The sequence below is a fragment of the Pseudophryne corroboree genome, chromosome 8, assembly GCF_028390025.1.
Source record: "Pseudophryne corroboree isolate aPseCor3 chromosome 8, aPseCor3.hap2, whole genome shotgun sequence".
NCBI lineage: Eukaryota > Metazoa > Chordata > Amphibia > Anura > Myobatrachidae > Pseudophryne > Pseudophryne corroboree.
The window spans coordinates 18464592-18608770 of record NC_086451.1 but is presented as its reverse complement, the minus strand read 5'-3'; the positions used below and the strand labels follow the sequence as shown (position 1 = coordinate 18608770).

General features: G+C 50.7%; 1 protein-coding gene across 2 annotated transcripts; it reads right to left on the bottom strand.

Moving 5' to 3' along the window:
• Positions 1 to 24162: 24162 nt before the first annotated feature.
• RAB14 (RAB14, member RAS oncogene family) lies at positions 24163 to 93300 on the bottom strand. Of its 2 annotated transcripts, XM_063935977.1 has the most exons (10): positions 93143 to 93300; positions 53772 to 53827; positions 39726 to 39783; positions 38084 to 38142; positions 36907 to 36960; positions 35966 to 36143; positions 27354 to 27420; positions 26618 to 26705; positions 26461 to 26491; positions 24163 to 26017 (listed from the first exon to the last, which is right to left on the bottom strand). In XM_063935977.1, exons 4-10 carry the CDS (start codon positions 38133 to 38135, stop codon positions 25840 to 25842), a joined length of 648 nt encoding a protein of 215 aa, XP_063792047.1. In that variant the 5' UTR covers positions 38136 to 38142; positions 39726 to 39783; positions 53772 to 53827; positions 93143 to 93300; the 3' UTR covers positions 24163 to 25839. The 2 variants fall into 2 exon arrangements, with proteins under 2 accessions (XP_063792047.1, XP_063792048.1); XM_063935978.1 differs by lacking the exon at positions 53772 to 53827.
• Positions 93301 to 144179: the final 50879 nt, after the last annotated feature.

Genomic DNA, 144179 nt, shown 5'->3' with positions numbered 1-144179 from the left:
GGTCATAGGGGGAGGAGCCAGTACACACCATGTGATCCTAAAAGCTTGCTTTTGTGCCCTGTCTCCTGCGGAGCCGCTATTCCCCATGGTCCTGACGGAGTCCCCAGCATCCACTACGGACTATGAGAAATAGATTTATCGGTAAGTAAAATCTTATTATATATAATATATATAGAGAGAGAGAGAGAGAGACTGAATACCTTATTAAAGGACCTGGCTGGGAACCAATAGTGAATTGCGACCTATACGGGACTGACTTGTGCCACCTTGCTAGATAGCGAAGTGTTTAAATAAGAATTTACTCACCGGTAATTCTATTTCTCGTAGTCCGTAGTGGATGCTGGGGACTCCGTAAGGACCATGGGGAATAGACGGCTCCGCAGGAGACTGGGCACATCTAAAGAAAGATTTAGGTCTATCTGGTGTGCACTGGCTCCTCCCCCTATGACCCTCCTCCAAGCCTCAGTTAGGACACTGTGCCCGGAAGAGCTGACACAATAAGGAAGGATTTTGAATCCCGGGTAAGACTCATACCAGCCACACCAATCACACCGTATAACTCGTGATAGGAACCCCGGTTAACAGTATGATAACAACGGAGCCTCTGAACAGATGGCTCGCAATAACAACCCGATTTGTGTAACAATAACTATTTACAAGTATTGCAGACAATCCGCACTTGGGATGGGCGCCCAGCATCCACTACGGACTACGAGAAATAGAATTACCGGTGAGTAAATTCTTATTTTCTCTGACGTCCTAGTGGATGCTGGGGACTCCGTAAGGACCATGGGGATTATACCAAAGCTCCCAAACGGGCGGGAGAGTGCGGATGACTCTGCAACACCGAATGAGAGAACTCCAGGTCCTCCTCAGCCAGGGTATCAAATTTGTAGAATTTTGCAAACGTGTTTGCCCCTGACCAAGTAGCAGCTCGGCAAAGTTGTAAAGCCGAGACCCCTCGGGCAGCCGCCCAAGATGAGCCCACCTTCCTTGTGGAATGGGCTTTTACAGATTTAGGCTGCGGTAGTCCCACCGCAGAATGCGCCAGCTGAATTGTGCTACAAATCCAGCGCGCGATAGTCTGCTTAGAAGCAGGAGCACCCAGTTTGTTGGGTGCATACAGGATAAACAGCGAGTCAGTTTTCCTGACTCCAGCCGTCCTGGAAACATAAATTTTCAGGGCCCTGACTACGTCCAGTAACTTGGAATCCTCCAAGTTCCTAGTAGCCGCAGGCACCACAATAGGCTGGTTCAAGTGAAACGCTGATACCACCTTCGGGAGAAACTGAGGACGAGTCCTCAACTCTGCCCTATCCATATGGAAAATCAGATAAGGGCTTTTATAGGACAAAGCCGCCAATTCTGACACACGCCTGGCCGAAGCCAGAGCCAACAGCATGACCACTTTCCACGTGAGATACTTCAAATCCACAGTCTTAAGTGGTTCAAACCAATGTGATTTCAGGAACTCCAAAACCACATTGAGATCCCACGGTGCCACTGGGGGCACAAAAGGAGGCTGAATACGCAGAACTCCTTTGACAAAAGTCTGAACTTCAGGCAGTGAAGCCAGTTCTTTCTGGAAGAAAATCGACAGGGCCGAAATCTGGACTTTAATGGACCCCAATTTGAGGCCCAACGTCACCCCTGCTTGCAGGAAGTGCAGGAATCGACCCAGTTGAAATTCCTCCGTTGGGGCCTTCCTGGCCTCACACCAAGCAACATATTTCCGCCAAATGCGGTGATAATGTTTTGCGGTGACATCCTTCCTGGCTTTGATCAGGGTAGGGATGACTTCCTCCGGAATGCCCTTTTCCTTCAGGATCCGGTGTTCAACCGCCATGCCGTCAAACGTAGCCGCGGTAAGTCTTGGAACAGACAGGGCCCCTGCTGCAGCAGGTCCTGTCTGAGCAGCAGAGGCCAAGGGTCCTCTGAAAGCATCTCTTGAAGTTCCGGGTACCAAGCTCTTCTTGGCCAATCCGGAACCACGAGTATAGTTTTCACTCCTCGCCTTCGTATTATTCTCAGTACCTTGGGAATGAGAGGCAGAGGAGGAAACACATAAACCGACTGGTACACCCACGGTGTTACTAGAGCGTCCACAGCGATCGCCTGAGGGTCCCTTGACCTGGCGCAATATCTTTTTAGCTTTTTGTTGAGGCGGGACGCCATCATGTCCACCTGTGGTCTTTCCCACCGGTTTACCAGCATTTGGAAGACTTCTGGATGAAGTCCCCATTCTCCCGGGTGGAGGTCGTGCCTGCTGAGGAAGTCTGCTTCCCAGTTGTCCACTCCCGGAATGAACACTGCTGACAGTGCTAACACATGATTTTCCGCCCATCGGAGAATCCTTGTGGCTTCTGCCATTGCCCTCCTGCTTCTTGTGCCGCCCTGTCTGTATACATGGGCGACCGCCGTGATGTTGTCTGACTGGATCAGTACCGGCTGGTTCTGAAGCAGGGGCCTTGCTTGGCTTAGGGCATTGTAAATGGCCCTTAGCTCTAGAATATTTATGTGAAGCGAAATCTCCTGATTTGACCACAGTCCTTGGAAATTTCTTCCCTGTGTGACTGTGCCCCAGCCCCGAAGGCTGGCATCCATGGTCACCAGGACCCAGTCCTGTATTCCGAATCTGCGGCCCTCTAGTAGATGAGCCCTCTGCAGCCACCACAGCAGCGATACCCTGGTCCTTGCCGACAGGGTTATCCGCTGTTGCATCTGGAGATGGGACCCGGACCATTTGTCCAACAGGTCCCACTGGAAAGTCCTTGCATGGAACCTTCCGAATGGAATTGCTTCGTACGAAGCTACCATTTTTCCCAGGACTCGTGTGCATTGATGTACCGACACCTGTCCCGGTTTTAGGAGGTCTCTGACTAGAGATGACAACTCCTCGGCTTTTTCCACTGGAAGAAACACTTTTTTCTGGTCTGTGTCCAGAATCATTCCCAGGAACAGAAGACGTGTCGTCGGGACCAGCTGTGACTTTGGAATATTGAGAATCCAGCCGTGCTGTTGTAGCACTTCCCGAGAAAGTGCTACCCCCACTACCAACTGTTCCCTGGACCTCGCCTTTATCAGGAGATCGTCCAAGTACGGGATAATTAAAACTCCCTTCTTGCGAAGGAGTATCATCATTTCGGCCATTACCTTGGTAAAGACCCTCTGTGCCGTGGATAACCCAAACGGCAGCGTCTGGAACTGATAATGACAGTCCTGTACCACAAATCTGAGGTACTCCTGGTGAGGAGGGTAAATGGGGACATGCAGGTATGCATCCTTGATGTCCAGGGAGACCATGTAATCCCCCTCGTCCAGGCTCGCAATAACCGCCCTGAGCGATTCCATCTTGAACTTGAACCTTTTGATATAAGTGTTCAAGGATTTTAGATTTAAGATGGGTCTCACCGAACCGTCCGGTTTCAGTCCAACAAACATTGTGGAATAGTAACCCTTCCCTTGCTGAAGGAGGGGTACCTTGACAATCACTTGCTGTGAATACAGTTTTTGGATAGCCACCAACACTGCCTCCCTGGCAGAGGGAGTTGCTGGTAAGGCAGATTTTAGAAAACGGCAGGGGGGGGGACGTCTCGAATTCCAGCCTTTACCCCTGAGATACTACTTGAAGGGCCCAGGGATCCACCTGTGAGAGAGCCCACTGTGTGCTGAAATTTCTGAGACGGGCCCCCACCGTACCCGGATCCGCCTGTGAAGCCCCAGCGTCATGCTGTGGACTTACCGGACGCGGGGGAGGACTTTTGCTCTTGGGAACTGGCTGTATGCTGCAGCTTTTTCCCTCTACCTTTGCCTCTCGGCAGAAAGGATGCGCCTCGAACCCTCTTGTGTTTATGGGGCCGAAAGGACTGTACTTGATAATACGGTGCCTTCTTTTGCTGTGGGGTAGCCTGTGGCAAAAATGTCGATTTCCCAGCCGTAGCTGTGGAAACGAGGTCTGAAAGACCATCCCCAAACAGTTTCACCCCCTTATAAGGCAAAACTTCCATGTGCCTTTTTGAATCGGCATCACCTGACCACTGCCGAGTCCATAACCCCCTTCTGGCGGCAATGGACATTGCGCTTATTTTTGATGCCAGCCGGCAAATATCCCTCTGTGCATCACGCATGTATAAGACAGCGTCTTTTATATGCTCTACTGTCACCAAATAGTGTCCCTATACAGGGTATCAATATTATCCGACAGGGAATCTGACCACGCAGCAGCAGCACTGCACATCCATGCTGATGCAATCGCTGGTCGCAATATAATGCCCGTGTGTGTATATATAGCTTTTAGGATAGCCTCCTGCTTCCTATCAGCAGGATCCTTTAGGGCGGCCGTATCCTGAGACGGTAGTGCCACCTGTTTTGATAAACGTGTAAGCGCTTTATCTACCCTAGGGGACGTTTCCCAACGTGACCTATCCTCTGGCGGGAAAGGGTACGCTGCCAATAACCGTTTTGAAATTATCAATTTCTTATCGGGGGAAGTCCAGGCTTCCTCACACACCTCATTTAATTCCTCAGATGCAGGAAAAACTACTGGTAGTTTTTTCTCACCGAACATAATACCCTTTTTTGCGGTACCTGGGGTACTATCAGAAATGTGCAATACATTTTTCATTGCCTCAATCATGTAACGGGTGGACCTATTGGAGGGTACACTAGTCTCATCGTCGTCGACACTGGAGTCGGTATCCGTGTCGACATCTGTGTCTGCCATCTGAGGTAGCGGGCGTTTTAAAGCCCCTGATGACATTTGAGACGCTGGAACAGTCACAAGCTGAGTAGCCGGCTGTCCTATGTCGTCAAACCTTTTATGTAAGGAGCTGACACTGTCATGTAATACCTTCCATAAGTCCATCCACACAGGTGTCGACCCCTCAGGGGGTGACAACCATTTACAGGCATTTGCTCTGCCTCCACATAATTTTCCTCATCATACATGTCGACACAGCAGTACCGACACACAGCACACACACAGGGAATGCTCTGACAGAGGACAGGACCCAACAAAGCCCTTTGGGGAGACAGAGGGAGAGTATGCCAGCACACACCAGAGCGCTATATACCACAGGGATATCACCTATAAAGAGTGTTTTCCCTTATAGCTGCATATATATATTATACTGCGCCTAAATTTGTGCCCCCCCCCCTCTCTTTTTTACCCTTTCTGTAGTGCAGGACTGCAGGGGAGAGCCAGGGAGCGATCCTTCCAGCGGAGCTGTGAGGGAAAATGGCGCCAGTGTGCTGAGGGAGATGGCTCCGCCCCTTTTTCGGCGGGCTTTCTCCCGCTTTTTGTGTTATTCTGGCAGGGGTAATTTACACCTATACAGCCTCTGGGGCTATATATGGTGGCAGTTTTGCCAGCCAAGGTGTTAATATTGCTGCTCAGGGCGCCCCCCCCAGCGCCCTGCACCCATCAGTGACCGAAGTGTGTGGTGTGCATGAGGAGCAATGGCGCACAGCTGCAGTGCTGTGCGCTACCTTGGAAAAGACAGAAGTCTTCAGCCGCCGATTTTCCGGACCTTCTTGCTTCTGGCTCTGTAAGGGGGACGGCGGCGCGGCTCCGGGAACGGACGACGAGGTCGGGTCCTGTGTGCGATCCCTCTGGAGCTAATGGTGTCCAGTAGCCTAAGAAGCCCAAGCTACCACCACTTAGGTAGGTTCGCTTCTTCTCCCCTTAGTCCCTCGCTGCAGTGAGCCTGTTGCCAGCAGGTCTCACTGTAAAATAAAAAACCTAAACTATACTTTCTTTCTAGGAGCTCAGGAGAGCCCCTAGTGTGCATCCAGCTCGGCCGGGCACAGAAATCTAACGGAGGCTTGGAGGAGGGTCATAGGGGGGAGGAGCCAGTGCACACCAGATAGACCTAAATCTTTCTTTAGATGTGCCCAGTCTCCTGCGGAGCCGTCTATTCCCCATGGTCCTTACGGAGTCCCCAGCATCCACTAGGACGTCAGAGAAATATAAGTCACCAAAAATTGGACTCTGAATATACGCAAATTAATTTGCTCTTTGCACAACTTTTTAAGATAAAAAATGCTTATTGCTGATTGTGTATTATATTGTTTTTTCTAACGTCCAAGAGGATGCTGGGACTCCGTAAGGACCATGGGGATAGAGGGGCTCCGCAGGAGACATAGGCACTTTAAGAAAGACTTTGACTCTGGGTGTGCACTGGCTCCTCCCTCTATGCCCCTCCTCCAGACCTCAGTTTGATACTGTGCCCAGAGGAGACTGGGTGCATTTCAGGAGCTCTCCTGAGTTTCCTGTAAGAAAGCATTTTTGTTAGGTTTTTTATTTTCAGGGAGCTCTGCTGGCAACAGACTCCCTGCATCGTGGGACTGAGGAGAGAGAAACAGACCCACTTCTCTGAGTTTCAGGGCTCTGTTTCTTAGGCTACTGGACACCATTAGCTCCAGAGGGAGTCAGAACACAGGTCTCACCCTTGAGTTTGTCCCGGAGCCGCGCCGCCGTCCTCCTCACAGAGCCGGAAGATAGAAGCCGGGTGAGTATGAGAGGAAAAGTTCTTCAGAGGCGGCAGAAGACTTCATTGATCTTCACTGAGGTAACGCACAGCACTGCAGCTGTGCGCCATTGCTCCCATACACCTCACAAACGGCAGTCACTGTAAGGGTGCAGGGCGCAGGGGGGGCGCCCTGGGCAGCAATATAAACCTCTTATTTGGCAAAAGAGAGCATATATACAGCTGGACACTGTATATATGCAGGAGCCCCCGCCAATTTTACACTTTTAGCGGGACTGAAGCCCGCCGCCGAAGGGGCGGGGCTTCTCCCTCAGCACTCACCAGCGCCATGTTTTTCTCCACAGCACCGCTGAGAGGAAGCTCCCCGGACTCTCCCCTGCTTATACCACGGTAGAAGAGAGGGTTTTAAAGAAGAGGGGGTGGGCACATAATTCGGCGCAGATAATAATAACAGCGCTACAGGGTAAACATTAAATTGCTGTGTTTTTTCCTGGGTCATATTGCGCTGGGGTGTGTGCTGGCATACTCTCTCTGTCTCTCCAAAGGGCCTTGTGGGGGAACTGTCTTCAGAAGAGCATTCCCTGAGTGTGTGGTGTGGTGTGTCGGTACGTGTGTGTCGACATGTCTGAGGTAAAAGGCTCTCCTAAGGAGGAGATGGAGCAAGTGTGTGTGTGTGTGTGTGTGGTGTCTCCGTCGACAACACCTGATTGGATATGTGAAATTAAGTGCTAAGATGAATTTATTACACAAAAGATTAGAGAACAGACAGGGAATCTACCCATGTATGTCCCAATGTCACAGAGACCTTCAGAGTCTCACAACGCTCACTATCCAAAATAATAGACACTGATACCGACACGGAGTCTGACTCCAGTGTCGACTACGATAATGCAAAGTACAGCCAAAACTGGCAGCAAAGTATTCAATATATGATTATTGTAATAAAAGATGATTTGCATATCACTGATGACTCATCTGTCCCTGACACGAGGGTACACATGTTTAAGGGGAAGAAAGCTGAGGTAAATTTCCCTCCTCTCATGAAGAAAAAGAGCGGGAATCTCCAAACAAGCAGCTGCAGCTTCCCAAAAAGAATTCTCAGGGAGTATCCTTTCCCTAATGGGGCCAGGATACGATGGGAATCTTCCCCTAGGGTGTACAAGGCATTGACACGTTTACCCAAAAAGGGTAGCGCTGACTTAACAGCTATCCTCAGGGATCCTGCAGATAGCATGCAGTAAAAGTACTTTGAAGTCCATTTACACACATTCTGGTACACTACTCAGACTGGCGATTGTGTCGGCATGGGTGTATAGCGCTGTAGCAGCGTAGACAGATACCTTATCAGCGGAGATTGAAACCCTAGATAAGGATACCATGTTATTGTCCCTAGTATATATATGTACACTGCTCAAAAAAATAAAGGGAACACTAAAATAACACATCCTAGATCTGAATGAATTAAATATTCTTATTAAATACTTTGTTCTTTACATAGTTGAATGTGCTCACAACAAAATCACACAAAAATTATCAATGGAAATCAAATTTATTAACCCATGGAGGTCTGGATTTGGAGTCACCCTCAAAATTAAAGTGGAAAAACACACTACAGGCTGATCCAACTTTGATGTAATGTCCTTAAAACAAGTCAAAATGAGGCTCAGTAGTGTGTGTGGCCTCCACGTGCCTGAATGACCTCCCTACAATGCCTGGGCATGCTCCTGATGAGTTGGCGGATGGTCTCCTGTGGGATCTCCTCCCAGACCTGGACTAAAGCATCCACCAACTCCTGGACAGTCTGTGGTGCAACGTAGCGTTGGTGTATGGAGCGAGACATGATGTCCCAGATGTGCTCAATTCGATTCAGGTCTGGGGAACGGACGGGCCACTCCATAGCATCAATGCCTTCATCTTGCAGGAACTGCTGACACACTCCAGCCACATGAGGTCTAGCATTGCCTTGCATTAGGAGGAACCCAGGGCCAACCGCACCAGCATATGGTCTCACAAGGGGTCTGAGGATCTCATCTCGGTACCTAATGGCAGTCAGGCTACATCTGGCGAGCACATGGAGGGCTGTGCGGCCCCCCAAAGAAATGCCACCCCACACCATTACTGACCCACTGCCAAACCGGTCATGCTGGAGGATGTTGCAGGTAGCAGAACGTTCTCCTTGGCGTCTCCAGACTCTGTTACATCTGTCACATGTGCTCAGTGAGAACCTGCTTTTATCTGTGAAGAGCACAGGGTGCCAGTGGTGAATTTGCCAATCTTGGTGTTCTCTGGCAAATGCCAAACGTCCTGCACTCTTGTTGGGCTGTAAGCACAACCCCCACCTGTGGACGTCGGGCCCTCATACCTCCCTCATGGAGTCTGTTTCTGATCGTTTGAGTAGACACATGCACATTTGTGGCTTGCTGGAGGTCATTTTGCAGGGCTCTGGCAGTGCTCCTCCTGTTCCTCCTTGCACAAAGGCGGAGGTAGCTGTCCAGCTGCTGGGTTGTTGCCCTCCTACGGCCTCCTCCACGTCTCCTGATGTACTGGCCTGTCTCCTGGTAGTGCCTCCATGCTCTGGACACTACGCTGACAGACACAGCAAACCTTCTTGCCACAGCTCGCATTGATGTGCCATCCTGGATGAGCTGCACTACCTGAGCCACTTGTGTGGGTTGTAGGGAGGTCATACAGGCACGTGGAGGCCACACACACTACTGAGCCTCATTTTGACTTGTTTTAAGGACATTACATCAAAGTTTGATCAGCATGTAGTGTGTTTTTCCACTTTAATTTTGAGGGTAACTCCAAATCCAGACCTTCATGGGTTAATAAATTTGATTTCTATTGATCATTTTTGTGTGATTTTGTTGTCAGCATATTCAACTATGTAAAGAACAAAGTATTTAATAAGAATATTTCATTCATTCAGATCTAGGATGTGTTATTTTAGTGTTCCCTTTATTTTTTTGAGTCTTTCTTAAAGTGCCCATGTCTCCTGCGGAGCCCGTCTATACCCATGGTCCTTACGGAGTCCCAGCATCCTCTACGGACTACGAGAAAAAGATTTACCGGTAGGTTTAAAATCTTTTTATTTGGTTAAATTATTTAAACTTTTTAATATGTTTTATTGAGGTAATTCCTAACCTACATCCTATGTGTGTTCATTTGCAACAATTGAGTATATATTGGTTTAGCAGCGCTTCTTCGCTCCGGGGAGGGGAGGGGGGGGGGGGGGGTGTAACCCTTGGCTTTCTTTGTAGTTACTTCTTAAGAGCGAGGTCACAATTGGCGGCAGCAGCAAAACAAAGGCGCAGATTTACAAACAAACATTTCCCACCAGCTAAACCAGTGCCCTTTTATTTGTGTTCCTACAGGAACTTCTGCTCCCGGATTGTTTTGCCCTATGAATAGACTTACCATACTAACCCTTTAAACCAGGACGCTCCTGAATTACACAGGTTCTCTAGCTGGATTATAACCGGGTGAAATGCAGGCTTGAAGTTTGCCAGCCACAGAAGCTGGTAAACCTACCTATGAACTAAACACTTGCATAAGGGAACCTAGAGAAGTGGACAGTCCAAATGAACTGAAATAATGGCCAAGATATATTTGAGAAATCTTGTTGAGCTACAGTAGGATTGTGGATATGTGCATCGTTTAGCTCTGGGAGTCTTCTTCCTCTATTCTTGCTTGGAGAATTAACTTTAAGATATCAACTGTGCAGAAGCCAAATAGAATCGGGGGTCCCTATGTTAGAGGAAGACAAGGAAAGTTAAGGTAGACTTACCTTTGTTAACTCTCTTTTTTTCTTTTAGGTCCACAGGGGAACATCAGGGATATATGTGGTGGGATCAGGTCCTGGGCACCAAACATTTAAGCTTTTCAGATATCCCAGGGTGCCTCTGTCCCTCTCCCTGTAACCCCTCCTCCATGCTCAGGCAGGTCCGTTTTGGTAAGTCCAAGGATCAAGAGAGAATAAAGATATGGTATACATAAGAACACACTCTCACAGACTGGAGAAAGGAACTAGTGGCCAAAGCCGCAAACCCATATAGGCCATGTGCCTCAGGGTGGGCGCCATGTGGACCCTATGGACCTCGAGGAAAGAGTTAACAAAGGTAAGTCTACCATAACTCCTTTTTCTTCTTCAGGTTCCATAGGGCTCCACAGGAGAATATCGGGGATGTCCTAAAGCAGTACTTCAAGGGTGGGGACTCTCCTGAGTGGATAGAATCCGGCGTCCAAATGTAACATCCTGGGAGGCGAATGTATCGAAGGCATAGAACCTAAAAAATATGTGGATAGAAGACCACGTAGCCGCCTTGCACAATTGTTCAGCTTGTGCGATATCCATTCTAATCCATCTGGCCAGAGTCTGTTTATTAACTGGCCAACCACGTTTGTGAAAACCATAGACGATGAAGATGTAATCCGATCTACATAGATACAGAGAGCACAAACCACATCCAGAAAATTTTCTGCAGCCAAGAGATCCAGTGAGACGTAGGCTGGAACCATAATTTCTCTTACGTCCTAGAGGATGCTGGGGTTCCATTTAGTACCATGGGGTATAGACGGGTCCACTAGGAGCCATGGGCACTTTAAGAATTTGATAGTGTGGGCTGGCTCCTCCCTCTATGCCCCTCCTACCAGACTCAGTTTAGAGAATGTGCCCGGAGGAGCCAGTCATGTCTCTGGAAGCTCCTGAAGAGTTTTCTGCATTTATTGTTTGTTTGGTATTTTCAGGCAGGGCTCGATGGCACCAGCCTGCCTGCTTCGTGGGACTTAGGGGGGAAGGGGAACGGCCCAACCTCTTGAAGGGTTAATGGTTCCGTTCCCCGCTGACAGGACACTGAGCTCCTGAGGGAACTATTCGCAAGCCCACCACGGCGAGCGTACATTCCCGCAGCACGCCGCCGCCGCCCCTAACAGAGCCAGAAGAATGAAGAGGGGCGAGTACTAAGCCAGTGTCCCGGTTAGCGGGGTGCCGGCCATTATGGCGGCATGAGGGTACGGAGACGGATGGCTTCTACATGGGGCGGAATGCGTCTCCGGCCACAGTACACAGCTGCGTCCACGTACACAGTACCCACACTGGCAAAAACAGCCTTAAAACGGGTCTGCTCCATTTTAAGCACAAAAATTACCTCCGCTAGTATAAAAAAAACAAAAAACATGAAGACCGCGTGCCATTGAAGGGACGGCGCTTCACTATGAGAGGATCGAGCGGCTCACTAGCTCCATTTTCCCTCTGCAGTGGACACAGACACTGCCAGGACAGGGACGTGCAGCTCCTCCGGTGTGACTCCAAATTACCTCAGTGGTACCAGGGGGTCATAGCAGGGGGGGGAGTGACTGTTCGTGTACTATGTCCCCTATTAGGGTACTTAGTCTGTGACCCGGCTAAACTTGGCATTAGCGATAAGGGCGCGGTGGTGGCTGGCGCCAGACAACTCAGTGTCTCCCTGAAGGGCTCTTTGTGGGTTACTTGTGCTTAACCTTTTCCTGTGTGTGTGTGTGTGTGTGCTGTCACATTTACATTATGTCAGGCAAAGAGTGTGTTTCTTGTACAGCGGAGTGTCCCTCTTCACCAGGGGGCTCACTACTGGGTACTCAAAATAGCGGGGCTGGACCGGAGTGGGTTAATTCTCTTAAAGGAATGATCTCCACTCTTTCTACAAAATTATCCCGTAATGAGAGAGAGACACAATACTTAAAACAGACTGTGAATGAGTTTATGAACACAGACTCAGTCCCCAAACCAGCATCTCAGTCCCCTCCTATTTGTCTGCAAAAGCGATCTCTGACCCATATCCTGCAGTCTGACGGGTCAGACATGGAGGCGGGTGAGGTGTTTTTGGAGGGGGGGGGGGGTGCAGCTCTGTCACAGGGAATAGAGGCTCTTATAGAGACTATCAGAGATGTTCTGCATATTCCTGATAAGGTGTCAGGAGTGTGAGGAATCTTATTTTAATGTAAAAAAGAAGTCCTCAGTGACTTTTCCTGCGTCAAAGGAACTAAATGCCCTGCTTGAAGAACCATAGGTTAATCCTGATAAGAAATTTCAGATCCCTAAAAGGTTGCTCTCCTCTTTTCCTTTTTCCTCTGGAGGATAGGAAAAAATGGGAAAATCCGACAGTGGACGCATCAGTCTCTAGGCTGTCACGTAAAATTATATTGCCTGTTCCAGGTGCAGCCTCCCTGAAAGACACGGCTGATTGTAAAATTGAGACTACACTCTGTACACAGCTGCTGGGGGGCCCAAAGACCCACTATTGTATGTGCGTGGATCACAAAAGCCATTGCTAAATGGTCAGGTAACTTAATTGAGGGGTTAGATTCCTTGTTTAGGGGACATGTTGTTTTACTCCTGCAGCATATACAGGACTCTGTTAACTTTATGGTGGAAGCCATAAAGGAAATAGGAGTGCTTAATGCACGTACCACTGCTATGGCAGTATCAGCACGAAGAGGCTTGTGGCTACGCCAGTGGACTACTGACGTGGACTCCAGGAAAGGCATGGAAGGCCTACCATTCACATGAGAGGCCTTATTTGGATACTAACTAGACAAATGGATATCCACAGCTACTGCGGGTAAGTCTACGTATCTTCCTTCCACAGGACTTATTCAGCTTCTAAGTTGCAGTCCTTTCGGACGGCAATGTTCAAGGGCAAATCCAGAGGTGCAAGAGGTAAACCATGCAAACCAGCAACTGCCAGTGCTCAGAAACAGAGCTCAGGCTTGGCTTCCTCAAAGACTTCAGCATGACTATGGACCGCGACGTCTGGAGGGCTGTCTGGTGGGAGCCTGACTACAATTCTTCAGTCAGATCTGGTCAAGTTCATGCCAGGATCCCTGGGTTATAGATCTTATTTCCCAGGGCTACAGATTGGAGTTCCAAGAGCTCCCACCTCACAGATTCTTCAAATCAGACTTACCAGTTTTACAAAAGGCAAGTATAACTTTACAGCATGCCATCCAAAAGCTTGTACAGACTCAAGTCATTATTCCAGTTCCACCTCATCTGCAAAACCAGGGGTATTATTCCAATTTGTTTGTAGTACCGAAACCAGAATCTTCGGTAAGACCAATTTTGAACCTCAAGTTGTTGAACCCGTACTTACGAGAGTTCAAATTCAAGATGGAGTCTCTGAGAGCGATCTCAGGTCTGGAGGAAGGGGAATTCCTAATTACTCTGGATATCAAGGATGTGTACCTTCACATAACGATCTGGCCGCCTCATCAGGCTTATCTACAGTTTGCACTGCAGGACTGTCACTACCAGTTCCAGACCCTGCCATTTGGTCTCTCCATGGCACCGAGGGTGTTCACCAAGGTGATGGCGGAGATGATGTTTCTACTCCGCAAACAGGGAGTGAACATAATTGCGTACCTGGACGATCTCCTGATAAAACCACCGTCCAGGGAAAGGTTGCTGGACAGCATTGGTCTCTCAACCAAACTCCTCCAGGATCACGGGTGGATTCTGAACCTTCCGAAATCTCACCTAGAGCCAACACGGAGACTCCCATTCTTGGGAATGATACTGGACACGGAGTCACAGAAAGTGTTCCTTCCGCTGGAAAAGACATTGGTAATCCAGTCGATGGTTCGGGATGTCCTGAAGCCAACTCGGGTATCTGTGCATCTTTGCATTCGCCTTCTGGGGAAAATGGTGGCCTCTTACGAGGCACTTCAACACGGAAGGTTTCACGCAAGACCCTTCCGGCTTGATCTGTTGGACAAATGGTCCGGATCGCATCTTCACATGCACCAGAGGATCCATCTGTCGCCAAAAGACAGTATTTCTCTTCTGTGGTTGCTACAAACTTCTCACCTCGTCGAGGTTCGGAATTCAGAACTGTATTCTGTTAACCACAGACGCAAGTCTCAGGGGTTGGGGAGCAGTCACTCAGGGGGTGCAGTTTCAAGGAAGATCGTCAAGTCAGGAAGTCATCCTTCCAATCAACATTCTGGAACTCAGGGCCACATACAACGCCCCTTTGCAGGCCTCACATCGGCCCATTCAGGTCCAGTCGGACAATGTGACTGCAGTAACGTACATAAACAGACAGGGCGGAACGAAAAGCAGAGCGGCTATGTCAGAGGTGTCAAGAATTCTCCTCTGGGCAGAAAACCGCTGTGCCGTTGTCAGCAGTCTTCATTCCGGGAGTAGACAACTGGGAAGCAGACTTCCTCGGCAGACACGACTTGCACCTGGGGGAGTGGGGCCTTCACCCGGAAGTGTCCAGGTGCTTGACACGTCGATGGGGATATCCACAGATCGACATGATGGCCTCTCGTCTCAACAAGAAGCTCAGACTGTATCGTTCCAGGTTGTGAGACGCACATGGGTATATCAGATGGTGTACATGTTTCCTCCACTTCCTCTGATCCCAAGAATTCTTAAGCGTATAAAAAGGGAAAAAGTTCAAGCAATACTCATTGCTCCGGACTGGGCAAGAAGGGCCTGGTAAACGGACCTTCTGGAGATACTCCTCGAAGATCTGTGGCCTCTGTGTGTTCGCGAGGATCTTCTGCAACAGGGCTCGTTAATCTATCAGGACTTACCATGGCTACGTTTGATGGCATGGAAGTTGAACGGCTGATTCTAGCCAGGAGAGGGATCCTTAACAAGGTTATCCCGACTATGATCCAAGCCAGGAAGGGGGCAACGTCTAAGCATTACCATTGTATTTGGAGGAAATACGTCTCTTGATGTGAGAGCAGAAATTATTCTGCGGTGGAATTTCATCTGGGACGTTTCTTGCTTTTTCTGCAGTCAGGTGTGGATGTGGGCCTACATCTGGGCTCCATAAAAGTCCAGATTTCGGCCTTGTCCATTTTCTTTCAGAAACAATTGGCTTCTCTCCCTAAGGTCCAGACATTCTTGAAAGGTTTTGTGCACATCCAACCTCCCTTTGTGCCTCCAACGGCACCTTGGGATCTCAATTTGGTGCTGCAGTTCCTCCAATCGGACTGGTCTGAACCGTTACCGGAGGTGGACGTAAAATATCTTAAGTGGAAGACCGTCACACTGTTGGCCTTAGCTTCAGCAAGATGTGTGTCGGTGCTGGGGGCTTTGTCTCACAAAAGTCCCTATTTAATTTTCCATGAGAACAGAGCTGAACTCTGAACTTGTCAGCAATTTCTTCCTAAAGTGGTGTCTGCGTTTCACATCAAACAACCTATTGTGGTTTCGGTTGTTACCGACACCTCTGCTACTTCAAAGTCTTTGGATGTTGTGATGTCTTTGAAGGTGTATGTAAAGCAAACAGCTCGTCACAGAAAATCGGACTCGCCGTTTGTTCTTTATGATCCCAATAAAATTGGGTGTCCTGCTTCAAAGCAGACAATTGCACGCTGGTTCAGGCTTACTATCCAGCATGCTTATTCTACGGCAGGTTTGCCATGTCCAAAATCTGTACAGGCCCACTCTACTAGGTCAGTGGCTTCTTCCTTGGCGGCTGCCCAGGGTGTCTCGGCTTTACACCTCTGCCGAGCAGTTACTTGGTCAGGTTCGAACACGTTTGCTAAGTTCTACAAGTTAGATACTTTGACCAAACTGAAGGTCCTCAGAGGCCAATCAGTTCTGCAATATCCTCAGCACTCTCCCAGCCGGTTTGGGAGCTTTGGTACATCCCCATGGTACTAAATGGAACCCCAGTATCCTCTAGGACGTAAGAGAAAATAGGATTTTAATTACCTACTGGTAAATCCTTTTCTCATAGTCCGTAGAGGATACTGGGCGCCCACCCGGTGCTTTGTTTTTCCTGCACTGCTACTTAGTTAAGTAATGTTGGTTCAGCCGTTGCTGTTCCTGTTTCAAGTTTGGTTAGCTTGGCTTTCCTCTTGTGTGTGCTGGTTCAGAATCTCACAACTATCCTTATCTCAACGTATGTCTGTCTCCTCGGGCACAGTTTCCTAGACTGAGTCTGGTAGGAGGGGCATAGAGGGAGGAGGCAACCCACACTATCAAATTCTTAAAGTGCCCATGGTTCCTAGTGGACCCGTCTATACCCCATGGTACTAAATGGAACCCCAGTATCCTCTACGGACTACGAGAAAAGGATTTACCGGTAGGTAATTAAAATCCTATTTTACTCATTTAAGTGGAAACTGGAGATCACCTAAGGTAGGTAACCCTGTTGAGTACGAAGTACAGCCCTGTCTGGATGAAATAATCAGGAAAGGAGGGTGACCGAAACGAGCGACCATATTGACATCCGCCTGGCAGATGCAATGGCCTGATGGAATAAAGTCTTCACAGTTAACAATTTCAGATCAACCGATTCCAGAGGTTCAAAAGGAGAATGCTGAAGAGCATCCAGAACCAAGGGTAGATCCCACAGAGCCACAGGAGGGATGTAGGGAGGCTGGACCCAGATAACGCCCTGGAAGAAGGTGCGAACATCCAGAAGTGGTGCAAGCCTGCATTGTAACCATACTGTTAAAGCAGATTAATGCACTTTGAGAGAAGCCAGACAAAGTCCAAGGCTCAATCCCTGTTGTAGGAAGGCAAGTAGTCTGGATATCTGGAAGACAACAGGGTCATAGCTCTTGGAAGCACACCACTGGACGTAAGTATGCCATACCCTATAGTAGATACAGGCTGAGGCCAACTTTTGCGCCTTAAGCATGATTTGAACACAAAGTGAGAAAAACCTTTGCCCTTAATATAGAAGATTCAAGAGCCACATTATCAAAGACAGTCGTGTTAGGTTTGGATGTAGACGCGGTCCTTAGGCTCTTTTGTCCCGTTATAGTGGAAGAGGAAGGGGAGCTTCCACTGAGAGACACTAGATCTGAGAACCACCCTCTTAGCCACTACGATGAGGTTGCCTCCATCCTATTTAAATTTACATAGAATCCTTGGTAGAAGGGATCCAGGAGGAAACACGTACATGAGACGGAAGGTCCATTTAACTAAGAGGGCATCCAGGGACGCTGCTTGCCGATCCAGAGACCGGGATCCATATACCGGAACCTTGTTGTTGTGTCGCAAGGCCATGAAGTCGATATCTGGGAGACCCCACGTACCCACTAGAAAGACTTCTGGATGGAGGGACAATTCTCCCACGTGAACATCCTGGCAACTAAGGAAGTCTGCTTCTCAGTTGAGGGTTCCTAGAATGAAGACAGCTGAGTTGTCTAGAAGAAGAGGATTGTCCCATCTGAGAATTTGGGCCACTTCCTGCATTGCCATCTGACTGCGAGTGTCGCCATGGTAATTGAGATAAACCACTGCCATGGCATTGTTGGACTGAACATGAACAGGCCTGCCATTAAGAATGGTTTTAATCAGAATTAAGGTTTTATATCCAGCTCGTAGTTCCAGTACATTGATTGGAAGACAAGACCCTGAAACGAGTGCTGTTCAGTTACTGCTGTATTGTTGATGCGAAGGAGCAGTAGGGATATGTAGATATGCATCCTGTATATCCAGGGATACCATAAAGTCCCCCGGCACCATAGCAAGGACTATGGATCGAAGGGTCTCCATGCGGAATTTGGGAACCTTTACAAATTTGTTGAGATTTGAGGATGGGTCAATGTGACCCGTTGGGCTTGGGTACTAGAAACAGGGAGTAATATTAGCTCTTGCTGCGTTGAGACTGAGGTATCTGTATTATCACACCTGATTGCAGGAGTGACCAGAAAACCTGTTGTAAAATGAGAGCCTTTTGAGGGTATGAGGGACGTCTTCTGAATGAGACGGCGTACCCGTGAGAGACTACTTCTTGCCCCCAGGCATCTGAAGTGGTCAGAGTCCAGACATAAGTGAAGGGAAGAAATCTACCTCCCACACTGGGGTCCTCCAGGAGGAGGCCCGCTCCTTCAGGCTGTGGGCTTGTCAGGTTTTGCTGAAGGTTGACATGTAGCCCAGGGTTGCTTGGCCTTAGGGCTGAATGTTTGTCTGGGGGAAAGCCTGTCCTTTCGCTTTGCCTTGAGGACGAAAGGAACAAAAATTTGAACTCCTCACACGTGGAGTAGGTGTAGACGGGAGAAAAGCTGTCTTAGCTGCAGCCAAAGCAGTGACAATTTTATCCAATTCGGCCCCCCGAACACATCACCTGAAAAGGAGAAATTCCAAGGTTTCTTGGCATCAAGGTCACCCTGCCGGGAACGGAGCCAGAGAATGGGCCGTGCCACTATAGAGGTGGTAGACACCTTAGCTGCCAATACTCCAGCATCAGATAACCTCACGAATGTAAGCAGCTGCCTGCCTAATAAGAACCAAGTATGACATGCAGTCCTCAGATATAGCTGAGGGCAATTCTTCCCCTATGGCCTGTAACCATGATTCAATGGGCTTTAGCCGCCCAGGAAGCAGCCACAGCAGGTCTATTTATTGTACCAGTGAGAAAAACAGACTTAAGGCAATTTTCAAATAGTCTACCCGTGGGCTCTTTCAGTGAGGAAAGAGTAGTGACAGGCAGAATGACATCTTCACTAAACGTGCAATATGCGAATCCACTGGAAGGGGAACCACCCACTTGGCACAATCCACTGCGGGAATAGGGCAACGGGAAGCCAAACGCTTAGACACAGGAAACTTCTTACCCGGAGTTTTCCAGGGTTCTTGAGATGGTCTGAATGGGGAAATTCAGATTTAATGATCTTTTGTTGCTTAAAAACATCAGTTTTCTTAGCAACTGACTCTGGTTCATTCTCTGTCAGTTGGAGGATATGCTTAATAGCCTCAATTAAAGGAGCCACCTCCATTGTGTTATTAAGCAGGACTCAGTGACAGACTGTGTAGCCTCCCCTTCCTCAGCAGACGACTCGTTTGAGTCTGATACAGCAGTAGACTGAGGTGAAGGTGTTCTAGCAGTGGACCTAGATGACGGTTTATTCCAAGGTAACGTTTTGTAACACTAGTGATGTCTGGGCTAACCGTAGTATTCAGTGTATCCACCCAAGGTGAATGTGTAATAGGGACAATATTAGGTGGTGCCAACATGGGAGGTCCCACAGGTGGAGTGAGCTGATCCGCCACACTACCCAGTAACAGAGAAGGAAGCCCATGGTAGCTCTTGAGCAGGTGCTGGGGATGCTGACTGGCCAGGAGGTGCATAACAGTTTACACAGAGCCCATCCTGTACTACCTGCAGAGCACAATCTACATGACCGTAATACTGGGGAGTCCGGCATTGGGTAGACAGAACTGCAATACAGGAGAGTTGCCCACACACACAGTAGTATAATAAACCAGGGTGTGGCAGCCGTAGTATGTGACAATGTTCAGCAATATAGAAAGACTTCTGACAGCACCTGGGCACAGAAAAAGTCAGGGACAAATATAATATTATAGAGCTGAAATGAGAAAATCAGACCGCACAAGTCATATACAATGCAGAGAATTACAATAATATAACTGCAATGAGAACTCTATCAACTACTCCGCTTTATTTGCTAGCAGGTAGGATATAAGTGAAGTAAAAACCTGACTCCTTGGAGACGTTTTTACAGGGAGACCGAACTCGGCGTTCCCGGAGACCAGGCTTGCTCTGATATGGCTGCTGGAGTGTATGAGGGGAGGAGCTGCAGCTAAACAGCGGGAAGTCTGCGGTGGACTGGCACCCAAAGCTGGGGGAGGGGCTACAGACTGGTGCTCCCTCCCCTGTGCTGGCGCTCAACCACCGGTACTGAGGGGCCCTTTGTTAAACCTAACCTGTGCCCCTGTATGACCTGGTGGTCCCTGGTTAGATGCAAGCGTCCTCACCAGCGCCCGTCTCCCGGGACCCACAGCAGACCGTAATTTAAGTTGCGGGTCCTGGAGACCCTCTTACCTGCTGGCCAGTTGCCGGCCACACAGTCCAGGGGTTACCCAACAGCAGCAGCACTAGTCACTTCCGTCTGGACGCCGCAAGTACCCGTCTTGGCCAAGGCCGTGCAGGAGTTTCGGCACCGGCGGGAAGTTGTGGAGTCTGATAGACTTCCAGCACTGACCGGCTCAAAGTTGTTGCACAGAGCAGCCCCCTGAAAAAGGTGCATCCAGCTTCCTGCTGGCACCATTAAAAAACTGACCTGCCTGAGCATGGAGGCAGAGTTATACGGAGAAGGAATGAGGCATCCTGGGATTTCTGAAAAGGCTTTATTGTTTGGTGCACAGGACCTGATCACCCCACCTATAACACCAATGTTATCCCGGTGGATCCCTATAGAATCCAAAGACTTTGGAACACTGACAAGTGTGTAAACGGTTCCATAATGACTTCAGTTCCACTATAGCAGCAACAACCAAAGTCCAGTCCTCAGAGACCTCCTAACAGTGTGTTTTCAATAACTCCTTTGTTGGTGCACTTATTATGGACACATTTTAAATGATCCACAGGTTGTGGTAATTATTTCACTCATTATACGGAGATCTGAATAACATTGCCGCGTTAGAGGTGAATTGAGAAACTCTGCACTGGGGGACATAACTTGGGATAGCAGCACGATTTTGCCTTTATATAGAATTGAATTCTATCTTGGTTGATGTTTTGGATCCATTGATCGTAAGTGATGACATCCACAGCTTCTGCATACATTGTAATCCTGCCACCCAAAGGAATTCACTGAGCCTAGTATAGAATGCACTAGCTCACCACGCTTATTCCCAATGGAACAAAATGGCTGCGTTGTAGTACCATGAAACTGCAGAATACACGTCCTCCCTGGCACAGCTTCGTTCCTCTGCGACAGACTGGCAAGGGAAAATGTATAGTTCTTCTACCCAGTGGTAAAAGATTGGATTTACCCCCAGTGACTTTCTGAATAAAGTCCAATTTTTCAACAAATGGAAAATCTCCGACAAGTGGAAATAGTTTAATTCTATGCCTTTGGGACTTCCACCAATAGGCACGGCCCTAAACATCTACCAGGACCATACTTCAGGACATTAAGGTAACTGTAGCCTGTGAAGCTTCAAGAAGAAAATAAATACATGTTTGCATTCCGTATTTACAGGCTTTTAATTACGGTCGATTCGTTCTGTTACTTATTCTTACAAAAGGTTTCTTCTCCCCATCCTCTAAGCCCCTGGGAGATGGATTCCATGGCCACAATGGACCTAAGTGCAGTTCCAGAGAAGCATTTCTTCAAAGATCTTTCCATTTTCTGATCCATCGGATCTGTCGGTCGTCATCCATCTACTAATGGAAGCGTTGTCCTTGTAGACAGGCAGACGTCGTCTATTTTAAGCACTGCACACTAAGTAGAAGCGAGCTATGTCGTGAATGGGATACACACAGTTAAGTCTCTTTAAACGGTCTCCCTCATTCTTTATTAATGAAATCTTCAAGAACCTGGGGTACAAGAATCAGTCTGCCTTTCATCTGGTGATCTACAAAGACGGAATGTTGCAGTATCATCGATCATTGTAGTTTTGAAAATACACACAAGTAGAATATTCAAAATATCATGACTAAATGATGATGGCTGGTTCCACCGTGATCCTCTGACTCATTGCCAACTAATCAGAACCCAGGGACTCTCTGGGATATGAGGGATCAGGAAGCATTCCATATATGTCCATACTTATTGATCCAGGTCTCAACTGCCCCTGCATACTATATATAGAGTTACCACCCCCAGGGGGCTCTGAACGGGCACTGAGAATAAAGATGTTACTACAAACTAAAATAATATGGTGTCAATTCAATTAGGGACAAGCAGGGCAAAGTGCCATTGCAAAGGCATGGAAACACCAGCGATTCCTTGCTACTACAAGTATAACATACGGCTGCACTTACTCACGTTGCAACGCCTAATGGAATTGTCCCGTAACTGTATTCCAAGACAGCAGCTGTGGGAAGGGAGTCCTTGAGCTTTCTGGGGCTCCACGTTGTAAATCTTTTCTTTCCTCTGGGTTGTACAGCTTCCCCACTGGACGGCACAGAGGAGCGCCCAGGAAATTACTATATTGAGTTCTCAGTAACACATAAGGCCAGCTAAATCTTCAGAAGTCTCGCCCAGCCTGGCTAATGTGCCGACATATGTATTTACAGCTACTAACCGGAGGGACTTCACTCATCTGCGTTCCTAAAGAGTCCCATGAGTTTGTTGCCAAGTGTGACAGCGACGGATTTATTATTACAACAAGTGCAGTAAGGCTACAAAAATTGAACAGGTCTTATTTTAAAGTATAAGAATTATTAAACCGGATTCATTTACTCGGGAATTGTGCTATATACATATTACAACTTTGCAAAGAGATCGAGGCATTTTGTAATATATATATTGTGCAACCAGTGGAATGTGTAAATGTTGTTTTTAACATATTGTTCAATACAAAGTCAACTATGAGATACAGTTTTTATTATTTCATGCTTTAAATATTTCTTCTATACAACGATCAGCCATAACATTAAAACCACTGACAGATGAAGTGAGTAACATTGATTACCCCGTTACCATGGCAGCTGTCAGGGATGGGATATATTAGGCAGCAAGTGAACACTCCGTTCTTGAAGTAGTTGATTTTTGGAAGCAGGTAAAGTGGGTAAGTGTACGATCTGAGCAACTCTGGCAAGGGACAAATTGGAATGGCTAGATGACCGGGTTAGAGCATCTCCAAAACGGCAAGTCTTGTGGGATGTTCCCACAAGACTTGCCGTGGTCCAAGGAAGGATAACCAGTGAACCGGTGACCGGCTCATGAGTGGCCAAGGCTCATTGAGACACATGGGGTTGCTAGCTATGATAGGTGTAGGAACACATAGTGCAACACAGCTTGCTGCGTAGCCGCATACTGATCAGAGTGCCTGTACTGACCCCTGTCCACCACTGAAAGGGCCTACAATGGGCACGTGAGCATCAGAACTGGACTATGGAGCAATGGAAGAAGGTCTGATGAGTTATGTTTTCTTTTACATTATGTGGACGGCTGGGGAGGAGATGGCAACAGGATGCACTATGTTAAAAAGGTAAGCCGGCGGAGGTAGTGTGATGCACTGGGCAATGTTCTGCTGGGAAACCTTGGGTCCTTCCATTCATATGGATGTTACTATGACACGTACCACCTACGTAAACACTGTTGCAAACCAAGTACACCCCATCATGGCAATGGAATTCCCTTATGGCAGTGGCCTCGTTTTGCTGGACAATGCACCCTGCCACACTGCAGACATTGCTCAGGAAGTGTTTGATGAAAATTAGTTCAAGGTGTTGGCTTGGCCTCCAAATTCCCCAGATCTCAATCCGCTTGAGCATCTGAGAGATGCGCTGAAAATAGTCAGAGCCCTGGAGGCCCCACCTTGCAACGTACAGGACGTAAGCAGTCTGCTGCTAACGTCTTGGTGACAGATACCACAGGGCACCTTCAGAGGTCTTGTAACAGCCATGCCTCGTCAGGCCAGTTTTGACATCAGAAGGGGTACCTACACAATATTAGGCAGGTGGGTTTAATGTTATGGCTGATCAGTGTATGTAAATAGTACTACAGTTTTTATACCTTCACGGGGTTACAACTCAGATGGTTAACACATTAACACAGATGTCACGGCTGCCACGGACTTCAGTTGAAGAAAGAATCTGAGATGCTTTACTAGTAGCAGTGGCGGAATGCCGGGTCTTTGCTCCTGAGCTCTTGGGGACAAGTTCGTTGATCTGTATAACACAAGAACTTACTTTGCACACCACCAATGCCGCACTTCAAAGAGCCATGAGTAAAATAATGAAACAAGTTATAAATTATCTAGATACAGGTACTTTATTTACAAATATTTAGATTAATAGCATTTTTGTTACATCAAGGGAAAAAAAGTACAGCAGTCCAAGGAAGTCCTTCAGTCACACCTATAAAGAGGTGGCCACAACCGAAGGAACGTGGGGGGAGACGATAAGTTTAGCAGTGGGTCGTTTGTGGTCCCTGCACTCTGGCGGCCCTAACCTTCCAGTTCTGTCGCTGTACCGTGGCTCTCACACGTCTTACTCGTAAGGGAGTCTGCAGCCGGTTAATGTTAGGGAACATGCCTGTTTGACTCTAGCCATGCTTGCGGAACTCTTGTAAGGAAGCTGCTAACAGAAGGGACCTGACGTCTCCTTTGCTATGATGGGTTTAGCTACAGCACGTATGTCCTGAACATAGACGTCAAGAAAAAGAACAAACCCATAAGATCTAAAAGTTACCAACACGATACATCAGAACCAACCGCTGATCATGTTACAAGGAACCGTCCCGCGTTAGAAAGTTATCAAGAGCCCAATTGCTTAAAATGCATTTAAGTTCTTAAAAAACAAAACAAAAAAGAAAAACAGCCCACTGTAGTGTTAAAAACACAAAGTTAATTGTAAAAGCAGCAGAACTTTAAATCGGAATTCTCCAAACAGATTGAACAAAAAGAAAAAGCGTAAAAAATGTGTGCAATAGTTACCCAGCCTTTTTACATTTCTATACATCATAAGGCAGGAAATGCGAAGCAAACAAAGCGCGTCGTCACACTGCTCATTGCACAACGGGATCGTTAAAAAAAAAAAAAAAAAAAAAAAAACCCGCCTTGTATAAACCACAGTGCAAAAAAATAAAATAAAAAGGGACATCTCTTAGGCTATAGATGCAGATACGGCGGCGCCAGAGCACTTTTAATGGCATTTACATCTAATGTGCGGTGCGGATGGGAGGCAGAAACGTGGTCTCACGGCACACACTGGGACATACTAATATTTACGGATGCCAGGAACTAAATGTGTCGTCGTCATTAAAAATCATATGCACAGAGAGTATTCAATGCTAGAGACCGCGCCTTCGGTCTGGTGAGTTCTTTTTACATATTTACGCGTTAAACGAAGGATAAAATCTCGTAAAACTGAAGCCATCTCAGCACAAGGGGAGGGGGGGGATGTGGGGAGGGAGAGAAACAGCCAGGTTAAGACGTAAATAAATGCAGCAAAACCCCCTCAGTAACAGGTGACACAGAGAGACCCCCCCCCCCCTCGTCAGCCAAGTTATTCACAGCAAATGAAACTATTCGCTACGGGAGACGGAATCGGACAAGTCACGGGAGGAATCTAATCTGTAAAACGGCCCTGGATCAAATCAAAAGTCCAGCATTAAATTATGGATTGCCGACATCACAAAGACGATAAAAGGGGAAGAAAATAAAGAAAAGTTCTACAGTTTATACCATGCAGGAACGTTTTTTGTACTTGGTTTGTTTATTACTGGACTTGCCTTTGATAACCTGAATACATCTATAGTTACGTAGCAGTTTAGTAATGTGTTAAACTGTCGTCTTAGCAGAGTCCCCCCACCTTTTTTTTTTCGTTTAAACCAGTAGGATATACAGAAGATATCGGGGCAGCAAAAATAAAATACTGCTCGAGACAGACAGGAGGAAAGGGCAGAACAGCCATCTTGGTCACTAGCAGCCGCAGCCTTCTCTCTGGGGTTGGGGTTCGCTGGTTAGCCGCCCGCCTTGGGGTGCTGATGGTTTGTGCTGTACTCCGGACTCGGCGGCGTTCAGATCTAGGCTTCCATCTTGGATATTTTGGTAGATTTTCTTGGCGGCTTCCAAGAATGCATCTTCCACGTTCTCGCCTCTGCGTAGAAGAGAGCGGACTCGTCAGTATGAAGCACCGCTAGCACAAGCCCCCCCCCCCCCACCAACTGTGTGCCCTGAAATCACATGACCTAACCAGGAACCAATAGGGATTGTTCATTTCATTCATTCTAATGACTACAGAAGCAACGCCAATCCTGAACAGACTTTTAAAACCATCGGATATTAAAACTCGTATATAAGACGTCAGACCTACACAATACTGTATCTATATTGGGGATTAGGTTGATCTAGAGAGCATCCCACTAACAGACTAACCCCTAGCAAACGAGACACAGGCGGAACTATACACTCCCAGTATTCTCCTGCATTTCCCAACATAACCGAAACAATTAGTGAACTTTCCATCTCCAGGAGTCCTAGAAAAAGGAGACGTGCGCCATATAGGAGGTAGCGTCGCGCCACGTGATCAGTCTCACTTACGTTTTTGCACTTGCTTCAAGGAACAAGAGGCCTTTAAAAAAAAAAAAAAAAAACCAACTTATTATTACAGGAGCCATACAGAGATGTCACTACAGTAATTAACAGCATTACAAAGTGAGATCGAGGACATTTTATGTCCACTTAATCCATAATTTACCGTTCTCCTCCGCAAACTGCTTGGCTTCCTCATACGTAACATCGCGCTGGGCCTCCAGATCCGCTTTATTGCCTATAAGAATGATAACCTAGAGGAGAGAGAAGACACTGTTACTGGCTGATTGATCACCAATTGTACCGCTAGTGCCCACTGGCAGATGGGAATCTCAGCAATCAGCCAAATCCTTAGTGGTTCGTGTCCGATTCAGAGATGTGATGACGCCACAGCTGCCGATTTGCCAGCGTCAGTCGCAGACCCGTCAATTACCAAACTTCCCAGTATCTCTATGGTCACGCCTAATGGCTGCAGAAAGTGAGACCCGAAACCACTGTGTGCCGGACGCAGGTGCGGGCTGTGACACAGCGTGAAGATGGTCACGACACTCCTGTGTTCTTGCCATCACTCCCCATTAACGTCCCCAATGATCCCTGACTTAGACACATGCTCAGTCGGCAGATTATCGCTCAACTGCGAAAGCATTGGGTTTGCATACAACACTGAACCTGGCCCTCTAGCCGGACGGAACCCTTGTTTCCCTGTCACATCAGCGCACGAAACAGATGACCCAGTTTGCAACCTCCCGATTAATATTAATAAGCAAATTAAAGTTGAATTCAGTATATACAGCTATGAGGAAGGACTTGGGGCATCTGTAGCTATTTGTAACGCACATCACACAGGGAGGGGCCGGAATACTGTATCACTGGATGAGTAACAAACCGGAGGATGATCTTACAGTGTTGGGATTGGTGAGGTTCCGTGCGTCGGTCAGCCAGCTGCTTAAGTGGTTGTATGTGCTTCTCCTGTAAGAGAACGGGGAGATTAGTACATAGAGGGAGCATACTCCTTCATATACGCCGACATAGGAAACAGGGGCAGATTTATTAAGCCAGGTGGAGTGATAAAGTGGAAGGTGATAACGCACCAGCCAATCAGCTCCTGTCAAGTTATAGGCTGGGTTTGAAAAATGACAGTTAGGAGCTGATTGGCTAGTGGCGTTATCACCTTCCACTTTATCACTTCTCCAGGCTTAATAAATCTGCCCCACAATGACGGCTAAGGCCGCTCGCTGCTAGTCCAGAGGGACGATTACAGTGGGCACTATTGGGGTACCATGTCATATGCGGGACGACAGATCATTTCAGTCCTGGACATGCAGGACACCATTCAGATTTGCGCATTGGTAGGATTTTAGATAATTTTAGGATCATTTTTGGCCATATTCACCTGTAACTGTAATGTGCGTGGTTGTAAATGGCAGTCTGCGCTACATAAACAAGCTGAGTCTATGATCTTTACGGATGGGACGATTTCATTGTTTTACCCCACGGCTGCCACTAGGTGGCGTCTGATGGTGCAATACAACTGCAGCTCCACTCGTGTGCAAATAGCCAGAGGGGGGCTAAACTGCATTTGGGCACGTCAGAAGTAATGGGTACCCGATTGTGGTAACAACTGAATTGCTCCAAGGGGTGCCTGGGCGACCCAAAAAACAAAGGAATCACCCCCTAAGTCTTGGTAACCAACACAACATGCCAAAAACAAAAAAATAAGATTTTAATTACCGGCAAATCTATTTCTCGTAGTCCATAGTGGATGCTGGGGACTCCGTAAGGACCATGGGGAATAGACGGGCTCCGCAGGAGACATGGGCACTTTAAGAAAGAATTTGGATACTGGTGTGCTCTGGCTCCTCCCTCTATGTCCCTCCTCCAGACCTCAGTTAGAGAAACTGTGCCCGGAAGAGCGGACAGTACAAGGAAAGGATTTTGGAATCCAGGGTAAGACTCATACCAGTCACACCGTATAACTTGTGATAACTTTACCCAGTCAACAATATGTACAACAACAGAGCATCAGTTCAACTCTGATGCAACTATAACATAACCCTTATTGCAGCAATAACTATATACAAGCATTGCAGAAGAAGTCCGCACTTGGGACGGGCGCCCAGCATCCACTACGGACTACGAGAAATAGATTTACCGGTAAGTAAAATCTTATTTTCTCGAACGTCCTAGTGGATGCTGGGGACTCCGTAAGGACCATGGGGATTATACCAAAGCTCCCAAATGGGCGGGAGAGTGCGGATGACTCTGCAGCACCGACTGAGCAAACACAAGGTCCTCCTCAGCCAGGGTATCAAACTTGTAGAACTTTGCAAAAGTGTTTGAACCTGACCAAGTAGCCGCTCGGCATAGCTGTGATGCGGAGACCCCTCGGGCAGCCGCCCAAGAACAGCCCACCTTCCTAGTGGAATGGGCCTTAACAGATTTTGGCAGCGGCAATCCAGCCGCAGAATGAGCCTGCTGAATCGTGTTACAGATCCAGCGAGCAATAGTTTGCTTTGAAGCAGGCGCACCAAGCTTGTTGGAAGCATACAGGATAAACAAAGACTCTGTTTTCCTGACCCTAACCGTTCTGGCTACATAAACCTTCAAAGCCCTGACCACATCAAGCAACTCGGAATCCTCCAAGTCCGTAGTAGTCACAGGCACCACAATAGGAGTGGTTTATATGAAAAGATGAAACCACTTTCGGCAGGAATTGTGGACGGGTCCTCAATTCTGCTCTATCCGCATGGAAAACCAGATAGGGGCTTTTATGTGACAAAGCCGCCAATTCTGGCACACGCCTAGCCGAAGCCAAGGCTAGTAGCATGACCACCTTCTACGTGAGATATTTCAATTCCACGGTTTTGAGTGGTTCAAACCAGTGGGATTTCAGGAAACTAAACACCACGTTAAGATCCCAAGGTGCCACTGGAGGCACAAAAGGGGGCTGAATATGCAGCACTCCCTTTATAAACGTCTGAACTTCAGGTAGAGAAGCCAGCTCTTTTTGAAAGAAAATAGATAGGGCCGAAATCTGGACCTTAATGGAACCCAATTTTAGGCCCAAAGTCACTCCTGACTGTAGGAAGTGAAGGAAACGGCCCAGCTGGAATTCCTCCGTAGGGGCATTCCTGGCCTCACACCAAGCAACATATTTTCGCCATATACGGTGATAATGTTGCGCTGTCACGTCCTTCCTAGCCCTCATCAGCGTAGGAATAACCTCATCCGGAATGCCTTTCTCTGCTAGGATCCGGCGTTCAACCGCCATGCCGTCAAACGCAGCCGCGGTAAGTCTTGGAACAGACAGGGCCCCTGTTGCAACAAGTCCTGTCTTAGAGGAAGAGGCCAAGGGTCCTCTGTGAGCATTTCTTGCAGATCTGGATACCAAGTCCTTCTTGGCCAATCCGGAACAATGAGTATTGTTCTCACTCCTCTTTTTCTTATGATTCTCAGCACCTTGGGTATGAGAGGAAGAGGAGGAAATACATAGACTGACTGGAACACCCACGGTGTCACCAGTGCGTCCACAGCTATCGCCTGAGGGTCTCTTGACCTGGCGCAATACCTCTGTAGCTTCTTGTTGAGGCGGGATGCCATCATGTCCACCTGTGGCAGTTCCCACCGACTTGCAATCTGCGTGAAGACTTCTTGATGAAGTCCCCACTCTCCCGGGTGGAGGTCGTGCCTGCTGAGGAAGTCTGCTTCCCAGTTGTCCACTCCCGGGATGAACACTGCTGACAGTGCGCTCACATGATTCTCCGCCCAGCGAAGAATCCTGGTGGCTTCCGCCATTGCCACCCTGCTCCTTGTGCCGCCTTGTCGGTTTACATGAGCCACAGCGGTGATGTTGTCTGACTGAATCAGAACCGGTTGATCGCGAAGCAGGGTCTCCGCTTGACGTAGGGCGTTTTATATGGCCCTTAGTTCCAGGATGTTGATGTGAAGGCAAGTCTCCTGACTTGACCACAGACCTTGGAATTTCTTCCCTGTGTGACTGCTCCCCACCCTCGGAGGCTTGCATCCGTGGTCACCACGACCCAGTCCTGAATGCCGAATCTGCGGCCCTCGAGAAGGTGAGCACTCTGCAGCCACCACAGGAGAGACACCCTGGCCCTGGGGGATAGGGTGATTAACCGTTGCATCTGAAGATGTGATCCGGACCATTTGTCCAGTAAGTCCCATTGAAAGGTCCTCGCATGGAACCTGCCGAAGGGAATGGCCTCGTATGATGCCACCATCTTTCCCAGGACTCGAGTGCAGTGATGCACTGACACCTGTTTTGGTTTTAATAGGTTTCTGACCAGTGTCATGAGTTCCTGAGCTTTCTCTATCGGGAGATAAACCCTTTTCTGGTCTGTGTCCAGAATCATGCCCAGGAAAGGCAGACGAGTCGTAGGAATCAACTGCGACTTTGGAATATTTAGAATCCAGCCGTGTTGCCGTAACACTTCCAGAGAACGTGCTACCAGATCAGCAACTGCTCTCTTGACCTCGCTTTTATGAGGAGATCGTCCAAGTATGGGATAATTGTGACCCCTTGCTTCCGCAGGAGTACCATCATTTCCGCCATTACCTTGGTAAATATTCTCGGAGCCGTGGAGACACCAAACGGCAACGTCTGAAATTGGTAAGGACAATCCTGTACCACAAATCTGAGGTACGCCTGATGAGGTGGATAAATGGGGACATGAAGGTATGCATCCTTTATGTCCAGAGACACCATAAAATCCCCCCCCTTCCAGGCTTGCGATGACCCCTCTCAGCGATTCCATCTTGAACCGGAACCTTTTCAGGTACATGTTCAGGGATTTTAAATTCAATATGGGTCTGACCGAACCGTCCGGTTTCGGTACTACAAACATGGTCGAATAATAACCCCTTCCTTGTTGAAGGAGGGGAACCTTGACCACCGCCTGTTGAAGATACAATTTGTGAATTGCAGTTAACACTATTTCCCTCTCGAGGGGGGAAGTTGGCAGGGCCGATTTGAGGTATCGGTGAGGGGGCATCTCTTCGAATTCCAGCTTGTATCCCTGAGACACAATATCTATTGCCCAGGGATCAAACTGGGAGTGAACCCACTTGTGGCTGAAATTTCGGAGACGCGCCCCCACCGGGCCTAGCTCCGCCTGTGGAGCCCCAGCGTCATGCGGTGGATTTAGTGGAAGCCGGGGAGGACTTCTGTTCCTGGGAACTAGCTGTGTTGAGCAGCTTCTTTCCTCTGCCCCTGGCAAGAAAGGACGCACCTCGGACTTTCTTGCTTTTCTGTGATCGAAAGGACTGCATTTGGTAATACGGTGCTTTCTTAGGCTGTGAGGAAACATATGGCAAAAAATTTGACTTTCCAGCAGCAGCTGTGGAGACCAGGTCCGAGAGACCCTCCCCAAACAATTCCTCACCCTTGTAAGGTAAAACCTCCATGTGCCTTTTTGAATCGGCATCACCTGTCCATTGCCGAGTCCACAGGACCCTTCTGGCAGAAATCGACATAGCATTTATTCTAGAACCCAGTAGACTAATGTCTCTTTGAGCATCTCTCATATATAGGACAGCGTCTTTTATATGCCCCAGGGTCATTCATATAGTATCCTTGTCTAAGGTATCAAGTTCCTCAGACAGGGTGTCCGTCCATGCTGCTACAGCACTACACACCCAGGCCGACGCGATCGCTGGCCTCAGTAAGGTACCTGAATGTGTATAAATGGACTTCAGGGTACCCTCCTGCTTTCTATCCGCAGCATCTTTGAGGGTAGCCGTATCCTGTGACGGCAGGGCTACCTTCTTGGATAAGCGTGTTAAAGCTTTGTCCACCCTAGGGGAGGATTCCCAGCGTAACCTGTCCGTTGGCGGGAAAGGATACGCCATAAGAATCCGTTTGGAAATCTGCAGTTTTTTATCTGGAGATTCCCAAGCCTTTTCACATAACTCATTTAGCTCGTGTGAAGGGGGAAAGGTTACCTCCGGCTTCTTTTCCCCATACATATGAACCCTCTTGTCAGGGACTGGGGTTTCCTCTGTGATGTTTAAAGGAATAAACAGAACAGGACACCTGTCCCTAACTGTTATTCTTCCGGCGCTGATATCAATTAGTGATTAATTAATAGTGCATCAAAAGCAGCTGAGTAGGACAACTAGCTAGGTTGCCAACTATATAGAAACAGAAAAAAAGTGTATACTCAGCGCTATATGTACACTGTATTTAGTTAAACTATAGTGTGCAGTCTGTCATATAGAATAATTGACTCAGTAGAACTAAAAAGATACGTATAAATGAATTCTTTATCCAATATCATTAAAAATGACACATTTCAAACAAACAAGCAGCATATATTAGCAACAAATAATTAATAAGTATTAATAATAATTAATATAGCATACAATATGGTTTTTTACTTTTATACTTCAGTCTTGAGGAAGTCTCCGGTTGTCAAGGAGACGAAACGCGTTGACGCCCACTTTCTATGTCCAGTTGTTCGGCTATACCTGCTGATTGATCCTGCATACGGCTTCTCACAGCCATAATACATCACGGCCTGGTAAACGCCGGGCGCTTCAGCCGGCGGCTTTCAGCTGGAGCACTGACATCGATTTCTGTGTTGTGCTGTAGACATCCGGGACTCCGTTCACCCGCACTGAGTGATTGCTGCTGGCCTCCGCAGTGAGGTCTAACACCTGTGACGAGGAAGCGAGTTCTTTGGAGTCCTATATACAGGCTATCAAGATTCTCCAATTGCCCGGAGTACAGCCGTAGTTATTACACGGCAGTTTCTAAACCAGCTTTAATCAGCTCAACTAAATACATACCCTTATATGTGCACAGATATTCAAACGGACCCTGTTCATTTAAATTCTCAGGAACCAGCACATGGGTAACTATACACCAATGTATATAAAAGCTCACCATTACAAGGCTGTGATTATTCCTTGCGGGACATTTTATTAAACACTGGGACGCCAGTGTATTTCAATTTTATACAGCATTATAACAAAGAAAGTTCACCATATTGTATGCTATATTAATTATTATTAATACTTATTAATTATTTGTTGCTAATATATGCTGCTAGTTTGTTTGAAATGTGTAATTTTTAATGATATTGGATAAAGATTTCATTTATACGTATCTTTTTAGTTCTACTGAGTCAATTATTCTATATGACAGACTGCACACTATAGTTTAACTAAATACAGTGTACATATAGCGCTGAGTATACACTTTTTTTCTGTTTCCTCTGTGATGTGCAACACATCCTTAATTGCTATAATCATATAACGGATGGATTTAGCCAATTTTGGCTGTAACTTTGCATCATCGTAATCGACACTGGAATCAGAATCCATGTCGGTATCTGTGTCAACAATTTGGGATAGTGGGCGCTTCTGAGACCCTGATGGCCTCTGCGACATATGATCAGGCACGGGCTGAGACCCTGACTGTCCTGAGGCTTCAGCTTTTTCCAACCTTTTATGCAAGGAATTAACATTATCATTTAAAACCTTCCACATATCCATCCAATCAGGTGTCGGCGGAGACACCATATTCATTTGCTCCCGCTCTGCTTCCACATAGCCTTCCTCGTCAAACATGTCGACACAAGCGTACCGACACACCACACACACAGGGAATGCCCTTTTTGAAGACAGTTCCGCCACAAGGCCCTTTGGAGAGACAGAGAGAGAGTATGCCAGCACACACCCCAGCGCTATAAACCCAGGAATAACACAGTAACTTAATGTTAACCCAGTAGCTGCTGTTATATTGATTTTTGCGCCTAATTATGTGCCCCCCCTCTCTTTTTACCCTCTTCTACCGTGTATCTGCAGGGGAGAGCCTGGGGAGCTTCCTCTCAGCGGAGCTGTGGAGAAAAAATGGCGCTGGTGAGTGCTGAGGAAGAAGCCCCGCCCCCTCGACGGCGGGCTTCTGTCCCGCTTAAATATGTATTTTCTTGGCGGGGGCTCATACATATATACAGTGCCCAACTGTATATATGTTCACTTTTGCCAAAAAGAGGTCCAAATGCTGCCCAGGGCGCCCCCCCCCCCCCCCCCCCTGCGCCCTGCATCCTTACAGTGACCGGAGTATGTGAGGTGTGTGGGAGCAATGGCGCACAGCTGCAGTGCTGGGCGTTACCTCAGTGAAGACCGGAGTCTTCTGCCGCCGATTTCTAAGTCTTCTTGCTTCTCATACTCACCCGGCTTCTATCTTCCGGCTCTGCGAGGGGGACGGCGGCGCGGCTCTGGGATCGGACGACGAGGGTGAGATCCTGTGTACAATCCCTCTGGAGCTAATGGTGTCCAGTAGCCTAAGAAGCAGGACCTATCTTCAGAGAGTAGGGCTGCTTCTCTCCCCTCTGTCCCACGATGCAGGGAGTCTGTTGCCAGCAGAGCTCCCTGAAAATAAAAAACCTAACAAAATACTTTCTCACAGCATGCTCAGGAGAGCTCACTGAAAAGCACCCAGCTCGTCCGGGCACAGATTCAAACTGAGGTCTGGAGGAGGGACATAGAGGGAGGAGCCAGAGCACACCAGAATCTAAATTCTTTCTTAAAGTGCCCATGTCTCCTGCGGAGCCAGTCTATTCCCCATGGTCCTTACGGAGTCCCCAGCATCCACTAGGACGTTAGAGAAAAAGCCTAGGTGCAGATGAATCCTGATTTTCAGACAAACCCTTATTAAGACAAAGTGGATAGAATTTGTTGAGTTTGAAAAAAATAAAATAATCTCTAACACAGGGCTATTCAACAAGTGGACTTCCGGCTGCTGTGGAACTATACATTGCAGCATATGCCCTGCCACAGTTCTGCCATGCTGGGCTGTGTACTTCTACATAAACTGGACGGCTGCATGCTGAACAGCCCTACTCTAACATATCTATCATGCAAGTATGGATAACAGATGATGGGGATGGCAGTAAACATTGCTTAGGGCACAGTCCCAATTGGTGGATAGATCCAGAGCATTATCTCACATCAAAAAGGGCTTGGCCACAACGCTATGGCTCCTCAATACTCTATTAATCCAGTGTCCGGGTGCACAAAAAAAATAATCCAGTGGCCGGGTGCACACAAAAAATAAAAAAACCACAACACATTTAACACTGGAAAACAGCTTGTAAAAAGAAAACCTTCAGATAAGTTCGATTTCCCCCCCCCCCCAAATTCCACAGAAGTACACAGTGGTGCATCCTACCAGCATTTTGGCCTTACAATACACCTTAGTACATAGGGGTCAATCCAATCATTTGAGAGTTTCTCGCACCGGTGAGTAATTGCGGCTGCAACCGCACTTTACAGCAGCCTGAACTCGCACAAAAGGGCCAGCTGCATCCTAGGGCCGCGACCAATTTTGAGCGAATTTGGGCAGAAACCAGGCTGCAAGAAGTGCGAATTCAGTTGCCCTTCGCAAATAACTGGACTGACCTCTGAGGGCAAAGTAGTTTTGAAAAGAGAAAGTTATTCACTCCGCGGAGCCACACAAGCAGATGGGGTTTCTGGATGAATACACACTTACCTAGTTATGTCATAGACCATAAGTGCACCAGCCGCGCCTCTGTAATAACTTCGAGTGACAGCTCGGAACCGCTCCTGTCCCGCTGTGTCCCAAATCTGAAGTTTAATTTTTTGACCACTAACTTCAATTATCCGTGTACCAAATTCCACACCGATTGTATGAGGACAGTCTGCCATAACTGGAGGAGGGGAGGAGGGGAGAAGGGGAGAAGGGGGGGGGGGGGGGGGGGAGGGTACGCCAGTCAGGTTGTGTCATTGAACAGAGACAAACAGTGGCTCTTACAGTGCAAATGGAAGACCAGAACATGCAGGCGGCCGCTACAATGCAGGATATATACACATACACTATCAGAGCTAGAGGGTGAATAGAACCATCATGCACTCAGTCGCTTCTCTGCAGCAGGCGGCCATGTTGGGGGAGACATTACACATATCCAGATCATCATATGTCCCCGGACAAGCATCACACGAGCCCTCAGTAGATGCAGAACATAGGATATGTAGAATCATTTTGCTACCCATTACAAAGGGGATCAGTACTAAATGCCGCCGGTCGGAATCCCGGCGGTCGAAATACCGACGCCGGAATCCCGACCACACAATCCCAACAGGGGTGGTGAGCGGAACGCAGCCCCTTGCGGGCTCGCTTCGCTCGCCACGCTGCGGGCACGGTGCCTCGCTACGCTCGGCACACTATTATATTCTCCCTCTATGGGTGTCGTGGACACCCACGGAGGGAGAATATGTCGGGATTGTGGCGGTCGGGATTCCGGCGTCGGTATTTCGACCGCCGGGATTCCGGCCGGCGGCATCTTGACCGCATCCCTTACAAAGGCCCTGTACATTAAATCCCTGATCTGTGCTTCGCAGCTGGGGCGTACTCAAACAATACACAGTGACACACACAATACACACTCACACAATACACAGCGACACACTTACATTTCTTTTCTGTGAACTGGTGCAGTAGGCAAGACTTCCCTACTCCCATATCACCTGTAACAGACAAGACAGCAGTGGAGTTTAGTCAAAAGTCATTCTGTGCTGGGGTGAACTGGAGAACACAATAGGTTTTCTTTTAAATAATATATTACTACAGCACAGTCTACAATAACAGTAATAAAGCATCTGAATTATCTGACAGTGTTTCCATGTTACATTATGCATTAATCACACACAATAACTGCACTGCTGCTTCCAGCCACAGCGTCCCTTATGTGCACCGTCACAGAGATCCCACCACCCTATCCAGTCACTAGGAGCCAATGACATCACTGGGAGTGCAGCCTATCCGGTCGCTAGGAGCCAGTGACCATACTGGGAGTGCAGCCTATCCGGTCGCTAGGAGCCAGTGACATCACTGGGATTGCAGCCTATCCAGTCGCTAGAAGCCAGTGACATCACAGAGTACAGCCTATCCCTTCACAAGGAGCCAGTGACATCACTGACACTGCAGCCTATCCCTTCACTAGGAGCCAGTGACACTGTAGCCTATCCGGTCACTAGGAGCCAGTGATACCACTGGGAGTGCAGCCTATCCGGTCACTAGGAGTCAGTGATATCACTGGGAGTGCAGCCTATCCGGTCACTAGGAGCCAGTGACATCACCGACACTGCAGCCTATCCAGTCACTAGGAGCCAGTGACATCACTGGGAGTGCAGCCTATCCAGTCACTAGGAACCAGTGACATTTACAGAGCGCAGTCCATAATTTAAACGGAAATGTTTTTATCAATAATGATGGTCATATGAATGGATTCTCCATGGAAGATGACAGTTCTGGAAATTACATCACGACAATATAATAAAGTGCCTCCTGGAAGGTGAGCTACAAGCAGCTGTTAATGCATCATTTGCTCAGTAACAATCAAAAGCAGCGTGAGAAGTGCCGCACGTTAACCTATACTCCGGATGGTTCTAAACTACGGCAATTGCAATTAAAGCAAATCATAAAGATAAATCTCACATCCTGGGTGATGTCACAGATCGGCCATAACCCATAAATGGGCGCAGTCTGGTCTAACAATACATCCAGCAGATCTTATACTCCGCAATAGGAAAGTTTAATGTAATAAACTAGCACCTGCGCCTTGACCTGGGAGGGGAGAGGGTCACTTACCAATGATGATGTATTTGAAGATATAGGAGTAATTGTAAGGTGCGGTGGCCATGATGGCGCTGGAGGGAAGAGAAGAAAACAAGGTCAGGATTTCTGGACTACTGTAAATAGGGGGACTGTGCTATAGATCACACCCTCATTACCAGGCATTCTACAGCCTTCATTTCTATCAGACATCAAGCCGCCGTTTGTGGTCATGCAGTCCGCCAATCCCACTGAGGTGTGGGGAAGGGGGGTTATGTTATAGGAAAACCATTCTCAACTTCTGCCAGGATCTGGGAGTGACTACACATACGATACACACGTATGTAAGAACATGCGTAAAGAGGTGTGTGGCCCTTTAAACGAACATATGAGAGAAACATGTAATAGAACATGTTCTCTCCCAGGGATTAGTTATTTCCTGTACACCGCTAGTCTGCAGGTGGCGTGGGTCAGTTATTTCCTGTACACCGCTAGTCTGCAGGTGGCGTGGGTCAGTTATTTCCTGTACACCGCTAGTCTGCAGGTGGCATGGGTCAGTTATTTCCTGTACAGCGCTAGTCTGCAGGTGGCGTGGGTCAGTTATTTCCTGTACAGCGCTAGTCTGCGGGTGGCGTGGGTCAGTTATTTCCTGTACACCGCTAGTCTGCAGGTGGCGTGGGTCAGTTATTTCCTGTACACCGCTAGTCTGCGGGTGGCGTGGGTCAGTTATTTCCTGTACACCGCTAGTCTGCAGGTGGCGTGGGTCAGTTATTTCCTGTACACCGCTAGTCTGCGGGTGGCGCGGGTCAGTTATTTCCTGTACACCGCTAGTCTGCAGGTGGCGTGGGTCAGTTATTTCCTGTACACCGCTAGTCTGCGGGTCAGTTATTTCCTGTACACCGCTAGTCTGCAGGTGGCGTGGGTCAGTTATTTCCTGTACACCGCTAGTCTGCGGGTCAGTTATTTCCTGTACAGCGCTAGTCTGCGGGTGGCGCGGGTCAGTTATTTCCTGTACAGCGCTAGTCTGCGGGGTGGCGCGGGTCAGTTATTTCCTGTACAGCGCTAGTCTGCGGGGGAGCGCGGATCAGTTATTTCCGGTACCGCGCTAGTCTGCGGGTGGCACGGATTACTGCAGAACAGACACACTGAATGTACACAAACACATGTCCACGCAATGATAGGAGTGTTATGTAATAGGTTAGATCAAGTGCAGGAATCTGCACTGATCATGCTGGAACATTCACATTTGGTAAGGATTCTCTCAGGTAACTGGATAAATAAAACTGATGTGACTGTGAAATATATTTAAGTAGCGGAATTGTCGAATCAGAAAGGTCTGACAAATGGCTCAGAAATCAGACATTTAATTGCCAAAAAATAAATTAAAGGTGTAACAATAATTAAAAAACAATTTAATTTGCATATGTGATATAATTAAAGTGCATAGTAAGGACAGTAAAGGCAGAGACGCTGCGTTGGAATGATGAAGAGGTTACTGCAATGTACCACACATCAGCGTTGTATAGCAGTTATCCGCATAAGTGACAGCAGGCAGACACGGTACGCAGCTCTGCATGGGGGCGTCTCCATTTTCTGGGCTAGATTTTCACGCTTTACCTGCTTATTTATCTGAAGGTCAGGCGGGGACAGGTCAGAGCAATAACATTAACTGGATTACCTTTTAAATAACACAGCGCAAACCGGATAGATGACCACAAACGTCTACTGGAGGGTCCCTGTTGGGAGTAAAAAAAATATAAATATAATCACAGGTAAAAAGCATCTGTATATCCTGGTCAGATGGACGAGTCACTTGTACGGTGCTACACAGCCTCATATGATCAGGACGGACATTTAAATACATTAGAAAAGACACTTAACCCTATTACATGCTGTCTACCCTCCTGAATCTGCCCATTCCCCTATGTAAGAAACAGGGGAGGGTTCCAGGACTGGGAGCAGGTAATGGGTGGATGACAGACGTAGGCCTTGGGGAACCACTGATGGTGTAATGGTTCGGGGAAACACAGGCAGAGTGGAGAGGGTTTCCAAGGAGAATGAATCTGCTACATTCACCAGATTGAAGGGCAAAGTCTACTTAGGGAAGACCAGTAAGGAGGGAACTGCAATAATCCGTGTTGGAGAGCTAAATAAGGAATACCAATGGATAGGTGCCATCAGTAAAGATAAAGGGGGGTAATCAATTAGGCGTGATAATTTACCACGGGCTAATTAATCCCCCGGGGCTATGCAATGTGCCCCGAATGCAGCCCGTCCACAGCTGTTTTTCAGGAATTCTTTGTGGAGACCTGAGCAGGTTTAAAAAAAAAATAATAATAATAATCCCCGTTAACCAGCCTGTTTTTCCACAATGCCGGCCGTGTTAACACATCGGTCAGTTAATTTATCACGGATTCAGTTGTTAAAGCACGGAAACAAAAGGTTAAAGATGGGGGGGGGGGAAACAGGACATCAACTGAATCGCCCAAAAAGTCTGAAAAAACTTAAGGCCCGTTTTTCAGACCTGTTAAATTTTCATGGCTAATTCAATTCCCCCCAAAGGGGAAGCCCAAGCCGTGTATGCATCGGCTGTGCTAAAATAAGTGGCAGCAACAGGAAGACGCTCACTGCCGGCTTCTGTGATCTGCTGCTGCGTCCGAAGATGCAGCATTGGATCATCTCCAGGAACACCGGTCACCCGAGTGATCCTCCGGTTCCTCTGGACGGCCGGTGTTTTCACGCTGCCAGTGAAGCTGCGTCTGAGGACTCAGACACTGGCCTACGCAGGCCTGGAAAACTGGGACGAGCGCATATGTGGAGCTCAAATCATCAGAGATGTAAGTAAACAATCATAATTGCTTAGATTTCTGATTAAAAGTAACGATTTAATAACCAGAATAGCACGGTAGGCGCTTCTTTCCAATGTTATATTATGGTTTAGGACTCATCCGCCCGGACCCCTGTGCTCTCCACCCCTCCTGCCATAATAGCACCAGGCAGACGCGTGGATCAGGTGGGGCACTGGTCACCAGGTAACTAATAAACTGCATTAATGTTCCATTTATGACATTTCATCCACAAGTAATATTTCAGTTTTGGATGGAATTGCCCATTAAGGACTAAAAAGCCTGACCGCAATTTAGATAAAAAGAGGTGACGTCCTGCAAATACAAATAGCACAGTTCTGCAAACTCCGCAACACTAACCATTAATTTGCAATATCTATCCTTTAAGTCAAGTATTGTGCGGTCCTGTCTACACTTTACATTCCACCGCAGCAATATTCTATTACTGGGGGGTGGCGAGCTGAAATGCGCAAAAAGTGACCCGTTTGGGCGCTACAAACAGGACTTTTCTTTGCATGACGCCCATTTATTTAGTCGGGTTTTGGCTTTACGCTGCTAAACCAGACAGATATGGGAGCAATCAAAGCGATAAGTGTGGGGGGGGGGGGGATCAACTGAATATCGCACCGCAATCTCCCGTCACTTTAAACGGGAGATCGGTCAGGAGAAAACAACTAAATTCCCTCAATAGTTTAAGAACCCATCAATATACAGCCTTTGTGGAGCTCCCGTTACCTAGGAGACCACAAATCAGTTACCCAAGCTCTGGTTTCTAAAATAGCATCCGAGTGATACAAAGCAGAAAGGGCACATAAAATAAGAATTTACTTACCGATAATTCTATTTCTCGTAGTCCGTAGTGGATGCTGGGGACTCCGTCAGGACCATGGGGAATAGCGGCTCCGCAGGAGACAGGGCACAAAAGCAAGCTTTTAGGATCACATGGTGTGTACTGGCTCCTCCCCCTATGACCCTCCTCCAAGCCTCAGTTAGGTACTGTGCCCGGACGAGCGTACACAATAAGGAAGGATCTTGAATCCCGGGTAAGACTCATACCAGCCACACCAATCACACCGTACAACTTGTGATCTGAACCCAGTTAACAGTATGATAACAAAGAAGTAGCCTCTTAAAAAAGATGGCTCACAACAATAATAACCCGATTTTTGTAACAATAACTATGTACAAGTAATGCAGACAATCCGCACTTGGGATGGGCGCCCAGCATCCACTACGGACTACGAGAAATAGAATTATCGGTAAGTAAATTCTTATTTTCTCTAACGTCCTAGTGGATGCTGGGGACTCCGTCAGGACCATGGGGATTATACCAAAGCTCCCAAACGGGCGGGAGAGTGCGGATGACTCTGCAGCACCGAATGAGAGAACTCCAAGTCCTCTTTAGCCAGAGTATCAAATTTGTAAAATTTTACAAACGTGTTCTCCCCTGACCACGTAGCTGCTCGGCAAAGTTGTAATGCCGAGACCCCTCGGGCAGCCGCCCAAGATGAGCCCACCTTCCTTGTGGAGTGGGCTTTTACAGTTTTAGGCTGTGGCAGGCCTGCCACAGAATGTGCAAGTTGAATTGTGCTACAGATCCAACGAGCAATCGTCTGCTTAGACGCAGGAGGGTGTTGGGTGCATACAAGATAAACAACGAGTCAGATTTTCTGACTCCAGCTGTCCTTGAAATATATACAGGTTGAGTATCCCTTATCCAAAATGCTTGGGACCAGACGTATTTTGGATATCGGATTTTTCCGTATTTTGGAATAATTGCATTCCATAATGAGATATCATGGTGATGGGACCTAAATCTAAGCACAGATTGCATTTATGTTACATATACACCTTATACACACAGCCTGAAGGTAATTTTAGCCAATATTTTTTATAATTTTGTGCATTAAACAAACTGTGTGTACATACACATAATTCATTAATGTTTCATATACACCTTATACACACAGCCTGAAGGTCATTTAATACAATATTTGTAATAACTTTGTCTATTAAATAAAGTTTATGTACATTGAACCATCAAAAAACAAAGGTTTCACTACCTAACTCTCACTCAAAAAAGTCCGTATTTCGGAATATTCCGTATTTCGGAATATTTGGATATGGGATACTCAACCTGTATTTTCAATGCTCTGACAACGTCCAGTAACTTGGAGTCCTCCAAGTCGCTAGTAGCTGCAGGCACCACAATAGGCTGGTTCAAGTGAAAAGCCGAAACCACCTTAGGGAGAAAATGAGGACGTGTCCGCAGTTCTGCCCTGTCCGAATGGAAAATCAGATATGGGCTTTTGTACGATAAAGCCGCCAACTCTGATACTCTCCTGGCTGAAGCCAGGGCCAGTAGCATGGTTACTTTCCATGTAAGATACTTCAAATCTACCGATTTGAGAGGCTCAAACCAATGAGATTTGAGAAATTCCAAAACTACGTTTAGATCCCACGGTGCCACTGGAGGCACAATTGGGGGTTGTATATGTAGTACACCCTTGACAAAAGTTTGTACTTCAGGCACTGAAGCCAATTCTTTCTGGAAGAAGATTGATTAGGCCGAAATTTGAACCTTAATAGACCCCAATTTGAGGCCCATAGACAATCCTGCCTGCAGGAAATGTAGGAATCGACCCAATTGAAATTCTTCCGTTGGGGCCTTCTTGGCCTCACACCACGCAACATATTTTCTCCAAATGCGGTGATAATGTTGTGCGGTCACTTCCTTCCTAGCTTTAATCAAGGTAGGAATAACTTCCTCTGGAATGCCCTTTTCTTTTAGAATCCGGCGTTCAACCGCCATGCCGTCAAACGCAGTCGCGGTAAGTCTTGGAACATACAAGGTCCCTGCTGAAGCAGATCCCTTCTTAGAGGTAGAGGCCACGGATCTTCCGTGAGCATCTCTTGAAGTTCCGGATACCAAGTTCTTCTTGGCCAATCCGGAGCCACTAGTATTGTTCTTACTCCCCTTTTCCGTATAATTCTCAGTACCTTTGGTATGAGAGGCCGAGGAGGAAACACATACACTGACTGGTACACCCACGGTGTTACCAGAGCGTCCACAGCTATTGCCTAAGGGTCTATTGACCTGGCGCAATATCTGTCCAGTTTTTTGTTGAGGCGAGACGCCATCATGTCCACCTTTGGTTTTTCCCAATGGTTCACAATCATGTGGAAAACTTCCGGATGAAGTCCCCACTTTCCCGGGTGAAGGTCGTGTCTGCTGAGGAAGTCTGCTTCCCAGTTGTCCACTCCCGGGATGAACACTGCTGACAGTGCTATGACATGATTTTCCGCCCAGCGAAGAATCCTTGCAGCTTCTGTCATTGCTCTTCTGCTTCTCGTGCCGCCTTGTCTGTTTACGTGGGCGACTGCCGTGATGTTGTCCGACTGGATCAACACCGGCTGACCCTGAAGCAGCGGTTTCGCCAAGCTTAGAGCATTGTAGATCGCTCTTAGCTCTAGTATATTTATGTGAAGAGACGTCTCCAGGTTTGACCATACACCCTGGAAGTTTCTTCCCTGTGTGACTGCTCCCCAGCCCCGTAGGCTGGCATCCGTAGTCACCAGGACCCAGTCCTGTATGCCGAACCTGCGGCCCTCTAACAGATGGGCACTCTGCAACCACCACAGGAGAGACAACCTTGTCCTTGGTGACAGTGTTATCCGCTGATGCATGTGCAGATGCGATCCGGACCATTTGTCCAGCAGATCCCACTGAAATATTCGTGCATGGAATCTGCCGAATGGAATTGCTTCGTAAGAAGCCACCATCTTTCCCAGGACTCTTGTGCATTGATGTACTGACACATTTCCTGGTTTTAGGAGGTTCCTGACAAGTTCGGATAACTCCCTTGCTTTCTCCTCCGGGAGAAACACCTTTTTCTGAACCGTGTCCAGAATCATTCCCAGGAACAGCAGACGTGTTGTCGGGGACAATTGAGATTTTGGAAGATTCAGAATCCACCCGTGTTGTTGAAGCACTACTTGGGTTAGTGCTACACCGACTTCCAGCTGTTCTCTGGACTTTGCCCTTATCAGGAGATCGTCCAAGTAAGGGATAATTAATACGCCTTTTCTTCGTAGAAGAACCATCATTTCGGTCATTACCTTGGTAAAGACCCGAGGTGCCGTGGACAAACCAAACGGCAGCGTTTGAAACTGATAATGACAGTCTTGTATCACGAACCTGAGATACCCTTGGTGTGAGGGGTAAATTGGGACATGCAGATAAGCATCTTTTATGTCCAGGGACACCATGAAGTCCCCTTCTTCCAGATTCGCTATCACTGCTCTTAGTGACTCCATCTTGAACTTGAATTTCTGTATGTACAGGTTCAAGGATTTCAGATTTAGAATAGGTCTTACCGAACCGTCCGGCTTCGGTACCACAAATAGTGTGGAATAATACCCCTTTCCCTGTTGTAGGAGGGGTACCTTGACTATCACCTGCTGAGAATACAGCTTGTGAATGGCTTCCAATACCGTCGCCCTTTCTGAGGGAGACGTTGGTAAAGCAGACTTTAGGAAACGGCGAGGGGGAGATCTTTCGAATTCCAACATGTAACCCTGAGATACTATCTGCAGGATCCACGGGTCCACCTGTGAGCGAGCCCACTGATTGCTGAAAATCTTTAGTCGACCCCCCACCGCTCCTGAGTCCGCTTGTAAAGCCCCAGCGTCATGCTGATGGCTTTGTAGAACCCGGGGCGGGCTTCTGGTCCTGGGCAGGGGCTGCTTGCTGCCCTCTCTTACCCTTTCCTCTGCCTCGTGGCAGATAAGACTGTCCTTTTGCCCGCTTGTTTTTATAGGAGCGAAAGGACTGCGGCTGAAAAGACGGTGTCTTTTTCTGTTGGGAGGGGGTCTGAGGTAAAAAAGTGGATTTGCCGGCAGTTGCCGTGGCCACCAGATCCGATAGACCAACCGCAAATAATTCCTCTCCTTTATATGGCAATACTTCCATATGCCTTTTGGAATCCGCATCACCTGACCACTGTCGCGTCCATAAACTTCTTCTGGCAGATATGGACATCGCACTTACTCTCGATGCCAGAGTGCAAACATCCCTCTGAGCATCTCGCATATAAAGAAACGCATCCTTTAATTGCTCTAGAGTCAATAAAATAAGAATTTACTTACCGATAATTCTATTTCTCGGAGTCCGTAGTGGATGCTGGGGTTCCTGAAAGGACCATGGGGAATAGCGGCTCCGCAGGAGACAGGGCACAAAAGTAAAGCTTTTACAGGTCAGGTGGTGTGTACTGGCTCCTCCCCCTATGACCCTCCTCCAGACTCCAGTTAGGTACTGTGCCCGGACGAGCGTACACAATAAGGGAGGATTTTGAATCCCGGGTAAGACTCATACCAGCCACACCAATCACACCGTACAACTTGTGATCTAAACCCAGTTAACAGTATGATAACAGAGGAGCCTCTGAAAGATGGCTTCCTAAACAATAACCCGAATTAGTTAACAATAACTATGTACAAGTATTGCAGATAATCCGCACTTGGGATGGGCGCCCAGCATCCACTACGGACTCCGAGAAATAGAATTATCGGTAAGTAAATTCTTATTTTCTCTATCGTCCTAAGTGGATGCTGGGGTTCCTGAAAGGACCATGGGGATTATACCAAAGCTCCCAAACGGGCGGGAGAGTGCGGATGACTCTGCAGCACCGAATGAGAGAACTCCAGGTCCTCCTTTGCCAGGGTATCAAATTTGTAAAAATTTACAAACGTGTTCTCCCCTGACCACGTAGCTGCTCGGCAGAGTAGTAATGCCGAGACCCCTCGGGCAGCCGCCCAAGATGAGCCCACCTTCCTTGCGGAATGGGCCTTAACAGATTTAGGCTGTGGCAGGCCTGCCACAGAATGTACAAGTTGAATTTTGTTACAAATCCAACGAGCAATCGACTGCTTAGAAGCAGGTGCACCCAACTTGTTGGGTGCATACAGTATAAACAGCGAGTCAGATTTTCTGACTCCAGCCGTCCTTTAAATGTATATTTTTAAGGCTCTGACAACGTCCAACAACTTGGAGTCCTTCAAGTCGTCTGTAGCCGCAGGCACTACAATAGGCTGGTTCAGGTGAAACGCTGATACCACCTTAGGGAGAAAATGCGGACGCGTCCGCAGCTCTGCCCTATGTCGAATGGAAAATTAAATAAGGGCTTTTATAAAACAAAGCCGCCCGTTCAGATACTCTCCCGGCCGAAGCCAGGGCCAGTAACATAGTCACTTTCCATGTGAGATATTTCAAATCCACCTTCTTTAGTGGTTCAAACCAATTTGATTTGAGGAAATCTAAAACTACATTTAGATCCCACGGTGCCACCTTAGGCACCACAGGAGGCTGTATATGCAGTACTCCTGTGATAAAAATCTGGACCTCAGGGACTGAGGCCAATTCTTTTTGGAAGAATATTGATAGGGCCGAAATTTGAACCTTAATAGATCCCAATTTGAGACCCATAGACAATCCTGATTGCAGGAAATGTAGGAAAACGACCCAGTTGAAATTCCTCCATCGGAGCACTCCGCTGCTCACACCACGCAACATATTTTCGCCAAATACGGCGATAAAGCTTCGCGGTGACTTCCTTCCTTGCCTTTATCAAGGTAGGAATGACTTCTTCTGGAATGCCTTTTCCTTTTAGGATCTGGCATTCAAACGCCATGCCGTCAAACGCAGCCGCGGTAAGTCTTGAAAAAAAAAGTACCCTGCTGAAGCAGGTCCCTTCTCAGAAGTAGAGGCCACGGATCGTCCGTGACCATCTCTTGAAGTTCCGGGTACCAAGTCCTTCTTGGCCAATCCGGAGCCACTAGTCTTACTCCACTTTGCCGTATAATCCTCAATACCTTTGGTATGAGAGGCAGAGGAGGAAACACCTATACCGACTGGTACACCCAAGGTGTTACCAGCGCGTCCACAGCTATTGCCTGCGGATCTCTTGACCTGGCGCAATACCTGTCCAGTGTTTTGTTGAGGCGAGACGCCATCATGTCCACCATTGGTTTTACCCAACGGTTTAATAGCATGTGGAAAACTTCTGGATGAAGTCTCCACTCTCCCGGGTGAAGGTCGTGTCTGCTGAGGAAGTCTGCTTCCCAGTTGTCCACGCCCGGGATGAATACTGCTGACAGTGCTATCACGTGATTCTCCGCCCAGCGAAGGATCCTGGCAGCTTCTGCCATTGCCCTCCTGCTTCTTGTGCCGCCCTGTCTGTTTACATGGGCGACTGCCGTGACGTTGTCCGACTGGATCAACACCGGTCTTCCTTGAAGCAGAGGTTCCGCCTGGCTTAGAGCATTGTAGATTGCTCTTAGTTCCAGAATGCTTATGTGAAGAGACTTTTTCAGGCTCGACCACACTCCCTGGAAATTTCTTCCCTGTGTGACTGCTCCCCAGCCTCTCTGGCTGGCACCCGTGGTCACCAGGATCCAATCCTGCATGCCGAATCTGCGGCCCTCCAATAGATGAGCCTCCTGCAACCACCACAGAAAGGATACCCTTGTCCTCGGCGACAGGGTTATCCGCAGATGCATCTGAAGATGCGACCCTGACCATTTGTCCAACAGATCCCTTTGCATGGAATCTGCCGAAAGGGATTGCTTCGGAAGAAGCTACCATTTTTTCCCAGGACTCTTGTGCATTGATGTACAGACACCTTTCCTGGTTTTAGGAGGTTCCTGACCAGGTCAGATAACTCCTTGGTTTTTTCTTCGGGAAGAAAAACCTTTTCTGAACTGTGTCCAGAATCATCCCCAGGAACAGCAGACGAGTTGTCGGCATTAATTGGGATTTTGGAATATTCAGAATCCATCCGTGCTGCTTTAGCACCTCTTGAGATAGTGCTAAACCCATCTCTAGCTGTTCTCTGGACCTTGCCCTTATTAGGAGATCGTCCAAGTATGGGATAATTAATACGCCTTTTCTTCGAAGAAGAAATATTATCTCGGCCATTACCTTTGTAAAGACCCGAGGTGCCGTGGACAAACCAAACGGCAGCGTCTGAAACTGATAGTGACAGTTTTGTACAACGAACCTGAGGTACCCCTGGTGTGAGGGGTAATTGGAACGTGGAGATACGCATCCTTGATGTCCAAGGATACCATAAAATCCCCGTCTTCCAGGTTCGCTTATCACTGCTCTGAGTGACTCCATCTTGAACTTGAACTTCTTTATGTACAGGTTCAAGGACTTCAGATTTAGAATAGGCCTTACCGAGCCATCCGGCTTCGGTACCACAAAAAGAGTGGAATAATACCCCTTCCCTTGTTGTAGAAGAGGTACCTTGACTATCACCTGCTGAGAATACAGCTTGTGAATGGCTTCCAAAACCGTCTCCCTTTCTGAGGGGGACGTTGGTAAAGCAGACTTCAGGAAACGGCGAGGTGGCTCTGTCTCTAATTTCAACCTGTACCCCTGAGATATTATCTGCAGGATCCAGGGATTTACCTGCGAGTGAGCCCACTGCGCGCTGTAATTCTTGAGACGACCGCCTACCGCCCCCGAGTCCGCTTGCGAAGCCCCAGCGTCATGCTGAGGCTTTTGTAGAAGCCGGGGAGGGCTTCTGTTCCTGGGAAGGAGCTGCCTGTTGCTGTCTCTTCCCTCGTCCTCTGCCTCGTGGCAGATATGAATAGCCCTTTGCTCTCTTATTTTTAAAGGAACGAAAAGGCTGCGGTTGAAATGTCGGTGCCTTTTTCTGTTGGGGAGTGACTTGAGGTAGAAAGGTGGATTTCCCGGCCGTAGCCGTGGCCACCAAATCCGATAGACCGACCCCAAATAACTCCTCTACGCATCGCCTGTCCACTGTCGTGTCCATAAAGCTCTTCTGGCCGAAATGGACATAGCACTTACCCGTGATGCCAGTGTGCAGATATCTCTCTGTGCATCACGCATATAAAGAAATGCATCCTTTATTTGTTCTAACGACAGTAAAATATCGTCCCTGTCCAGGGTATCAATATTTTCGATCAGGGACTCTGACCAAACTACCCCAGCACTGCACATCCAGGCAGTCGCAATAGCTGGTCGTAGTATAACACCTGCATGTGTGTATATACCTTTTTGGATATTTTCCATCCTCCTATCTGATGGATCTTTAAGTGCGGCCGTCTCAGGAGAGGGTAACGCCACTTGTTTTGATAAGCGTGTTAGCGCTTTGTCCACCCTAGGAGGTGTTTCCCAGCGCTCCCTAACCTCTGGCGAGAAAGGGTATAAAGCCAATAACTTCTTTGAAATTAGCAGTTTTTTATCGGGGCACCCCACGCTTCATTACACACGTCATTTAATTCTTCTGATTCGGTAAAAACTACTGGTAGTTTTTTCACACCCCACATAATACCCTGTTTAGTGGTACCTGTAGTATCAGCTAAATGTAACATCTCCTTTATTGCCAAAATCATATAACGTGTGGCCCTTTTGGAAAATACGGTTGATTCGTCACCTTCACTACCGGAATCAGTGCCTGTGTCTGGGTCTGTGTCGACCGACTGAGGCAAGGGGCGTTTTACAGCCCCTGACGGTGTTTGAGGCGCCTGGACAGGCACTAAGTGAGTGTCCGGCCGCCTCATGTCGGCAAACGACTGCTTAAGCGAGTTGACGCTATCCCGTAATTCCACAAATAAGGCATCCATTCTGGTGTCGACCCCCTAGAAGGTGACATCCTCATATTTGGCAATTGCTCCGCCTCCACACCAATAACGTCCTCATACATGTCGACACACACGTACCGACACACAGCAGACACACAGGGAATGCTCTATACGAAGACAGGACCCACTAGCCCTTTGGGGAGACAGAGGGAGAGTCTGCCAGCACACACCAAAAAGCGCTATATATGACAGGGATAGCCTTATGATTAAGTGCTCCCTTATAGCTGCTTTTATATTAATATATTGCCATTTATTTTGCCCCCCCTCTCTGTTATACCCTGTTTCTGTAGTGCAGTGCAGGGGAGAGACCTGGGAGCCTTCCTGACCAGCGGAGCTGTGACAGAAAATGGCGCCGTGTGCTGAGGAGATAGGCCCCGCCCCTTTTCCGGCGGGCTCGTCTCCCGCTATTTAGTACATTTAGGCAGGGGTAAATATCTCCATATAGCCTCTGGGGCTATATGTGAGGTATTTTTAGCCTTTTTAAAGGTTTACATTTGCCTCCCAGGGCGCCCCCCCCCAGCGCCCTGCACCCTCAGTGACTGCCGTGTGAAGTGTGCTGAGAGGAAAATGGCGCACAGCTGCAGTGCTGTGCGCTACCTTAAGAAGACTGCAGGAGTCTTCAGCCGCCGATTCTGGACCTCTTCTTGCTTCAGCATCTGTGAGGGGGCCGGCGGCGTGGCTCCGGTGACCATCCAGGCTGTACCTGTGATCGTCCCTCTGGAGCTTCATGTCCAGTAGCCAAGAAGCCAATCCATCCTGCACGCAGGTGAGTTCACTTCTTCTCCCCTCTGTCCCTCGTTGCAGTGATCCTGTTGCCAGCAGGAATCACTGTAAAATAAAAAACCTAAGCTAAACTCTCTAAGCAGCTCTTTATGAGAGCCACCTAGAATTGCACCCTTCTCGGCCGGGCACAAAAATCTAACTGGAGTCTGGAGGAGGGTCATAGGGGGAGGAGCCAGTACACACCACCTGACCTGTAAAAGCTTTACTTTTGTGCCCTGTCTCCTGCGGAGCCGCTATTCCCCATGGTCCTTTCAGGAACCCCAGCATCCACTTAGGACGATAGAGAAAATACTGTCCCTATCCAGGGTATCAATATTTTCAGTCAGGGAATCCAACCACACTACCCCAGCACTGCACATCCAGGCTGAGGCTATTGCTGGTCGGAGTATAACACCAGTATGCGTGTATATACTCTTCAGGGTAGTTTCCAGCCTCCTATCTGCTGGATCCTTGAGGGCGGCCGTATCTGGAGACGGCAACGCCACTTGTTTTGATAAACGTGTGAGCGCTTTATCCACCCTAGGGGGTGTTTCCCAGCGCGCCCTAACCTCTGGTGGGAAAGGGTATAATGCCAATAACTTCTTAGAAATTAGCAGTTTTCTATCTGGGTTAACCCACGCTTCATCACACACGTCATTCAATTCCTCTGATTCTGGAAAAGCTACAGGTAGTTTTTTCACCCCCCACATAATACCCCTTTTTGAGGTACCTGCAGTATCAGAGATCTGCAAAGCCTCCTTCATTGCCGTGATCATATAACGTGTGGCCCTATTGGAAAATACGTTTGTTTCTTCACCGTCGACACTAGATTCATCTGTGTCGGTACCTGTGTCGACTGACTGAGGTAAGGGACGTTTTACAGCCCCTGACGGTGTCTGAGACGCCTGAGCAGGTACTAACTGGTTTTCCGTCCGTCTCATTTCGTCTACTGACTTTTGTAATGTACTAACATTATCACGTAATTCCATAATTAAAGCCATCCATTCCGGTGTCGACTCCCTAGGGGGTGACATCACCATTACCGGCAATTGCTCCGCCTCCACACCAACATCGTCCTCATACATGTCGACACACGTACCGACACACAGCAGACACACAGGGAATGCTCTTATTGAAGACAGGACCCCACTAGTCCTTTGGGGAGACAGAGGGAGAGTTTGCCAGCACACACCAAAAGCGCTATAAAATGTATATAAACAACCCTAAAAGGTGTTGTTTTTGTTATATGCGCTTTAAATATATAAATATCGCCAAAATATGCCCCCCTTCTCTTTGTTACCCTGTTTCTGTAGTGCAGTGCAGGGGAGAGTCCTGGGAGCCTTCCTCACAGCGGAGCTGAGCAGGAAAATGGCGCTGTGTGCTGAGGAGAATAAGCCCCGCCCCCTATCCGGCGGGCTTTTCTCCCGGGTTTTGAGATATCTGGCCTGGGTTAAATACATACATATAGCCTCAATGGCTATATGTGATTTATTCTTTGCCATCAAAGGTATTAAATATTGCTGCCCAGGGCGCCCCCAGCAGCGCCCTGCACCCTCCGTGACCGTTCAGTGTGAAGTGTGTAGCAACAATGGCGCACAGCTGCAGTGCTGTGCGCTACCTTCATGAAGGCTGAAGAGCCTTCTGCCGCCTGTTTCCGGACCCTCGATCTTCAGCATCTGTAAGGGGGATCGGCGGCGCGGCTCCGGGACGAACCCCAGGGTGACCTGTGTTCCGACTCCCTCTGAAGCTATGTCCAGTAGCCTAAGACTCCAATCCATCCTGCACGCAGGTGAGTTGAAAATCTCTCCCCTAAGTCCCTCGATGCAGTGAGCCTGTTGCCAGCAGGACTCACTGAAAATAATAAACCTAAAAACTTTTTCTAAGCAGCTCTTTAGGAGAGCCACCTAGATTGCACCCTGCTCGGACGGGCACAAAAACCTAACTGAGGCTTGGAGGAGGGTCATAGGGGGAGGAGCCAGTACACACCATGTGATCCTAAAAGCTTGCTTTTGTGCCCTGTCTCCTGCGGAGCCGCTATTCCCCATGGTCCTGACGGAGTCCCCAGCATCCACTAGGACGTTAGAGAAAATAGTAATGTAATAATTGAATAAAAATGTTAAAAAAATACAAATAAAGATTACATTGCTGCTGGTGGCATGTTGGTATACTACAACCATACTACACCAAATGGATGTAATGTAACAAATCCTCCACTCTGCGCTAAAATAACAAATTATAGTACATGATGCTTATATGCTGTACAGTGGCCACTAACGAAGGTAGACCAGCAACGGCTGCATCCTATAAAGCAGACAACACATCAGTATCTCCCAATGCTTGTGTTCCGAGGATTTCAGTGGGATAATTAATACTGAAACAGAAATATATATAACTTGCCTATGAAGACATTAAAAATCCCGTGTGGTGGAAATGTAAAGCTTTCGTACCTGCAGCAGAGCAGACAGAGGGGGGTCCGTAGCACGCACACAGGAAGTGGTGTTATCTGAAAGACATGAATGGTGGCGCTGTTAATACGCTGATCGTGTAGAACCAATATTTCTCTGACGTCCTAGTGGATGCTGGGGACTCCGTCAGGACCATGGGGATTAGCGGCTCCGCAGGAGACAGGGCACAAAAGTAAAAGCTTTAGGATCAGGTGGTGTGCACTGGCTCCTCCCCCCATGACCCTCCTCCAAGCCTCAGTTAGATTTTTGTTCCCGGCCGAGAAGGGTGCAATCTAGGTGGCTCTCCTAAAGAGCTGCTTAGAGTAAAAGTTTTGTTAGGTTTTTTATTTTCAGTGAGTCCTGCTGGCAACAGGCTCACTGCATCGAGGGACTTAGGGGAGAGAAGTGAACTCACCTGCGTGCAGGATGGATTGGCTTCTTAGGCTACTGGACACCATTAGCTCCAGAGGGAGTCGGAACACAGGTCTTACCCTGGGGTTCGTCCCTGAGCCGCGCCGCCGACCCCCTTACAGATGCCGAAAAGTGAAGAGGTCCAGAAACCGGCGGCAGAAGACTTTTCAGTCTTCATAAGGTAGCGCACAGCACTGCAGCTGTGCGCCATTGTTGTCAGCCCACTTCATAGCAGCGGTCACTGAGGGTGCAGGGCGCTGGGGGGGGCGCCCTGGGCAGCAATGATAGTACCTTATTCTGGCTAAAAATACATCACATATAGCCCCTGGGGGCTATATGGATGTATTTAACCCCTGCCACGTCTCAGAAAAACGGGAGAAGAAGCCCGCCGAAAAGGGGGCGGGGCCTATTCTCCTCAGCACACAGCGCCATTTTCCCTCACAGAAATGATGGTGGGAAGGCTCCCAGGCTCTCCCCTGCACTGCACTACAGAAACAGGGTTAAAACAGAGAGGGGGGGCACTTATTTGGCGATTTGACTATATATATTAAAATGCTATAAGGGAAAAACACTTATATAAAGGTTGTCCCTGTATAATTATAGCTTTTTGGTGTGTGCTGGCAAACTCTCCCTCTGTCTCCCCAAAGGGCTAGTGGGGTCCTGTCCTCTATCAGAGCATTCCCTGTGTGTGTGCTGTGTGTCGGTACGTGTGTGTCGACATGTATGAGGACGATGTTGGTGAGGAGGCGGAGCAATTGCCTGTAATGGTGATGTCACTCTCTAGGGAGTCGACACCGGAATGGATGGCTTATTTAAGGAATTACGTGATAATGTCAACACGCTGCAAGGTCGGTTGACGACATGAGACGGCTGGCAAACCAATTAGTACCTGTCCAGGCGTCTCAAACACCGTCAGGGGCGTTAAAACGTCCTTTTACCTCAGTCGGTCGACACAGACACGGACACTGACTCCAGTGTCGACGGTGAAGAAACAAACGTATTTTCCTTTAGGGCCACACGTTACTTGTTAAGGGCAATGAAGGAGGTGTTACATATTTCTGATACTACAAGTACCACAAAAAAGGGTATTATGTGGAGTGTGAAAAAACTACCTGTAGTTTTTCCTGAATCAGATAAATTAAATGTGTGTGATGATGCGTGGGTTTCCCCCGATAGAAAATTATTGGCGGTATACCCTTTCCCGCCAGAAGTTAGGGCGCGTTGGGAAACACCCCTTAGGGTGGATAAGGCGCTCACACGCTTATCAAAACAAGTGGCGGTACCGTCTCCAGATAGGGCCGCCCTCAAGGAGCCAGCTGACAGGAGGCTGGAAAATATCCTAAAAAGTATATACACACATACTGGTGTTATACTGCGACCAGCGATCGCCTCAGCCTGGATGTGCAGCGCTGGGGTGGCTTGGTCGGATTCCCTGACTGAAAATATTGATACCTTTGACAGGGACAGTATTTTATTGACTATAGAGCATTTAAAGGATGCATTTCTATATATGCGAGATGCACAGAGGGATATTTGCACTCTGGCATCAAGAGTAAGTGCGATGTCCATATCTGCCAGAAGTTGTTTATGGACACGACAGTGGTCAGGTGATGCAGATTCCAAACGGCACATGGAAGTATTGCCGTATAAAGGAGAAAAAGACAACGTCTTTTCAGCCTCAGTCCTTTCGTCCCCATAAGGGCAAGCGGGCAAAAGGCCAGTCATATCTGCCATGGGATAGAGGAAAGGGAAGAAGACTGCAGCAGGCAGCCCATTCCCAGAAACAGAAGCCCTCCACCGCTTCTGCCAAGTCCTCAGCATGACGCTGGGGCCGTACAAGCGGACTCAGGTGCGGTGGGGGGGTCGTCTCAAGAGTTTCAGCACGCAGTGGGATCACTCGCAAGTGGACCCCTGGATCCTACAAGTAGTATCCCAGGGGTACAGATTGGAGATTCGAGACGTCTCCCCCTCGCAGGTTCCTGAAGTCTGCTTTACCAACGTCTCCCTCCGACAGGGAGGCAGTAGTGGAAACAATTCACAAGCTGTATTCCCAGCAGGTGATAATCAAAGTACCCCTCCTACAACAAGGAAAGGGGTATTATTCCACACTATATTGTGGTACTGAAGCCAGACGGCTCGGTGAGACCTATTCTAAATCTGAAATAGTTGAACACTTACATACAAAGGTTCAAATCAAGATGGAGTCACTCAGAGCAGTGATAGCGAACCAGAAAGAAGGGGACTATATGGTGTCACGGGACATCAGGGATGCTTACCTCCATGTCCCAATTTGCCCTTCTCACCAAGGGTACCTCAGGTTCGTGGTACAGAACTGTCACTATCAGTTTCAGACGCTGCCGGTTGGATTGTCCACGGCACCCCGGGTCCTTACCAAGGTAATGGCCGAAATGATGATTCTTCTTCAAAGAAAATGGACGATCTCCTGATAGGGGCAAGGTCCAGAGAACAGTTGGAGGTCGGAGTAGCACTATCTCAAGTAGTTCTACGACAGCACGGGTGGATTCTAAATATTCCAAAACCGCAGCTGTTTCCGACGACACGTCTGCTGTTCCTAGGGATGATTCTGGACACAGTCCAGAAAAAGGTGTTTCTCCCGGAGAAGAAAGCCAGGGAGTTATCCGAGCTAGTCAGGAACCTCCTAAAACCAGGAAAAGTGTCAGTGCATCATTGCACAAGGGTCCTGGGAAAAATGGTGGCTTCTTACGAAGCGATTCCATTCGGTAGATTTCACGCAAGAACTTTTCAGTGGGATCTGCTGGAAAAATGGTCCGGATCGCATCTTCAGATGCATCAGCAGATAACCCTGTCTCCAAGGACAAGGGTGTTTCTTCTGCGGTGGCTGCAGAGTGCTCATCTACTAAAGGGCCGCAGATTCGGCATTCAGGACTGGGTCCTGGTGACCACGGATGCCAGCCTGAGAGGCTGGGGAGCAGTCACACAAGGAAAAAATTTTCCAGGGAGTGTGATCAAGTCTGGAGACTTCTCTCCACATAAATATACTGGAGCTAAGGGCAATTTACAATGTTCTAAGCTTAGCAAGACCTCTGCTTCAAGGTCAGCCGGTATTGATCCAGTGGGACAACATCACGGCAGTCGCCCACGTAAACAGACAGGGCGGCACAAGAAGCAGGAGGGCAATGGCAGAAACTGCAAGGATTCTTCGCTGGGCGAAAAATCACGTGATAGCACTGTCAGCAGTGTTCATTCCGGGAGTGGACAACTGGGAAGCAGATTTCCTCAGCAGGCACGACCTCCACCCGGGAGAGTGGGGACTTCATCGGGAAGTATTCCACATGATTGTGAACCGTTGGGAAAGACCAAAGGTGGACATGATGGCGTCCCGCCTGAACGAAAAACTGGACAGGTATTGCGCCAGGTCAAGAGACCCTCAAGCAATATCTGTGGACGTTCTGGTAACACCGTGGGTGTACCAGTCAGTGTATGTGTTCCCTCCTCTGCTTCTCATAACCAAGGTACTGAGAATTATAAGACGTAGAGGAGTAAGAACTATACTCGTGGCTCCGGATTGGCCAAGAAGGACGTGGCACCCGGAACTTCAAGAAATGCTCACAGAGGACTCATGGCCTCTGCCGCTAAGAAGGGACTTGCTTCAGCAAGTACCAGGTCTGTTCCAAGACTTACCGCGGCTGCGTTTGACGGCATGGCGGTGGAACGCCAGATCCTAAGGGAAAAAGGCATTCCGGAAGAGGTCATTCCTACCCTGGTCAAAGCCAGGAAGGAGGTGACCGCAAAACATTATCACCACATGTGGCGAAAATATGTTGCGTGGTGTGAGGCCAGGAAGGCCCCACGAAGAAATTTCAATTCGGTCGATTCCTACATTTCCTGCAAACAGGAGTGTCTATGGGCCTCAAATTGGGGTCCATTAAGGTTCAAATTTCGGCCCTGTCAATTTTCTTCCAGAAAGAATTGGCTTCAGTTCCTGAAGTCCAGAAGTTTGTCAAGGGAGTATTGCATATACAACCCCCTTTTTGTGCCTCCAGTGGCACTGTGGGATCTCAACGTAGTTCTGGGATTCCTCAAATCACATTTTAAACCGCTCAAATCTGTGGATTTGAAATATCTCACATGAAAAGTGACCATGCTGTTGGCCCTGGCCTCGGCCAGGCGAGTGTCAGAATTGGCGGCTTTGTCTCACAAAAGCCATATCTGATTGTCCATTCGGACAGGGCAGAGCTGCGGACTCGTCCCCAGTTTCTTCCTAAGGTGGTGTCAGCGTTTCACCTGAACCAGCTTATTGTGGTACCTACGGCTACTAGGGACTTGGAGGACTCCAAGTTGCTGGATGTTGTCAGGGCCCTGAAAATATAGGTTTCCAGGACGGCTGGAGTCAGGAAAACTGACTCGCTGTTATCCTGTATGCACCCAACAAACTGGGTGCTCTTGCTTCTAAGCAGACGATTGCTCGTTGGATTTGTAGCACATTTCAACTTGCACATTCTGTGGCAGGCCTGCCACAGCCTAAATCTGTCAAGGCCCATTCCACAAGGAAGGTGGGCTCATCCTGGGCGGCTGCCCGAGGGGTCTCGGCATTACAACTCTGCCGAGCAGCTACGTGGTCGGGGGAGAACACGTTTGTAAAATTCTACAAATTTGATACCCTGGCTAAAGAGGACCTGGAGTTCTCTCATTCGGTGCTACAGAGTCATCCGCACTCTCCCGCCCGTTTGGGAGCTTTGGTATAATCCCCATGGTCCTGACGGAGTCCCCAGCATCCACTAGGACGTCAGAGAAAATAAGATTTTACTTACCGATAAATCTATTTCTCGTAGTCCGTAGTGGATGCTGGGCGCCCATCCCAAGTGCGGATTGTCTGCAATACTTGTACATAGTTATTGTTACAAAAATCGGGTTGTTATTGTTGTGAGCCATCTTTTCAGAGGCTCCGCTGTTATCATGCTGTTAACTGGGTTCAGATCACAGGTTGTACAGTGTGATTGGTGTGGCTGGTATGAGTCTTACCCGGGATTCAAAATCCTTCCTTATTGTGTACGCTCGTCCGGGCACAGTATCCTAACTGAGGCTTGGAGGAGGGTCATGGGGGGAGGAGCCAGTGCACACCACCTGATCCTAAAGCTTTTACTTTTGTGCCCTGTCTCCTGCGGAGCCGCTAATCCCCATGGTCCTGACGGAGTCCCCAGCATCCACTACGGACTACGAGAAATAGATTTATCGGTAAGTAAAATCTTTTTATCGTCATACTCATAATAAAAAAATCCAAACGAAAGAGAAAACCACCATGGGCAAGGTAAGGCTATACGGCACTACGCAACATTGGTGCCCAGATCAAAATCTTTTATACCCACCAAGTGCAAGTACACAACTGGAGAAGTATCAGCTACAGGAAATAGGAATACAGCAAATAAATGGGCTCTTAAACCGCTGTTTGTAGCGGCACGATCATAGAATATACCTAGCTTTTCATATACAGATTATACAGATGAGATCTGTGATTGGTCGGGCATAAGCTGCCATTTGGGTCCCTACTGCCTGCCGCCGTACTATGCCACCTGTGGCGTATAGGGAATCCTTACAGTCAGTAAACCCCCCCCCCCCCTTGTTTAGCAGCCAGGATCCGCTTACTTCCGGCCATATCTGTGGTCACGCTACTGCAGCGCCTCTGTGATAGCAACCACTAATTCCTTTTAACCACCTACATTGGACCAAGGCAGCTTTCGTAGCAAGCGGAGGCTAAGCGCGGAGACCCTGGGCCCAAACTGGGATGGCCAGAGAGTGACGGGTAAGTGCTTGCACTAATCTGATGGCCACAAGATCCAAAGCAGATATCGTGCAGAAGCAAGATGAGGTTTATAAGAGCCGATAAAGTGCCCTGAAAAAGAGCAGTATTCTCAAGTTTATTGGGAACACACAGCATACAGATTATTCGGCAGATGTTACACACGTCACAATAGATGAGACATACACACTCACGGCCTCGCTGAGCGCCTAATATACAATTCTTACCTACAGCTCTAACCAATCAAGGCTAGGCCATACATCTTACACGCAAGTCAGGCGGGACGTTTGTACACATATACAGATTTCATACTTACCTTTGTATTCCGTGCGGTAACTAATAAGAAGGGATGATGACCCCCTGTGGTGCATCGAGTCTAGGTTAGAATACCACTATCTGAAATTAAACTCAACCGACCTCAAAATTACAGGATTTTATCTGGGCTGTGCCCACTCTGTGGAATGCCCTCCAACACACAACAAGACTCTCCTCTAGTCTCCAGATATTCCCTGAAAATGCACCTCTTCAGGCAAGCTTATCAGATTCCGAACCCACCCACATAACCTCCAATGCCTCTAATATCATCCTCTCTATACAGTACACATAACATGACATATCTTGTCTTTCTTTACTCTCACACCCTCCTGACCCTTGGCCAACATTGCTGGGTGACCATATCATACAGCCCAATCTGGTGGACCATTATAAAATAGGTAGCATCTATCCTTGTGTATCAATGCCTATTTCCCTATAGATTGTAAGCTTGTGAGCAGGGCCTTCCTACCTCTATGTCTGTCTGCTTTTACCCAGTTGAGTTCTATTACAGTTGTTCCAGTTGTAAAAAAGCAACAAAAATAAGAATTTACTCACCGGTAATTCTATTTCTCGTAGTCCGTAGTGGATGCTGGGAACTCCGTAAGGACCACGGGGGGGAACAGCGGGCTCTGAAGGAGGCTGGGCACTCTAGAAAGATTTATGACTACCTGGTGTGCACTGGCTCCTCCCACTATGACCCTCCTCCAAGCCTCAGTTAGGACACTGTGCCCGGACGAGCAGACATAATAAGGAAGGATTTAGAATCCCGGGTAAGACTCTTACCAGCCACACCAATCACACCGTACAACTCGTGATACTATATCCAGTTTGACAGTATGAAAACAACTGAGCCTCTCAACAGATGGCTCAACAATAACCCTTTAGTTAACAATAACTATTTACAAGTATTGCAGACAATCCGCACTTGGGATGGGCGCCCAGCATCCACTACGGACTACGAGAAATAGAATTACCGGTGAGTAAATTCTTATTTTCTCTAACGTCCTAGTGGATGCTGGGAACTCCATAAGGACCATGGGGATTATACCAAAGCTCCCAAACGGGCGGGAGAGTGCGGATGACTCTGTAGCACCGAATGAGAGAACTCCAGGTCCTCCTCAGCCAGGGTATCAAATTTGTAGAATTTTGCAAACGTGTTTGCCCCTGACCAAGTAGCTGCTCGGCAAAGTTGTAAAGCCGAGACCCCTCGGGCAGCCGCCCAAGATGAGCCCACCTTTCCTTGTGGAGTGGGCATTTACAGATTTTGGCTGTGGTATGCCTGCCACAGAATGTGCAAGCTAAATTGTACTACAAATCCAGCGAGCAATAGACTGCTTAGAAGCAGGAGCACCCAGCTTGTTGGGTGCATACAGGATAAACAGCGAGTCAGAGTTTCTGACTCCAGCCATCCTGGAAACATATATTTTCAGGGCCCTGACAACGTCTAGCAACTTGGGAGTCCTCCAATTCACTAGTAGCCGCCGGCACCACAATAGGCTGGTTCAGGTGAAACACTGACACCACCTTAGGAAGAAATTGGGGACGAGTCCTCAATTCTGCCCTATCCATATGGAAAATCAGATAAGGGCTTTTACATGATAAAGCCGCCAATTCTGACACTCGCCTGGCTGAAGCCAAGGCCAATAACATGACCACTTTCCACGTGAGATATTTTAGATTCACGGTTTTTAGTGGCTCAAACCAATGTGATTTTAAGAAAACTCAACACCACGTTGAGATCCCAAGGTGCCACAGGGGGCACAAACGGGGGCTCAATATGCAGCACTCCTTTCACAATGTCTGAACTTCAGGTACTGAAGCTAATTCTTTTTGAAAGAAAATCGACAGAGCCGAGATCTGTACTTTAATGGAGCCTAGACTTAGGCCCATAGTCACTCCTGCTTGCAGGAAATGTAGAAATCGACCTAGTGGAAATTCCTCTGTTGGGGCCTTTTTGGCCTCGCACCATGCAACATATTTCCGCCACATGCGGTGATAATGCTTTGCCGTAACATCTTTCCTGGCTTTAATAAGCGCAGGAATGACTTCTTCCGGAATACCCTTTTCCTTCAGGATCCGGCGCTCAATCGCCATGCCGTCAAACGCAGCCGCGGTAAGTCTTGGAACAGACAGGGCCCCTGCTGAAGCAGGTCCTGTCTGAGCGGCAGAGGCCATGGGTCCTCTGATATAATTTCCTGAAGTTCCGGGTACCAAGCCCTTCTTGGCCAATCCGGAACCACGAGTATCGTTCTTACTCCTCGCCATCTTATTATTCTCAGTACCTTTGGTATGAGAGGCAGAGTAGGGAACACATAAACCGACTGGTACACCCACGGTGTCACTAGAGCGTCCACAGCTATCGCCTGAGGGTCCCTTGACCTGGCGCAATATCTCTTTAGCTTTTTGTTGAGGCGGGACGCCATCATGTCCACCTGTGGCCTTTCCCAACGGTTTACCAACAGCAGGAAGACTTCTGGATGAAGTCCCCACTCTCCCGGGTGTAGGTCGTGTCTGCTGAGGAAGTCTGCTTCCCAGTTGTCCACTCCCGGAATGAACACTGCTGACAGTGCTAGTACGTGATTTTCCGCCCATCGGAGAATCCTTGTGGCTTCTGCCATTGCCATCCTGCTTCTTGTGCCGCCCTGTCGGGTCACATGGGCGACTGCCGTGATGTTGTCTGACTGTATCAGTACCGGCTGGTTTTGAAGCAGGGGTCTTGCCTGACTTAGGGCATTGTAAATGGCCCTCAGTTCCAGAATTTATATGTAGGGAAGTCTCCTGACTTGACCATAGGCACTGGAAGTTTCTTCCCTGTGTGACTGCTCCCCAGCCTTGAAGGTTGGCATCCGTGGTCACCAGGACCCAGTCCTGTATGCCGAAACTGCGGCCCTCTAGAAGATGAGCACCCTGCATCCACCACAGTAGAGACACCCTGGTCCTTGGAGACAAGGTTATCATTTGATGCATTTGAAGATGCGATCCCGACCACTTATCTAAGAGGTCTCACTGGAAGGTCCTCGCATGGAACCTGCCGAATGGAATTGCTTCGTATGAAGCCACCATTTTTCCCAGGACTCGTGTGCAACGATGCACCGATACCCTTTTTGGTTTTAGGAGGTCTCTGACTAGAGATGACAGCTCCTTGGCTTTCTCCTGCGGGAGAAACACTTTTTTCTGTTCTGTGTCCAAAATCATCCCCAGGAACAGTAAGCGAGTGGAAGGAACCAGCTGTGACTTTGGAATGTTCAGAAACCAGCCATGCTGTTGTAGCACCTCCTGAGATAGTGCTACTCCGACCAGTAACTGCTCCCTGGACCTTGCCTTTATAAGGAGATCGTCCAAGTATGGGATAAATAAAAACTCCCTTTTTTTTTTTTTTTTTTTTGAAGGAGTATCATCATTTCTGCCATTACCTTGGTAAACACCCTCGGTGCCGTGGACAGTCCAAACGGTAGTGTCTGGAATTGGTAATGGCAATCCTGTACCACAATCTGAGGTACTCCTGGTGAGGAAGGTAAATAGGGACATACAGGTAAGCATCCTTGATGTCCAGGGATACCATGTAATCCCCCTCGTCCAGGCTTGCAATAACCGCCCTGAGCGATTCCATCTTGAACTTTGTTATGTAAGTGTTCAAGGATTTCCATTTTAAAATGGGTCTCACCGAACCGGCTGGTTTCGGTACCACAAACAGTGTGGAATAGTAACCCCGTCCTTGTTGAAGTAGGGGCACCTTGACTATCACCTGCTGGGAATACAGCTTGTGAATTGCCTCTAGCACAGCCTCCCTGCCTGAGGGAGTTGTCGGCAAGGCAGATTTGAGTAAACGACGGGGGGGAGACGCCTCGACTTCCAGCTTGTACCCCTGAGATACTACTTGAAGGATCCAGGGATCCACCTGTGAGCGAGCCCACTGATCGCTGAAATTTTTGAGGCGGCCCCCCACCGTACCTGGCTACGCCTGTGGAGCCCCCGCATCATGCGGTGGACTCAGAGGAAGCAGGGGAAGAATTTTGATTCTGGGAACTGGCTGCTGGTGCAGCTTTTTTCCTCTTCCCACGTTTGACCCGCCTGCTTTTTTGAAGCCGAAAGGACTGTACCTGATAATACAGTGCGTTTCTTAGGCTGTGAGGAAACCTGAGGTAAAATATTTTCATCCCAGCTGTTGCTGTGGATACGAGGTCCCAGAGACCATCCCCAACCAATTCCTCACCCTTATAAGGCTCTATGTGCCTTTTAAAGTCAGCATCACCTGTCCAGTGTCGGGTCTCCAATACCCTCCTGACAGAATGGACATTGCAATAATTCAGGATGCCAGCCGGCAAAATATTCCTCTGTGCATCCCTCATATATAAGACGACGTCTTATGTTCGCAAAATAGTATCCCTGTTTGAAAGGGGTACAGACCACGCTGCAGCAGTCTGCAGGTCTCAGTCTAGTACCGGAGTGTGTAATTACAGACTTCAGGATAGCCTCCTGCTATTTATCAGCAGGTACCTTCAAAGTGGCCGTATCCTAAGACGGCAGTGCCACCTTGACAACGTGTGAGCGCCTTATCCACCCTAGGGGATATCTCCCAGCGTAACTTATCCTCTGGCGGGAAAGGGTACGCCATCAGTAACTTGTTAGAAATTACCAGTTTCTTATCGGGGAAACCCACGCTTTTTCACACTTCATTCACTCATTTGATGGGGGAACAAAACACTGCCTGCTTTTTCTCCCCACACATAAAACCCTTTTTGTTTTTAGTGGTACTTGGGTTAATGTCAGAAATGTGTAACACATTTTATATTGCCGGGATCATGTAACGGATGTTCCTAGTGGATTGTGTATATGTCTCAACCTCGTCGACACTGGAGTCAGACTCCGTGTCGACATCTGTGTCTGCCATCTGAGGGAACGTTGATGGCCTTTGAGACGTCTGGGCAGGCGCGGGCTGAGAAGCCGGCTGTCCCATAGCTGTTACGTCATCCAGCCTTTTATGTAAGGAGTTGACACTGTCGGTTAATACCTTCCACCTATCCATCAACTCTGGTGTCGGCCCACAGGGGCGACATCTCATTTATCGGCATCTGCTCCGCCTCCACATAAGTCTCCTCATCAAACATGTCGACACAGCCGTACCGACACACCGCACACACACAAGGAATGCTCCAATGAGGACAGGACCCACAAAAGCCCTTTGGGGGGAAAGAGTGAGAGTATATCAGCACACACCAGAGCGCTATATAATGCAGGGACTAACTGAGTTATGTCCCCTATAGCTGCTTTTATATAATTTATACTGCGCCTAAATTTAGTGCCCCCCCTCTCTGTTTTAACCCTGTTCTGTAGTGTAGACTGCAGGGGAGAGCCAGGGAGCTTCCCTCCAACGGAGCTGTGAGGGAAAAATGGCGCCAGTGTGCTGATGAGATAGGCTCCGCCCCTTTTTCGTGGACTTTTCTCCCGCATTTTTATGGAATCTGGCAGGGGTTAATATACATCCATATAGCCCTGGGGGTTATATGTGATGTATTTTTGCCAGCCAAGGTGTTTATATTGCTGCTCAGGGCGCCCCCCCCCAGCGCCCTGCACCCTCAGTGACCGGAGTGTGTGGTGTGCATGAGGAGCAATGGCGCACAGCTGCAGTGCTGTGCGCTACCTTGGTGAAGACTGATGTCTTCTGCCGCCGTTTTTCCGGACCTCTTCTTGCTTCTGGCTCTGTAAGGGGGACGGCGGCGCGGCTCCGGGACCGAACACCAAGGACTGGGCCTGCGGTCGATACCTCTGGAGCTAATGGTGTCCAGTAGCCTAAGAAGCCCAATCCGGCTGCAAGCAGGCGAGTTCGCTTCTTCTCCCCTTAGTCCCTCGCTGCAGTGAGCCTGTTGCCAGCAGGTCTCACTGAAAATAAAAAACCTAAATCTATACTTTCTTTCTAAGGGCTCAGGAGAGCCCCTAGTGTGCATCCAACCTCGGCCGGGCACAAGATCTAACTGAGGCTTGGAGGAGGGTCATAGTGGGAGGAGCCAGTGCACACCAGGTAGTCATAAATCTTTCTAGAGTGCCCAGCCTCCTTCGGAGCCCGCTGTTCCCCCCCGTGGTCCTTACGGAGTTCCCAGCATCCACTAGGACGTTAGAGAAATATGCATATATAAGAAACTCAATAAATAGTCTTTGGAATATTTGCATTTAATAGCAATGTGTATAATAATATATAACACAACTCTCAGCCGTCCTGTATCCAGTATTATTCCCAAAACCCTGACAACTGCGTCGTTGGGATTAACGGTGAATCTGGCAAATTCAGGAGCCAACCACGTAGTTGAAGAACTGTCGGGAAGAGTGCAACGTCTTGCACCAACTGGTTTCTTAATCTCACCGTTATCAGGAGACCGTCGCAGTACGGGAAAAGTGGGACTCCTTATAAGTGAAGGAAAACCCTCATTACCGCCACCACCCTGGTGAAAACGGTAATGACAATCCTGAATTGCACCCTCAGATAAGCCAATGCAGAGGAAAACTTAATTAGACCACCTTTATCCTTCAACCAAATTGGAGATCACTGCCCTGAGAGACTCCATCTTGAATTTGGATTTCTTTAATGAGGTCCTCATCAGCCAGGGTATCAAACTTGTAGAACTTCGCAAAGGTGTTTGAACCTGACCAAGTAGCAGCTCGGCACAGCTGTAAAGCAGAGACACCTCGGGCAGCCGCCCACGAAGAGCCCACCTTCCTAGTGGAATGGGCCTTTACAGAATTTGGTAACGGCAAGCCAGCCGTAGAATGAGCCTGCTGAATCGTGTTACAGATCCGGCGAGCAATAGTCTGCTTCGAAGCAGGAGCGCCAACCTTGTCAGCTGCATACAGGACAAACAGTGCCTCTGTTTTCCTAACCCGGGCCGTTCTGGCCACATAAATTTTCAATGCCCTGACCACATCAAGGGACTCGGAATCTTCCAAGTCCCGTGTAGCCACAGGTACCACAATAGGTTGGTTCATATGAAAAGAAGAAACCACCTTGGGCATAAATTGAGGACGAGTCCGCAACTCTGCTCTATTCACATGGAAAATCAGGTAGGGGCTTTTGTGAGATAAAGCCGCCAACTCGGACACTCGCCTTGCCGATGCCAAGGCCAACAACATGACCACTTTCCAAGTGAGATATTTTAATTCCACCGTTTTAAGTGGCTCAAACCAGTGAGACTTTAGGAACCTCAACACCACGTTAAGGTCCCAGGGTGCCACTGGAGGTACAAAAGGAGGCTGGATATGCAGCACTCCCTTCACAAAAGTCTGGACTTCTGGGAGAGAAGCCAATTCCTTCTGAAAGAAAATGGATAGGGACGAAAATCTGAACCTTAATGGAGCCTAATTTTAGGCCCAAATTCACTCCCGTTTGTAGGAAGTGAAGGAAACGGCCCAAATGGAATTCTTCCGGAGGAGCATTCCTGGACTCACACCAAGATACGTACTTTCTCCATATACGGTGATAATGTTTCGCTGTCACGTCTATCCTAGCCTTTATCAGAGTAGGAATGACCTCATCCGGAATGCCCTTTTCCGCTAGGACCCGGCGTTCAACCACCATGCTGTCAAACGTAGCCGCGGTAAGTCTTGGAACAGACAGGGCCCCTGCTGTAACAGGTCCTCTCTGAGAGGAAGAGGCCACGGATCTTCTGTGAGCATTTCCTGCAGATCCGGATACCAGGCCCTTCGCGGCCAATCTGGAACAATGAGAATTGCCTGTACTCCTCTTCGCTTATGATTCTCAATATCTTTGAGATGAGCGGAAGAGGAGGGAACACATAGACCGACTGAAACACCCATGGTGTCACCAGGGCATCCACCGCCACTGCCTGAGGGTCCCTCGACCTGGCGCAATACTTCGGTAGTTTCTTATTGAGGCGTGACGCCATCATGTCTATCTGGAGCAGTCCCCACCGACTTGCAATCTCTGCGAAGACTTCCTGATGAAGTTCCCACTCTCCTGGATGTAGATCGTGTCTGCTGAGGAAGTCTGCTTCCCAGTTGTCCACTCCCGGAATGAAGACTGCTGTCAGGGCGCTTACATGATTTTCCGCCCAGCGAAGAATCCTGGTGGCTTCCGCCATTGTCACTCTGCTCTTTGTTCCGCCTTGATGGTTTACATGCGCCACTGTGGTGATGTTGTCTGACTGGATCAGAACCGGTAGGTCGCGAAGCAAATTTTCCGCTTGTCGAAGGGCGTTGTATATGGCCCTCAACTCCAGTACGTTGATGTGAAGACAAGCCTCCTTGCTTGACCAGAGACCCTGGAAGTTTCTTCCCTGTGTGACTGCACCCCAAGCTCGGAGGCTCGCGTCCGTGGTTACCAGAACCCAGTCCTGAATGCCGAACCTGCGACCCTCCAGAAGGTGCTCACTCTGCAGCCACCACAGGAGAGATACCCTGGCCCTGGGGGACAGGGTGATCATCTGATGAATCTGTAAATGTGACCCGAACTACTTGTCCAGAAGGTCCCACTGAAAAGTTCCAGCATGGAACCTGCCGAATGGAATGGCCTCGTAAGTCGCCACCATCTTTCCCAGAACTTGAGTGCAGTGATGCACCGACACCCTCGTTGGCTTCAATAGTTCCCTGACCAAAAACATGAGTTCTTGGGCCTTTTCCATAGGAAGTTAAACCCTTTTCTGGTCTGTATCCAGAATCATGCCTAAGAAGGGCAAACGAGTCGTTGGAATCAACGGTGACTTCGGGATATTGAGAATCCAGCCGTGCTGTTGCAACACCCTCAGGGAGTGTGATACGCTGTCCAGCAACTGTTCTCTTGATCTCGCTTTTATTAGGAGATCGTCCAAGTACGGGATAATTGTGACACCCTGCTTGCGCAGGAGCACCATCATTTCCGCCATTACCTTGGTGAAAATCCTCAGGGCCGTGGAAAGCCCAAACGGCAACATCTGAAATTGGTAATGACAATCCTGTACAGCAAACCTCAGGAACGCCTGATGAGGCGGATATATGGGGACAATGAAAGTATGCATCCTTTATGTCCAGGGACACCATATAATCCTCGCCTTCCAGGCTGGCGATGACTGCTCTGAGCGACCCCATCTTGAACTTGAACCTTTTTAAAGTATAGGTTTAAGGATTTTAAATTCAAAATGGGCCTGACCGAACCGTCCGGTTTCGGGACTACAAACAGGGTTGAGTAATACCCCATCCCCTGCTGCAGCAGGGGGACTTTGACCACCACTTGTTGAAGACAATTTTTGAATAGCTTTTAACACTATCTCCTTCTCTGGGGGAGAAGCCGGCAGGGCCGATTTGAAAAACCGGCGAGGAGGCACCTCTTCGAATTCCAGCTTGTAATCCTGGGAAACAATTTCTATTGCCCAGGGATCCACCTGTGATTGAACCCAGATGTGGCTGAAAAGTCGGAGACGTGCCCCCACTGGGGCGGACTCCCTCAGCGGAGCCCCAGCGTCATGCGGTGGATTTTGTAGAGGCCGGGGAGGACTTCTGCTCCTGGGAACTAGCTGTGGCTGGCAGCTTTTTCCCCTTGCCCTTACCTCTGGCAAGAAAGGAAGATCCCCGTACTCTCTTGGTCTTATGCGAACGAAAGGACTGCATCTGATAATGTGGCGTTTTCTTAGGCTGTGAGGAAACATAAGGCAAAAAAGTTGATTTACGTGCCGTAGCCGTGGAAACTAGGTCCGGGAGACCTTCCCCAAATAATTCCTCACCCTTGTAAGGTAAAACCTCCATATGCCTCTTCGAGTCGGCATCGCCCGTCCATTGTCGGGTCCATAGGGCTCGCCTAGCCGAAATCTCCATAGCGTTGGCCCTGGAACCCAGTAGGCCAATGTCTCTCTGAGCATCTCTCATATATAGGACAGCATCTTTAATATGGCCCAGGGTCAATAAAATGGTTTCCTTATCCAGCGAATCTATATCAGCAGATAAGGTATCTGTCCACGCCGCTACAGCGCTACAAACCCAAGCCGACGCTATCGCCGCTCTGAGTAAGGTACCAGTATGTGTGTAAATAGATTTCAAGGTAGTCTCCTGCCTGCGATCAGCAGGATCCTTGAGGGATGCCGTATCTTGAGATGGCAGCGCTACCTTTTTGGATAAGCGTGTCAACACTTTGTCCACCCTTGGGGAGGATTCCCACCGTATCCTGTCCTTAGTAGGGAAAGAATATGCCATAAGAATCCTTTTGGGAATCTGCAGTTTTTTATCTGGAGATTCCCAAGCCTTTTCAAATAATTCGTTCAGCTCATGAGATGGAGGAAAGGTTACCTCAGGTTTCTTTTCTTTAAACATGTGGACCCTCGTGTCAGGGACAGAGGGTTCATCCGTGATATGCAACACCTCCTTTATAGCAACAATCATATAATGAATACTTTTAGCCAATTTTGGCTGCAACTTTGCATCATCGTAGTCGACACTGGAATCAGAATCCGTGTCGGTATCCGTGTCTACTATTTGGGATAGTGGGCGCTTATGAGACCCAGGAGGTCCCTGTGACATAGTGAAAGGCAGGGCTAAACTCCCTGTACCTTCCCTGGACTCAGCTTTGTCCAACCTTTTGTGCAATAAATTCACATTTGCATTTAAAACATTCCACATATGCAACCAGTCAGGTGTCGGCGTTGCCGACGGAGACACCACACATTTGCTCCACCTCCTCCCTAGAAGAGCCTTCCGCTTCAGACATGCCGACACACGCGTACCGACACACCACACACTCAGGGAATTCTATATTTGGAGACAGTTCCCCCACAAGGCCCTTTGGAGAGACAGAGAAAGAGTATGCCAGCACACACCCAGCGCCAATGACCCAGGGAAACAAATTACCCCGATAGCGCTTTTTATAATTATATCTATAACACTGCGCCAAAATATGTGCCCCCCCACCCCTTCAAACCCTCTGTCACCGTGTTCAGCAGGGGAGAGTCCGAGGAGCCAGCTTCTCAGCGTGTGCTTTGGAGAAGATGGCGCTGGTGAGTGCTGAGGATCAAGCCCCGCCCCCTCAGTGGCGGGCTTCGGTCCCGCTCGATTGTTTTGAAAAACTGTCGGGGGCTCTCATATATACAGAGCAAAGTCCATATATATATCCTAATATGCCAGAGAAGAGGTTTAATTGCTGCCAAGGGCACCCCCCCTGCGCCATGCACCCTTACAGTGCCTGCCGTGTGTGTGTTGTGTGGGAGCAATGGCGCGCAGCGTTACCACTGCGCGTTACCTCAGTGGAGATCCGAAGTCTTCTGCCGCCTTTGAAGTCTTCTTTCTTCATATACTCACCCGGCTTCTATCTTCCGGCTCTGTGAGGGGGACGGCCGTGCGGCTCCGGGACGAACTGCAAGGAGAGACCTGCTTTCCGACTCCCTCTGGAGCTAATGGCGTCCAGTAGCCTAAGAAGCAGAGCCTAGCATTTAAGTAGGTCTGCTTCTCTCCCCTCAGTCCCACGATGCAGGGAGTCTGTTGCCAGCAGGCTCCCTGAAAATAAAAAACTTAACAAAATACTTTCTTTCAGGGAACTCAGGAGAGCTCCCTGTAATGCACCCAGTCTCCTCTGGGCACAGTAATCAACTGAGGTCTGGAGGAGGGGCATAGGGGGAGGAGCCAGTGCACACCCATATCTAAAGTTCTTTTTAGTGCCCATGTCTCCTGCGGAGCCCGTCTATCCCCATGGTCCTTACGGAGTCCCCAGCATCCTCTAGGACAACACACACACACACATATATATATATATATATATATATATATATATATATATATATATATATCTTCACTAGGTGATTCATCGCGCCCTACGGGCAGTCTTCACACAGTCGAAAAGGGGCTGCGCCCCGTGAACCCCTGCACGGTTTTCTGCCGTTTATACTGACAATGACCACAGGTAGCAGAGGCGCTTATACACACAATACCCACAGGTAGCAGAGCCGCTTATACACACAATACCCACAGGTAGCAGAGCCGCTTATACACACAATACCCACAGGTAGCAGAGCCGCTTATACACACACAATACCCACAGGTAGCAGAGCCGCTTATACACACAATGGCCACAGGTAGCAGAGCCGCTTATACACACACAATGGCCACAGGTAGCAGAGCCGCTTATACACACAATGGCCACAGGTAGCAGAGCCGCTTATACACACAATGGCCACAGGTAGCAGAGCCGCTTATACACACAATGGCCACAGGTAGCAGAGCCGCTTATACACACAATGGCCACAGGTAGCAGAGCCGCTTATACACACAATGGCCACAGGTAGCAGAGCCGCTTATACACACAATGGCCACAGGTAGCAGAGCCGCTTATACACACAATGGCCACAGGTAGCAGAGCCGCTTATACACACAATGGCCACAGGTAGCAGAGCCGCTTATACACACAATGGCCACAGGTAGCAGAGCCGCTTATACACACAATGGCCACAGGTAGCAGAGCCGCTTATACACACAATGGCCACAGGTAGCAGAGCCGCTTATACACACAATGGCCACAGGTAGCAGAGCCGCTTATACACACAATGGCCACAGGTAGCAGAGCCGCTTATACACACAATGGCCACAGGTAGCAGAGCCGCTTATACACACAATGGCCACAGGTAGCAGAGCCGCTTATACACACAATGGCCACAGGTAGCAGAGCCGCTTATACACACACAATACCCACAGGTAGCAGAGCCGCTTATACACACACAATACCCACAGGTAGCAGAGCCGCTTATACACACAATGGCCACAGGTAGCAGAGCCTCTTATACACACAATACCCACAGGTAGCAGAGCCGCTTATACACACAATGGCCACAGGTAGCAGAGCCGCTTATACACACAATGGCCACAGGTAGCAGAGCCGCTTATACACACAATGGCCACAGGTAGCAGACTCGCTTATACACACAGCGCCCACAGGTAGCAGACTCGCTTATACACACAGCGCCCACAGGTAGCAGACTCGCTTATACACACAATTGCCACAGGTAGCAGACTCGCTTATACACACAATGGCCACAGGTAGCAGAGCCGCTTATACACACAATGGCCACAGGTAGCAGAGCCGCTTATACACACAATGGCCACAGGTAGCAGAGCCGCTTATACACACAATGGCCACAGGTAGCAGAGCCGCTTATACACACAATGGCCACAGGTAGCAGAGCCGCTTATACACACAATGGCCACAGGTAGCAGAGCCGCTTATACACACAGTACCCACAGGTAGCAGAGCCGCTTATACACGCAATACCCACAGGTAGCAGAGCCGCTTATACACACACAATGCCCACAGGTAGCAGTGGCGCCTATACACACAATGGCCACAGGTAGCAGCGCTACTTATACATATAATGGCTACTGGTAGTAGCACCGCTTATACACACAATGCCCACTGGTAGCAGCGCCACTTATACATACAATGGCCACTGGTAGCAGCGCCACTTATACATACAATGGCCACTGGTAGCAGCGCCACTTATACACACAATGCCCACTGGTAGCAGTGGCGCTTATACACACAATGGGCACAGGTAGCAGAGTCGCTTCTACACACAATGGCCACAGGTAGTAGCTGCATTTATACACACAGTGGCCACAGGTGACAGTGTAACTTATACACAATGCCCACAGGTAGCTGTTTCACGTATACACGATATCCATTGGTAGCACCTATACTCACAGAAGTTCAGTGTGTGTGGGTGGGCTTGGAAAGGGGGTGGGTGCAGTGAGGTGGAGGAGCCTCTCCATGCCACTGAGCACCCCTTATTCAGGGAGTCACTGGTAGCGGCTGCGGATGATGTTGAAGGAGCTACGTGTGGTGGAGGGGTGAGTGCAGCAGAGGGGGGCTGTGGATGGGAGTCCAGAAGGGCTGGGGGAGGGGCGGGTGCGCAGATGGGAGGGTGCAGAGGTGCTGTGGGTTGGGAAGGGCGGGTGCGCAGTGGGCGTGGATGGGGGAGGGGAGGGGGTCTGTATATGCTGCTGTTGGGGGGGGGGGGGGCCTGGATGAAGGAGGGGGTTTGGAGATGGTGTGGGTGCAGGGTGCCGCGGATGGGGTATGTAGATGCAGTGGGTGGGGGGGGGGGGGGGGGGGGAGCTGTGGATGGGGGAGGGGGTCCGGAGCTGCTGTGGGTGGGGGAGGGGGTCCGGAGCTGCTGTGGGTGGGGGAGGGGCAGGTGGGGGGGGGGGGGGGTTGCAGAGGGGGTGCTGCGGATGGGGGAGGGGGTTAAGAGGTGCTGCGGGTGGGGGAGGGGCAGGTGTGGGAGGTCTGCGGTTGGGGGAGAGTGTCTGTAGATGCTGCTGGTGGGGGGTGGGTCAGATGTGGAAGTGGGCTGGAGGTGCTGTGGTTGGGGGTGTGGAGGGTGCGGGGTAGCCGCGGGTGGGGTAGGGGGTCCGTATATGCTGCAGCCAAGAGGGGCGAGTGCAGGGGTACTGCGGATGGGGGAGAGGGTCCGTGGGCGTTATGGGTGGGTCAGGGTCGTGGATGGGGTGGGTGCGGGAGCGGCGAGTTCTGGGGTGCCGCAGTTGGGGAGGAGGTGTAGTTGGTGGGGGAGGGTGCGGTGGTGGTGGGGGAGGGGCGGGTGCTAGGGTGCTGCTGGCGGGGGAGGGGCGGGGGTGGCACGGGTGGGTGCACGGGGCAGGACGGAATTAGAGTCTGCTACACTACAGTGAGCAGATGGGATGGTGGTCACTGTGTAAGACAATGATTCTGCAGCTGTAATACTGCTGAATATACAGGGATTTGCATTTCTCCTCATTGCACTGTCAGCTCTCCTATCTGGTAACCCCATCACACAAGGTCACCCATTCCAGCAGTCACTGAACTACTCCTAGTCCCAGCAGCACGGAGTCTCCTGTGTGTCACAAATCACCCATGGCGGCTGCAGCAGGTCTCCTGTACATTAACTCATCCCAGGCAGCAGGAGCAGGGCTTCCAAGAGAGATGGAGGCTGAGACGCACATCCCGGACAGAGATAGGGGAGGGGGAGAGAGATGGAGGCTGAGACGCACATCCCGGACAGAGATAGGGGAGGGTGAGAGAGATGGAGGCTGAGACGCACATCCCGGACAGAGATAGGGGAGGGGGAGAGAGATGGAGGCTGAGACGCACATCCCGGACAGAGATAGGGGAGGGGGAGAGAGATGGAGGCTGAGACGCACATCCCGGACAGAGATAGGGGAGGGGGAGAGAGATGGAGGCTGAGACGCACATCCCGGACAGAGATAGGGGAGGGGGAGAGAGATGGAGGCTGAGACGCACATCCCGGACAGAGATAGGGGAGGGGGAGAGAGATGGAGGCTGAGACGCACATCCCGGACAGAGATAGGGGAGGGGGAGAGAGATGGAGGCTGAGACGCACATCCCGGACAGAGATAGGGGAGGGGGAGAGAGATGGAAGCTGAGACGCACATCCCGGACAGAGATAGGAGGGGGGGAGAGATGGAGGCGGAGACGCACATCCCGGACAGAGATGGGGGAGAGAGATGGAGGCGGAGACGCACAATCCGGACAGAGATAGGGGAGGGGGAGAGAGATGGAGGCTGAGACGCACATCCCGGACAGAGATAGGAGGGGGGGAGAGATGGAGGCGGAGACGCACATCCCGGACAGAGATGGGGGAGAGAGATGGAGGCGGAGACGCACAATCCGGACAGAGATAGGGGAGGGGGAGAGAGATGGAGGCTGAGACGCACATGCCGGACAGAGATGGGGGGGGGGGGGGGGGGGGAGATGGAGGCTGAGACGCACATCCCGGACAGAGATAGGGGAGGGGGAGAGATGGAGGCTGAGACGCACATCCCGGACGGAGATAAGGGGAGGGGGAGAGAGATGGAGGCTGAGACGCACATCCCGGACAGAGATAGGGGAGGGGAAGAGATGGAGGCTGAGACGCACATCCCGGACGGAGATAAGGGGAGGGGGAGAGAGATGGAGGCTGAGACGCACATCCCGGACGGAGATAGCGGAGGGGGGGGGGGGGGGGGGAGAGATGGAGGCTGAGACGCACATCCCGGACAGAGATAGGGGAGGGGGAGAGATGGAGGCTGAGACGCACATCCCGGACAGAGATAGGGGAGGGGGAGAGAGATGGAGGCTGAGACGCACATCCCGGACAGAGATAGGGGAGGGGGAGAGATGGAGGCTGAGACGCACATCCCGGACAGAGATAGGGGAGGGGGAGAGAGATGGAGGCTGAGACGCACATCCCGGACAGAGATAGGGGAGGGGGAGAGATGGAGGCTGAGACGCACATCCCGGACAGAGATAGGGGAGGGGGAGAGAGATGGAGGCTGAGACGCACATCCCGGACAGAGATAGGGGAGGGGGAGAGAGATGGAGGCTGAGACGCACATCCCGGACGGAGATAGCGGAGGGGGGGGGGGGGGGGGGGGGAGAGAGATGGAGGCTGAGACGCACATCCCGGACAGAGATAGGGGAGGGGGAGAGATGGAGGCTGAGACGCACATCCCGGACAGAGATAGGGGAGGGGGAGAGAGATGGAGGCTGAGACGCACATCCCGGACAGAGATAGGGGAGGGGGAGAGAGATGGAGGCTGAGACGCACATCCCGGACAGAGATAGGGGAGGGGGAGAGATGGAGGCTGAGACGCACATCCCGGACAGAGATAGGGGAGGGGGAGAGAGATGGAGGCTGAGACGCACATCCCGGACAGAGATAGGGGAGGGGGAGAGAGATGGAGGCTGAGACGCACATCCCGGACAGAGATAGGGGAGGGGGAGAGAGATGGAGGCTGAGACGCACATCCCGGACAGAGATAGGGGAGGGGGAGAGATGGAGGCTGAGACGCACATCCCGGACGGAGATAGGGGGGAATGGAGGCTGAGACGCACTTCCCGGACAGAGATAGGGGAGGGGGAGAGATGGAGGCTGAGACGCACATCCCGGACAGAGATAGGGGAGGGGGAGAGATGGAGGCTGAGACGCACATCCCGGACGGAGATAGGGGGGGGGGGGGGGGATGGAGGCTGAGACGCACATCCCGGACAGAGATAGGGGAGGGGGAGAGAGATGGAGGCCGAGACGCACATCCCGGACAGAGATAGGGGAGGGGGAGAGAGATGGAGGCTGAGACGCACATCCCGGGCGGAGATAGGGGGGGGGGGGGGGGGGATGGAGGCTGAGACGCACATCCCGGACAGAGATAGGGGAGGGGGAGAGATGGAGGCGGAGGCGCACATCCCGGACGGAGATAGGAGGGGGGGGAGATGGAGGCTGAGACGCACATCCCGGACAGAGATAGGGGAGGGGGAGAGAGATGGAGGCCGAGACGCACATCCCGGACAGAGATAGGGGAGGGGGAGAGAGATGGAGGCCGAGACGCACATCCCGGACAGAGATAGGGGAGGGGGAGAGAGATGGAGGCCGAGACGCACATCCCGGACAGAGTACCGGTGCATGTGGCTTGAAAGAGCGGGTGCTAGCCCCGGCCCTGCGGAGTGTCACTTTGCTGCCTATGGGAGAACGGTCAGCAGCCAATATCAGCAGCAGTGGGCGATATGAGTGGCCTGGGCCCTCACTCTCCCCCTTGATGGCGGCCCTGCCCAGATCTGTGTCTCTGACTCCGCCCAGCGTTACGGCCAGGCACAGAGTCACAGATCTGGGCTATTATATAGGAGATATATGGACACTTGTCAGGAACACAGGGTCCCTAGTGACGTTAATACGTTCTTAATGTGTATTAATCATGTACTGATTGCTATATAATTGGATCTAATCAGGAAACATTATGGTCGACCTAAGAAATAGTACCCGTGTCGATCTCAGGGAGTAGTAACTGGGTAAAATAACCAATTTTTTTGCGACCTCGAGGGGTCTGAGAGAGATATAGCTATGACTATGACATCCATAGATATTTCTACGTCTGTGGGTGAGCCACTACATATATTCATGTATAGTTTCTGATATGCATCATATTATCATTCAAATTCTTTACCCAGTCAGATATTGGTGGTGCCGACAGGGCCACCCATACACACACAAGTCCCCCATATAGTTTTCTTTCGTGGAAAAACATTCATGTACCAATATGTTGACACACATGTACCAAGTATTCCCCGGAGTCTGCGGTGCTGACAGGGTCACTCCCACAGTTGTTTTTGGGAAGCACCCCGCCCCAGACATGCCGACACGCGTGTACTAAACACCTACCGACATATAGGGGACAGACTCACAGTAATTTCTGTTTTTCAGCCTATCACCCAGCGCTTAAAGACGGTTCTGAACACTGATACAATGCCCAAACCTGCAGCCCATATATATTAACAATATATTTTACCACATTTACTGCCCCCCCCCCCTCGTTTTACACCGATACTGCCAGCAGTGTGAGGAAGGGCCAGCGTTTGAGATAGAGAAAATGGCGCTGGCTGAGTGAGCTGTGAGGGCTAAGCCCCGCCCCCGCAATGGCGCGCTTCAGACCCGCAATTTTTGGCAACATTTTTATACTGGCGGGGGTTAGGACAGTACCCTGGCACTATGTCCCCTGTTGCCAGTCGAAATTGAGGTTATTTATGCTGCCCAGGGCGCCCCCCCTGCGCCCTGCACCCTGTAGTGTCTCTGTGTGGGAGTATGGCGCGCAGCGCGGCCGCTGTGCGGTACCTCATATGCCGTCACTGAAGTCTTCAGATCTTCTTCTACTCACCTGTCTTCTGACTTCTGGCTCTGCAGGGGGGTGACGGCGGGCTCTGGGAGTGAACCCCTAGGCGTACCTAGTGATCAAACCCTCAGGAGCTAATGGTGTCCTGTAGCCAAGAAGCAGAGCCTTTAAACTCTTCAGAAGTAGGTCTGCTTCTCTCCCCTCAGTCCCACGAAGCAGGGAGACTGTTGCCAGCAGTGCTCTCTGAAAATAAAAAACCTTAAGTCTTTTCAGAGAAACTCAGTAGAGCTCCTCAGAGTGCATCCAGTCTGCCTGGGCACAATTCTAAACTGGAGTCTGAAGGAGGGGCATAGAGGGAGGAGCCAGTTCACACCCATTCAAAGTCTTAAAGTGCCCATGTCTCCTGCGGATCCCGTCTATACCCCATGGTCCTTATGGAGTCCCCAGCATCCTCTAGGACGTATGAGAAAATAATTTTAGGTAATTTCAGGGACACTGAAGCAATTTTATGTGAAGGTTAAATCACATGTTGTCATATTACATCACCGGTAAGAGTCACCGGTTGGCAGCCGCACCTCCACCTGGAAAACTAGAAGCAACTTGCCTATAACAGAAAGAGAAGGGAGCTGCTCACATGAAGGCTTCACTATTAAGGCGTCACTAACATCCATCTAATAATGTGCTTTTCTGCCACTGAACACACAGCACCACATTAAAGATAGGACAAATGATTTGTTAACCATTTCTCACCCATTAGTTCACACTACAAGTACAACACGTCTAATGCACCCATTATTCTCCTCCGTCCAAACACATGTGAATGAGCCCCAGTTGGCCTGTCTCCTACAGGGAAATCACTTCAATAAAATACAAGATCACGTCCAGAAAATATACGTTATGAGAGGACGTCCTCTAAGACATGGAGCCAAAGTGCTTAATTCTGTAATATTGCATTCTAACGCAGTGTAATAAAGCTCTACTGCTAATTATACTATTCCACAGTTGGGGCGGTGCAGCAATTAAGCCGAATGTACCCGCAGGACACGCACGTTACACATTACAGTATAATATAAATTTACCATTGTTACTTAATGATGGCTGCTGAATGTTTACACTTCAGGGTCAAATTTTAATACTGATGTGCCTCTTTCATTGGCAATAACTTCACAAACTCTGGACACCTTGCGCACGAAGGAGCAATTCAATTGTTGCTCCATTCGGGCACGAATACCACAGGTGGCCATTTCATTCTGTTCACCATTGGTGAGCAGAAATCTGCAAAGAATCCGGCTTTTTGCACATTTTACCTGTTGTGGCCAATAGTATACACAGAACTATTGACTTGCCCCTATAGAAATCTCACACAGCACACTGGAATAACAAGATTTATTTTTACGGACAATGAGGAACGCCTCTCACCTGAACAATATTGCCCACCTGCTAAATGTATCTGAATGTCATAGGGTCTGACATATGCACGATCTGTGTGGGGTTTGTATGTGCTCCCCATGTTTGTGAGCGCATCCTCCAGGGGCTTTGCTTCCTCTCCCAATCCAAAACCACCCACTCATTGGCTGCTCTGTATTGAACCCCGAGTCAACGCCCAGCGGGCTACCCGCACAGTCCTGATCTTAAGTAAGCAAACAGCCAGCAGCAAAGAGGCACTGCAGCAGCTATGCCAACACCCAGGAGCATACGGTTCCAGCTGCCGATGACGGAGGGACTACAATTAGTGGACCACAGTTGGTGTCTGGTGGCTAAGCAGCATCGATTGGTGGAACACCATCAGACACTAAAGAGAACCCCAACAACACATCCATATATACCACTGACCCAGAGCTAGTATATAAACTAAAACCCCACGCCTCTCAAATGAATGGCAGAACGGGGCTACCTTGAGGATCCGAAATCACTGAAGAGAACGTAGCGGTGGCATCTGTCGCTGGCTGGCCTGAGCAGCACAGTACAGTTTCATGCTCAGTAAGACTGCCAGTGGCCAAAACACACAAATCGTACGCTGTCGTTTTGCATACAACGTATCTTGGGCGATCCCAGCCATGACTGCGGGGTCTGACGTGATTGAATGTGCAGCACATTCAATCTGGAGGATCCGATCTGATGCTCACAAGAACGCACACCGCATCGGAAACACCTCCAAAATGCCCGATTTCATCCGATATATCGGGCCGAATGCCCAAAATCGGGCATTATCGTCCTAGTGTATGGGGCCCTTAAGTTTGCACCTCCACTGACCGTCACATCCAAGCTCCCACCTGTACCATGTACACACACTGGTACACCCCTCACTACTGACCCAACATCACTCCACTAATCTCAGCTCCTCTTCTTCTCCGCTAGATTGCAAGCTCTGAGGAGCAAGACCTGTCCTATCCTGTGTTTTCATGTCAATATTTATATTGAAAAAAAAAGTAGTCACATTCCTTCATTTATAGAAACAAATCACCAAATAAAATGATGTAGATATAAAGAAAAACAGTTAGAAAGATAACGGATACACAGGAAAAGGCAGCACGGAACGGAGGCCTGCGCCTAACTGGCCTCCAATTACCCACCAGAGATCATTTATCATTTGCCTAAAGCAAAACAAATAAAAGCGCACATAGGGGGTCATTCCGAGTTGTTCGCTCGCTAGCAGTTTTTAGCAGCCGTGCAAACGCTATGCCGCCTCCCACTGGGAGTGTATTTTAGCTTAGCAGAAGTGCGAATGAAAGGATCACAGAGCGGCTACAAAATAATTTTGTGCAGTTGTAGAGTAGCTCCCGACCTACTCAGCGCTTGCGATCACTTCAGACTGTTCAGTTCCTGTTTTGACGTCACAAACACGCCCTGCGTTCGCCCAGCCACGCCTGCGTTTTTCCAAACACTCCCTGAAAACGGTCAGTTGACACCCAGAAACGCCCCCTTCATGTCAATCACTCTGCGGCTGCCTGTGCGACTGAAAAGCTTCGCTAGACCCTGTGTGAAACTACATAGTTCGTTGTAATAGTACGACGCGCGTGTGCATTGCGCCACATACACATGCGCAGAAGTGCCGTTTTTTGCCTCATCCATGCACAGCAAACGAATGCAGCTAGCGATCAACTTGGAATGACCACCATTGTGTATTATAGTGATATCAAAAAGTTTCTATTCCATCTACATTAATAAAAATAATTTTGAATAAGGGAGAAATCTCACTGGGTAGACAATCAGGTAGATTTAGGTATCTGACAATAATACAGTATTACCCCTTTCACACCGCACAAATAACCTGGTATCCACCCGGCATATTGCCGGATCGACGCGGCTCAGTGTGCGATGTGAAAGGGCCATGGCTGAATTCCCGCCGGATTGCCTGACCCGGTAATTCAACCCGGGAATAAAGCAGTGTTATTCCCAGGTTGAATACCGGGTCAGTGGTAGCGTGAACGGTTTCCCGGGTCGATGCGACCTAGAACCCGTTCACTACATGGGGGAGAGGAAGTGCGGAGATGAGCTCATCTCACAGCGCCGCCTCCGTCGCTATGGCAACCGACCCGGCAAATTGCCGAATCGGTGAGCCTGCTGATAAGGTCCAATGCCAAATCCCACCCGGGAAGGACCAGTTTCCAATTCCCGGGTGGGATCCGGCATTGGCGGTGTGAAAGGGGTATAATAGGATAATGAATAGGACAACCTGCGCCAATAATTGCAAAAATAAACAAATTAATTAAGTCAACGCAATGAGGAAATGTAATTCTAGAACAGCTCACTGAGCGGAATTCAATTGTCATCACCACCCAATCTCCCGTCTAAAGTGACAGGGATGATATTCAATCGCTGCTCGTTATCACGCCCATTAGTGTTGGGTTTAGCCGCATAAAGCAGCTAACCCCGACTAAACTAATGGACGCAAAGCAAAAAGTCCCCTTTAAGCATTCTTTCGGCGCATTTCAACTAGCCGGGGGGTGAGACCTGAAATGCCATCTGCTGGCAAAAAAAACTATTGAATTCCACCGAGAGGTGCCGATTCAGTTGTTTTTTTCCACGGCCACCACTAGATGGTGCCCGATGGCAGCAATTCAATTGTTCTGCTGTTCGGGCGTCCAGCAGTCACGGAGGTCACATTTTTTTCTCACAGCCTCCTGAGGTGTGAGTAAAAAAAAAAAAAGTGTGCTAGCTCCGCAGTTTGGATGCCCAAAGCAGGGCGTTTAGGCGGCTAAACAACAATTGAATAATGACAATTGTTTGGGCATCTGAACAGTCCCAAACGTACACAGCACAAGTGTTGTCTCGCACCTCAGAGAGCGCAGATAACCGCCGCAGCAACAATCCGCGACACATCGACAACAAGTCAATTGCCCTCTAAGCACCAGCTTTAGCTGCGCTCAAATGGGCTCAGGAGGCTGCAATCAGTAATGAGTCTCCAGCAGCTAATAGGTGCACGAATGGAGCAACAATTGAATTGCTACGTCTGGCGCCCAGTAGTCAGTGCCGCTATGGGAAACCATCGATTCGGCCCCTGGGGTAATTCAATTAGTGATATTCTGGGGGGCACCCAAAGGATAGGGGTGGTTACAACATAAGCAAATTCAGCGAGTCTTCTGAGGTGGTGAACTAAAAGCTGTTTTCACATCACGGCCATTAGTTTTAATGGGTTCAGCTGCTTTACGCAGAGGCCTCGTCTATTTGGGCCCGACATGCAGAAAAACAAATTTGAATATTGCCCGGCAATCTCCTGTTATTTTAGACAGCAGATTAGGCGCATGAAAAAACAACTGAATCCCCCCCCATAATGTCTTTAACATCTATATATCCAGCATATGGCATTATTGCGGAATAGCGGAACTGTAAATAGTTTTTCCAATGATTTGACAACGTATGGCAGCACACAGGACAGAAAGCTCTCGCTGCAGCAATGAAGCTTTGTGCATTTCACAAAAGATGGCCTCTAATAAGGAAATGCTAACAGACGGCTACCGAATATGTACCTTCACATATCACAGCTAATTAATGAGTTTGACTAATGAGAAGCCATCTACAGTCCAAAAAAGCAATGGTAGTGAAATGACGCCAGAACAGAATCACTGCTCTAGTCCCAAAACACGGCAGACACATTTAAGGTGGAGGCGCCACCGGAAACGGGTTATCTGCAACCTTCCGACGTGCTTGGATACCAAGTCGCCCAGAACTGGATGCAAGACCGCCAGTAAAAGGTTCTTTTCTATCACTACACCTATAAACACTCCCAGGGCTAGTGCTCAAATGGGGGTAGTTCAACCGTTTTTGGGAATGTGAACGGGCGCCCCCGACTGGCGATATTCAATTGTTCTGCGAGAGCGCTGCAGGTGCCCTTTACTTATGGCACCCGAATAGACGCACAAAGCGGCTAATCCCATGGGAAGAATTGGGTGCTCTGCCGAAATGACAGTTTGGACACCCGAAAGCCAAACTTTCAGCTGCTAGTCACCTGAGGAGGGTCCGGCCAGAAATACTGGGTGCTTGCGGTACCCTGACAGATGGCAAAACAACCGATGGCAAAACAAAACAATCTGTGCCGTCAGATACACAAAAACAACTGAATCATCCCCCCCAAGAGTACATGACCGAGAGGTTTGGACTCCGCATGCGTCTATAAACTCAATAACCAAACATTTGCACCCATTAGCTACAACATTAAAACCACCTGCCTGATATTGTTAGTCCCCCTCGTATCACCAAAACACCTATCGAGGCATGGACTGCACAAGACCTCTGAAGGTGTTCTGTGGCACATGGCACCAAGACCTTAGCAGGAGTTCCTTTACGTCCTAGAATATCATGTTCCGCAAACCCTTCCTGAGCAATGTTTACAGTACACATTGGGGTCAATTCAATTCAGCAACAGTTGAATAGCGCCGGGAATTAGCTCCCGGTGCTATTCAACTCAGCTCCAGTTAAGTCGGCGATGGCCCGTTCTCACCGACTTAACAGGTTGAATTGTCGGGAGAACGGGCATTCTCAGACTTAACTCCCCGAAGCGATGCTGATTCCCAACAGAATCAGCCTCGCGCCGGCCGCACTTTTGCCGGGTTTCTTCTCTCGTCCCCCGGGGGTGAGAGAAGAATTCCCGACAATTGAGGGGCACTTGTCGCTGTATTGAATAGCGCCAGGAGCCAACTCCCGGCGCTATTCAACTGTCAGTGAATTGAATCGACCCCATTACCTTGCTGAAAGCGACCACTGCCATCAAGGAACACTGTTGCGATGAAGGGGGGCACTTTTATTTTATTCAGGTCATTCAGGTAAGGTTATAGGAGATAATGTATTTATACATTTACTGTTGGGATAAATGCACTTTTCACGGCCAAGCTGCAGTTGCTTCGAGCTCAAAGGGGCCATTTATAAAAGCTAGAAGTCTTTGCACTATGCTGGGAAACTATTAGAAGTCACTAAGGGGTCAATTCTATTCGGCAACTAAAGAATAGCGCCGGGAATTAGCTCCCGACGCTATTCAATTCAGCTAAAGTTAAGTCGGCGATGTCCCGTTCTCGCCGACTTAACAAGTAGTTTTGTCGGGAGAACGGGCATTCTCCGACTTAACTACCCGGCGCGAGGCTGATTCCCGACAGAATCAGCCTCGCGCCGGCCGCGAGGCAGCACTTCTGTCGGGTTTCTTCTCTCATCCCCCGGGGATGAGAGAAGAATTCCCGACAATTGCGGGCAACTAGTAGCAGAATTGAATAGCGTCGGGAGCTAATTCCCGGCGCTATTCTTTAGTTGCCGAATAGAATTGACCCCTAAGAGGCTGTATCAATTGTTTCTGGCGCCCCCTACTGGGTGCCTATAGTAATGGGCGTCTATCGGAGCTATTCAATTGTTGCTCTGATCAGATGCCTATTCACAGTTAAGGTTGGATTTAGCTATGCAAAGCTGCTAAACCCGTCTAAACCGCTTGAACGGGCGTCAAAAGTCCAGGTTTGTGTGCTTTGGGCGTCCAAACTATGGACTTTTTAAACACTTTTTTTTTTCTCGCACCTCCTGAAGCTGCACAAAAAATGGGCGTCTATCAGAGAAACAATTGAATAGCTCCCACAGACGCCCATTCCTTTAGACGGGCCAGCAGGTGGCGCGTGCCACAACCGAATCGGACACACTGCGAAACTTAAGGGCCCCATACACTAGAACGATATGTCTAGAGGCTGAAGTCGGGGCGATTTCCCCTGAACTCTCCCGGGAGTCGTTCCATACGATTCCAAATGATTTGGTAAATTTTGCATGCGATATATCATATGCGATCCCAGCCCTGCCTGCGGGAACCGATATAACACGAGTGCAGCACTAGCGATCTAGGGGATCCGATCCGACACTCACGGGGCCGCACATCGGACCGGATATACAGCCAAAATGCCCGATTTCACCCAATATATCGGCCCGAATGCCGAAAATCAGATGAAATCGGGCATTATCGTCCTAGTGTATGGGGCCCTTTACAAAGTAACAGGCACCATCAAGCGCTTCATAAACTCGGGATCAGATTGGATGAAATAAACTGACACCGTGGCACACTGTACTCGTCACATGACCGTGCAATGCCCCGCCCACTCCCGTAGCCACAATGTCCTGATCTGGGGCATTACCACCGGAGGAGGGGGAGCTGGGCGAGCACTGCCAGCCATTCATTCTTTACTGATAATCTCATGTATATGAATTAGATGAAAACGATTATGAGCAGTGCCTGGACTTCATGCCGCATACCAGGCGCCTGTACAGGGTTTGGTGTGATAACTTGGTGCATCGCTCCCCGGCGTTCCATTGCAGCGTGGTATCTGCAGAGTATATAGAGAAAGGTTTTGCCGGTAGAACGGCGTTACAGGGCTGACACTACTGCCCACTACAGTAACAATACGGGTTACAGAATTTTGATCTCACTGAACCCGTACCATGGAAACAAGCCGAACGTAGCACGAAAACAAAAATTATTTTGTCAGGTGTTGTTACCACGCGCTGGCAGTAATCCGTAATAGATGGATGTGTGCCACGCGTTTACATCTGCATACTCCAAAAGTGTACATGTCCATCAGATAAGACCATGTACGTACACAGACATCACCGCTTCAGTAACGCGGTTATATAGCGACTGCATCTACAAACAGGACTGCGGTCAGATAGGCGTCACGTAGACATACTATCCGACTACATCAAATCCTGTATGGACCTAAGGCCGGCAATATGACGATTTACTCCTAAGAATATCAATTTATATTGAACGGGTTCAGTATGGTATGCCGGCGGTCGGGCTCCCGGCGACCAGCATACCGGCGCTGGGAGCCCGACCGCCGGCTTACCGACACGTGTGGCGAGCGCAAATGAGCCCCTTGCGGGCTCGCTACGTGCGCCACGCTATTTTATTCTCCCTCCAGGGGGGTCGTGGACCCCCACGAGGGAGAATAAGTGTCGGTATGCCGGCTGTCGGGATTCCGGCGCCGGTATACTGTGCGCCGGGATCCCGTCAGTCGGCATACTGAAGACCACCCATATTGAACAAGTAACATTTTCTTGCTTGCCTAAAAGATCATAATCCCAAATATCATGCCAGGCGACAACACTTCCAAAGGTAAAATACGCCAAACGCGCTCTTCAGATTGACATGCGAGCCGTTTGACATTACTTCCTCTAGTTTTATTAGATAATGTACAAATAATAACAGGGGTCAGGTTTCAGCTCTAACAATAATAATATTACAATACAGTCAACACGGCCTAAACGGCTGCCGTGGTCATAAGAAGCCATTTTGGGCTAAACCAATAATTATGAGTGCAGCCTATCCAGTCACTAGGAGCCAGTGACATCAACAAGAATGCAGCCTATCCAGTCACTAGGAGCCAGTGACATCACAGTGCACAGCTTATCCAGTCACTAGGAGCCAGTGACATCACTGAGAATGCTGCCTATCCAGTCACTAGGAGCCAGTGATATCACTGAGAGTGCAGCCTATCCAGTCACTAGGAGCCAGTGAAATCACTGAGAATGCAGCCTATCCAGTCACTAGGAGCCAGTGACATCACCGAGAATGCAGCCTATCCCTTCACTAGGAGCCAGTGACATCAACAAGAATGCAACCTATTCAGTCACTAGGGGCCAGTGACATCACTGAGAGTGCAGCTTATCCAGTCACTAGGAGCCAGTGACATCACCGAGTGTGCAGCCTATCCAGTCACCAGGAGCCAGTGACATCACTGAGTGTGCGGCCTATCCAGTCACTAGGAGCCAGTGACATCACCGAGTGTGCAGCCTATCCAGTCACTAGGAGCCAGTGACATCAACAAGAATGCAACCTATCCAGTCACTAGGGGCCAGTGATATCACTGAGAGTGCAGCTTATCCAGTCACTAGGAGCCAGTGACATCACTAAGTGTGCAGCCTATCCAGTCACTAGGAGCCAGTGACATCACCGAGAATGCAGCATATCCAGCGACATCACTGACAATGTAGCCTATCCATCAGTAGGAACCAGTGACATCACTGATGGTGCAGCAGTGTGACATGGGGTAGATTCAATTCTTTGTGTGGCTGTAAGTAATGGGCGCCCAATGGGGTAATTCAATTCTTGATGCCAATGTGAGTGAATGCCATAGGCACCCATATTTACGCTTGCACCTTCCTGAGGTGGCACACAGAAATCAACAAAAAAGTCTGTGTTTAGGGTGCCCAAACAGTAGTTTGGGTGCTCTAATCGGTACTTTAGATGGGCTTAGCCACTTTATGGGGCTAAACACTGCGCATGTGGGCGCAATAAGTAATAGGCAACCAAAAACAATTGAATAGCTCAGTCGGGAGCCCAGTACTTACAGCTGCGCATAAAAAAACAAACCTCAATCTCCCCCTTACCTCGTGTCTGTAGTTCCCACTGAACTGGTAGGCTGAACACACACCTATGCATGTGACAGGTACAAGACAAATGAAGGATGCTCCTGATATTAAACAAAAACACTGGAAATAAATAGATCATTCCAGGAATGTTTATATAATGCGGCGTATGGTATGGTACAGCCGCGGCCATCTGTTTACACACCACAGCGACCGACTTATGTGAGTTCCTTTGTCCTCAGAGTGTACACAACCCACAACTGCATCTGTACACAAAGTCTTACAGTTCTTTCCATGGTGACTTTGTTCCATATTCTTACTTTCAGTCCCATATTACCACAGGCAACAGGCTATTTCGCAACTAGTTAAAAACAAAACCAATTCCATCGCGGTCGATAAATACTGGACGCACAGCGTCGTCACTACCCACAGTACCTGTCCATATGTCCCCTCAACCAATAGCTCAGGCAAATGTCTATATATCCCGATACGGAGTATAGAAAGACGGTCTATTTCAGAAACTGGTAACATTAGCGTGCACAATATATATAATAAACTACAATTTACTCAGTAACAACCAAGCACTAGAGAACTTGCTCCACGGTGGATCACAGACTGGCTGCAGCAGCGCGTAAGCTGTGACCAGGCAGAAACTTCCTCCCCGCCCAGACCTGCTATAATCACCATGACTTATTCATGAGAGCTACAGTAAAAGACCGGGTTTTGCTGCAAAACATCTCACAAAGCCACCAAAATCTGTGCCACCTTACACCGCCTCCCAAATTACCCGGGCTGGCCTCATAGGAGGACAAAGCAGTGGGCTCCTGTCACCCAGTGACTTACACCAACATAGAGAATATTCAGCCGCAGACAGGCCCGGCACTGCAGCCATGAGCTCAGGTGAATTCCTTGTGTGTCGCCGTCATACTAGGAGCGGCTGAGGGTTAATAAGCAGCAGACACAGGATGTTAGAAAACTGGAAAGCCACACACCCGGGCCTGGAGATAGAGGTGGCGACAGGCTCCGGCCTAGCTCAATCCCTGCTGGGACTGACACTACCCCGGCAACACAGGAGAATAAACAAGAGAGCTAAGTCACGAGATCGGACTTCCGGAAACACTCAGCCCCCCGACGCAGGGCCACGTAGCCCCCCCTAGTACTGCCTGCCTAGTGCAGACAAAGGGCTGGAGACACAGAGGTGGCTCTGGACAAGATGCAGACAACAAAAAAACGAGGGGGCCATTCAATAGAGTTCCCCCAACAGCGGTGCCACACAATATGATGATGGCCTTAACCCCTTATCTACCAGGCAAGGAGTGATACAAGGAAGTGTGGTGTAGTATGAAGAGAGTCCTGTATTCCAGTGACGGCAGACCCTTGTGTGTCTCATAAGTAACACCCCATGTCGGGGTAGCAGGGGGCACTAACAGCCCATAAACAAGGAGGGAGGCAGGACAGAGAGGGGGCAAGAAGACAAGCCTTGGGTAATAGCTGGTAGCAGTAATCATGGAAATTAAAGCTATCAGGTGCAGCAGATATTATACTGGGGGGGAACTGAGGCCCAGTCGGGGTGCTGGGAGATTACACCGGGGTGGCTGCGGCACAGTCGGCGTGCAGGGAGATTACACCGGTGCAGTCGGGGTGTAGGGAGATTACACCGGGGTGGCTGAGGCCCAGTCAGGGTGCAGGGAGATTACACCGGGGTGGATGAGGCCCAGTCGGGGTGCAGGGAGATTACACAGAGGTGATCTGGGGACCAGGAGTACAGGGAGATTATACTGGGGTGGCTGAGGACCAGTCAGATGCAGGGAGATTACACCGGGGTGGTTGAGGACCAGTCAGATGCAGGGAGATTACACCGGGGTGGTTGAGGACCAGTCAGATGCAGGGAGATTACACCGGGGTAGCTGAGGACCAGTCAGATGCAGGGAGATTACACCGGGGTGGTTGAGGACCAGTCAGATGCAGGGAGATTACACCGGGGTGGCTGAGGACCAGTCAGATGCAGGGAGATTACACCGGGGTGGCTGAGGACCAGCCGGGGTGCAGGGAGATTACACCGGGGTGTCTGAGGATCAGCCGGGGTGCAGGGAGATTACACCAGGGTGTTTGAGGACCAGTCGGGGTGCAGGGAGATTACACGAGGGTGGCTGAGGACCAGTCGGGGTGCAGGGAGATTATACCGGGGTGGCTGAGGACCAGTCAAGGTGCAGGGCGATTATAATGGGTGGCTGAGAACCAGTGGGGGTGCAGGCAGCGTATACTGGGGTGGCCGAGGCCCAATCGGGGTGCAGGGAGAAAACAGAAGAGGGCAGTGACCCGGTTACAGTGCAGGGTGATGACAGGAGGAGGTAGTGACCCAGTTAGGGTGCAGGGAGGCGACAGGAGGGGCAGTGACCTGTAAGGGTGCAGGGAGGTGACAGGAGGGGGGCAGTGACCCGGTAAGGGTGCAGGGAGGTGACAGGAGGGGGGCAGTGACCCGGTTAGGGTGCAGGAAGGTGACAGGAGGGGGGCAGTGACCCGGTTAGGGTGCAGGGAGGTGACAGGAGGGGTACAGTCACCTGGTTGGGGTACAGGGAGGTGACAGAGGGGTACAGTCAGCCGGTTGGGGTGCAGGGAGGTGACAGAGGGGTACAGTCTCCCGCCTGGGGGGCAGGGAGGTGACAGAGGCGTACAGTCACTCGCTGGGGGGCAGGGAGGTGACAGAGGGGTACAGTCACCTGGTTGGGGTACAGGGAGGTGACAGGAGGGGGGCAGTGACCCGGTTGAGGTGCAGGGTAGTGACAGAGGGGTACAGTCAGCCGGTTGGGGTGCAGGGAGGTGACAGAGGGGTACAGTCACCCGGCTGGGGGGCAGGGAGGTGACAGAGGGATACAGTCACCCGCTGGGGGGGCAGGGAGGTGACAGAGGGGTACAGTCACCTGGTTGGGGTACAGGGAGGTGACAGGAGGGGGCAGTGACCCGGTTGAGGTGCAGGGTAGTGACAGAGGGGTACAGTCAGCCGGTTGGGGTGCAGGGAGGTGACAGAGGGGTACAGTCACCCGGCTGGGGGGCAGGGAGGTGACAGAGGGGTACAGTCACCCGGCTGGGGGGCAGGGAGGTGACAGAGGGGTACAGTCACCCGGCTGGGGGGCAGGGAGGTGACAGAGGGGTACAGTCACCTGGTTGGGGTACAGGGAGGTGACAGGAGGGGGCAGTGACCCGGTTGAGGTGCAGGGTAGTGACAGAGGGGTACAGTCAGCCGGTTGGGGTGCAGGGAGGTGACAGAGGGGTACAGTCACCCGGCTGGGGGGCAGGGAGGTGACAGAGAGATACAGTCACCCGCTGGGGGGGCAGGGGGGTGACAGAGGAGTACAGTCAGCCAGTTGGGGAGCAGAGAGGTGAGAGAGGGGTAGAGTCAGCCAGTTAGGGTACAGGGAGGTGACAGGAGGGGTACAGTCACCTGGTTGGGGTACAGGTAGGTGACAGGAGGGGGCAGTGGGGTGACAGGAGGGGGCAGTGACCCGGTTGGGGTGCAGGGAGGAGACAGAGGGGTACAGTCACCAGGTTGGGGTGCAGGGAGGTGACAGGAGGGAGCAGTGACCCGGTTAGGGTGCAGGGAGGTGACAGAGGGGTACAGTCAGCCGGTTGGGGTGCAAGGAGGTGACAGAGGGGTACAGTCACCCGGTTAGGGTGCAGGGAGGTGACAGAGAGGTACAGTCACCCGGTTGGGGTGCAGGGAGGTGACAGGAGGGGGCAGTGGCCCGGTTGGGTTGCAGGGAGGTGACAGAGAGGTATAGTCACCCGGTTGGGGTGCAGGGAGGTGACAGAGGGGTACAGTGACCCAGTTAGGGTGAAGGGAGGTGACAGAGGGGTACAGTCACCCGGTTAGGGTGCAGGGAGGTGACAGGAGGGGGCAGTGGCCTGGTTGGGTTGCAGGGAGGTGACAGAGAGGTACAGTCACCCGGTTGGGGTGCAGAGAGGTGAGAGAGGGGTACAGTCACCCGGTTGGGGTGCAGGGAGGTGACAGGAACGGGCAGTGAGGTGACAGGAGGGGGCAGTGGCCCGGTTGGGGTGCAGGGAGGTGACAGGAAGGGGCAGTGAGGTGACAGGAGGGGGCAGTGGCCCGGTTGGGGTGCAGGGAGGTGACAGGAAGGGGCAGTGAGGTGACAGAGAGGTACAGTCACCCGGTTAGGGTTCAGGGAGGTGACAGAGGGGTACAGTCACCCGGTTGGGGTGCAGGGAGGTGACAGGAAGGGGCAGTAAGGTGACAGGAGGGGGCAGTGGCCCGGTTGGGGTGCAGGGAGGTGACAGGAAGGGGCAGTGAGGTGACAGGAGGGGGCAGTGGCCCGGTTGGGTTGCAGGGAGGTGACAGAGAGATACAGTCACCCGGTTGGGGTGCAGTGAGGTGACAGAGGGGTACAGTCACCCGGACGGGGTGCTGTGACCCATGGGGGAGGGCTCTCACCTGTACGGGAGCGGTGTCGGTACAGTGGCCGCTCTGTGTGCTCCGTTCCCTGTCACAATTCCTCTCTTCCTCCCTCTGTCTCTCCAAGATGGCGGCTGCGCTTGCACGGGGTTTCCCGGCGCGCTCCCAAGGGGTACCAGGGTGGGCGTGGCCGCGACGCAAGAACGCGCTCATCCCGCAGCACTAAGCGCGGTCACGAGACGCTGAGCTAGAGTCACGTGGTGCAGGTCGGTGCGTCACTGATATAGTAACCCCGCCCCCTGATTGCTGAGTGACTACTAGTCACAAACAGTCTGAGCCGGTCACTGAGCGCTGGCCGGGCGGGTGCTAGCCCCGCGCAGTGTGGCTGCGGCCATGGAGGGCCCCGGTCGGAAGGGCCGGAGTGTCCGACGGGTTGGGTTTATTCAGTGTCGGAGGGATTGGGGTCGGGATGCAGTGAGTTTTAGAGGGGTTGGGCCAGTGAGTGTCGGAGTGGTTGTGGTCAGTAAGTGCTGGGGTCAGTGAGTGTCAGAGGATTGAGGTCAGTGAGTTGTGGAGAGGTCGAGGTCAGTGAGTATTGGAGGGGTTGGGTCAGTGAGTATTGGAGGGGTTGGGTCAGTGAGTACTGGATGGGTTGGGTCAGTGAGTTGTGGAGGGGTTGAGGTCAGTGAGTATTGGAGGGGTTGGGTCAGTGAGTATTGGAGGGGTTGGGGTAGTGAGTATTGGAGGGGTTGGGTCAGTGAGTATTGGAGGGGTTGGGTCAGTGAGTATTGGAGGGGTTGGGTCAGTGAGTATTGGAGGGGTTGGGGTAGTGAGTATTGGAGGGGTTGAGTCAGTGAGTATTGGAGGGGTTGGGGTAGTGAGTATTAGATGGGTTGGGTCAGTGAGTATTGGATGGGTTGGGTCAGTGAGTATTGGAGGGGTTGGGTCAGTGAGTATTGGAGGGGTTGGGTAAGTGAGTATTGGAGGGGTTGGGTCAGTGAGTTGTGGAGGGGTTGAGGTCAGTGAGTATTGGAGGGGTTGGGGTAGTGAGTATTGGAGGGGTTGGGTCAGTTGAGTATTGGAGGGGTTGGGGTAGTGAGTATTGGAGGGGTTGGGGTAGTGAGTATTGGAGGGGTTGGGTCAGTGAGTATTGGAGGGGTTGGGTCAGTGAGTTTTGGAGGGGTTTGGGGTCAGTGAGTATTGGAAGGGTAGGGGGTCAGTGAGTGATGGATGGGTTGAGTTATGGAGATGTTCGGTCAGTGAGTTATGCAGAAGTTGAGGTCAGTGAGTATTGGATGGGTTGGGTCAGTGAGTATTGGATGGGTTGGGTCAGTGAGTACTGGAGGGGTTGGGTCAGTGAGTACTGGAGGGGTTGGGTCAGTGAGTATTGGATGGGTTGGGTCAGTGAGTATTGGAGGGGTTGGGTCAGTGAGTATTGGATGGGTTGGGTCAGTGAGTGTTGGATGAGTTGGGTCAGTGAGTGTCAGAGGGAAAGATATCAATGTCAGAGAGTTGGGGGTCATTCAGTGCCGGAGGGGTTAAGGGTCAGTGAATGCTGGAGGGGTTAAGGGTCAGCTGTGTGTATGCGGCTGCCAGTTTTCTCCTTTTCCTCACATGCTGTAGCTCATCCACTGAACTATTAGTTGCATCAAGAGTTCTTTAATATTGTGTTGTGAATTTGCTGCACGCTTTCCCCTTGCATTGGTGGCTGGTGACTTTTATGATGAATGACCAAGCTACAGGGAAAATCCACATGGTACACCATCAAGCCAGGCACCTCCCCCATAAATGCCTCTCCACCGGTCAAATAGCATTTTAATATCTGTTCCTGCAGATCAACATTTCTTTTTGTGAATGTGGACGTAACAAATATAACTATTTCAGGGATATATGCAAACCTGATGTTTCCGTCTATCTCCGATGGTGTGAGACCTGCAGATGCAGCGCTGCGTGTGACGATCTCTTTCTGCGACATCACTTGCAGTTCCCCGGATGCCGCAGCCTAATTGGCAAGACTGCAGCCGTTTGGGGGCGATGCAAGGGCAGCGGCTAGCAGCTTTACAGAAAATGGGGGCGTTTCAGACCCGTCTTTCTTGGCGTGCTGAAGCCAGTGGCTGCTTCCTTGGATGCAGGTTCGCCCATGCAGCCTCGTTCACCAGAACATGCTAAGTGCTACACCTTAAAGTTCAGACATGACGCACAAAATTGAGCAAATTAATTTAGAACGGGCACAAGACGGGAGATCCACGGGCCGGTAGCACACTGTGAAAGCTCCGGATGACTTGCAATTTCCCGGCATTTGCTCCTGTCACCCACACTGACGCAAAAACCATCCAAGCCTTCGGCAAACTCCCTGCCCGTACTAGTTTTGAGGTTGCGGCCTAGCTCCCAGAGCTCTGGATAGGTAGGCATCAAGCTAACAAGCTTCTTCTGCCCGCCACCACCTAGGCCTACTGTAGATCTACTTGTCCATCCTTGCAAGAGTCCAGAAACATTGCGGCTCCATTCCTATCCTGGAGACTGTACTACTGCGAGTCTGCGGCAGTCTGGTGTAGGGAGTCACTGTTATAAAGCCAGCAGTTGTATATACGCTGCCCAGGGAGACTTCCCAGCAACAAACAGACTGCACCTAGAATCCACTGCTGCCAAAGGAGGCCTTTATCACCCTGGCAACGCTGTGACTTCTCTGGAGCAATCTGCGGCCTAGCTGTATACTGCTCTGCCCCCGCAGGTTTAACGGTTTCATTATGCTCCTGTGCCAATCCACACAGCATACCACTTGGCACCCAAGCTAGGCCACCACCCCACCTACTTCCAGTACTGTGCCTCAAGGACCTGGTACCCGCTCCAATATACCGGCCCACCCTGCCATCACAACCGGACCGCAGGATCACCAGGTGGGACCTGCTCCTTAGGTCTCACCTGGCACACTAATACACTCTCATAAACTCTTAACATACAAGACCGTGCGTAGCAGAGAACTGGTCGTATGGCTTTGTTGCAGCAGGTAGAACGTCAGCTCTTTTTCCAGTAATTTATTATCTGCCCTTGGTCTCTCGTGACCAGTTTTTTAATGTTTTCTTTTTTGATTTTTTTGCTCATGTGGTTTATAGTGCAAGATTTGTGCTGCCATCTAGTGGCCTTTACCGGTAACACATCAGTGCTAGTTTTTTTATACTGAACTCATCCTGGTTTCTCTTACGTCCTAGAGGATGCTGGGGACTCCGTAAGGACCATGGGGGTATAGACAGGCTCCGCAGGAGACATGGGCACTATAAAGAACTTTAGAATGGGTGTGCACTGGCTCCTCCCTCTATGCCCCTCCTCCAGACCTCAGATCCTGTGCCCAGAGGAGACTGGATGCACTGCAGGGGAGCTCTACTGAGTTTCTCTGAAAATACTTTTTGTTAGGTTTTTTATTTTCAAGGAGCACTGAAAACAGGCTCCCTGCATCGTGGGACTGAGGAGAGAGAAGCAGACCTACTTAACTTATAGGCTCTGCTTCTTAGGCTACTGGACACCATTAGCTCCAGAGGGTCGGAACACAGGTGTCGTCCTCGCTGTTCGTCCCGGAGCCGCGCCGCCGTCCTCCTCACAGAGCCGGAAGATAGAAGCCGGGTGAGTATAAGAAGAAAGAAGACTTGACAGGAGGCAGAAGACTTCAGAGCTTCACTGAGGTACCGCGCAGCGGTAACGCTGCGTGCCATTGCTCCCACACATACACACACAGAAGGCACTGCACGGGTGCAGGGGGGGCGCCCTGGGCAGCAATATTAACCTCAAGGGACACTGGCTAATATATTAGATACTACGGAGGCAGTATATTGAAAACCCCCCGCCAGTATAAAGAATTTGAGCGGGACCAAAGCCCGCCATTGAGGGGGCGGAGCTTGATCCTCCAGCACTAACCAGCGCCATTTTTCTCCACAGCAAGCTGCAGAGAAGCTGCTCCCCAGACTCTCCCCTGCTGAGCAAGTACAGAGGGCAAAAAAGAGGGGGGGGCACATTTAATTGGCGCAGTGAGTGTATTACTTATTCTATAAAAGAGCGCTGTACAGTCTGGGATTTTATTACAGTGTCCAGTGGCGCTAGGTGTGTGCTGGCATACTCTCTCTCTGTCTCTCCAAAGGGCCTTATTGGGGGGCTGTCCCCATAATTGTATATCCCAGTGTGTGTGGGAGTGTCAGTACATGTGTGTCGACATGTCTGAAGCGGAAGGCTCGTCTAAGGAGGAGGTGGAGCAGATGATTGTGGTGTCTCCGTCGGCGACGCCGATACCTGATTGGTTGGATATGTGGAATGTTTTAAGTGCAAATGTGTCTTTATTACATAAAAGATTGGACAAAGCAGAGTCCAGAGAAAAAGCAGGGAATCAATCCATGGCTTTGACTGTGTCACAAGGCCCTTCGGGCTCTCATAAACGTCCCCTGTCCCAGGTAACAGACACTGATACCGACACAGATTCTGACTCCAGTGTCGACTACGATGATGCGAAGTTACACCCAAGGGTGGCCAAAAGTATTCATTATATGATTATTGCAATAAAATATGTTTTGCATATCACAGAGGGCCCCTCGGTGCCTGACGCGAGGGTATGCATGTTTAAGGAGAAGAAACCCGAGGTAACCTTTCCCCCATCTCATGAGCTGAACGCTTTATTTGAAAAAGCTTGGGAAACTCCGGACAAGAAACTGCAGATTCCCAAGAGAATTCTTATGGCGTATCCTTTCCCCGCACAGGACATGTTACGGTGGGAATCCTCGCCCAGAAGGACAAGGCTTTGACGCGCTTGTCCGAAAAGGTGTTGCTACCGTCTCCAGACACGGCAGCCCTCAAGGATCCTGCTGATCGCAGACAGGAGACTACCTTAAAATCAATTTATACACATACGGATGCCTTGCTCAGACCGGCAGTAGCGTCGGCATGGGTATGTAGCGCAATAGCAGCAGGGGCAGATAACTTGTCATCTGACATTGAGACCCTAGATAAGGATAGCATTTTATTGACCTTGGGTAATATTAAAGACGCAGCGTTATATATGAGAGACTCTGCGAGAGACGTTGGGCTATTGGGTTCAAGAGCCAATGCCATGGCAATTTCTGCTAGGCCAGCCATGTGGACCCGCCAATGGACGGGTGATGCTGATTCAAAGAGACATATGGAAACTTTGCCTTACAAGGGTGAGGTTTTATTTGGGGAGGGCCTCGCGGATCTGGTTTCCACAGCTACCGCGGGTAAATCTTCTTTTTTGCCTTATGTTCCCCCACAGCAAAAGAAAACACCTCAATATCCGATGCAGTCCTTTCGGTCGCAAAAGTCCAGAAGAGGTCGGGGCTCGTCCTTCCTCGCCAGAGGTAAGGGTAGAGGGAAAAGAATACCTGCTACGGCTAGTTCCCAGGAACAGAAGTCCTCCCCGGCTTCTACAAAATCCACCGCATGACGCTGGGGCTCCACTGCGTGAGTCTGCGCCGGTGGGGGCACGCCTTCGACTCTTCAGCTAGGTCTGGGTTCTGTCAGATTTGGATCCTTGGGCGATAGAAATTGTATCCCAGGGCTACAAACTGGAATTCGAAGAAGTGCCTCCTCGCCGAGTTTTCAAGTCGGCTTTGCCAGCTTCTCCCCCAGAGAGGGAAATAGTTTTAGCTGCAATACAAAAGCTGTGTCGACAGCAGGTGATTATCAAGGTTCCCCTAATACAACAGGGGAAAGGGTACTATTCAACCCTATTTGTGGTCCCGAAACCGGATGGCTCGGTCAGACCCATTCTGAATCTAAAATCCCTAAAACTGTATCGCAGTTGATTCCAACGACTCGGCTATCATTTTTAGGCATGATTCTGGACACGGAAAAGAATAGGGTTTTTCTCCCAACGGAAAAAGCCCAGGAACTCCAGAGCATGGTCAGAGACCTGTTAAAGCCAAAAAGAGTGTCAGTTCATCAATGCACTCGAGTACTGGGAAAGATGGTGGCGGCCTACGAGGCCATCCCCCTCGGCAGGTTCCATGCAAGGACATTTCAGTGGGACCTTCTGGACAAGTGGTCGGGGTCCCATCTACAAATACATCAGAAAATAAGCCTGTCCCCCAGGGCCAGGGTGTCTCTCCTGTGGTGGCTGCAGAGTGCTCACATTCTAGAGGGTCGCAGGTTCGGCATTCAAGACTGGGTTCTGGTAACCACGGACGCGAGCCTCCGAGGATGGGGAGCAGTCACACAAGGAAGAAATTTTCAGGGACTGTGGTCAAGCCAGGAGGCTTGTCTATACATCAACGTGCTGGAATTAAGGGCCATATACAACAGCCTACGACAAGCGGAGACTCTTCTTCGCGACCTACCTGTTCTGATTCAATCGGACAACGTCACAGCAGTGGCTCATGTAAACCGCCAAGGCGGGACAAGAAGCAGAGTGGCAATGGGGGAAGCCACCAGGATTCTTCGCTAGGCGGAAAATCACGTAAGCGCGCTGTCAGCAGTCTTCATTCCGGGAGTGGACAACTGGAAAGCAGACTTCCTCAGCAGACACGATCTCCATCCAGGAAAGTGGGGTCTGCATCAAGAAGTTTTTGCAGAGATAACAAGTCGTTGGGGGCTTCCTCAAATAGACATGATGGTGTCACGCCTCAACAAGAAACTTCGGAGGTATTGTTCCAGGTCAAGGGACCCTCAGGCTGTAGCGGTAGACGCCCTGGTGACACCGTGGGTGTTTCCGTCGGTCTATGTCTTCCCTCCTCTTCCACTCATCTCAAAAATACTGAGAATCATAAGACGAAAAAGAGACCAGACAATACTCATTGTTCCGGATTGGCCTCGAAGGGCCTGGTATTCAGATCTTCAGGAGATGCTCACAGAAGATCCGTGGCCTCTTCCTCCCAGGGAGGACCTGTTGCAGCAGGGGCTCTGCGTATTCCAAGACTTACCGCGGTTACGTTTGACGGTATGGCGGTTGAACGCCAAATCCTAGCTAGGAAAGGTATTCCGGGGGAAGTCATCCCTACTCTGATAAAAGATAGGAAGGAGGTGACGGCGAAACATTATCACCGTATCTGGAGGAAATATGTATCTTGGTGTGAAGCCAAGAATGCTCCTACGGAAGATTTCCACCTGGGCCGTTTTCTCCACTTTCTGCAGACAGGAGTGGATATGGGCCTAAAGTTAGGCTCCATTAAGGTGCAGATTTCGGCCCTGTCAATATTCTTTCAGAAGGAATTGGCTTCTCTCCCAGAAGTCCAGACTTTTGTAAAGGGAGTGCTGCACATCCAGCCTCATTTTGTGCCCCCAGTGGCGCCATGGGACCTTAACGTGGTGTTACAGTTCCTTAAGTCACACTGGTTTGAACCTCTTCAAACAGTTGAGTTAAAATTTCTCACTTGGAAAGTAGTCATGTTGTGTCAGAATTGGCGGCTTTGTCTCACAAAAGCCCCTATCTGATTTTCCATGTGGATAGAGCAGAGTTGAGGACTTGTCCTCAATTTCTGCCTAAGGTGGTTTCATAGTTTCATATGAAGCAACCTATTGTGGTAACTGTGGCTACGGGTGACTTGGAGGACTCCAAGTCTCTTGATGTAGTCAGGGCCTTAATAGTTTATGTAGCCAGGACGGCTCGGGTTAGGAAAACAGAGGCTCTGTTTGTCCTGTATGCAGCCAACAAGGTTGGCGCTTCTGCTTCTAAGCAGACTATTGCCCGCTGGATCTGTAACACGATTCAGCAGGCTCATTCTACGGCTGGATTGCCGTTACCAAATTCAGTAAAGGCCCATTCCACTAGGAAGGTGGGCTCTTCTTGGGCGTCTGCCCGAGGTCTCTCGGCATTACAACTTTGCCGAGCAGCTACTTGGTCGGGTTCAAACACTTTTGCTAAATTCTCTAAGTTTGATACCTTGGCTGATGAGGACCTCATGTTTGCTTAATCGGTGCTGCAGAGTCATCCGCACTCTCTCGCCCGGTCTGGAGCTTTGGTATAATCCCCATGGTCCTTACGGAGTCCCCAGCATCCTCTAGGATGAGAAAATAAGATTTTAAACCTACTGGTAAATCTTTTTCTCCTAGTCCGTAGAGGATGCTGGGCGCCCGTCCCAGTGCGGACTAAATTCTGCAAGGCTTGTATATAGTTATTGATTACATAAGGGTTATGTTACAGTTTGATCAGTCTCTGACTGATGCTGTTTGTTTCATACTGTTAACTGGTTACGTATATTCCAGGTTATACGGTGTGGATGGTGTGGGCTGGTATGAATCTTGCCCTTAGATTAACAAAAATCCTTTCCTCGTACTGTCCGTCTCCTCTGGGCACAGTTTCTCTAACTGAGGTCTGGAGGAGGGGCATAGAGGGAGGAGCCAGTGCACACCCATCTAAAGTCTTTAGAGTGCCCATGTCTCCTGCGTAGCCCGTCTATACCCCTATGGTCCTTACGGAGTCCCCAGCATCCTCTACGGACTAGGAGAAAAAGATTTACCGGTAGGTTTAAAATCTTATTTTTTGCAGCAGACTCAGAGGAGTTTTGTGCTTCACTTCTTTACATTGCCCTTGTGTATAACTGACCAGCTGCATTGCCAACTGGTCGCTACGTTATTAGCAAAGTCTTTGGTTCTGCCAGTTATATTATATTGATCTTAGTTCTCTATCACCGCGCACAAAGCTCTGCTTGAAAGAAAGATCATCCCTCCTAACATAACTCGCCGCCCATTAAACAAGATAAACAACAAGTTCTCCTCTGTTTGCACTTGGGACACTTAGGACCCGGATATGGACCTTTAGGACATTCACGCTGCAAACAAATACATTTCTGATCTCCGTGCTCTATCCATGAACCCTGACCGTTCCCTCACTAGTGAATTTCCAAAAAACAATGGGGGGGGGGGGGGGTGTCATTCCGAGTTGATCGCACCAAGCAACTTTTTGCTGCTGGTGCGATCAACCTGACGCCACCTATGGGGGAGTGTATTTTAGCATAGCAGGGCTGCGAACGCTTGTTCTGCCCTGCTATGCTAAAAAAGTTTCACGTAAAACAAGACCAGCCCTAGACATACTTACCATTTGCGAGGGATCCACCGATGCACGTCCCGGATTTGACGTCAGACATCCGCCCTCAAAACGCCTGGACACGCCTGCGTTTGCTGCACCACTCCCGGAAAACGGTCAGTTGACGGCCCAACACGCCTTCCTCCTGTCAATCTTCTTGCGGTCGCCGCTGCAACCGCTTTCCTTGTTCCTGGCGTCGTCCGGCGACAGCGCGTGCACACTCGCAGTTCCGACCCGGAAGAAGTGCAGCGGCGATCGGGTCGGAATGACCACCAATGTGGGAACTGATAACTGACATTGGAGCTCTCTATCGATGCACTTATCGTAACAAGCTTCCTCACATCATCAGTGTTTGCTGGGAGGGGATGGAGTCAGAGCTGAATTAGGGCATTGGGGGGCCCTAAAGAGCAAAATTTGTGACGTGGGGATCGGGTTATGATGCGCAAGCCTTCAGCGTGTACATGAAAAGGGGAGGTCTTCACATATCATGCCCCCATTTTAGGTTACGCAGGGTGTGAGTACATCGCTTCCCCAGCTGCTGGACTGGACCCTACCTTGTGCGAAGAGCAGGGGAAAGCGTCCCTCCTTACTTCTCCTTGCTGCAGGACACTGCAGCCCACACCGATACACATACACTCAGTCACACACATTCATACATACTGTCACACACAGATACACTCAGTCACACACATTCATACATACTGTCACACTGATAAACATACACTCAGTCACACACATTCATACATACTGTCACACACTGATACACATACACTCAGTCACACACATTCATACATACTGTCACACACTGATACACACACACTAAGTCACACACATTCATACATACTGTCACACACCGATACACATGCACTCAGTCACACACATTCATACATACTATCACACACTGATACACGCACTCAGTCACACACATTCATATATACTGTCACACACTGATAAACATACACTCAGTCACACACATTCATACATACTATCACACACTGATACACATGCACCCAGTCACGCACATTCATACATACTGTCACACGCTGATAAACATACACTCAGTCACACACATACACAGGGGCGGATCCAGGAAAAAATGACAGAGGGGGCACCTTGTGCACGCCTATGGCGTGCGGTCCCATGAAGGTATGTGTGGCCTCACAACAAGGGCATGACCTAGCAACAATGGTCATGGCCGCAAAGGGAATGTCATATTCGTAAGACGGGAAGAGGGTGACACTTTGGAGAGGCAGCGGGTGACAGGAGAGAGAGGGTGATCGGTTTATAGTGACACAGGGGAGAGGAAGAGGGTGAGGCAGTGGGTGAAGGAGACATAGTGGGAGACGGAGAGGCACTGGGTGACAGTGAGAGGCAGTGTGGGTAACACCGGGGAAAAGGTGACGAGGAAAAAGTGGGTGATGCCAGGGGGAGGTGGCAGTGTATAACAAGGAGAGGGGGTCAGGGAGAGGCAGTGGGTACCTAAGGTCTCTGTAGGAGTAGGAGGGAGTAGCGAGACATTTGTAGTGAGGTTTACAGAGACATGAAGGGAAAGTATCGCTGGGGCAACAAACAGAATAAAACATGGAAGCATAACACAATAAGAGGAGAGGGAACGAGGAAGAGAGAGAGAGAGGGGGGGGGGGGGGGGAGGCAGGGGCTCCTGAACCCAGCACACAGCCTAATACAGTATATCCTATCTAAGAATTAACAAAGCACAAGTGCATCCTGGCGCTGCAACTGAGTGCCCAGGTAAATATATATATATATATATATATATATATATATAATAAGATTTTAAACCTACCGGTAAATCTATTTCTCCTAGTCCGTAGAGGATGCTGGGGACTCCGTAAGGACCATGGGGTATAGACGGGCTCCGCAGGAGACATGGGCACCTAAAAAGAACTTTTCCTATGGGTGTGCACTGGCTCCTCCCTCTATGCCCCTCCTCCAGACCTCAGTTAGAGAACTGTGCCCAGAGGAGATGGACAATACAAGGCAGGATTTAAAAATCCAAGGGCAAGATTCATACCAGCCCACACCAATCATACCATGTAACCTGGAACATACATAACCAGTTAACAGTATGAACAACAACAGTGACGGTCCAAGACCGACTCCAACTGTAACATAACCCTTATGTAAGCAACAACTATATACAAGTCTTGCAGAGTTTCCGCACTGGGACGGGCGCCCAGCATCCTCTACGGACTAGGAGAAATAGATTTACCGGTAGGTTTAAAATCTTATTTTCTCTTACGTCCTAGAGGATGCTGGGGACTCCGTAAGGACCATGGGGTTTATACCAAAGCTCCCAATCGGGCGGGAGAGTGCGTATGACTCTGCAGCACCGACTGAGCAAAAGCTAGGTCCTCGTCAGCCAGGGTATCAAACTTGTAGAATTTAGCAAAGGTGTTTGACCCCGACCAAGTCGCTGCACGGCAAAGCTGTAATGCCGAGACGCCTCGGGCAGCCGCCCAAGAAGAGCCCACCTTCCTAGTGGAATGGGCGTTAACCGAATTTGGAACCGGCAATCCAGCCGTGGAAGAGCCTGCTGAATCGTATTACAGATCCAGCGAGCAATAGTCTGCTTCGAAGTAGGTGCGCCAATCTTATTAGCAGCATACAGGACAAACGGTGCTTCTGTTTTCCTAATTCTAGCCGTTCTGGCTACATAAATCTTCAAAGCCCTGACTACATCCAGGGACCTGGAATCCTCCAAGTCACTTGTAGCCACAGGCTCCACGATAGGTTGGTTCAGATGGAATGAAGAAACCACCTTAGGCAAAAATTGAGGGCGTGTCCTCAATTCCGCTCTATCCACATGAAAAATCAAGTAGGGGCTCTTGTGTGACAAGGCCGCCAATTCTGACACTCGCCTTGCCGATGCCAAGGCCAACAACATGACCACCTTCCAGGTAAGAAATTTCAACTCAATCTTGTTAAGTGGTTCAAACCAGTGTGATTTTAGGAACTGCAACACCACGTTCAGGTCCCACGGTGCCACTGGAGGCACATAAGGAGGCTGGATGTGCAGCACTCCCTTTACAAACGTCTGAACTTCTGGAAGAGAAGCCAATTCCTTCTGAAAGAAAATCGAAAGGGACGAAATCTGTACCTTAACAGAACTTAATTTCAGGCCCATATCCACTCCTGTCTGCAGGAAGTGGAGAAAATGCCCCAAATGAAAATCTTCCGTAGGCGCGTTCTTGGTTTCACACAAAGACACATACTTTCGCCAGATACGGTGATAATGTTTCACCGTCACCTCCTTCCTAGCCTTTATTAAAGTAGGGATGACCTCCTCCGGAATCCCCTTCTCCGCTAGGATTCGGCGTTCAACCGCCATGCCGTCAAATGTAACCGCGGTAAGTCTTGGAATATACAGGGCCCCTGTTGCAACAGGTCCTCCCTCAGAGGGAGAGGCCAGGGATCTCCTGTGAGTATTTCTTGAAGATCTGAGTACCAGGACCTTCGAGGCCAGTCAGGAACAACGAGTATCGTCTGTACTCTTCTTCGCCTTATGATCCTCAACACTTTTGTGATGAGAGGAAGAGGAGGAAACACGTAGACCGAGTGGAACACCCACGGCGTTACCAGGGCGTCTACTGCTACTGCTTGAGGGTCCCGAGACCTGGCACAATACCTCCGAAGCTTTTTGTTGAGGCGTGACGCCATCATGTCTATTTGAGGAATTCCCCAAAGACGTGTTATGTCTGCAAAGACTTCTTGATGAAGTCCCCACTCTCCTGGATGGAGATCGTGTCTGCTGAGGAAGTCTGCTTCCCAGTTGTCCACTCCCGGAATGAAGACAGCCGACAGAGAGCTTACGTGATTTTCCGCCCAGCGAAGAATCCTTGTGGCTTCCGCCATCGCGACTCTGCTTCTTGTTCCGCCTTGGCGGTTCACATGAGCCACTGCTGTGACATTGTCTGATTGAATCAGAACTGGTATGTTTCGAAGAAGACTCTCCGCTTGTCGAAGGCCATTGTATATGGCCCTGAGTTCCAACACATTGATGTGTAGACAGGACTTCTGGTCTGACCACAGTCCCTGAAAATTTCTTCCTTCTGTGACTGCTCCACATCCTCGGAGGCTCGCGTCCGTGGTTACCAGGATCCAGTCCTGAATTCCGAACCTGCGACCCTCCAGCAGGTGAGCACTTTGCAGCCACCATAGGAGAGACACCCTGGCCCCTGGGGACAGAGTTATTTTCCGATGTAAGTGCAGATGCGACCCGGACCATTTGTCCAGAAGGTCCCATTGAAACGTCCTCGCATGGAACCTGCCGAAAGGGATGGCCTCGTAGGCCGCCACCATTTTTCCCAGAACTCGAGTGCATTGATGAACTGACACTCTTTTCGGTTTTAGCAGGTCTCTAACCATGTTCTGGATGTCCTGGGCTTTTTCCAACGGGAGAAAAACCTTCATTTATTCCGTATCCAGTATCATACCTAGGAACGTTAGTCGAGTTGTCGGAATCAACTGTGACTTCGGTAGATTCAGAATCCAACCGTGTTGCTGGAGCACTCTCAGAGAGAGCGTTACACTGCTCAGCAATTTCTCTCTTGATCTCGCCTTTATCAAGAGACCGTCCAATTATGGGATAATTGTGACTCCATGCTTGCGCAGGACCACCATCATTTCCGCCATTATCTTGGTGAAAATCCTTGGGGCCGTGGACAGCCCAAACGGCAACGTCTGAAATTGGTAATGACAATCCTGTACAGCGAATCTCAGGTACTCCTGATAGGAGGGATATATGGGGACATGAAGGTACGCATCCTTTATGTCCAGTGACACCATAAACTCCCTCTCCTCCATACTGGCTATAATCGCCCTGAGTGATTCCATCTTGAATTTTAATCTTTTCATGTACAGGTTTAGGGATTTTAGATTGAAAATAGGTCTTACCGAACCGTCCGGTTTCGGGACCACAAAGAGGGTTGAGTAGTAGCCTCTTCCCTGCTGGTTCAAGGGAACCCTGATAATTACTTGCTGTAGACACAGCGTTTGAATTGCAGCTAACACTACATTCCGTTCTGGTGTGGAAGCTGGTAATGCCGACTTGAAAAATCGGCGTGGGGGCACCTCTTCGAATTCCAGTTTGTAACCCTGGGAAACTATTTCCAACACCCAAGGATTCAGGTCTGAGCTGACCCAGGCCTGGCTGAAAAGTCGAAGACGTGCCCCCACCGGTGCGGACTCCCGCTGGGGAGCCCCAGCGTCATGCTGAGGGTTTTGTAGTAGCTGGGGAGGACTCTTGTTCCTGGGCACCGGCCGAAGCGGGTGCTCTTTTCCCTCTAGCCTTACCTCTGGCAAGGAAGGAGGACCCCCGACCTCTTCTGGACTTTTGCGACCAAAATGACTGCATCTGATACGGTGGTATTTTCTTTTGCTGTTGGGGAATAAATGGTAAAAAATTTGATTTACCTGCGGTAGCTGTGGAAACCAGGTCCATCAGCCCATCCCCAAACAATACGTCTCCCTTATAGGGTAGGACTTCCATATGCTTTTTTGAATCCGCATCACCCGTCCATTGGCGAGTCCATAAGGATCGTCTCGCTGAGATAGACATGGCATTGGCTCTGGAAGCCAGCAATCCAATATCCCTTTGAGCATCTCTCATAAATAAGACTGCATCTTTAATATGGGCTAGAATTAACAATACAGTATCTCTATCCATGGTATCAAATTCAGCCGTCGGATCATCTGTCCATGCTGAAATTGCGCTACATACCCATGCCGACGCAATTGTCGGTTTTAGCACAGCTCCAGTATGCGAATAAATAGACTTTAAAGTAGTCTCCTGCCTGCGATCCGCAGGATCCTTGAGGGCCGCTGTGTCAGGAGACGGTAGCGCCACTTTCTTGGACAGGCGCGTTAAGGCCTTGTCCACAGTGGGAGGTGATTCCCAACGCACCCTGTCCTGTTTAGGGAAGGGGTAGGCCATATAAATTCTTTTGGGGATCTGCCGTCTCTTTTCCGGAGTCTCCCAAGCCTTTTCAAAGAACTCATTTAGTTCATGAGATGGGGGAAAGTTTATTATCTGTTTCTTTCCCTTAAACATGTGTACCCTCGTGTCTGAAACAGAGGGTTCATCAGCAATATGCAACACATCCCTTATTGCCACAATCATACACTGAATGCTTTTTGTCACCTTAGGGTGCAATTTTACTTCATCATAGTCGACACTGGAATCAGAGTCCGTGTCGGTAGTAGTGTCCACAATTTGTGCTAAGGGACGTTTTTGAGACCCCGACGGGCCCTGTAAGTCGGTCCAATCCGAGGATTGACCCCCTGATGCCTCCCCTGATTCAGCCTTATCAAGGCTCTTATGTAAAGATGCCACACTTGCATTCAACATATGCCACATGTCTATCCATTCCTGAGTCGGCACAACAGACGGGGACACACCACTCATTTGCTCCACCTCCTCCTTGGAGAAGCCTTCCGCCTCAGACATGTCGACACGCACGTACCGACACCCCACACACACAGGGATAAACCTATAAGGGGACAAGACCCCAACCAGGCCCTTAGGAGAGACAGAGAGAGAGTATGCCAGCACACACCCAGCGCCCAAAAAACACTGGGGAAAAAATGACCAGATAGCGCTTTTTTATATATACTATCCAAATTCCCACTCACTGCGTTACCAATGTGCCCACCTCCTCTTTTTCCAGCCTGTGAAGTGTTCAGAGGGGAGAGACCGGGGAGCCAGCGTTCTCATGCAGCTTCTGTGGAGAAAATGGCGCTGGTTAGTGCTGAGAATCAAGCTCCGCCCCCCCAACGGCGGGCTTCGGTCCCAGTGCAATTGTAATAAAATGGCGTGGATCTGTGATTTACTGCCTCCGCAGCCTAATCATACTCTATTGTGCTCAAAATTGAGGATTATTGCTGCCCAGGGCACCCCCCCTGCGCCCTGCACCCATCAGTGCTGCCTCTGTGTGTTGTGTCTGGGAGCAATGGCGCGCAGCGGTACCTTACCTCACGAAGATCTGAAGTCTTCTGCCGCCTAAGATGTCTTCTATCTTCTCATACTCACCCGGCTTCTATCTTCCGGCATCTGTGAGGATGACGGCGGCGCGGCTCCGGGACGAACCCCAGGGTGAGACCTGTGTTCCGACTCCCTCTGGAGCTAATGGTGTCCAGTAGCCTAAGAAGCAGAGCCTATCTGTTAAGTAGGTCTGCTTCTCTCCCCTCAGTCCCACGATGCAGGGAGTCTGTTGCCAGCAGTGCTCCCTGAAAATAATAAACCTAACAAAATAATTTTTCTACAGAAAACTCAGGAGAGCTCTCTGCAGTGCACCCTTCTCCTCTGGGCACAGAATCTAACTAAGGTCTGCTGGAGGGGCATAGAGGGAGGAGCCAGTGCACACCCATAGGAAAAGTTCTTTTTAGGTGCCCATGTCTCCTGCGGAGCCCGTCTATACCCCATGGACCTTACGGAGTCCCCAGCATCCTCTAGGACGTAAGAGAAATATATATATATATACACACACACACAAACAGTATGTGTGTGTGTGTGTGTGTGTGCAGCAGAGAAGATGGTAAGTGCTGCCCACTTCCCTCTCCTGAAGCCCACTCACTGACCTTATGTCCATGAGGGCTGCTGCTGCCCCTCCAAGTCCAGGCGAATCGCCTGCATGATTCATGTGTGGGCCGAGCCAAGCACCAGCGGCTGCCGGTCAGTCGCTTGTGGCTGGACCGTGGAGGAGGGGAGGAGAGAGAAGTGGAAAGCCTCTTCTCTCCTCCGAGTCTTCCGGCTTTACTACAGCCGGCTGCAGCATACTGTAATGAGTCACTCTGAGTCATTAGTACTGCTGCCGCCACCACTAGGCCCTTCATCGCGGCGGGTGCCAGTGAACTGCACAGTCTGCGCTGCCGCTTCTTTTTTCAAGGGACTGCTGTGTTTTTGTTTTTTAAGTGCCAGACATGACAGGGGGGGGGGGGCCCTGGATCCGCCACTGCACATTCATACATACTGTTATACACCGATACACATGCACTCAATCACACACATTTGTACATACTGTCACACACCGATACACATACACTCAGTCACACGCATTCATACATACTGTCACACACCGATACACATACACGCATATTGCTAAATACTTAGTCACACACACACACATATATACAGTCACACACATACTTACAGACAGCCACACACATTCACACGTATGGTAACACACCCATACATACATACTGTCACACACACAGGGCCTTACTCAGAAATGAACACTGATCGCTGCATACACAGCCAGATCTGCGTCCATCTCCTCACATGCTGGAGGCCACCTAGCACAGGGCAAGACCATCCAGCATGTGTGAGACCGCCTCCCGATGCGCATCGGAACTAAGGTTCACCCCTGGCTGCTCTGTCAGGCAGTCGGACACCTTTTTTTTTATTGTAGCGGCTGCATGTGATGTCACGCAGCCACCCCGAAAATGGTCCCAGCCCGCCCCACCCCCCTAATGCTGCGTCGCCGCCCCGCAAATGCCCACCGCTGTCAATCACATTGCGGTCGCATCCATCATGTGCGTGCAAACTGTGCAGCGGGTCTGAATGACCCCCATAGTCATACACATACATACTGTATATAAAGGCACACATATACACACAGTCACACACCTATATACATACATACATACATATATATATATATATATATATATAAATTTTGGTGGATGGACCGGCACTCCCTCTATGTGACGCAGGGGTGCCCAGGTGCCCTCTGATGAAATAAGGTAAAGCAGTTGGCAACGAAATACACGAAGCAGACAGCGGCACTCAGGGTCTTGTGAAAAAGTTCAAGTGTATTCACTCCATAAGCTCCAACGTTTCGGGACGCGCAAGTCCCGTTGTCAAGGTGAGTAACGTTACTCACCTTGACAACGGGACTTGCGCGTCCCGAAACGTTGGAGCTTATGGAGTGAATACACTTGAACTTTTTCACAAGACCCTGAGTGCCGCTGTCTGCTTCGTGTATTTCGTTGCCAACTGCTTTATATATATATATATATATATATATATATATATTCACTAGGTGATTCATTGCACCCTACGGGCGCTCTTCACACCGTCGTAAGGGCCTACGCCCCCTTAACCCTTGCACACCCTTGTGGCGTGCAATATTTTTATTATATGAAGTATTACCTCCAATCATAATTGTGTGAGTGGTTAAATATTGCACGGACAAAGGGCGTGCAATGGTTAAGGGGCCGTAGCCCCTTGCAACAGCGTGAACAGTGCACGCAGAGCCTGATGAATCACCTAGTAGGTGCTGTGGTTGGGGGAGTGGCGGGTGCGGGGGAGATACGGATGGGGGAGTGGGTCCGGGCGTGCTGCGGGGGGGAGGGGCGGGTGGGGGAGGGGGTCCAGAGCCACTGCGAGTGGTGGAGGGGGGGTGAGGGTGCCACGGATGGGGCCCGGAGGTACTGCGAGTGGAGGAGGGACGGGTAAAGCTTCTCCTGCTTCTCCTCCTGTCAGCAGCTAAGCTGCTGTCCTCCCTTTGGCAGTGGCTCTCCCGGAGACTCGCACAGCAGGCAGTCACTATTGTTGGCGCCGGTGTCCCAACGCGCCACATTACAGGGAAGAGGATGCACTCAATAAACTACAGCTCCCAGCAGCCCTAAGGGCCGGAATGCTTCGGCGCTAAGGGCTGCTGAGAGCTGTAGTTTATTCAGTGCTTCTACTTCCCTGTAATACAGCGCGTTGGAACACCGGCGCTAACAATAGTGACTGGCTGGCAGAACTGACTGACTGGCTGAATCAATGGCCCTCATTCCGAGTCGTTCGCTCTGTATTTTTCATCGCATCGCAATGAAAATCCGCTTAGTACGCATGCGCAATATTCGCACTGCGACTGCGCCAAGTAATTTAACAATGAAGATAGTATTTTTACTCACGGCTTTTTCATCGCTCCGGCGATCGTAATGTGATTGACAGGAAATGGGTGTTACTGGGCGGAAACACGGCGTTTTATGGGCGTGTGGTTGAAAACGCTACCGTTTCCGGAAAAAACGCAGGAGTGGCTGGAGAAACGGGGGAGTGTCTGAGCGAACGCTGGGTGTGTTTGTGACGTCAAACCAGGAACGACAAGCACTGAACTGATCGCACAGGCAGAGTAAGGTTGAAGTTACTCAGAAACTGCAAAGTAGTTTGTAATCGCAATATTGCGATTACATCGGTCGCAATTTTAAGAAGCTAAGATTCACTCCCAGTAGGCGTAGGCTTAGCGTGTGTAACTCTGCTAAATTCGCCTTGCGACCGATCAACTCGGAATGAGGGCCTATGTAAAAGGTGAGAGTGCTGTGCAGTGTCAGTGACACTGCACACCCACTGCACTGCACAGCACTGTCACCTTTTACATTGATTCAGCGTCCAGACATTACCCTCCATGATATCACCCACTCTATCCGTTACATTAGCCATCTCAGGGCTTCCAGGCTGGCAGGCCAGGTGCTGTGTTGCAGAGTCAGGGCCTCTGGGGATCTGGGTGCGGCTGTGGCGGGGAGGCACTTCTGTGACATCACGCGCAGAGGAGGCTCCGTGGCTCAGAGAGTATGCGGCACAGGGAGGGCTATGAAAGCCTTCCGCTGCGCCGCTTTCATACACATCTATGCCGGTGGGCGCAGCAGCTGTTGTTCCACCTGCGGCACAGCTAGGGAGTGGGGACTGTTGATGCCGGAGTATCATGCCGCCGTCGCAGCCGCCGTACTTGCCTCTCCGGGGGTACTGGCTCTCTGGGCGGCCGTCATCTCTGGCGGTCTCCGGCACCCGGCGCTCCGTCCGGCGCTCGTAGTGTGGACGTCGCGGGTGCGCCCGGCGTCCACTGGGGGACGGGTGACGTCATCGGCGCTTCCCCAATCAGGTGCAGGCGGGAAGTACAAATTCAGACGCCGGGCAGAGCTCCGGCGCCTGAGTATCATCGTTACTGCTGCTGTAGTTGTGATCTCCAGAGCTCCCGTATCCCTGTGGCGTCAGCGCTTCCAGCCGTGCCTCCAAGCACCTCCGTGCCTCCAAGCACTTCCGTGCCTCCAGCACCTCCATGCCTTCAAGCACCTCCGTGCCTCCAAGCACCTCCGTGCCTCCAGCACCTCCGTGCCTCCAAGCACCTCCGTGCCTCCAGCACCTCCGTGCCCCAGCACCTCCGTGCCTCCAAGCACCTCAGCGTCTCCAAGCGCTTCAGCGCCTTCAAGCACCTCAATGCCTCTAGCACCTCAATGCCTCTAGCACCTCAGTGCCTCCTGCACCTCAGCATCGCTCTCTCAGTGAGCTTATGGTATTCTTCACCAAATCATCAGCACCTTTGCCAGTCTTGTCTTTCAGAAGACCTTCAAGCGTCCACCCGTGCCTTCTGCCTACCGTCCTAATCCTGCATGAGGAAAACCTGCATTCGGCCATCTCTACTGCGACCCAGTGGCGGTTCCTCTTCCCGGTCACCGGAAGAAACCCCGAGTCCACAACACTTCCAAACCAGGTCAGTGATAGTATACTCAGGCCACATGGACCCGGGGAATCGGAACACAGAGTCGAGCGCCATCCAAAGTTTGGCTTCCCGAGTTCAGACTCAGGAGGCGACACAGGGCCAGGTGATGCAATATCTCCAGGAATTGTCCGGCCGATTGGATCAAATTCAAGCATCTTTAGCTTCCGTAATTCCGGTTTCAGTTCCCGTAACTGCTCCAGTTGCCGCTTCTAGTAACGTCCAACCTCCGGCCGGTACCAGGTCACTCCTTCCCGCTATAATGGGAATCCAAAGAATTGCCGTGGTTTTCTAAACCAGTGCGAGGTGCATTTCGAGCTTCTCGCTCATAATTTCCCTACGGATCGGTCTAAGGTAGCGTATATCATTTCCCTGCTTGAAGGGTCAGCGTTGGATTGGGTGTCTCCGTTATGGGAACGATCTGATCCCGTGGTTTCCAACTACACCAACTTCATTACGTCCTTTCGAAGAATCTTCGACGACCCCGGCAGGATGACCACTGCTTCTTCTGACTTGCTCCGTGTTCGTCAGGGCTCCCGCTCCGTGGGTCAGTACGTGGTTCATTTCCAGACCATTGCCTCTGAACTTCGCTGGAATAATGATGCCCTGAGGGCTGCCTTCTGGAACGGTCTCTCCGACCGGCTGAAAGATGAGTTGGTCACTAGGGATCTGCCGGATCCATTAGAAGAGTTGATCTCCCTTTGCGTCAAGGTGGATCTTCGGATGCAGGAGCGTGGAGGAGAACGTAGTCGTTCAGATCGTTCCAGGTTCCGGCATCCTCCTCCTAGACTGGCGGCTGTGTCCAGCTCGGACGAACCCATGCAAATTAACCGGTCCCGACTGTCTCCAGAGGAACGACAGCGTCGTCGTGAGGGTAAACTTTGCCTTTACTGTGGAGCCGCAGATCATTTCCTCAAGTTTTGTAAATCTCGTTCGGGAAACGGGCAGGCCTAGCTTGTTCTGGAGGAGTCAAGTTGGGGGTCACGACTAAATCTTCTCCGATTTTGGATTGTTTGCTTCCTGTGTCTTTAATCACCAAGTCAGTCTCCAAGTCTTGTGAGGCCCTGTTGGATTCCGGAGCTTCGGGGAACTTTGTTTCTTCTTCCTGTGTCCAAAGCATGGATTTAAAGGTACGGCCTATCGAGCGGCCTATTTCGTTGACGGCTATCAATGGTACTAGAATTTCCAAGGGTCTCATAACGTGGCGCACGGAGCCAGTTAAGCTGCAGGTCGGGGCTCTACATCAGGAATGTCTGGAATTCTTGGTGATTCCGGAAATGCATCATGATCTGGTCCTCGGAATGCCTTGGCTCAAAATTCATAATCCCCACATTGACTGGAAGTCTTCTCAAATTCTGTCTTGGAGTTCTTTTTGTCACGCTAACTGTCTCACTCCCGTTTGTCCGCTCCGTGTCTCTTCTAAGTCGGATGAAGAGCATATTCCGGAGGCGTACCAGGGGTTCAAGGATGTGTTTTCGGAACAGGCGGCTGACCAGTTACCACCTCATAGGCATTGGGACTGCCCTATTGACCTTATCCCAGGGAAGATGCCGCCCCGTGGCCGCACATATCCTTTGTCACTTCCCGAGACTCAAGCTATGTTGGACTATTTTAAGTCCAATCTGCTCAAGGGATTCATTCGCCCCACTTCCTCCCCTGCTGGAGCGGGCTTCTTTTTCGTGAAGAAGAAGGACGGGGGGTTGAGATCATGTATCGACTACCGCGGCTTAAACGATATCACCATCAAGAATAAATACCCCTTGCCACTAATCACAGAGTTATTTGATAAGGTTCGTGGCGCCCGCGTTTTCTCCAAGCTCGATTTGAGGGGAGCTTATAATCTAATACGCATCCGAGAAGGGGATGAATGGAAGACCGCCTTCAATACCCGGGATGGGCATTACGAATACCTGGTGATGCCGTTTGGCCTTAGTAACGCTCCTGCCGTCTTCCAGGGATTCGTCAACGAAATCTTCCGAGACATGTTATATCAAAGTGTTGTGGTATATTTAGACGACATACTGATTTTTTCCAAAGATCTTGTTGAACACAGGACTCAGGTCAAAGAGGTGATCCACCGTTTACGAAAGAATCGTCTCTATGCTAAGTTCTCCAAGTGTACCTTTGAAGTGACATTGGTTCCGTTCCTCGGTTATATCATCTCGGGGACGGAGCTTCGCATGGATCCGGAGAAGCTCTCTGCCATTCGTGACTGGACTCAGCCTCTCTCTTTGAAAGCAATACAAAGGTTCCAGGGCTTTGCGAATTACTACAGGAAATTCGTTAGGGGTTTCTCCACCATTGTTGCGCCCATTACTGCCTTGACGAGAAAGGGCTCTAACCCGAGTTTGTGGCCTCCCGAAGCCATTGAGGCTTTTTCCCACTTGAAATCAGCTTTCATGTCCGCTCCAGTACTCCAGCAACCAAATTTCGAAGAACCTTTCTTCCTAGAAGTTGACGCATCTTCGGTCGGAGTTGGGGCCGTTCTCTCTCAGTACTCCTCAGATAAGAAATTACATCCGTGTGGCTTCCACTCTCGTAAATTCTCTCCGGCCGAACAGATTTACACTATTGGAGACCAGGAACTTTTGGCAATTAAATCTGCCTTGGAAGAGTGGAGATATCTCTTAGAAGGGGCCAAACATGTGATTACCATTTACACTGATCACAAAAATTTGTTGTATATCAAAACCGCACAATGCTTGAATCCTCGCCAAGCTAGATGGGCACTCTTCTTCACTCGATTTTCTTTTGTTATCAAGTACCGGACCGGGACTTTCAATACTAAAGCGGATGCGCTGTCCATTCACAAACTTCCACAGACGAAGATGATTCTTTCGAGCGGAGTTTAATTCTAAATCCAATTTCTGTCTCCGCTGCCTCAACTACTCTAGCTCCTCCCCCTGGAAGAATGTCCGTACCAGCTTAATTCCGGCCGAGAATACTACAGTGGGCCCATATCTCCAAGTTTCCGGTCATCCCGGCGCCCAGAAGATGTACAAGTTTCTGCAAAGATCTTACTGGTGGGACACCATGAGGAAGGATGTACAGGATTACGTTAATTCTTGTCCACAGTGTACACAACATAAATCTCCTCGCCTGCCTCCTGCTGGGTTGCTTCGTCCTCTGCCCATTCCTATGAGACCCTGGACTCACATTTCCATGGACTTCATCACTGACTTGCCCTGTTCCAAAGGTTGCAACACCGTCTGGGTGAACGTCAACCGTTTTTCGAAGATGGCGCACTTCGTTCCATTGACTGGTCTGCCGACAGCTCCTAAACTAGCTCTATTATTCATCCGAGAACATTTTCGATTGCATGGGTTGCCTCAGGAAATAGTCTCTGATTGAGGGGTACAGTTCACCGCAAGGTTTTGGAAAGCTCTCTGCTCGGCCTTACAGATTAAACTTAAGTTTTCGTCCGCTTATCATCCCCAAACGAATGGACAAACGGAACGAGTCAATCAAGATCTAGAGACTTTCCTCCGCCTTTATCTCTCCCCTTCACAGGACAACTGGGTGGAGCTGTTACCTTGAGCGGAGTTTGCCCATAACCATTCATTTCATTCTTCCACTGGTGAGTCTCCGTTCTTCGTCAACTATGGGTTCCACCCACGAGTTCCGGAATTACCAAGTCTTCCGACAGAAGAGGTTCCAGCTGTAACGTCCACTCTACTACACTTCAGACAAATTTGGAGTAAGATTCATGCTAGTTTTGAAAAGGTTTCAGTCCGATACAAGTTCTTCGCAGATAAGAAACGGCGAGCCGCTCCTCAATACAAGGTTGGTGATAGGGTATGGCTGTCCACACGTAATCTCTGGTTGAAGGTGCCCACTATGAAGTTTGCTCCAAGATTCATCGGTCCTTACCCTGTGCTACAAGTCCTGAATCCCGTGGTCTGTAAGTTAGGTTTACCTTCTCACCTACGTATACCAAATGCCTTCCATGTTTCTCTTCTTCGTCCCCTCGTCCTTAATCGTTTTCATTCAAAGTCCTCTAGCCCCACCTCAGTGGAAACTGAAACAGGAACAGACTTCGAGATCAAAACTATTCTGGACTCTCGTTACTTTCACAAGAATCTGCAATATCTGGTGGAATGGAAAGGGTATGGTCCTGAGGAGAGAAGTTGGATAAAGGCTTCTGAGGTCTCGGTCCCTCGACTAATCCGGATTTTCCATTCTAGACACCCTACGAAACCAGGAAAGTGTCCAGGGGCCACTCCTAGAGGAGGGGTACTGTCATGCCGCCGTCGCGGCCGCCGTACTTGCCTCTCCGGGGGTACTGGCTCTCCGGGCGGCCGTCCTCTCTGGAGGTCTCCGGCACCCGGCGCTCCGTCCGGCGCTCGTAGTGTGGACATCGCGGGTGCGCCCGGCGTCCACTGGGGGACGGGTGACGTCATCGGCGCTTCCCCAATCAGGTGCTGGCGGGAAGTACAAATTCATACGCCGGGTAGAGCTCCGGCGCCTGAGTATCATCATTACTGCTGCTGTAGTTGTGATCTCCAGAGCTCCCGTATCCCTGTGGCGTCAGCGCTTCCAGCCGTCCCTCCAAGCACCTCCGTGCCTCCAGCACCTCCGTGCCTCCAAGCACTTCTGTGCCTCCAGCACCTCCGTGCCTTCAAGCACCTCCGTGCCTCCAAGCACCTCCGTGCCTCCAAGCACCTCCGTGCCTCCAGCACCTCCGTGCCTCCAAGCACTTCCGTGCCTCCAAGCACCTCCGTGCCTCCAAGCACCTCCGTGCCTCCAGCACCTCCATGCCCCAGCACCTCCGTGCCTCCAAGCACCTCCGTGCCTCCAAGCACCTCCGTGCCTCCAGCACCTCCGTGCCTCTAAGCACCTCAGTGTCTCCAAGCGCTTCAGCGCCTTCAAGCACCTCAATGCCTCTAGCACCTCAGTGCCTCTAGCACCTCAGTGCCTCTAGCACCTCAGCATCGCTCTCAGTGAGCTTATGGTATTCTTCACCAAATCATCAGCACCTTTGCAAGTCTTGTCTTTCAGGATACCTTCAAGCATCCACCCGTGCCTTCTGCCTACCGTCCTAATCCTGCATGAGGAAAACCTACATTCGGCCATCTCTACTGCGACCCAGTGGCGGTTCCTCTTCCCGGTCACCGGAAGAAACCCCGAGTCCACAACACTTCCAAACCAGGTCAGTGATACGGAGGGGGCAGGCAAACTGGCAGCAGGACATAGGACGCTGCAGTAAAAGGATGTTTTTTCCCTATCTACAGCGCAGAGACTTGCTGCAGATACAGTGGCATACCCTCCAGCTGCACCTTTTGCCAGGTACACTACCTTTATTATGGTCTGTACCGATTTTTGGCTCTCCAAACTTCCATTGTGTATCAATGTTTATGTGTAAATTGTTGGAGGGTGTGTTGCTGCAGATGCAGTGGGCCTATTTTGGGGTGTGGGCCTGGAGCTGCAGCTCCATCAGCCCCATTGTTAATCCTGCTGTGGGAACACACAGCAGCCAAAGGACAGAGCCTCCCATTGGATGTAACCTGTGTGGGAGGGCGTTTCTCGCCCAATCAGCTGTGGACTGGGTGTGATAGACCTGCCGCTAACCCAATGAGAGCTCCTTGCCACGCCCAGCGTTATACACACAGGCACTGAGTCACAGATCTGGGCTATTATATAGGAGATAGTCACACACCTATATACATACATATAGACAGACAGTGTCTCTTACCTTATAGGCTGGCTGCTGGGGATAGTCCCCTCCTCCCATGCTCCTGCTGCTGGTACAGTGCCATTAAGCCCCGCCCCTACTCGGACTCCACCTTTGCTTTTCTCGTCTTTAGATTCCAGTGTACAGTTCCTGCTCTGCACAGCTACAGCTGGGTTTAAGTATGGGGGGGGGTCCTTGAATGTGGAAGGTACTGGAGTCAGTAGGAGAGGGAATGAGGTCAGTGAGTGTTGGGGGCTGGTGTTAGCGAGTGTTGGAGAGGTTGGGGTCAATGAGTGTCAGAGTGGTTTTTGCTCAATTAGTGTCAGAGGAGCTTGGGTCATTGAGTGTCAGAGGGGTCAGTAAGTCTGGGGGGTCATTGAGTGTTCTCATTTGACGTCTGATTGTCAGAGGGGTTATGGTCAGTGAATGTCGGAGGGGTTGGGGGTCTGCGTCGGAGGGGTTGGGGTCAATGAGTGTGGGAGGTGCTAGGATCAGTGAGTGTTGGATGGGTTAGGGTCAGGGAGGGGTTGGGGTCAGAGCCGGATTAAGGGGGTGCCATGGGGTTAAGTACCCCAGGCCCCCCTTCCTAAAAGCCCCCCCCCCCCGCCACAGATCGGAGCTCTTACCGATCTGCGGTGCTTCCGTCTCCCCTTTGGTTGCCATGGCAACCTAACAGCCGCGGCGCCACGGCCATCTGACAGTACAGGACAGCTGAGCGACGGCTCAGCTGTCCAATACCGTGCAAAGTAGCAGCCTGCGGCTCAGTCATTATTGGCTGAGCGCGCAGGCTGCAGGACACTGGCAGTGTGTGGATCAGCCGCGAGTGGTTTGGAGGAGACAGAGAAGAGGGATCTCTCCTGTCTCCTGTGACAAAGCAACCTGCCAGCAAAAAGTAAGGCTGGCGCTGGATGTATTATGATAGATCTGGTAGAGTGTATTTATATATGTGTACATATGTTTGTGTATATTTATTTGTCTATATCTGTGTGTGTGGGTGCATGTATGTGAAATAAATATATATATATATATATATATATATATATAGAAATAGAGTCTACGGCGCTTGGATGTACCTATGTGCTTTCTGTACCTTATAGTTAGAATAACCTTTTGTGTATTAATAAAAAATAAAAAGATAAAAACACTTCTCAAACTATGAGCGGCAGCTTAAAATACAAAGAAATGTGCTTGGCATGCACACATATGAATTTGGAGGAATTGGTGAAAATAAGCGCCCAAGAGTGTAGATTTAAACAATAAGGTGAGTATAATGAAGGTGACAAAAAGTGGGTATGATAACACCAGTAAAAACTTATCTGAACAACCAGAGTAGCTAGATTCAGGTGATGCTCCTTTTGATGTTCAATACATGTTAAAAAAGAAGAAGAACGAACATAGTGTGTACTGTTTTTTAGGGAATATATCCAAATATACCACTGACTTTGTGAATTTAGGCTTAATTAGGGAAATAGCGTATTCCCAAATATATATTAAATATAGCCTAGGCAGTGTATATAAACAAAATACAGTATTTAATACACAAAAATGACATAAAAGAACATAAAAATACATAAAAACATAAAATGGCTGTATAGCATGCGTACAGAATAAAAGATTATATCAAGCTTATCTGTCCATAAATAACTGGAGTGCATGCGTACAGAGTTCAGGATGATAAAAGGCTTATCTGTCCATTAGAGGAATGTCATCAGGTGGTACCAACGCGTTTCGTCCGTCATCAGCAGGACTTCATCAAGTCCTGCTGATGACGGACGAAACGCGTTGGGACCACCTGATGACATTCCTCTAATGGACAGATAAGCCTTTTATCATCCTGAACTCTGTACGCATGCACTCCAGTTATTTATGGACAGATAAGCTTGATATAATCTTTTATTCTGTACGCATGCTATACAGCCATTTTATGTATTTTTATGTTCTTTTATGTCATTTTTGTGTATTAAATACTGTATTTTGTTTATATACACTGCCTAGGCTATATTTAATATATATTTGGGAATACGCTATTTCCCTAATTAAGCCTAAATTCACAAAGTCAGTGGTATATTTGGATATATTCCCTAAAAAACAGTACACACTATGTTCGTTCTTCTTCTTTTTTAACATGTATTGAACATCAAAAGGAGCATCACCTGAATCTAGCTACTCTGGTTGTTCAGATAAGTTTTTACTGGTGTTATCATACCCACTTTTTGTCACCTTCATTATACTCACCTTATTGTTTAAATCCACACTCTTGGGCGCTTATTTTCACCAATTCCTCCATATATATATATATATATATATATATATATATCTCCTATATATTTGGCTACATCTGTGACTCTGTGCCTGCCCGTAACGCTGGGTGGAGTCACAGGCCTGTCCGGGGCGGAGCCTCCTGCTTCTGACCAGTGCCTAGATGGACAGCCACACAATCCAGCCACCATCAGCACAGGGAAACAGCACTGGACGGACACCCCACTGAGCACGGTACCACACACCCCTCCCTTGCTTTCCCCGCCACACACAGACACTCACACCCCTAATGACACCTGCTATTCGCACCCTAACCCACCACAGCCACACTCCTCTAACCCCCCTCTCCAGCTCCCACCTGCAGCTTCTCATCGCCCACAGCACGGGAGCCACCCGCACCCCCCACCCCGACCCAACACAGGCAGCCTCCACTCACCCCCGTCCCCAGCTCTCACCTGAAGCCGCAGCACGGGAGACACCCGCAACTAGCCGCGCTGCCTGCCTCCGACACCCTTACTCTCCAGCAACCTCCTCCACTATCTCTGCGGCCGCTCCAGGGAAACACTACGCACCCTGACCCGCAGCACGGGAGACACCCGCACCCCCCACCCCGACCCAACACACGCAGCCTCCACCCACCCCCGTCCCCAGCTCTCACCTGAAGCCGCAGCACGGGAGACACCCGCACCCCCCACCCCGACCCAACACACGCAGCCTCCACTCACCCCCGTCCCCAGCTCTCACCTGAAGGCGCAGCACGGGAGACACCCGCACCCCCCACCCCGACCCAACACACGCAGCCTCCACTCACCCCCATCCCCAGCTCTCAGCTCTTACCTGAAGCCGCAGCACGGGAGACACCCGCACCCCCCACCCCGACCCAACACACGCAGCCTCCACTTACCGCCCTCCCCAGCTCTCACCTATCACATGAAGCCGCAGCACGGGAGACACCCGCACCCCCCACCCCGACCCAACACACGCAGCCTCCACTTACCCCCGTCCCCAGCTCTCACCTATCACATGAAGCCGCAGCACGGGATACACCTGCACCCCCCACCCCGACCCAACACACGCAGCCTCCACGTCCCCCCGTCCCCAGCTCTCACCTGAAGCCGCAGCACGGGAGACACCCGCACCCCCCACCCCGACCCAACACAGGCAGCCTCCACTCACCCCCATCCCCAGCTCTCACCTCTCACCTGAAGCCGCAGCACGGGAGACACCCGCAACTAGCCGCGCTGCCTGCCTCCGACACCCTTACTCTCCAGCAACCTCCTCCACTATCTCTGCGGCCGCTCCAGGGAAACACTACGCACCCTGACCCGCAGCACGGGAGACACCCGCACCCCCCACCCCGACCCAACACACGCAGCCTCCACTCACCCCCGTCCCCAGCTCTCAGCTCTCACCTGAAGCCGCAGCACGGGAGACACCCGCACCCCCCACCCCGACCCAACACACGCAGCCTCCACTTACCCCCCTCCCCAGCTCTCACCTATCACATGAAGCCGCAGCACGGGAGACACCCGCACCCCCCACCCCGACCCAACACACGCAGCCTCCACTTACCCCCGTCCCCAGCTCTCACCTATCACATGAAGCCGCAGCACGGGATACACCCGCACCCCCCACCCCGACCCAACACACGCAGCCTCCACTTACCCCCGTCCCCAGCTCTCACCTGAAGCCGCAGCATGGGAGACACCCGCACCCCCCACCCCGACCCAACACACGCTGCCTCCACTTACCCCCCTCCCCAGCTCTCACCTATCACATGAAGCCGCAGCACGGGAGACACCCGCACCCCCCACCCCGACCCAACACACGCAGCCTCCACTTACCCCACTCCCCAGCTCTCACCTATCACATGAAGCCGCAGCACGGGAGACACCCGCACCCCCCACCCCGACCCAACACACGCAGCCTCCGCTCACCCTCGTCCCCGCTCTCACCTGAAGCCGCAGCACGGGAGACACCCGCAACTAGCCGCGCTGCCTGCCTCCGACACCCTTACTCTCCAGCAACCTCCTCCACTATCTCTGCGGCCGCTCCAGGGAAACACTACGCACCCTGACCCGCAGCACGGGAGACACCCGCACCCCCCACCCCGACCCAACACACGCAGCCTCCACTCACCCCCGTCCCCAGCTCTCACCTGAAGCCGCAGCACGGGAGACACCCGCACCCCCCACCCCGAACCAACACACGCAGCCTCCACTCACCCCTGTCCCCAGCTCTCACCTGAAGCCGCAGCACGGGAGACACCCGCACCCCCCACCCCGACCCAACACACGCAGCCTCCACTTACCCCCGTCCCCAGCTCTCACCTGAAGCCGCAGCACGGGAGACACCCGCACCCCCCACCCCGACCCAACACACGCAGCCTCCACTCACCCCCGTCCCCAGCTCTCACGTGAAGCCGCAGCACGGGAGACACCCGCACCCCCCACCCCGACCCAACACACGCAGCCTCCACTTACCCCCGTCCCCAGCTCTCACCTGAAGCCGCAGCACGGGAGACACCCGCACCCCCCACCCTGACCCAACACACGCAGCCTCCACTTACCCCCCTCCCAAGCTCTCACCTATCACATGAAGCCGCAGCACGGGAGACACCCGCACCCCCCACCCCGACCCAACACACGCAGCCTCCACTTACCCCCCTCCCCAGCTCTCACCTATCACATGAAGCCGCAGCACGGGAGACACCCGCACCCCCCACCCCGACCCAACACACGCAGCCTCCACTTACCCCCCTCCCCAGCTCTCACCTCTCACCTGAAGCCGCAGCACGGGAGACACCCGCACCCCCCACACCGACCCAACACACGCAGCCTCCACTTACCCCCGTCCCCAGCTCTCACCTGAAGCCGCAGCACGGGAGACACCCGCACCCCCCACCCCGACCCAACACACGCAGCCTCCACTTACCCCGTCCCCAGCTCTCACCTGAAGCCGCAGCACGGGAGACACCCGCACCCCCCACCCCGACCCAACACACGCAGCCTCCACTTACCCCACTCCCCAGCTCTCAGCTCTCACCTGAAGCCGCAGCACGGGAGACACCCGCACCCCCCACCCCGACCCAACACACGCAGCCTCCACTTACCCCCCTCCCCAGCTCTCACCTATCACATGAAGCCGCAGCACGGGAGACACCCGCACCCCCCACCCCGACCCAACACACGCAGCCTCCACTCACCCCCCTCCTCAGCTCTAACCTGAAGCCGCAGCACGGGAGACACCCGCACCCCCCACCCCGACCCAACACACGCAGCCTCCACTTACCCCCGTCCCCAGCTCTCACCTGAAGCCGCAGCACGGGAGACACCCGCACCCCCCACCCCGACCCAACACACGCAGCCTCCACTTACCCCTCTCCCCAGCTCTCACCTGAAGCCGCAGCACGGGAGACACCCGCACCCCCCACCCCGACCCAACACACGCAGCCTCCACTTACCCCCTTCCCCAGCTCTCACCTATCACATGAAGCCGCAGCACGGGAGACACCCGCACCCCCCACCCCGACCCAACACACGCAGCCTCCACTCACCCCCCTCCCCAGCTCTCAGCTCTAACCTGAAGCCGCAGCACGGGAGACACCCGCACCCCCCACCCCGACCAAACACACGCAGCCTCAACTTACCCCCGTCCCCAGCTCTCACCTGAAGCCGCAGCACGGGATACACCCGCACCCCCCACCCCGACCCAACACACGCAGCCTCCACTTACCCCCCTCCCCAGCTCTCACCTGAAGCCGCAGCACGGGAGACACCCGTACCCCCCACCCCGACCCAACACACGCAGCCTCCACTTACCCCCCTCCCCAGCTCTCACCTATCACATGAAGCCGCAGCACGAGAGACACCCGCACCCCCCACCCCGACCCAAGACACGCAGCCTCCACTTACCCCACTCCCCAGCTCTCACCTCAAGCCGCAGCACGGGATACACCCGCACCCCCCACCCCGACCCAACACACGCAGCCTCCACTTACCCCCGTCCCCAGCTCTCACCTGGAGCCGCAGCACGGGAGACACCCGCACCGCCCCCCCCGACCGAACACACGCAGCCTCCACTTACCCCTCTCCCCAGCTCTCACCTCTCACCTGAAGCCGCAGCACGGGAGACACCCGCACCCCCCACCCCGACCCAACACACGCAGCCTCCACTTACCCCCGTCTCCAGCTCTCACCTGAAGCCGCAGCACGGGAGACACCCGCACCCCCCACCCCGACCCAACACACGCAGCCTCCACTTACCCCCGTCCCCAGCTCTCAGCTCTCACCTGAAGCCGCACCGCGGGAGACACCCGCACCCCCCACCCCGACCCAACACACGCAGCCTCCACTTACCCCCGTCCCCAGCTCTCACCTGAAGCCGCAGCACGGGAGACACCCGCTCCCCCCACCCCGACCCAACACACGCAGCCTCCACTTACCCCCCTCCCCAGCTCTCAGCTCTCATCTGAAGCCGCAGCACGGGAGACACCCGCACCCCCCACCCCGACCCAACACACGCAGCCTCCACTTACCCCCCTCCCCAGCTCTCACCTGAAGCCGCAGCACGGGAGACACCCGCACCCCCCACCCCGACCCAACACACGCAGCCTCCACTTACCCCCCTCCCCAGCTCTCACCTGAAGCCGCAGCACGGGAGACACCCGCACCCCCCACCCCGACCCAACACACGCAGCCTCCACTTACCCCCGTACCCAGCTCTCACCTATCACATGAAGCCTGAGGACGGCACCTGCAACTAGCAGCGCTGCCTGCCTCCGCCACCCTCCCTCTCCAGCAACCTCCTCCACTATCTCTTCGGCCGCACCACGGAAACCCCATGCACCCCCAACCCCAACACACCACACCCACACAACACTAACACCCCTACCCAGCTCCCACCTGCAGCTTCTTATCACCCGCAGCACGGGAGCAGCCCGCACCCCCCACCCCACTACCAACACAGCTAGCCTCCCCTAAACCCCCTCCCCAGCTCCCACCTGCAGCCTGTCATCACCCCCTGTACGGGAGCAGCCCCCACACCCAACATCCACCCTCCACTACCCCCCTTCACACCTCCCACCTCTCACACGCACCCCCCACCCCGACCCACCACATCTATTCTCCACTAACCCCCCTCCCCAGCTTCCACCTCCAGCCTGTCATCACCCGCAGCACGGGGGCTGCATGCACCCCCCAGATCCACCCACCACATCCAGCCTCTGCTAACCACCCTCCCCAGCTCCCACCTCTAGCCTCTCATGACCCACCGCACGGGGGCCGCCCGCACCCCACAACCCCAACCCACCTCATCCAGCCTCTCATCGCCCGCAGCACGCAAGCAGCCCGCACCCCCCACCCCGATCCCCAACATGTAGCCTCCAATAACCCCGCTCCCCAGCTGCCCACTCTCACACGCACCCCCTACACCCATCTACCACATCCAGCCTCCACTAACCCCCCTCCCCAGCTACCTCCTACTGCCTCTCATCACCCGCAGCACGGGAGCCACCCGCACCTCATCCCACCACAACCACACTCCAAAAAACACCCTACCCACCTCCCACCTGCAGCTTCTCATCACCCGCAGCACGGGAGCAGCCCGCACCCCCCACCCCACTACCAACACAGCTACCCTGCCCTAAACCCCCTCCCCACCTGCAGCCTGTCATCACCCCCTGTACGGGAGCAGCCCCCACACCCAACATACACCCTCCGCTAACCCCCCTCCACACCTCACACCTCTCACACGCACCCCCCACCCCGACCCACCACATCCATCCTCCACTAACCCCCCTCCCCAGCTTCCACCTCCAGCCTGTCATCACCCGCAGCACTGGGGCTGCATGCACCCCCCAGATCCACCCACCACATCCAGCCTCTGCTAACCACCCTCCCCAGCTCCCACCTCTAGCCTCTCATGACCCACCGCACGGGGGCCGCCCGCACCCCACAACCCCAACCCACCTCATCCAGCCTGTCATAGCCCGCAGCACGCAAGCAGCCCGCACCACCCACCCCGATCCCCAACATGTAGCCTCCAATAACCCCGCTCCCCAGCTGCCCACTCTCACACGCACCCCCTACACCCATCTACCACATCCAGCCTCCACTAACCCCCCTCCCCAGCTACCTCCTATTGCCTCTCATCACCCGCAGCACGGGAGCCACCCGCACCTCATCCCACCACAACCACACTCCAAAAAACACCCTACCCACCTCCCACCTGCAGCTTCTCATCACCCGCAGCACGGGAGCAGCCCGCACCCCCCACCCCACTACCAACACAGCTACCCTGCCCTAAACCCCCTCCCCCCCTCCCACCTGCAGCCTGTCATCACCCCCTGTACGGGAGCAGCCCCCACACCCAACATCCACCCTCCACACCTCCCACCTCTCACACGCACCCCCCACCCCGACCCACCACATCCATTCTCCACTAACCCCCCTCCCCAGATTCCACCTCCAGCCTGTCATCACCCGCAGCACGGGGGCTGCATGAACCCCCCAGATCCACCCACCACATCCAGCCTCTGCTAACCACCCTCCCCAGCTCCCACCTCTAGCCTCTCATGACCCACCTTTATATAGAGGTTACGAGGTTACGGGGACGTAGCCCCTTACGACGGTGTGAAGAGCGCCCGCAGGGCGCGATGAATCACCTAGTATATATATATACACACACACACACATACATATATATATATATATATATATATATATATAACAAAGAATAACGAGGCGGCACTCGGAGGCTTGCAAAAACTTCAAACGTGTATTAGGCGCTGACAGCACCTAATACACGTTTGAAGTTTTTGCAAGCCTCCGAGTGCCGCCTCGTTATTCTTTGTTGTGCATTGGGGTGACCCCCCGGAGGAAGGCACCGCTGCAAGTAGGTCCTAAGGGACGTCTGGAGTGCCGGAGCTGAGAGTTGTATATATATATATATATATATATATATATACACACACATATATATGCATGTGTGTGTGTGTGTATATATATATATATATATATATATATATGCACACACACACACACGCATATACATATATACACATTCATATACATTTCTCTGACGTCCTAAGTGGATGCTGGGACTCCGTAAGGACCATGGGGAATAGCGGCTCCGCAGGAGACTGGGCACAACTAAAGAAAGCTTTAGGACTACCTGGTGTGCACTGGCTCCTCCCTCTATAACCCTCCTCCAGACCTCAGTTAGAATCTTGTGCCCGGCTGAGCTGGATGCACACTAGGGGCTCTCCTGAGCTCCTAGAAAAGAAAGTATATTTTAGGTTTTTTTATTTTCAGTGAGATCTGCTGGCAACAGACTCACTGCTACGAGGGACTAAGGGGAGAAGAAGCGAACTCACCTGAGTGCAGAGTGGATTGGGCTTCTTAGGCTACTGGACACCATTAGCTCCAGAGGGATCGAACACAGTGCCCGACCTCGATCGTCCGGTCCCGGAGCCGCGCCGCCGTCCCCCTTACAGAGCCAGAAGCAAGAAGATGGTCCTGAAAATCGGCGGCAGAAGACTTCGGTCTTCAACAAGGTAGCGCACAGCACTGCAGCTGTGCGGCATTGCTCCTCATGCACACCTCACACTCCGGTCACTGATGGGTGCAGGGCGCTGGGGGGGGGGGGGCGCCCTGAGCAGCAATATTAACACCTTGGCTGGCAAAAAAATCACAATATATAGTCCTAGAGGCTATATATGTGAAAAATACCCCTGCCAGAGATCCATAAAAAAGCGGGAGAAAGTCCGCCGAAAAAGGGGCGGGGCTATCTCCCTCAGCACACTGGCGCCATTTTTCCGTCACAGCTCCGCTGGAAGGATCGCTCCCAGGCTCTCCCCTGCAGTTTTCAAGACTACAAAGGGTAAAAAAGAGAGGAGGGGGGGCACTAAATTTAGGCGCAGCAGTATCTCCTATATAATAGCCCTATTCTGTGACCTTGTGATTCATTTGCTAACGCTGGGCGGAGTTACAACACTGGGCGGAGTTAGTCAAATGAGTCACAGAGATCTGGCCAAATCTACAGGAGACTAGGAGCAGAAGCAGATAGGATGGGCATTGGGCATGGCACAGGCAGGGGTGCAGAGCTTTCTGCAGGAGATTTATCCAGGCAGAAGGAGGGAAACACACTCGGCGAAAAGGGGGCGTGGCTTCACGGGAGGGTCCCCATTTTCGTCAGTGAGGGAGCATGCCCAGCGCTCTGTGAGCTGCTGGCATGCTCCCAGGGGCTGATTATGAGTCCGGGGGGCCCAGGGCACTTGTGACAGGGGAGCCCTATCTCATTGCTGTGCCTGCTGTGGGTTGGGGGCGTGGCCTAATCGCGCCCCGCGTGGCCACGCCCCCTTATGCAAATTTCGATTTTTATTTTTATTTTTTTGATGGGATTTTGGCCCCTCAGCTAGGGCTAAATCCAGAGGAGGTGGTCGCTCCCCCCCTACACACCCGCATAGGCAGAAGAAAGCAGGGAGACTGCTGCCTCCCTGCAACACCACAGACCTGCCAATATGCAGCAGCGTGTGCTGACTGTAGCACAATGCTGCCGCTGTTGCTGGCAGGACGGGGGGGGGGAGCTTCTGAGCTGGAACAGAGCTACTCCAGCCGGGGGGTCCCCTAAAACTGTGGGGCCAACGGTACGTATCCCCTGCCCCCCCCCCCCCCCCCCCACCTTAATCCGGCTCTGCTGCTGGAACCCCCCCATTAATCCGTACCCCCTGATGCCCCCTCTCCCTCTGTCTCCACTATTCACCGCTGCTCTGCTAAGCAGAACAGCGAGTACAGGAGCTTTCCAACTGCCCCCCCCCCCCCCACCGCCGGACACTGCGACCCGCGGGTGGGACAGCGGGACAGACCCCAAAAAATGGGACTGTCCCACGAAAATCGGGACATTTGGGAGGTATGGGGGTGTGTGAGGGGTATGTCATACAGACAGACGGGCACCGGCTCACTGTGTGCTTGACCCCCCACATCGGCATACTCAGCAGGGTCTCTCTGATGCGGAGGAGCGTCACTTTCTGGCACACTCCACGCTTCTTAGCTGCAGTTTAGTGGGGCACCTGCCGCTGTGCAGGTTTCCATACTGCCTCTGTTATCTCCAGCCCCGGCAACCCCACCGCTAGCTGCAGCGCTGCCACTCGCAGTGGAGTGCGCCCAGCTCATTCACACACTTTAGCTGGCGGGTAGCGCTGCAGAAATCCGAGCTGCTTGCAGGCTCTGACCCACTCCTCCCTCCAGCCGCAGCGTCTCCTGGGAGCTAACCAGTCACTCCCAGTCTCCCCTTACCACAGTGCCCGGAAGCCGTGAGGTCCGCGCCACGTGCATGCTATGACCCCCTCCTCCCTCCAGCCGCAGCATCTCCTGGGGGCTAACCAGTCATTTCCAGTCTCACCTTACCACAGTGCCCGGCAGCTGCGCGAGGTCTGCGGTGTGTGACTGAGGAGGGGGGGAGGGATGCGGACGGGCAGAGGAAGCAGGACTCCAGCCTGAGAGAGTCAGCCAGGCCAAGTCTCCAGCAGCAGCAGATCCCAACAGGTTGGAGTGGAACAGCAGCAGCCAGCAGCAGTGACTCCGGTAAGACACATCTGTCTGTCACCACTGTTCTGTCCCTAATACCAATCTCTCCCGTGCCCTGTGTTCTGTCATGTCCCTGTCACCCCTGGCCTTGCCCTGCCACCCTTATCCTGGCCCTTTCACCCTTATCCTGGCCCTGTCACCCTTATCCTGTCCCTATCATTTCTGTCCTGGCCCCGTCACCCCTGTCCTGGCCCCGTCACCCCTGTCCTGGCCCAGTCACCCCTGTTCTGACCCTGTCACCCCTGTCCTGGCCCCGTCAACCCTGTACTGACCCTGTCACCCCTGTCCTGGCTCTGTTACTGCATACCCTCCAACTACCTTTTATGGCATGTACAGTACCCGCAGCGCCTCCAGACCTCTCCCCAATGCACCTCACCTCCGCACCTTCCCCTCCACCACATGCGGCACTCCACCCCTCCCCCACATGCTGTGCCTCCAGACCCCCTACACCACCCGTGGCTCCCACTCCTCCACCCCTTCACCACCCACAGCACCTCCAGGCCCCTTCCACCATTCACCCCCCTTATATGTCTCCCACCACACCTGCCCCCCTCCACCCGCAGCATCTGCAGACACCCTCCTCCATCAGCGGTCCCCCTCTCACCCACCCCTCCCCCACCAATGGCACCCCCGCACCTGCCCCTCCACCACCTGCAGCACCTCCGGACCTCCTTTCCCATCCGCCGCAACACCCGTACCTGCCCCTACCCTACCCATGGTGCCTGCGGTCCCCTACCCCACCCCCGGCACTCCCGTCCCTTCCCATCCAACAGCACCTCCGGAACCCTTCATCCATCCACAACATCCCCACACCTGCCCCTCTCCCACCCGTGGCACCCCTGCCCCTCCCCCACCTTCAGTGCCTCCGGACCCCTCCCCCATCTGCATCCCCCACTCCTCTGCCCCTCCCCCACGCGCAGCACCTCCCGAACCTTCCCCATCCGGGCCCCACCCCCACTTCTGCCTCCCTCCACCCGCAGCATCTACAGACACCATCCGCAGTCCCCCCCGCACCTGCTACATTCTGTACATCGTGCCCTGCAGGTGCTGTTCACGCCGTCGCAAGGGGCTGCGCCTCCTTCACCATCGCACGCCCTTTCATTGTGCAATATTTAACAACTAACAAAGGAATGCAGGTAATACTCCATATAATACAAATATTAAATCCCAGAAAGGCATGCAAGGGTTAAGGGGGCGTAGCCCCCTGCGACGGTGTGAAGAGCGCCCGTAGGGCGCGATGAAGCACCTAGTATATATATAAGCAGCTATAAGGGAAAATCACTCAGTTATAGTGTTCATCCCTGTGTTATATAGCGCTCTGGTGTGTGCTGGCATACTCTCTCTCTGTCTCCCCAAAGGGCTTTGTGGGGTCCTGTCCTCTGTCAGAGCATTCCCTGTGTGTGTGCGGTGTGTCAGTACGGCTGTGTCGACATGTTTGATGAGGAGGCTTATGTGGAGGCGGAGCAGATGCCGATAAATGTGATGTCACCCCCTGCGGGGCCGACACCTGAGTGGATGGACTTGTGGAAGGAATTACGTGAAAGTGTCAACTCCTTACATAAAAGGTTTGACGACATACCTAATATGGGACAGCCGGCTTCTCAGCCTGTGCCTGCCCAGGCGTCTCAAAAGCCATCAGGGGCTCTAAAACGCCCGCTACCTCAGATGGCAGACACAGATGTCGACACGGATACTGACTCCAGTGTCGACGACGATGAGACTAATGTAACTTCCAATAGGGCCACACGTTACATGATTGAGGCAATGAAAAATGTGTTGCACATTTCTGATGTTACCCCAGGAACCACAAAAAAGGGTATTATGTTTGGAGAGAAAAAACTACCAGTAGTTTTTCCCCCATCTGAGGAATTAAATGAAGTGTGTGAAGAAGCGTGGGCTTCCCCCGATAAGAAACTGGTAATTTCTAAAAGGTTACTAATGGCGTACCCTTTCCCGCCAGAGGATAGGTCACGTTGGGAAACATCCCCTAGGGTGGATAAAGCGCTCACACGCTTGTCAAAGAAGGTGGCACTACCGTCTCCGGATACAGCCGCCCTAAAGGAGCCTGCTGATAGGAAGCACTATATTGCTAACCGTAGAGCATATTAAAGACGCAGTCTTATACATGAGAGATGCACAGAGGGATATTTGCCGGCTGGCATCTAAAATAAGTGCAATGTCCATTTCTGCCAGGAGAGGGTTATGGACTCGGCAGTGGACAGGTGATGCAGATTCTAAAAGGCACATGGAAGTTTTGCCTTATAAGGGTGAGGAGTTGTTTGGGGATGGTCTCTCGGACCTCGTTTCCACAGCAACAGCTGGGAAGTCAGCATTTTTACCCCATGTTCCCTCACAGCCAAAGAAAGCACCGTATTATCAGGTACAGTCCTTTCGGCCCCATAAGGGCAAGCGGGTTAAAGGCGCGTCCTTTCTGCCCAGAGGCAGAGGTAGAGGGAAAAAGCTGCAGCATACAGCCAGTTCCCAGGAGCAAAAGTCCTCCCCCGCTTCCTCCAAGTCCGCCGCATGACGCTGGGGCTCCACAGGCGGAGCCAGGTACGGTGGGGGCCCGTCTCAAAAACTTCAGCAATCAGTGGGCTCGCTCACGGGTGGATCCCTGGATCCTTCAAGTAGTATCTCAGGGGTACAAGCTGGAATTCGAGAAGTCTCCCCCCCGCCGTTTCCTCAAATCTGCCTTGCCTACAACTCCCTCAGGCAGGGAGGCAGTGTTAGAGGCAATACACAAGCTGTATTCCCAGCAGGTGATAGTCAAGGTGCCCCTCCTTCAACAAGGACGGGGTTACTATTCCACAATGTTTGTGGTACCGAAACCGGACAGTTCGGTGAGACCCATTTTAAATTTGAAATCCTTGAACACATATATAAAAAAATTCAAGTTCAAGATGGAATCGCTCAGGGCGGTTATTGCAAGCCTGGACGAGGGGGATTACATGGTATCACTGGACATCAAGGATGCTTACCTGCATGTCCCCATTTACCATCCTCACCAGGAGTACCTCAGATTTGTGGTACAGGATTGTCATTACCAATTCCAGACGTTGCCGTTTGGTCTGTCCACGGCACCGAGGGTATTTACCAAGGTAATGGCCGAAATGATGATACTCCTTCGAAAAAAGGGAGTTTTAATTATCCCGTACTTGGACGATCTCCTGATAAAGGCGAGGTCCAGGGAGCAGTTGTTGGTCGGGGTAGCACTATCTCGGGAGGTGCTACAACAGCACGGTTGGATTCTAAATATTCCAAAGTCACAGCTGGTCCCTACGACACGTCTACTGTTCCTGGGGATGGTTCTGGACACAGAACAGAAAAAAGTGTTTCTCCCGGAGGAGAAGGCCAAGGAGCTCTCATCTCTAGTCAGAGGCCTCCTAAAACCAAAACAGGTGTCGGTGCATCACTGCACGCGAGTCCTGGGAAAAATGGTAGCTCCCTACGAAGCAATTCCATTCGGCAGGTTCCATGCAAGGACTTTTCAGTGGGACCTGTTGGACAAGTGGTCCGGATCGCATCTTCAGATGCATCGGCTGATAACCCTGTCTCCAAGGACCAGGGTGTCTCTGCTGTGGTGGCTGCAAAGTGCTCATCTTCAAGAGGGCCGCAGATTCGGCATACAGGACTGGGTCCTGGTGACCACGGATGCCAGCCTTCGAGGCTGGGGGGCAGTCACACAGGGAAGAAACTTCCAAGGACTATGGTCAAGTCAGGAGACTTCCCTACACATAAATATTCTGGAACTGAGGGCCATTTACAATGCCCTAAGTCAGGCAAAACCCCTGCTTCAAAACCAGCCGGTACTGATCCAGTCAGACAACATCACGGCAGTCGCCCATGTAAACCGACAGGGCGGCACAAGAAGCAGGACGGCGATGGCAGAAGCCACAAGGATTCTCCGATGGGCAGAAAATCACGTGTTAGCACTGTCAGCAGTGTTCATTCCGGGAGTAGACAACTGGGAAGCAGACTTCCTCAGCAGGCACGACCTCCACCCGGGAGAGTGGGGACTTCATCCAGAAGTCTTCCAAATGATTGTAAACCGTTGGGAAAGGCCACAGGTGGACATGATGTCGTCCCGCCTAAACAAAAAGCTAGAAAGATATTGCGCCAGGTCGAGAGACCCTCAGGCAATAGCTGTGGACGCTCTAGTGACACCGTGGGTGTACCGGTCGGTTTATGTGTTCCCTCCTCTTCCTCTCATACCCAAGGTACTGAGGATAATAAGGAGAAGAAGAGTAAGAACTATACTCATGGTTCCGGATTGGCCAAGAAGAGCTTGGTACCCGGAACTTCAAGAGATGATCTCAGAGGACCCATGGCCTCTGCCGCTCAGACAGGACCTGCTGCAGCAGGGGCCCTGTCTGTTCGAAGTCTTACCGCGGCTGCGTTTGACGGCATGGCGGTTGAACGCCGGATCCTGAAGGAAAAGGGCATTCCGGAGGAAGTCATTCCTACGCTGATTAAAGCTAGGAAAGAAGTGACCGCAAACCATTATCACCGCATTTGGCGAAAATATGTTGCGTGGTGTGAGGCCAGGAAGGCCCCAACGGAGGAATTTCAGCTGGGCCGTTTTCTGCACTTCCTACAGTCAGGGGTGACTATGGGCCAAAAATTGGGTTCCATTAAGGTCCAGATTTCGGCTCTATCGATTTTCTTCCAGAGAGAACTGGCTTCACTACCTGAAGTTCAGACTTTTGTTAAGGGAGTGCTGCATATTCAGCCCCCTTTTGTGCCTCCAGTGGCACCTTGGGATCTCAACGTGGTGTTGGATTTCCTAAAGTCACATTGGTTTGAGCCACTTAAAACCGTGGAATTAAAATATCTCACGTGGAAAGTGGTCATGCTGTTGGCCTTGGCTTCGGCCAGGCGTGTGTCAGAATTGGCGGCTTTGTCATGTAAAAGCCCTTATCTGATTTTCCATATGGATAGGGCAGAATTGAGGACTCGTCCCCAGTTTCTCCCTAAGGTGGTATCAGCCTTTCATTTGAACCAACCTATCGTGGTGCCTGGGGCTACTAAAGACTTGGAGGCTTCCAAGTTGCTGGACGTAGTCAGGGCCCTGAGAATTTATGTTTCCAGGATAGCTAGTGTCAGGAAAACTGACTCGTTGTTTATCCTGTATGCACCCAACAAGCTGGGTGCTCCTGCTTCAAAGCAGACTATTGCTCGCTGGATCTGTAGTACGATTCAGCTTGCACATTCTGCGGCTGGACTGCCGCATCCTAAATCAGTGAAAGCCCATTCCACGAGGAAGGTGGGCTCTTCTTGGGCGGCTGCCCGAGGGGTCTCGGCTCTACAACTTTGCCGAGCAGCTACTTGGTCGGGGTCAAACACATTTGCTAAATTCTACAAGTTTGACACCCAGGCTGAGGAGGACCTTGAGTTTGCCCATTCGGTGCTGCAGAGTCATCCGCACTCTCCCGCCCGTTTGGGAGCTTTGGTATAATCCCCATGGTCCTTACGGAGTCCCAGCATCCACTTAGGACGTCAGAGAAAATAAGATTTTACTCAAAGGTAAATCTATTTCTCGTAGTCCGTAGTGGATGCTGTGCGCCCATCCCAAGTGCGGATTGTCTGCAATACTTGTATATAGTTATTGTTTAACTAAAGGGTTATTGTTGAGCCATCTGTTGAGAGGCTCAGTTATTGTTCATACTGTTAACTGGGTATAGTATCACGAGTTATACGGTGTGATTGGTGTGGCTGGTATGAGTCTTACCCGGGATTCAAAATCCTTCCTTATTGTGTCAGCTCTTCCGGGCACAGTATCCTAACTGAGGTCTGGAGGAGGGTCATAGAGGGAGGAGCCAGTGCACACCAGGTAGTCCTAAAGCTTTCTTTAGTTGTGCCCAGTCTCCTGCGGAGCCGCTATTCCCCATGGTCCTTACGGAGTCCCAGCATCCACTACGGACTACGAGAAATAGATTTACCGGTGAGTAAAATCTTATTTTCTATATTGCTAAAGATATATATATATATATATATATATATATATATATATATACACACACACACACACACACACTTATATATATATATATATATATATATAAACTCATCTGCCTCTGTATTAGGGGCCCCTCTATCTGAAGGGCCCCGGGCCCCCCATAGCCTTAATCCGGCTCTGGTTGGGGTCAGCGTAGGTTGGAGTCGGTGAGTGTTGGGGCGACTTTGGTTACAGTGTCAGGGTGGTACCATTGAGAGCACAGATGGGTCCAGTCAAAAACAAAAAGAACGCAGCAAATAAATAATCTCTCTGATACCCCTTTTACACCTACGAGCACGGGTCGCAGCCGGGAGCCTGACACGGGAGCTGCCCCCTGCTGCGACCCGTGCTCGGTCCCTTTCCCATTAGCAGTCACAACCCGGCATATGCCGGGTTGGTGACGCTTCTAGCTACACGGCAGGGGCGGCGCAGGGAGATCACATGATCTCCCAGCGCCGCCCATCCATACAGTGTAAACGGGAGCCGTGTCGCATCGACACGGCTCCCGTTTACACTACACCCTACCCGGATCATTCCCGTGTCCTACCCAGGTAAATAGCCGGGTAGGATTCACGGGTCACTTGATCCGGGTTTACCCTTTTCCACTTGCCAAAAACACGGGTAAATGCGCGCCCCCGTGCATTTACCCGTGTTTTTTGAGCTAGTGGAAAAGGGGTATTACTGTGGTTGGGGAGAGTCCGGGGTTATTGGAGGGCTAGGGTCACAGTGATGGGCTGGTACTGTTCAGTGAGTATTTGGGGCACCATCGGTTATTATTAGTCCCAAGCAATGTGCTTCTGACAGGAGAGGCACCACGTGCTGTTTGAGCTGTCTTGCATGTTAGAACTGGAAAAGAAAAAGAATGCGGCAAATAAATCGCTTCCCGTGACCGGGGACTGGGTCTCCTTGTGACCAAGATGGCTGATGCAGCACTGAGACGGTTAGCCCACAGTGCTGTGGGGGCCATTCAGTGGAAATGTCAGTGCTAGGCATCAGGTATATATTGGAAACGTGTTTAGACCTGTTTTATATTTTTCACTGCAGCATTGGTCTACCACAGGCCCTAGTATAGTGAATGTTATATATATAAATGTATTCTGTGTTAAGTCTCAGGCTGCAGTACTGTGATCGTGATCGGACTTGGTGAAATTTGTTTTAAAATGCTCTGCAATTACGGATACGGTGTCCCTGTGGTGGCTGTGGCACATCGGCCCCTGTCACCGTGGACTGGAGCTCCATATTGCTGAGAAGACAACCCGCACAGAAGCTCCTTGAGGAATGATGTGTCTTCTCCAGAATAACCCCAGCTGTCACCTGCAACACAGCATCTGATAGATGGCGTGACTGGTAGCTACAGGGTAATATTGTCTGTGATCACCAGACGGCTACTACCGGGGCGGCCTCTTTCAAATGTGGGTGACCTGGCCTGAATGTATCAACGACATCACCCTTCTCCTTGATTGTTCTGTAGATATTGCCTGGTGAAGCACTGGTCTAAGGGCAGTAACTCCTATGGGGGCTGCTGGTTTGAAAGACGAGACTCCCCTCTTTCAAATAAGGGTGCTCTGGTCTTTGTAGGCACCAGGGTGGGGAAGATAGAGGATCTTCTAATGCCCCTTCCCACCCTTTTCTTTTCAGAGTTGCATGCTAAGAACAGGTCATGTGTAAATTCTCTGAGCGGGTACCATGGACAGATCACCTGTGGGTAATGGCAGAGCGCCTTGGGGAAGTAACATCACTTTTGTAAATCGAAAAAGGGTGGGGGAGACATAAGGGTCAGAGGGCTCTGCTTGTGTATGCTTAGAGGGAGACAGGAGAAGTTGGTGGGAACAGGGTAGATAGTATGAGCGGTGGGAGATGTATCAGGTGTAGGGCAGGTAGGCTTTGGTGAAGTGGTAGAATTTGAAGGAGTGATGGTTTGGGGAGAGTGGTCAGGTTTTATAGGGTGTTATTGTTCAAATGTAGTTAGAAGACGCCACAAATTTACTCCACAACGAATTGTCAACAAAAATCCAATTGTCCTATTCAAATAAAAATAACTTTCTTTATCATCCACTAGGGGTCACTGGAGTACTCTTGGGATATGGACGGCTTCCACCGGAAGAAGGCACTGAATAAATTAATTTTTGAGACTACTCCTCCCCTCCATATCCTCGAGCACTCCAGTGTTTTTTCTGTGCTCGACACAGTTAGAAGGCATAGTGGAGCTCGTCCACGAAGTATTGGAATTTTTTTTTTAGTTCCTAAGTTTTTCTTCTTTTCAAGGATTTCCACGTCCTTTCCCCCCTTCTAACAGGCGTGGGTCAGGGACAGTGGAAGCGGCTGAGAACAGCCGTGAGTGTCGGACCTCTCTGTAAAGAGCTCCCTCACTCCACCTGCAGGCTGCCTGCAAAAAGCTGGACGGAGCTTGGATGAGAAGCCCCGTCATAGACTTTGGTCACGGTCCAGGTATGTTAGGGGCGGTCAGCTCTTGCTGCCGCTCCACTGTTGGGGATTGTATTGGGTACTCACCGCTGCCCGGAGCGCGTGTGCATGGGCCGCATCACGGCTCCATGCGGCGCGCTCTCACTCTCCGCTCCCAGCATCTTAAATACCAGACCGCTGCTCCCCGGCGCCGCAGCAGCGCTGCCTGGCTACACAGACACTCCGCAAAATGTGTGTGGCGGGCGGGAGCGCGTGTGCATAGGCCGCTCCAGGGCTCTATGCAGCACGCTCGCTGCTTCCGCTATCCGCCCGCAGCAGCCGAGGAGTTCCCGCTGCCTGGGCCTACAGGTACAGGCCGCTCACACGGCCCTATGCAGACTTCCACAGTCCCCGACCCGGTGCTGTACACGGAGGTCGTGGGAGTGGGGGGGGGGGAGACATTGGCAGTATTTGGCATGCTTAATATGTTAATGTTCTCCTGTCTGTTCCAGGTTTCCTTTATTACATCTCGGCTAAGAGTGGTACTAGGGGAATTTTGGGGTCAGTTGTCTTATTGCTGGCAGGCACTGCACTTGCCTGATATATACCAGGAACTTTGGTGTTATTACTGAGTCGTGCAGTCTGTCTGTGTGTAGTTTGTATTGTCTGTCTTTTATAATGAGTAAGACACCAGCAAAATCTAAGAAACATTTTTCATGTCATGTCTGTAAGAGTGTGTTGCCTGATGGATCCACCACATGTACAGCATGTGTTGTTAATACAGCCATAAATACGATTTCAGAAGTAAAACCACCATCTCTGGACCCTCCATGGGCTTTACTTGCAGATGTATTAGTTGGTTTACAATCAGAGCTGGCCGCCTCTCGTGAAGAAAGAGAGGCGGCAAGATCTGAGTTTAAAATGAGACCATTTGAATTACCAGAGTCTCAATCTGGTCAGAGGCCCACCTTGAGTGGAAAAGATAAATTTCCTTTTCCTAATAATTCTCCAGTCTCTGGGATACTAGACCTCACTGAACAGGAGTATGAGGAGGGCGAAATAGACCAACAGTCAGATAGTGACGATTTTGACAGCCCAGGTATTGACAATCTCATCAGAGCAGTACGTCAGTCGCTGGAGTTTACGGAAACTGAGGAGCCCCTGACGAATGATGAGGTAGTTTTTACTAAACGACAGAGATCTCCGATGTGTTTCCCTATTTCGGAATCTCTTAATAAAATGTTACTGGAATCACGGAAAAATCCGGATAAACGGTTTTCTATTCCTCATAGATTTAAATCGAGTTACCCGTTTCCAGAGTCCATGACAGCTACTTGGGAGAACCCACCATTGGTGGATTCATCCGTATCCAAACTTACAAGGAAGTTAACCATACCAGTACCAACTGCTACTACGCTTAAAGACCCTGCAGATCGTAAAATAGAGGCTATGCTAAGGTCCATGTATACAGCAGCTGGAGTGCTGCTGAGACCTGGGTTGGTTGGCATTTGGGTTACTAAAGCTTTAATGGTATGGATAAAAGAGCTCAAGTCGGCTCTGCAAGATGACCATCTTATACTTCTCGCGGATCAAATCTGGGAAGCTGCTGAATATCTATGTACAGCTTCTACTGACGTCTGTCAGCTTACTTCTCGCCTGTCCTCATCGCTAGTCATAGTACGACGAGCACTTTGGCTGCGTTCTTGGCAGGCGGAGACGGAGGTTAAAAAAGGTATAGAGGCATTGCCTTATGATGGCGAGAAGCTTTTCGGTCCTGAATTGGACAAATGGATTTCTGAGGCTACTGGAGGAAAGTCTGTGTTTCTTCCATCGCCTACAACTATACCTAAACGGAAATATTCTGGTCCGGCGTTCAAATCCTTTAGAACTCAGCCCTTTCGTGGGCAGGGCACAGGAGCAGTCACGCCTGGTAGAAGAGGTCGGGGACGTAGTGCTCGACAATCCAATGCACGTCGTCAAGACACTAAGACCACTAACAAACCAGTGGCATGACGGGCTCCCAGCCCATCTCGGATCTCCAATTGTGGGAGCACGCCTTCAGAGCTTTCAGGGGGCGTGGCTGCAGACGTCCACAGATGGGTGGATCCGCAAGTTAGTATTAGAGGGTTACAAAATAGAGTTCGATTATCTTCCGACAGGAAGATTTTTCACGACAGGACTGCCTGTGGCGGACGACAAGAAAGCAGTTCTGCAGGTTGCCATTCAGTCTCTGCTGAATGCTGCAGTTGTAATTCCGGTCCCCGTGCAGGAACAGGGGCAGGGTTATTATTCCAGTCTGTTTCTGGTACCAAAACCAGATGGCTCAGTCAGGCCAATATTGAACCTAAAAGGTCTCAATCATTACGTCACTTACCACAGATTCAAGATGGAATCTCTCAGGTCAGTAATTGCAGGGTTAGAGCCGCAGGAATTCATGATTGCACTGGATCTCAAGGATGTGTACTTACACATTCCGATTTGGCCACCTCACCAGAGTTTCTTAAGGTTTGCGATAAGGCGAGACCACTACCAGTTTCAGGCTCTGCCGTTTGGCCTCTCATCAGCGCCTCGGGTATTCACCAAGGTAATGTCCGTGATGATAGCTCATCTCAGGTCCCTAGGGGTAATAATTGTTCCGTATTTGGACGATCTACTCATAAAGGCTCCGTCTCAACAATTGCTTCTCCAGCATGCTTTGCTAACGTACAATGTACTAGTTCAGCACGGTTGGATAGTCAGTTTAAAGAAATCACATCTAATTCCGTGTCAGCGACTTCAATTCCTAGGGATGATTCTCGATACAGTAAAACAAAAGGTTTACCTGCCACAACAGAAAGTACAGGTCATTCGTCATCTGGTACAATTAGTGCTCAAGCCACGCACAGTCTCAGTACATTTGTGCATTCGCCTTTTAGGCACAATGGTGGCGGCTATCGAAGCACTTCAGTTCGGAAGGTTTCACTCACGTCCGTTTCAACTGGAGGTGTTAGCGCAATGGTCGGGATCACATCTGCAGTTGCACCACAGGGTGAGATTGTCGCCACAAGTCAGGGTGTCTCTTCTCTGGTGGTTAAAAATACACAATCTATCTGCAGGGAGACGATTCGGCGTCGTGAATTGGATAATTCTGACAACAGACGCAAGTCTCAGAGGTTGGGGAGCTGTAGTTCAGAGTCATCGGCTCCAGGGCCTCTGGGCAAATCACGAAAGATCGCTATCCATAAATGTTCTGGAACTCAGGGCGATTTACAATGCTCTAAGACAAGCAGTGTACATGTTTCGTTTTCAGACTGTTCAGGTGCAGTCAGACAATGCGACGGCAGTCGCATACATAAACAAACAAGGAGGAACGAGAAGCCGCATGGCAATGCGGGAAGTAGCTCGGATCCTCAGATGGGCCGAATATCACCAGGTGATATTGTCGGCAGTGTTCATTCCGGGAGTGGACAACTGGGAGGCAGATTTTCTCAGTCGTCGGGATTTTCATCCAGGAGAGTGGGCATTAAATCCAGAAGTATTTCAGATGTTGATCCAGAAGTGGGGGTACCCTCAGGTGGATCTGATGGCATCCCGCCACAATCATCAGGTGTCACGATATGTGTCCAGAACAAGAGATCCAGGGGCAGTGGCGGTGGATGCTCTCACAGCCACGTGGCCGTACAGCCTTGTGTATCTGTTTCCACCGTTTCCGCTGCTCCCGCTGTTGCTAAAACGGATCAAGAGAGGGTCCGTCACAGTCATACTAATAGCGCCTCATTGGCCTCGGAGGGCTTGGTTCTCGGATCTCCTCGGGTTACTCGCAGACGATCCGTGGCCACTCCCACTACGTCCGGACCTGTTACAACAGGGTCCGTTCCTTTACCCCGATTTAGCGCGGCTGCGTTTGACGGGGTGGCTGTTGAAAAGGCCATCTTAAGAAGAGAGGGCATTCCTGAGTCTGTTATACCAACCATGGTACGAGCTAGGAAGCCGGTTACGGCAGCTCATTATTACAGAATCTGGCGTACTTATATAAGTTGGTGTGAAGCTCGGAAATTTCCGACATCATCTTTTAATTTATCCCGTCTTTTGTTATTTTTACAGATGGGGTTAGATGGAGGACTACGTCTTTCCACACTAAAGGTGCAGGTATCTGCGTTGTCAATTTTCTTTCAAAGGAAATTGGCCTCGTTGCCGTCAATACATACGTTTTTACAGGGTGTAAAGAGGATACAGCCTCCTTTCATTCCACCTACAGCACCATGGGACTTGAATCTGGTTTTAGATTTCTTACAGTCCGATTACTTTGAACCTTTACGACAAGTGGATATTAAATTTCTCACTTGGAAAACGATTTTTCTTTTAGCCTTAGCTTCGGCTAGGCGTGTTTCAGATCTGGGTGCCTTGTCGTGCAAGTCACCGTATTTAGTTTTTCATGATGACAGAGCGGAACTTCGGACGAATCCCGCTTTTCTACCAAAGGTAGTGTCGTCTTTTCACATCAATCAACCAATAGTAGTTCCTGTGTTAACAGGAGATTCTGGAACGTTGGATGTGGTTCGCGCATTGCGCATCTATGTATCCCGAACGTCTACTGTGCGTAAAACGGATACGTTGTTTGTTCTCTATGATGCGGCTAAGAGGGGTTGGCCAGCCTCTAAGCAA

Bases quoted from the DNA above. Each gene is read 5' to 3' on its own strand.
- RAB14 (XM_063935977.1), bottom strand. From the start codon at position 38,135: ATGGCCACCGCACCTTACAATTACTCCTATATCTTCAAATACATCATC. The intron at 26,706-27,353 runs GTAAGATCATCC...TCTCTCCTCTAG, and splicing joins ACCTCACCAATCCCAACACT to GTTATCATTCTTATAGGCAA. The intron at 26,018-26,460 runs GTAAGTGAGACT...TCTTCTACGCAG, and splicing joins CTTGAAGCAAGTGCAAAAAC to AGGCGAGAACGTGGAAGATG.